The 143645-nt window shown below is 43.7% G+C and overlaps 5 protein-coding genes across 9 annotated transcripts in view; 1 reads left to right on the forward strand and 4 right to left on the reverse strand.

Annotated features, from left to right (window-relative positions):
• Window positions 1–10434: 10434 nt before the first annotated feature.
• On the reverse strand, window positions 10435–74375 carry DCPS (decapping enzyme, scavenger). The gene is made up of 6 exons (XM_054997990.1): window positions 73928–74375; window positions 66714–66882; window positions 30907–31052; window positions 25600–25713; window positions 18418–18528; window positions 10435–10879 (listed from the first exon to the last, which is right to left on the reverse strand). Exons 1-6 carry the CDS (start codon window positions 74315–74317, stop codon window positions 10613–10615), a joined length of 1197 nt encoding a protein of 398 aa, XP_054853965.1. The 5' UTR covers window positions 74318–74375; the 3' UTR covers window positions 10435–10612.
• A 1457-nt stretch (window positions 74376–75832) lies between these two features.
• TIRAP (TIR domain containing adaptor protein) lies at window positions 75833–83900 on the reverse strand. 3 transcript variants are annotated; one of them, XM_054997193.1, is made up of 5 exons: window positions 83827–83900; window positions 83165–83185; window positions 79741–79873; window positions 78241–78840; window positions 75833–77254 (listed from the first exon to the last, which is right to left on the reverse strand). In XM_054997193.1, the coding sequence occupies exons 3-5, from the start codon at window positions 79745–79747 to the stop codon at window positions 77214–77216; spliced, it is 648 nt and encodes a 215-aa protein (XP_054853168.1). In that variant the 5' UTR covers window positions 79748–79873; window positions 83165–83185; window positions 83827–83900; the 3' UTR covers window positions 75833–77213. The 3 variants fall into 3 exon arrangements, with proteins under 3 accessions (XP_054853168.1, XP_054853169.1, XP_054853170.1); XM_054997194.1 differs by having other exon boundaries at window positions 83104–83185; XM_054997195.1 differs by lacking the exon at window positions 83827–83900 and having other exon boundaries at window positions 83140–83170.
• Window positions 83901–86569: 2669 nt separating this feature from the next.
• On the reverse strand, window positions 86570–107589 carry FOXRED1 (FAD dependent oxidoreductase domain containing 1). Its single transcript, XM_054998025.1, has 13 exons — window positions 107534–107589; window positions 106871–106992; window positions 102788–103008; window positions 102108–102218; window positions 99563–99681; window positions 98430–98524; window positions 96310–96411; window positions 93298–93374; window positions 92589–92749; window positions 91523–91652; window positions 90599–90703; window positions 88206–88492; window positions 86570–88096 (listed from the first exon to the last, which is right to left on the reverse strand). Exons 1-12 carry the CDS (start codon window positions 107587–107589, stop codon window positions 88238–88240), a joined length of 1554 nt encoding a protein of 517 aa, XP_054854000.1. The 3' UTR covers window positions 86570–88096; window positions 88206–88237.
• SRPRA (SRP receptor subunit alpha) lies at window positions 107472–126999 on the forward strand. The gene is made up of 14 exons (XM_054997852.1): window positions 107472–107713; window positions 111612–111695; window positions 112029–112192; window positions 113990–114150; window positions 114553–114715; window positions 115778–115931; window positions 117277–117386; window positions 118256–118374; window positions 119540–119626; window positions 121217–121389; window positions 122402–122615; window positions 123557–123720; window positions 124048–124146; window positions 125172–126999. The coding sequence occupies exons 1-14, from the start codon at window positions 107588–107590 to the stop codon at window positions 125298–125300; spliced, it is 1947 nt and encodes a 648-aa protein (XP_054853827.1). The 5' UTR covers window positions 107472–107587; the 3' UTR covers window positions 125301–126999.
• Window positions 127000–127953: 954 nt separating this feature from the next.
• Window positions 127954–143645, reverse strand: part of FAM118B (family with sequence similarity 118 member B) — a 23422-nt gene continuing 7730 nt past the window's right edge. For 2 of the 3 annotated variants that reach the window (XM_054998407.1, XM_054998406.1), the window contains 5 exons: window positions 141804–142056; window positions 139057–139284; window positions 134454–134582; window positions 129812–130097; window positions 128088–129224 (listed from right to left, as the gene is read on the reverse strand). In XM_054998407.1, coding sequence (XP_054854382.1) covers window positions 129151–129224; window positions 129812–130097; window positions 134454–134582; window positions 139057–139284; window positions 141804–142056 — 970 coding nt within the window. In that variant the 3' untranslated portion in view covers window positions 128088–129150. The other variant, XM_054998408.1, reaches the window with a different exon arrangement.

Below are 143645 nucleotides of genomic sequence, written 5' to 3' on the forward strand. Positions count from 1 at the left end.
AAAAACAGGATGGTACATTGGCTAAGCAAATACATACATACATACACACACACATACACACACACACACACATACATACATACAAGCAAAACTAGTGGATTTCTGGGTTTGCTTTATGGCCCAGATGTTTTTCCCCCAGAAAAAAAAAACTGAAATCAGTAGGTGGTTAGCATTGTTGCCTAATATGCAAGTGATGCTATCCTAAAAGAATACAGCTGCAGATTCACCCCTCAAAAATAATAAAAGCAAATGCAATCAAGGTGCAATTGCCCCCAGATTAATAGAACTTAATTACTATCCCACCAGACGTTACGGCCCTATGAAGCTGCCTCATAGTGATAGAGCATTGATCCATTTAACTCAGTATTATCTTCTCTGATTGGAAGTACCTCTCTGGGGTCTCAAGCAGAGAACTTCAGCACACAGACTTCTCATCTGGAGAAATAGGAACTGAACAAGGGATTTCTGCATGCAAAGCAGGTGCTCTACAGCGAACCCCCACCTCTCTCATGTTGAGATCATGGGAAACAGAGACATATGCTTTGAGGTTTTAAAAATTATTACTATTTTGGAGCAGGGCTTTTTGGATAGTCCAGATGAGCTTCATCAGATCTCAGAAGCTAAGTATGGTCAGCCTTGTTTAGTAATTGGATGGGAGACTTCCCATGAAGACCAGGGTTGCAGAGGCAGGCAATGGCAAACCAGCTATCTTAGTCTCTTGCCATGAAAACTCCAGCAAGGGTTGCCATAAGTCAGGATCTCTTTATCACCACCACCACCATGTTACCAGAACTATTTTATAGGGGAAATTAGCAAGCAGTTTGGCTTGAGCTAGCGCGGATCTTTAACCAATGTATACCAGAGTCAGTCTTTCAGATTACTCAGACAAGAAAGAGGAGGCTAATATTCAAATAAATAATGTTTACTAAAGTGTTGCATATGCCTGACATAGCACTTACATACAGCAGACATACAAGAACTCAGAAATAAAGGTTGGAAAGAGTTACAGACACATTTGCATTAGCAGGTTCCCACTTGAGATCGATGGCAGAGAGAAGCAATACGTTACCTGATCACGGGGAGAAGCAGAGATTCCAGCAGCGAGGTTGGAGGGGGGCGATGTACAGTGCCTGCACTGTACATACAAAGGGATGGCGCACAGCACCCAGCCGTGCACAGCGCTGGGCATCGAGCACCTAGTGTCAGGCAGAGCCTGTTTAAATAGCCGAAATGTGCCCCGAGGTGGGGGCTCTTTGGGGGTGCCTCATGATGGCTCTCAGGCTGTTTTCAACAAAAGATATAATAGGCCAATGTTAGGAATTTGATGGGCCACTTTAGAATCTAATTGTGTGATAGCGACACCCTTGGGGACGGGACAAAAGGAAGGAAAGGAGTGCAGGGCAGATTGATTGAATCTGACAGGAAGCCGGGTTGCACTTGATGGGATCGGCTTGGAATGTTGATGTTCGATGGGCATATTGATAAGCGTCCATTATCCGCCCTGTACAGTCGGCATGTCACTCCTGTCCCTGGCCTGTTGCAAGCAATCTGCATATCAGGGCGAGGCATAGCTTCGGACGTGACAGGAGCCTTGCGGTGAAATGGTGGACTCAGGGAGAACCGTCCATAGTAACTGCCTACCTGTTGCCTGAGAACATGGCTGCCCTCTGGTTTGCTTCTGTGCATTCGTGGGCTCGCTAGCAAGCTTTTCTGGGTGTTATGGTGGGCCCAGGACTGTTCTGCGGTTGCTTCCCTGTGGAAGGCGGGCCAGGGGGCGCCTAGTCTGTTTCACGGAGAACCCTTCCTTCTTGCATGTCGTTGCTAGCTGCCAGGTTCTTGTCCCAAGGTACAGTTCATGCCCAGCACAAGAGATGCAGAGAGAGAGAGAGTCCATAATCCAGGGGGGCAGAAAACAGGCACGGATAACATAGTCCATGATTCAGAGGGCAGGAAACAGGCACAGGTAACATAGTCCATGATTCTGAAGGGGGAGGTTGGCAACAATTTACCACTCACCAATACTCAGTCCTGGCATCTCCTTCTACAAAATTGACTCCTCTTTCTGCAGTACTGGCATTTCTTTTGGCTGACAGGCTTGGGCCTCCAAGATGGTGAACATCATGAGTTCTGGCATCTCTTTTGGGAGGGGGGGAGCACTGGATGCAAAAAAGGATTAGGCATTTTTAAACATTTTTCTTTGCTGAGAAATGTTGGTGCAAAACCTTCATTTTCTACTTGCAGTGAAAGATAGCTATTTTCTTATTGATTTGAGTATTCTGCAACATTCGTGTCTGGAGTGCTTTGTGGAATACAAGAGCACAGGCCCTTAACCTCGAGTTTCCAATCTAAAAGGATTCTTGGTTTAAATTGCTGTCAATGTCTTTGTAACATCATCATGGCAGCAAGGATCTTGGCTGTGAGTGATTATGGTGGCCTTAAGCAACTCTTAGCCTCAACTCCCATCTGCAATACAGGAATAACAATACTGGTTTTAATGCACATTAAGTGATTTGAACTTTAAAGGCACTAATGCCAAGCATCGTCATCACCACACTCTACTTCTGATGCACCCCGTCAAAACTAGATGAATAGTTTTGCTAATGAATAATATGGAATTCATCTTGGGCCCTCAACACATGGGCCTTACTACTCACATAATACCATTTGAAATGAAATCCTGCCATCAAGTCATAGTTGACTTATGGCGACCCCTGGTGGGGTTTACATGGCAAAAGACTAACAGAGGTGATTTGCCATTGCCTGCCTCTGCAACCCTGGTCTTCATTGGAGGTCTCCCATCCAATTACTAACCAAGGCCAACCCTGCTTAGCTTCTGAGATTTGATGAGATCAGGCTTTCCTGGGCTATGCAGGTTAGGGCGATATAATACCATTTATGGTTTGTTTAACACATCATGCTCAATCCTTGTCTGTTCCAGCTTTCTGCCCATTTTAGATTTCTGTGGCCCCAGTCCTATCACATTACTCATTATATGTTTCATTTTACTTATTGCATGGACTTACACTCTGTAGTACAGCTTGAGTCTCAGTGAAAAAGGTAGAATATAAATAGCACAAATAAAAAATATTCAGAACCCCTAGAGCTACCTGCTGGACCAGTTAATATTCTTCCCCATCTCAACCGGAACCACAGTGAGATCGAAAGCAAGAAATCTTGTTGGCATTAAGGTTTGCGGGTTTTTTTATATCACGTGCATCTGCAACAATGAAGACTCGAAAATTTTTATCTAAACAGATGGTTTTTTTTTTTTAAAGCATACATCTAATACTAGAGATTCTAAGATGGCTACAATCTGATTTGGCCTCTTAGGAATTTAGGCAGTTAAAACTCATCCACTGAACCTTTCTGGGGAGACTTTTTTTTTTAGTACAAATTCATCCAACAGGATGCAACTGTTTCTAGAGAAGTCCTAATGCAGATTTTCATTGTGATCCTAATCAATGTTATTCCAGTCTAACCTATTGACTGGAATGGATTTAAGACTGGAGTAACTCTTCTTAGGATTGCACTGTGTGTGTGTGTGCACGCACGCGTGCACATGTGTGCTGGAGAGGAGTTTCTATTTTGCTGGGAGAGAGATAAACATTTAATTATGTGGGCAGACACTCCAATGTACCCTTTGCTTTGCCAGGCTTCTTGTCAGAGCTTGCCTTGAGCTCATAAATCGCCTTGTCAGGTAGGCCTGGAGAGCCGGCAAAAAAGGTCATCCCTGAACTCCTTGATCATAAGCAGGTGAGAGAGGATAGAAGGTTTGATAGGTATGAAAGGGCCTTGTAGAGACGTGCAAGTCAAATGGAATTGGACCTAGTTAAAGCCTTTTAAAGCTCACACCAAAGGCATTTGGTTCAAGCCAACAATACACCAAAGTATCACAGAAATATTCATAGTGGAAGACCTTTGCGGCTGCAAAAGATCCTAGTTCCAAATGCCAAAGATACAGACACATACCTGCAAGCCCTGGCAGACGTGGCTAGGAAAAGAGGGCTGGCGAATGCTTCTATCTGGCATCAGTCCCAGGAGATGCAAGCAACCAGCTGCCCTTCTGCTTGGAGGCAGAGCATATGCTTTGCATAATAGATTTGTTTTGAATTATTCTTTTTGTAGGGGGAAATCTGCGTGGAAAGCTTCTTGCTTTGCTTAACAAAGGTCCCAGATTCAATCCCTGGGATTGGCAGTCATGGAAGGATTTGAACTAACGAGGCTAGGAAAAACCCCTGCCCATGATCTTGGAGAGCCACTGGAAGACAAGATCATTCTGTGTTGGTTGCAGTCAGGGGTTTTTTTCTGGGGAAAGAGGTCATGGAACTCAGTGGTGGAACTCAGGACCGCACAATGACATCACTTTGTGTCAGCTGGAACAAAGGAGGAGTTTTTTAAAGTTTAAATTGCCCTCAGTGAAAATGGTCACATGACTGGTGGCCCCGCCCCCTGATCTCCAGACAGAAGGGAATTTAGATTGCCCTCCATGCCACGGCCCGGCCCGGAGGGCAATCTAAACTCCCCTCTGTCTGGAGATCAGGGGGTGGGGCCACCAGCCATGTGACTGTTTTCTAGAGGTGCCAGAGCTCCGTTCCATCGCGTTCCAGCTGAAAAAAAGCCCTGGTTGCAGTGATAGTCTGACTCACTGTAAAGTAGCCAATCTGTCTGCATGCTGGACTGGGTCAGAAGGATACGAGGAAGTAAAGGACAGAATCAAAACGGGGATCAAACGGCTGTGTGAAAACAGCGAGAGAAGCAAATGGAGAGGCTCTAAAAGAAGCAACGGAGACAGGCGAGCCTAGCAGCAAGCAAAATGACTATGATTATCATGCTGCTAGACTGGCAAGCACATTACAAAAATGTAACAAGTCTCACCTTTGATGCCCTCACAGGGTTTATAAGCAGCAGGCAGAAGCAAATCCGGACATTGCTGGAGAGGAGATTAATCAGCCGACAAGTGTAGGAGAAATTGCAAAAGGGGATTTAAAAAAAAAACGCAGTTATTTGCCAAATGATGTATAATAAGCAACCTTGTTCTGACATTTGTGTTGGCTGGCTTGTCTACTGCCATAACCGAAGATTTTACATTTAGTTTCATGTAGGATATGGTTTCTGTTTTAGGATTCTAGTGCCAGGGAAGATTCTAGCCTTCATGGTCCAAAGCAAAATTTCTACTTTTAGGGTACGAAACCCTAAAGCAGAACAAATGAAAGCCCACGCTTCCCTCTTTTGTAGGAATGTCCAAAGTGGCTTTGTATTGTTGAAAGAAGATTTTACATTACTTGGAAGACACAGGAGATCGTTTTTTCTCAGGAGATGTTGCTAAGACAGTTGGATCACGGGCATTAAAAGAGACATCGAGAGAGATAGAAAGAGGATATTTGAAAAGCTGCAAGGAGGTTTCAGCAGGTAGCGATTCTAGAAGCATCCTTAAGCAGGTCTACTCAGAATCCAACTCATATCTGTTCAATGGAGCTTTATTCCATTTATTTATTTACTTCATTTATATCCTGCCTTTCTCCCCAGTAGGGACCCAAAGCGGCTTACTTCATTCTCCTCTCCTCTGTTTTATCCTCACAACAACCCTGTGAGGTAGGTTAGGTAGAGAGTGTATGATTGGCCCAAGGTCATCCAGCAAGCTTCCATGGCCAAGCGGGGAGTCGAGCCTGGGACTCCCAGATCTTAGCCTGACACTGTTCTTCGGATGGCTATTTATCTGTTGCTTGTAGGCTACCAAGTATATAACCCTTACTCATGAATAAAGATGTCTAGAGCAGTAGAAAAGAGCAAGAGTCCAGTAGCACCTATAAGACTAATCTGAAGAAGTGAGCTGTGACTCACGAAAGCTCAGACCCTACCACAAATTTTGTTAGTCTTATAGGTGCTACTAGACTCTTGCTCTTTTCTACTGCTACAGACAGACTAACATGGCTACCCATCTTGATCTATCTCCAGAGATGTCTAGGAGCTGGCTGATTGACCTTCAGCCACCAGTCACATACTCCAGTGACTCAGGGTCTGCTGTTGCCAAAGTGGACTGGTCTTTTTTAAAGCTGCAATTGCTACGCTGTCTTACAGGAAAGTAAGTCTAATTGAAGTCACTAGGAATTACTTCTGAATGAACACACAGAGGATCAGGTTACATGTCTCTGTCCACAATTCTGTTGTAACAGCCCTACGCTGGAGCTGTATGGAGGAAACAGATGTTCAGACTGCAGCCTCCAAGTTAGGTTTCGCATGACTGCCAGCTCGAGCCACAGACTGGGGAATTCTAGGAAAAGTTAGAAGGTCTGCGTCATCCTCCATCCAACAAGCTTTGCCCAAATGTATATATAATTTGACTCATTCACTTTTTTCCTTTTTGGGGGAGTGATTATTTTAGTCAATCCTACTATTTCAAAAGTCCTGCATATTTTACTATGTGGAAATCCTGAGGTTTTCACATCTGTTCAATCCATTGGACAAGAAAACTTCCTTTCTTTCTAAAAAATATCACACCTGCTCCTTAAAGTTTTGTTTTATACACAGTTCTAACAAGCAGTCTTTGCAGCAGTTTACTTTAGTATTTCCTTTCCTTTGGACTATATCTTTTTTCTGAATTAGGATCAGTAGCACATTTCACTCTTGTATCTAAAGAGATTTAAAGTGTGAAAAATTACCTGCCCTCAAAGGAACCCACCTCATATTTCCTTTCGGAGTCACCATTTGAAACACCTGATTTGCACAGGGACTCAGCCAGAGATGCAACTGGCAGCTTTTCTGCAGACAATATATCTCAGCATTGGGATTTCAGAGGCTGATTAGAAGTCGGCAAGGGCAAAGTAGCTGATCACATAGAAATGCAGCTGCCTCTGCAAAACAAGCCTGGAGTTCAGAGAAACCTTTCATGATTTAATACATGAATTTCTCGTGGCACAGAGTCTGGGAATGACTGGTCTAGATTATACAGACTCAGCAGTGTTCTTTCCAAATCCCAAGTACCAGATGCTTAGTGCTTGGTTTTTCATCTCTCTTTTATGCTCTTGCCACAACACATCCTACTTCTTCTCCCCCTGGCAACAGGCAGTATCCCAAAGAAGAGGTTCTTATTAGGAAGGAACGAATGGATACTGATGGACTCGCCTCCCTCACCGTTTACAGTTTATAGACCACACAGTTGAAATCTAATAAATAAGTGTCTTTAGGGCATAATTCATGATACAGGTTTCAACATACCGAGTGAAAACCAGCTTGCTCGGGTGTGGGGTTTGGATGTGGATCCAGATTTAAATTCTTGCTCAGAGAAAAAAGAAGAAAAAAGAGCTTGCTAGAGAACACAAGTTAAGCTTGTTCTGCATATGAAGCAGAAAGAGAATACAGTACAAGCTGTACCACTGCAGACTTCTGATGAGGGGCAACCTCTTTTGAATACTCCTTCCATTTAAAATACCCTCCCTTCATGTTAAAATTTAGCATAGCAAGGGCCAGCCCTAGAATTACTCTCTGACAAGTAGTGTTTACAAGGCTGGGGGGCATTACCAAAAAAAAAAAAATCCCTTCCACCTGCAGTCTGATCAGTCCACCCACTTCTTTCCACAGCCTGCCTAGACCAGACTTCAATCTCTTGCAATGGATATTCCATTCTGCAGGGCAATCCCTGATCCTTGAGACAGAAACTTTTCAGGCCTAGTTTTGCTTGTCCTTCAACAAGTAGTTTATTATTGATTTATAAGTGGGGAACCCAGAAGTACTTGCAGTGGCACCTTATTTTCTCTCCCCCACTATTTCCTCTTTCCTTTCCCTGGAAGATCCATAGTTTGTCCCCTTTTTAGGGGACATAGTTTGCTCTCCTTCACACCCAACAGCCAATCTACTTTTATATGTCCTGTATTCAGATCTCCCTCGTTCCCTCCCCCTGGCAGCTCTGAGAAAACTATGGCTGAGGTCAGCTGGGCCCAGTTGCAGAGCAGAGACCCTGCAGGGGCTTCTCACTTTCCCTTGTATCCTCCCAACACTGCCTCCTCCTTCCCTCCTCCTGGCAACCCCCATATCCTCACCTTTACCTGCTTCTTTCCCTCCTCACCACCCATCAAACAACCTACCTTCTACGCTCCTCATCTTTGGCTGTATTTATCATCTACTCCACACATTTCTCCACAATGGGGATCCATAGCAGCATGTATCATTCTCCTCTCCTCCATTTATCCTATAACAACCCTGTGAGGTAGGTAAGGCTGACACTGGCCCAAGGTGATCCAGTCAGCTTCCACAGCAGAGTGGGGATTTGAACCTGGACCTTCCAGATCCTAGTCTGAAACTCTAACCACTACACCACACTGGCTTTTGTCAACTTATGGATGTGTAGCTCTTGCCTTGGGATACACATTGTGACTTCTCAGTTATTTTATGTTTGTTCTTTGCTATTGACCAGAACTTCTATTATGACTGGATAGTTTTGGTCTTCAGAGAGCCAAGGACATTGCCATGGAATTCCAGATACGGTTGCCTGGAAGGAAAAGAACACTAATACTTTAAGGGGGAAATCTTTTGAACAAGATTTGAAACAAACAGAAACACTTCAAAATATCCAGTAAAAAGATCATCAATCTAAATCAGCCAGTTGAAAAAAAGGAGGGGAGAATCTTCTGTTCTTTTATAAGGTCCTTTTGAACAGAGCCTGACATTGAGAGAGCAGTAAAAGAGAAGTCAAATGGCAGCTTTTAAAAGACTATCCCGAGTTTATTCTAGAATAAGCTTTGGCAAGTCAGAGCTCACTTCTTCGGATGCAAATGGCGTCATACACATTTGATGAAGTCGCTCGGACTTGGAAAAGCTTATGCTGGAATAAACTGGGTTAGTCTTTTTAAAAGGTGCCATCTGACTTCTTTTTTGCTTTGCTAACACAGACTAATACAGCTATCCTTTTGAAATTATTATTTAGAGAGAGACACAAACAGGCCTCTTAAGGATGAGATTCTCCAGAGCAGGGACAATCACTATAACAGCTTTGCACTTTAGTGGTGAAAACTTCCTAAATGGAAGGAACACCTTAAAATAAAGGTCAACCACCAACCCTGTATGGTTCAGTAATTATTTTTAAGTTCTTTTAAAATAGATACATTAGCCAAGAATCATGGTTGTTCAAGCTGAAAGGTCCCAATAAGCTGGAAGTTTTAAAAAATCCCCCAAATGATTTCTAAAACCTGTCATACTTGAGATATAAGCAATAACTAGTACAGAGATTGGTTCAATCATTGAACAAACAATAGGATGGAAGGAGAAATGGCAGTGGCTGTGATTTAATAGTCAAAGCTTTCATCTTGAGTTTCCTCAAAGGGATGAGATTAATTAGTAGGAAAGCCACTGTGGGCTGTTTTCTGCCATCTGCTTTTGAGCACATGTATTACATTTCTAAGCATCTGTACTAGAAACAGTTGCTTTTAAGCATCATCCACTTCACAGCCTTGTAATGTAATTTTAATCTTCTCAACAATTTTTTTTAAAGTTGTTGACTGCCCGTTGGTTACCACTCAGCCATTGGCTGATCTGATATGACATCACAAACCATTCTAATCATTCAAGGTAAAAAGAATGTTGATAAACAGTGCAGTTTCTCTGCAGGAAGTGAAAGGTCACCTTGGATGGGAGAAAACATTCACAAGGGCCTAAATCACTGAAGGGGCTTTGTGGAGTTGATAGGAAGGTTGGTACCCGAGGCTGGAATGCTAGGGTCATATGAAGGCTAGGAAGTGAGGGGAGAAGTGGGATGGGAGGAGGGAAAGAGATAAGGCGGCTGAAGGAAGACCCAAAAATTTGTTGACTAAAAAAGAGCAAGAAGCAGAGAAAAAGAGGGCTTGAGGAATAGAGAGACACCAAGGAGAGTGGTTATCCTGTTTGTGGGGAGGGCTGGCTATAAATCAAATGAATAAATAAATAAATGGAAGGGACTGGCAAAACCTAAGTATGTAAATAATGACAACAGGAAGGGAGAAGACTAGAAATGCAGATTGCCAGGAATTGTGGGCTGTCAAAGGATGAGAGACACGAAAGTAGGGATGGGGACTGGTTTTCACATATTGATTTGAATTAACAAGTATTGGATTGTGAGTCTTTGCTATCTCTTTAATCATTCTTAAGGAATTTAAAACCAAACTTCAGGAAACTCCAACATTGAAACAGATGTGGTTGGTGTCTGCATTTTGCACCTTCTGGTAAGCCACTTTGAAGGAAGAGCGCTGGGTGGTCACAGAGGCAGATCTTGACTTGATATTTTATGAGTTTTAAAATATGTCTGGCATTAATCAATAGGTGTGACTCATATTCTGTCTAGACCGGTACTATGTACCCTGACTGACTTTAGCTCTCCAGGTTCTCAGACTGAGGTTTAGCCTGACTACTGGAGATTCTTCAAATAAATATGTCAGGGATATCAAAACAGGGTTTTCAAAAAAGTCGTAATGAATAATGCAGCTGGACACAGCTATTTATTAATAGAAAAATGATATAAGCACAACAGATGGGAAATGAAATCCCAGCCTTACAAAACCATAAGGAAAACATCTTTTAAAAGACAATATAAAATTATCCCGAGGAAATGTCAATACACTTAATCCAGAAGTCTCCACCAAAGAGTTCAAACTCGACCAGCTTCCTGGAATTTCTTGAGCAGAGGTTCATCAGCTCGGAGAGCAAAGGTCAGGGTGCGCATCTGATAGTAGTGGGAGTCAAGTTCCAGGTTATCTATCACATCAGAGAGGAGGTGGGCTCGCTCCACGGAGATTCCAGGAGCATCATAGCTCAGGGCAGTGAAATGGACATGGAGGTGATAGTAAGACGGCTGGTAATGCAGATAGATCCGCAGCCGGGCCCCAGCAATCCCAAAGCGCTTCACTATGGCCTCCTAGTAAAAAAAAAGAAAAAGAAAAAAGTAGTACATTCAATGTTTCAAAACATTAGAGGTCAGCCTTTCAGACTTTCCATAAGGTTAGGCTTATGCTACGAGTCAGAAGCAGGAAGAAGGTCTACTCTAGCATGCACCCCATATTACAGGTGCAGTTCCCCTGCAGTGCTTAGCGTTCTAATGAGGCAGGAAACGAGGGGCAACATGGTGCAAGAGAAGTGGGAAATGGTATTGGCCTGTTCTGACACAGCCACACACTCAGAGCTTCATCTTCCATCCCAGGGGTGTCACAAGTCTTATCTGTTCAGGACTGGCTACTTTAACCTCTTGGTGTTGCAGGCTGTCCACCTGTTTTCAAACAGATTTATTTTAACCTTATAGCGAATGCCTTGGAGATATATTTTAAAAACTTATCTGTGTCAAATTACTATCTATCCAACTATCTAGTCATTTTTATCCCACCCCTCCCTCCTTCCAAGGGACACAGAGTGATGTTCATGGTTTCCCCCTTCCTATTATATCCTCACAACACCCATCATGTGAGAAAGGCCACACTGAGAGAAAATGGCTGACCAGTGAGCTTTGCAACAGAGTGAGGATTTGAACCCAGGTCTCATGACCCATAGTTTAACACTCCAACCACTGCTATATTCGTTCAAATTATTCAACTGTTGTCTCACACCCTTCCCTACATGTGTACACAATAAAAATTGTAAAACAGGCTTCATCTATGCTGCAAAGCCTCAGGGGACTCTAAGATGGCAGAAAAACTCTCTAACAGCTTCAATATCCTCCCCAAACTACAATTCTCAAGGTTACTGGGGCGGGGTAGGGGGAGATGATCACAGCCTCAGTGGTTTAAAACAGGTTTATGCTTGGAGTGTAGATGTGTATCAACATTCATGGAGACAGGTGCCTTTCCCTTATTTTGCTAGTTGTTAGCATTTACAGCCTGCAGTAACAACACAGAGTACAGCCAGAAGAAAATCAAAGGAAGGAAGGAAGGAATAGCTCCTTACATATTCAAGATTTACAAGAAAAAAAGGAGGCAAAGGTGGGAAGCACCAACCGGGATAAATTGTCAGTTACTCAGCAGAACTTTGCCCTAAACGAATCAGCCAATCTATCTTACTGGTACAGACTTGCAAACTCTTTCACATTCAGATGTACTATGTGATATGCAATTCAACCCAAGCGAGCAAACATTTTTATCGTAAGAACGTAACGACTCCATAAAATATTTTTGAAGGTTTGAGTAGCAACTGGAATCATGAGCCAGGAGACAAATCAATGGTTGGGAGCTCTACATAACCTTCAAGTGGATAAGGCTCAGTCATGAACCATCCCCTTGCAACCTCCTGCAAACAGCTGAGGACTGCCTTGTTTATTTCAGCTCCAGCCCACCTGATCCTGCTTCTCCCTTGTCCTCAGCTACTGGATGCTTTTCCAGACATCGGCCCTGATCTTTACACCACAGTGACGGGGCCAGCTTCTAGCTTTGAGCTCTTATCTTGACTGGCTATCAGTTGTGGTCTGCTGATAACATACACTCAAGCTCCCCGTGCTCAAAAGCAATCCTCCTCTTGCCATGTTCAGTTTGAGGTAGAAGCGAATTATGGCCTCCTGATGTGGCAAAGAACAGCAATATGCCCCTGCCCAGTATCCCCTCAAGAAAGCGTTCCTCAGCTTTGAGTACACATTACCCTCAACTGTCGCCTCATCTTTAATGGTGGCTCTCATTTGGGCAATGCACAACTTGTGATACTCTCCCTCCCCACAATTGAGCTTCAGGGATTCTCTCAGAGTTGCCATCTTGAGGTACTGCTTGTCTTCATCAACAGCCAGGCGAAACACACTCTTCCTGCTGCTTCTGGGGACTTCACAGGCACTGTTTTTGTGTGGAATTGTGAACTCTGCCTGAAGACAGGCAGCCTGTGACTGATTAATATAATCACTTATCTTGAGAGAACTGGTGAGACAGGCAAAGAGCCCTTCATGACCTTCAGCTGCCAAACTGCACACACTTTGGGCTGAAGAGACTTCAAGGGCTATTACTTCATTATAAGATGTTTTGTAAACCAATTCTCATTTGCTGGAATTAAGAACTGGCTTAGAATTAAAAACTTGAGCAGACACCCCATAGGAGTTGCTGAGCATTACTGTTCCACATTTGGAGTGGGGGGGGGGCAACCAACTATCTGCATTCTCTGCACACCATACTTCCTCCCCTCACAAAACTAGCCTGCTGAAGGGGGGGGGAAGCTGATCTAGAACCTTCTCTCTCACAAGTTTTGCGTTTATGGGAAACAACTTAGGCAAGAGGGGCTTCCAAGACCCTCAGCCTCCATCTACAGCGTGAAATGGGAGAGAGCCATCACATGGGGCTTCTCGTCACTTTTGGTTCTTGTTCCCACTGGACTGAGGTGGTAGCAGTGGGAAAGGGCACAATTACTGGCAGGTTTCCATTGATGGGGAACTCTTGGCTTCTATCATTTCCCATCCCAACTTCATCACATGGGCAGCTTATCGGCTCCCATTGCCAATGAATGTAATTAAAGTTGTCAACAGCAGCACTGGATCCTTTGGTCACCCCAAGCTTTTGGAGATGATGCAATCAGATTCTGAATAGTTTAGGGTGGCAGTGGAGCAGAATGGAAACTTCCCTGTTATTTGACACCCAACATTTCAACAGAGCTTTCTGCAGGGGTTGCAAAAGAAAAGCTTGGGAGGCCCAGAAAGAGGTCAACCACCACAGATGGCTGACCAGACAGAAATGGCCTCCCATGAAGCCTCTACTCTGCGTGGGGCCAGTAAAACAGAAAGCAACCCAAACAGGTTCAGTTTGAAGTGTCAGCAGTTGAGTTAGGAGCAATCTAAGTTACAGCCTTGGAAAAGCAAAGACCTCAAGCTGCATTTGCCAAAAATAAACTCTCTGGGAATGATCACTCTGCTTCCGAGAGGAATGGGTAAAGCATGTCTTTGGCTCCAGCTGAAGATCTCAATTCCGGTTCAAGTTGTGTATCCAGAATTAGCCTGAGAGTTCAGAGGAAATGGGCAACTGTTTTCCAAGAACACGAGAAGCTGCTGTATACTGAGTCAGATGTCTGGTCTGTCAAGGTCAGTATTGTCTCCTCTAAACAGCTGCAGCTTTCCAGGTTCTCAGGATGATACTTTTGTATCATTAACTACTGATCTGATTAACTGGAGATACCAGGAATTGAACCTGGGACCTTCTGTATGTCAGGCTCATGTCCTACCACTGAGCCATGCCCCCACCTTGCAATTTTGCTCTGCCCTATCTATTCTTCAAGGAGCTCAAGATGGCATATATCTTTCTCCTGCCTCCATTTTTTATGCTCACAACAACCATGTAAAACAGGGTAGGCTGAGACAGAGTGCCTGGCCCAAAGCCACCCAGTGAGTTTCAGGGCTGAGTGGAGATTTGAACTTCCTAGCCTGACTACACTGTATTTGTCCTTTTTATCCTACAGCAGCCCACTGATTTCCACAAAATGCTGTTTCTGAAGGATAGGAGACCACGAAGAATGACATGAGGGCTCTGCAGCAGGAAGGAGGAGTCAGTGGAAATTGCAGGTTTAATCTGGACACAGCCCAATTTTCCAGCTGTCATTGGGCATCCACTAGGTATCATGAACATAATATGCATATCACATTAATTACATGTGACTTAAACTGTAAAAATCAGCCATGGAAACCTCTAGCTTGTGATATCCAAGGCAGTTCAAGTCACGCCACTGATCTCCCAGCACAGAGAATGGCCTTAGAACAGCAGCTGCCTCAGGCTGAAAGGCCAGTTGGTTGGGCAAACTTGAGCTGCGTAGACTAATCATGTTTACCTGAAAGCAAATCCCACCAACATCAGCGGAGACTTGCATAGGATCATAGTTGGCACAGCTCTTTAAGCAGATTCCTTCAGAAATTCTGTTTGGGTGCCAGTCGCAGGGCTCCATGCCACTTGATTCTGAAAAGCTATGAACAACATTTGCACCAGAGAGACATATTTCATTTTGCCAGTGGCAGCAGGCAATTCATCACCGGGGAAAATATTTGTCCCCGGAAGACAAAGTGCGGTGACGGGAGGTGGGAGAAGAGGAGAGAGGCGCTGGTCTTTTGACAAGCGAAGCTATAAATCCACACTAGTGAGTAAAGCAGCTGAGCAAAAAATATATTTTTAAAAAACTACACTAACTTATGAAGTGAAGCCTTCCTGATCTCTAGCCACAACCACAATGACCTGGTTGGTAAGCGAACTGCTTGGAAACTGGGGCAGGAAAGTTCCTCAAGATTTCACTGGAAATAAGAGAGTCGCTTTTGAGAAATGGAGGCTAGGAAAAAAACCACAAGCCTAGACTTTTTGCCTTCGTACAATTTATTTATTATTGTAAACGTTTTTTTAAAATCCCACTCAATCAAAAATTCTTGGGCCAGGACTCCTCAGACAATATCATCAACTAATCCAAACTATTCGACAAAAAGAGTTGCCTTACCTGTAACTGGTGTTTTTTAGAGATCATGTCTGCAGTTACACAAATGGGCTGTGTGCCTGAACCTGGAACCTTCTAGTGCTGTTGTGACGAGGCCTGCTGTCCGGGTGGACGCCTTGGGGGTCCGTCGTGACCCTAGCAGCTGTGCACAGCGGCAGTCGTCGGGTCTAGGGCGTGGGAGTCCCTCCAGGGTTGTGCCCGCGGCCCCCATGCTGGCAAGGGCTCCTAGCTTCCTTTGATTGGCCTCAGATGGCCAGAGGCTGTCGGGGCAGCTAAAGGACCCAGTTTCACAGCGCTCTGCCGCAGGGAGCCGCCCTTCTGTCAGGGTCAGCCTCCCCGTTCTCCTCCACCTTGGCCAGGAAGTCTCAAGCCCTTTTGTCCCCACCTACTAGGGGCAGCTCTGCCCCACTCCCCAATTGCCAGCTCCCCAGGTGAGGCCAATTACCTGGGCCAATGCTGGCCCTATCACCTGGCCCCACCAACGCCCTGGGAGAATCCCGGGGGCGTCACGACACCTGGCCTCCCCTGCCAAGCTCTTTGGCCCGCCCTGGGGGGGGCCTGCTTGTGGGCCACGGCGTCCTCTTCCGCCACCCCATCGGGTGCCTTCAGCTCCGGCCCTCTGGCTCTTCCCCGCCGCAGTGCGGTAGCGCCGGCGCCAGTATTGTGGCTGCGCTGGCTGCCATGGCGTTGGGCGAAGCGTCTCAGGCGGCGTCCTTTCCCCACCTGTCTCCGTTTTGCCGCAGGCTCCCCCCAGCCTCCAGGTACGTCGGGGGCCTTGCGGGGGGGGGGGGTGCAGGGTGTCTGCTGAGAGGGAGGGGAGGCCTGTCCCCGGACAGCCATTTAGGCATGAATCCCCCCACCAAAGCCCAGACATGACCAAGGGGGAAGAGTCTTGATTCAGTTCTTCTGAAACAGTGTTGCAACAAGGTAAAGGGCACCTCTTATAGGGATGCAAGGTGGGTTGCATAATGACACCAATGAATACTACACCAAAGAATACCAAGATATGGGCAAGCAACCTGTTTTTCTTCACTGAGGTCTGTTTGCATCACACAAACGGGAACAGACTAGCATGCTGACCTATCTGACGGTGGGCACAACTACAGTCATGGGAAGAGAACGTTGCACTTGGCTCTTCCAAAGGAGGCATCTTTATGAGCTCTGATGTCCAAGGGATATTGTCTTACAATGGTGGAAGATTGATACCTGAGGGCAATCCTGCAGCGTTCTGGAATGGAAATTTCTTGGATGTCTCCAAGGTTCTTGTAGAAAGTGCAATTACAGACACTGGGAGTGGTTTGTGAGCCAACTCATAACAGAGTCCTACAGTACTTGACACTCAATGGGTAAGTTGTTGTGAAACTACTTTCTGCCCCTTGTTAGGTCCAGATCCAGAGACAAACAACGGCAGGAGTTTTCCTAAAAATATCTCTCCTATTCAAGTATTATGCTAGTGCTCTCCTAGAACTGAAGGAGTGGAGTCATTTCTGTATCAGAGGATGAGTTAAGAAAGAAAGTTGGTAGAACAAGATCTTGACTGACATGAAAATTTAACACCATTTTAGGCAAGAAGGAAATGCCGGCTTCAAGAGCAGCTTTGTCTTTATGCACAAGAAAGGAAGATCAGGATGAAAAGTGCATAGTTTGCTAGACCTCCTAAGCATATTGCCACTAAGAAAGTCATCTTCCATAATAACAGGCAAAGGTAACAGGTGTCCAACAACATGAATGGCTTCCTTATTCATTGAGAAAGCACCACCCAATGATCTCAGGATGGAGGTGAGGGAGAGACATACAAGGAAAGTAATCAGAATCTTTGTGAAGAATGAACGTCATTCCAAGGGTGTCTTGCAGCTGAGATGACAGCTAAGTGTACCCTCAGGGAAAATTGTCCTTATTTTTGTGAACATAGGTGAAGGAAGTATTCAAGGACCAAGGTGAGAGGGCAGGTGAGGGAATTCTGTCCTTGTGTAGAGGCAAATATATGGAAATGTTCTCACTTTTGGCCATAAGAGTGTCAAGCAGAGGATTTCCTCTTGTTTAGGAGGCCCTGCTGTAGTGTTATTAGAGAGTTCATATCTGTAGAACTTTCCACACCACCATATGAAAGTTTCACAGATCCAGGTGCAGGATCTGACTGTGACCTTAAAAAGAGCTTTGGAGAGGTGTAGACTTTTTTCTTGAACTACAAGGAATATCTTGGTAATCTGGACCATAAAAGAGTGATGAGGATACAACTGGTTCCCTCTCCAGCTATCTGGTTGCTCACCTTGGTACTTAATGGTATAGGTAGGAAGATGTAGAACAGTCTTTGCATTCGCCTGAGTATGAAGGCATATTCCAGGGATTTAGGTTCTGTTCTGTTGCAGTAGTTGCAATACTTGCTACTTGCTATTGACAATGGCACAAGCAGATGTATCTGTGGCCCCTCCCATTTATGGAAAATTGGATACACAAAGATTGGAGAGACCACTCACAGGCCATGATTTCCTTCTGTCAGATGAAGTCTTTGAGCAGCATTTTGAATTGTTGTGAGCATTCATTAAGTCTGGGGAGGGGAATATCTTTACCTAGTGCCAAAAGCCAACAAACATGACAGCCGGAGAATATCTGTGTGGATGTTCTGGATCAGATAACTTATCGTATCCAAAATGTTCTCCTCTACCAAGGAAGAATGGCAAGTTTCTGGCAGTTAAGTATGTGCAGTTGTGTAAGAGAAGGCTCTCAGACCTTTTTCAGCAACAAACTGAACAACACCCCCCATCGTCCACCTGCCATTGGTAAGACCATCAGCGAATGGGCAGGTGGGAAGCAGACAGGATCCCATTCATAGTATCTACATCTTGAGCAGCTGAGAATCCTCTCTCCAAGGAACATTCCCCCAAGGTATACTGGATTTTGATTTCTGTGATTGGGAGACAATTATTGTCAGAAGTGGTGCCATGAGGAAAGGAAAGCAAGGTAGAAGGAAGAACGAAATTGCTCGAGAACAGGCCAGTGAAAAACATGGATTAAGTAGAAGACAATACTCACCTTCCCTTCCTTCAAGATGTTCCTCAGTAAAGGAAGATGCTCAGCAGTAAGGTCCCTTAGTGACTTTATTCCCCGGCAATGGCAGATAGCAATTAAGTACAAATCGTCCAGCTGCAGAGACAGAATAGGCTGTTGAGGTGATACCACTAGAGGCAGGATTCTCTAAATTTGCCATTCTAAGTCACAAAATGTTTGTTTGAGACACACCAAGGACAGAGAAGGCAAGTTAAGACTGACAAGGTCAACAACAACTAAGACAGTAGTTTCCAAAAGTCTAATCTGGCAGGCGAGCTTTCCTGAAGGGTGCCTTCTCCAACTTTGTGGATTTCCCCCTGCTATACATACCTGTGGTCTGCAGTGTACTCTAGTTTCACATAGGACAATAGAGTCTTGAATCAGCAGAGCCACACATAAATGTAGACTGCACCTCAAACACACAATGCCTGCAGGTTCCTGGGCTGACAAATATATGCGGAAAGAAGTTCCTTGAGGGTGGGCAGTTAGAAAAACAGTGCTCTAAGAATAGGGAAGACAAAGCAGTGGCTTGAACTATAAAAAAGGTTAAATATTTCCCAGGCTACCATACAGGCACTCTATACTTCACATAAAATGCTGGTCTGCATTTTTGAAAAAAAATTTGGAGCTCGTGTGTGTGTGTCTGAAGGGCTACAGTCTAGGAATACTTTCCCTACATCATCCACTGTTTGTGCTGACCAGATCAGAGCTGCCTAAGGAGATTTTGTCCCAAGTATTTGCAACAAAGAACAGAATATTTTCAACAAGGGCTCTGCTATCTTACAGCACGAGGCTGCATTATAGGATCATCCCTCACACTGGAGAACAATACCTTCCTGAAGGATAAAGCAAAGCCTGTTTCCCAACAATGGTATTTTCAGTCAGCTTCTCTGACATTTTGGGGAAAGCACAAACAATGCTTTGAATTCTATAACTGAAAACGTCCGATAAGTTTCGAGATAGCATTGCCAATGCCCTGGGCTGAGTTCCAATTGCTGCGGTTCCCTAAATAACTCTTCTCTCAAATGAATGAGTCATTGGACAATATCATCATTGTAACCAACGTTGTTTGGGAAGATATTTTGGCTAGAATTCTAGTATCTCCTAGAATACTTTCTAGATTAAACACTAGCTCAAACATGTGAGTATGAAAGTTCTTTTAAATCCCAAGGGAAGCGGGATAACCTTGTGATGTGGCAAACTACGTACACACATGCACACATTCATAAGGGACAGCAGCATTCATTAACAACACATGGACCACATCCAGTGTTATACAGTCTTTCAATTTTTTGTACTGTCTCATTATGTTCTCTTTTTAAACTTTTTCTTGAGTGTTCTTTTAGTGGAAAGGCAGAATAGAAAATCTGTCCACATAGAAAATTCCTCCAAAGAATTCATGGTGTCAGACAGGATTCTCCTCTCCTCCGTTTGACCCTCACAACAATCCAGTAAGGTAGATTAGGCTGAGAGAGAGAGAGAAAGACCGATCCAAGTTCACCCAGTGAGCTTCATGGAAATATGGGTAGGTGAACCCTATTTTCTACCCTCCAAGTCTGACACTTGAACAGATAGGCCACATCGTTGCTGTAAAGTGCCCTTTGTCTACAGAAAAGCTGTGAAAAACAGCATGTGGTCAGAGTCACAAACCTCTGGGTTGTTGCCATTTTCAGAAACTTGAAATGGTGGGAGGAATTTTTAGCGCCAAGCCCTTCTGAGAATTCAGATATCTGAGCAAGAACAGGAAGTTCCCTGTATATCCTATTTAAGCTGTGGGGATTTCAGGTCCCGAAACCTCATTTCTTACTTTTTATCTCAATTGTCCATTCAGTTGGCAGACAGCCCTGGATCTGAACCTGAACTTTCCCTCCTCTGAATCATGTAGCAACCCTTAGTTAAGCCCTCTGCACCCTTACCGAGCAGTAAGCACCACTGAACCTTGTGGGACTTACTTCTGAGTAGATACACACAAGATTGCACTGCAAAAAAACCGCCCAAATGCTTTAGCTTATCCTTGTAGGGGAAAACCCACGATCATTTTAGTTGCTCTTTTTCTGCACATTTGCCAGCTGTGCTAGAACCGGTAGAGCTGGGCACACTTGTTTTTCAAGCACCTTCTTTGCACCTGAAAACTATTAATTGGATTATGTAGTTTAATCCCTTTATGGAGCCTGTGTTTTGAGGATCCCATCCCAGCACACTGGCTGGACAAGATGACTTAGAATTCTATCCAACATCTGTTGCTTTATTTAGCAAACAATTCCCCCACAAGCAGCTTGCACACGGATTGCTAGACATCTTGAGCTACATCCTAGTTCCACCTTTGTTGTTTCTTATTGAGGTCACCAGCCGGGCAGAAAAATTCAGCGAGTTGACAGACATACAGATATTGGAATTCTTGATGATAGTTTTAGGTGGACAGCTGTATTGGTCTGCAAGAGAGCGGCAGGATTTGAGTCCAGTGGCCAAGATTTTCAGAGTGCTGTTACCAGAACTGCTCTTTATTATAATGGGGAATTAGCTGTAGCAGTCTGTAACTATTAATATTAAGCGAGGATCATAACCTATGTTTACGGAGGTCCCGATCCCAGACACTCTAGTGAAAAAGAGGCAGACAACGAGTCAGGTCCAAACACGTGTATTGAGTGTAGCGTAAGCCTAGCTTGCACAATTATACAGAGAACACACAAGACCTAAGAAATACAGGGTATGAAATACAGAGACGTTCGCATTAGCTGGTTCCCAACGATGATAGGGGGAATACTCACTTATCCTGGAGCGAAGCAGAGACACAGCAGCGAGGGTGGCCCAATGCCAGCACTGGGACCACAGACGGACAGCAAGGAGGTCTGGATAGGGAATGGCCGAGGCACCGAGTGGTCTGAGAGACCAGCTTAAATACCCCAAAACGTACCCTGGGGCTGGTGCTGTACTTGGTGGTTCTCACAGATTAAAACAAAGGGTCTAATGGGCTACTGAATGGCTTGGATGGGCCACTTTGGTAATCAGATTGTGATAAGTGACACCTCAGGAAGAGGGGACAAAAGAGGGAGGGGGAAATCCAAGTGGGCTGAAAGGATGTTCCAGCGGACAGGGCTTGTCCTGATGTCATCAGCTTTGGAATGCGGAGGTTTCTTTGAGATGCATTCTCTAAGTGCTTGGGATGGTCGGCACTTAGTTCCTTCTCCGGGGCGGCTCCTAAGATATGCAGAGCGGGGCGAGGGGCTCTCGCTGCGGACGTGGTGTGCCCGCTTCGCCGAAATGGCTTCTCAAAGCAGTCTTCTTCCCAGGGTCTTCTGGCTGCCTGAGAACATGGATGCCGGCTGGGCATAGCTGGGGCTGGATAGCAGGCTGCCCGGTAGCGAGGGCAAGCTCGGCGACCGGCCCGCGGGAGGCTCCAGGCGGGGACTGACTAGGGAGCGCCTAGCCAGGCTCGCTGGAGGTTTCCCCGGCTGGCGCCCGGCTGCTAGCAGCGGCTTGGGCCCATATGAGGCAGGCTTCCATGGAGGCAGCGGGAACAACACTTTAAAACACAGTCCAAAGCAGGGAACAGGCACGGTCCATGGCAGATGGTAGTGCAGGCACGGGGAACACAGTTCAAAGCACACTGGGAAGTCCAGATACAGGTCAGGGCAAGGCTGCCCAGGAAAAGAGTCTTTTGTGCAGTTAACCAAACATGGAGTCAGTGAACTACACAGTCTATAGCGGCAGCAAGGTAATTGACACGCAGGCAGGAAACTGACACGTGTATCAGAGCACACACGTGCAAAGCAGTCTTTGGTGCAGCAGTGAAACAGTAATGCAGGAAACTTTAACACAGTTCATAGCCGGCTTCAAAGCAGGGGAGGGGGCCTACTTGGCAACAGTGCAAGCTTTCAAGAGTCAGAGCTCCCTTCTTCAGACACCTTGGAATTTTTTATACCCTTCACTGGTCTGTGATTATTAAAAGTCCTTCCTCCTTTCCCACTTTAATTGCTGCGCTTGAAGAGGGAAAATGAACCTTATGGAGTACGGATTTTGAAAGTTTAATTCAATTACTTGCTTTTGAAAGCCTACCTGGAGCTACATGAACCTCTTTGAAGTATGCCCCCCCCCAAGTAAACTGCAGATGCACTGTGAGAGAACTGGAAAACACAGAATTCAAAAAGGTGGTGTCCCATAGGAGAGAAAATTTAAATGGGTACCTTTCTCTCCCTCTTGCCCAGGAATGTTCAACTGCTGCATTTTTAATGGTACTCAGGATCAGCTGCATTGGTGTAGAGCTGGGCCAGAGAGAACCTTGTGGCTGGAAGACAGCCTGCTGAAAAGGTAGTTATAGCAGCAGGAAAGCTTTTAAGTTCTACCTCTAGCCAAAGCAGAGACTGAGACTGTGTTTTACAAACCTCACTTCCAGTTTTCCATAGAAGATTTGCTTCCTGATAGAGCATGGGATTGCAAGAGGCCTTGAGGATGAATAACCAAAACAAATGTGATGAAGATCACAGATCTCCAGCCATCAGTCAAAGGTAAACTGTGCATGTGCGTGCAATCCCAATTTGGATTGAGGCTGCATGGGAAGGAAACAAAGGATTTAACCCATCACCCTCCACTTGGTTAGGCTAAACAGAACTGGTTCCCTGTGCTGTTATTAGCATCTTCAAGGAGAACAAGATGGGTTCTTTGAAAAGCCCCCTTTCCCCATTTAAAATGCTAATCACATCTTGGGACTATGGTACTCTGTCTCTGTGTTATATATTTCTCTCTTCCATCTGTGGACACAGCACATTTTTAAAGTTCATTGTCTGATAGATGGCTGTTTATTTACATCATGACCACATGCCAGGCAACCAGAACAGGACAACCACATTGTTGGTTATGGAATTGCAAAAATCACTACTCTTGCACGACAGCCTTTGTGAATATTTGTCCTTGCACAGTCAACACTTTAAACTCCAGCGCATTCACAGTCTGCTAGACTTAGGCCATAATGCCTGGCGTCTTTCCTTAAAATTAACTGTTTGGATTACTTTCTTGCTGGGTCATTTCAATATTGCCCTTAGACAGCCGATATTTAATGCATTTTCAGGATTTTTTAAAAAAAGATTTCTCTTCTGTCCAGAAAACAAGCATTTTAAAATGCACAGTCAAATCATATACAAAACATAGACATTTACCCCCCTCACATACAAAAAGGCTTTCCAAAACACAGCAACAGCACTTGCTGCTTCTATAAAATGCCTGGAGGGAAAGAGATTCTGAGCCGGGAAGGAGCTCAGCATCTCGAAAGGACTACATCTCCCTCTGCCTACAGAGAGCTCCTCACTACCTTAAGTCAGCCTTCCTATTGGTAGGCATCCATGCGAACTACAGCCTCCTCAACCTATAGAATGGCCTCTTGAAAGAGGCTGGAAGAGCACCTTTTTAATTCAATTTGGCAAACTGGTGCGGAGGAGTTATTGCGACAAGCTTCCGGTGAAATCTTTGAGACTTTGTCCATGGCAAGCAGCTGTGATTTGTTCCATTGATAGCTTTCAGAAAATGAGCAGGGTTAGGAGTTTTATTTATTTCTTGATTTTAATGACGGTGGCTTTGTCCTTGGTTTTAAGCCACACTGAAAGAAGGCAGGAGGACATTTTTATGATAAATAAAGTGATAGTGATGTGGAGGGGACATTGCCAGGAGGTGGTCTCTTAAGTTCACAGGATGTGGCGTGCTGGTTCATAATGGGGGGGAAAAGCAGGCATGATTTGGCACACAGACCATTCTGTTGCCCAACTTTTTTCAGCCAAAAAAGTATAAAAGAAATGGCCCCTTGAGAGAATTAAATCACTAGCCTTGAAGCAGAAAGCTGGTATTTCCTGTCTTGTACCCTTTTCTTATAGGGCAGCTGTCCTTTCCCTTATTGTATAAAGCCTTAATGCAACTGACAAGCTTCCTGGGGAATAAAATGATTCATTTTATCCTTTAAAAGGAACACAAGCAAGGCACAGTGAACCGAAGTTTGGAAACTATTAAAAAATGGCTTTCAAAAGTAAACATTCAGAGAACTTGTTCCCAAGATGAATAAAATAATAATTTAGCTTGATTTCTCAGGAAGGAAAGCATTTTGAATGTTATGTTTCGATGAGGAAAATATCATTTTAACTGTGGGCAGCTTAAACTGGCTTCATTCTTACTGCAGGCAGCTTAAACGGGTTTCGTTTTGACCACAGGCAGCTTAAACTGCGATCTTACCGACGACCACCTCCAAAACCTCTTAACCATTATCAGGTTTCATCTCACACTGAAAGAAGCATATATAGCAGCTTAAAAAGGAAATGGAAAAAAATCTAGCTCTCTACATAAGCTGTACCACATGAACGCCCTTTTGGAAACCAAAAGCCAAGAACGATGATAAAAGACATTGCACTATTAGTGTGGAACTGGGGAAGGGAGTGCTCAGCAGATTTTTGGAAATTAGTAGCCTTAAACCCTCGGCTCTTGTAGATCTTCTGCTGGTGAATCAGATCCGTAAGTGGGACACTATTTGAGCCAAGGCAGGCTGCATTAGAGACATCTTTAATTTTCCAAGAGAAAAGTTTGTGTAGAAGGCCACAGCTGGGGTCAAAGAGGAAGGGGTACATCAGCCACCCAATCATGCCGGGATCCAGATCCAGCTGAGGATCCTGCCATCTTTCCAGTTTCAAAGTTCCATCAGAAGAAGGGGAAGCAGCAGCTGAACTCCGCCCCCCCCCCCAACAGCTAGATCCAGCTCACTTCTGGATCATTTCGATTTTATGTTTTCAATTGTTTCATTGTTTTTGTGTGAACCACGTTGAGAATACTTGTGTTGAAGGGCAGTATACAGACATAATAAATAACCATGCAGTGAAGAAGTCACAAAGATCTGAAGGTTCCAGAAAAGGGTGCTTTCAGGTGAGTAGTCATGTTGGTCTGTAGTAGAAGAGCAAGATTTCGGTCCAGAAGAACCTTAAAGACCAACTAGAGTTCCAGGGTGGGAGTTTTCAAGAGTCTGACAAAGGACGCTCTCACTCTCCAAAGCTCATACCCTGGAAATCTAGTCGGTCTTTAAGGTGCTACTGGACCCGAATGTTGCTGTATCTGGGTGCTGTAAACTTTCCCATATTGTCTTCCTCCCAATCACTTTGCAAATAGCAACTATTCCTTCAGAGGAAATTTCTTACTAACCTGCTTTTGATCCCATTTCAAATCAGGAATGAGAACAAAACCATGGGCGGGATCCGAGTTTTCGTAGATTATTCGGTCGGCCTCAGCCTTCTTCTCCAGGATATTATAAACCCACTATAAGAGATAAATCATTTTAAAAATAGATAAATGTACATCAGCAACAAACAGGGCAGCTCTTTTATTTAGTGTCTTCTTAATTTTGTGGAAATACCTTTGAAGAGTTTGGTATATAAAATGGAGCATTTGGACCCATGAAAGAGCCAAACAATTTCATAGCTGATAAGATGTGCAGTTAATTACCCATAAAACAAGCAAATGGCCTTGGCAAATCCCCCTAGGGGGCAAAGGGGAATAATTCTGTTATGTACTTCATTACCCTCCCAGCCAGATGAATTGGGAGGTGTATCTGTTTTGTCTCCAAAGCAGTACATATCATCCACTTCTAAAAGCAGAACATTCCATTTAATAGATTTTTAGATTCTGAAAAAGTGGCACATTCACAGGTTAATTACTCTAGAAAGCATTATCCTTGAAATCAACTTTGCAGACAGAAAACAATATAATTTTGGGGTGCAGGTGGTGCCAGACAAATGGACAAGACATACTTTGTGATATAAAACAGACCACAAGGCCTGGTTCAGAAATTAACAGAGCATGGCAATGACAATGAATGGGGATTATAGTCCAAGAATCTCCAAGCGGCACACCAGAGCTTGCAGGTGTGCTGCGAGAAGTTGTTTCATTAGACACCTGGACTCCAATGTGCCCTAAGTACCCACCTTCAGATGAGGCTGCCCACTGCTTCTCTGCATGCTCTCATCTTGCCATTATTAGCCATTGCTTGTGGCAGGTTATTCTGCCAAGTCTCTGCATTGGATCTGAGTGGGTCATTCAATTACTCCAAATGCAGATACACAACCAAATCACCAGCTTTTGGGGGGAGACATCAGTGCAATTTGCGGCCTGATCACTACTTTCTCTGAACGCTTGACAATCCAATTCCACACCCCAAATCTGAAGTGATTTATTTACTTTCTTACTTCTTTTTTGTCACCACACACACATACACAGAGAGAGAGAGAGAGAGAGAGAGAGAGAGAGAGAGAGAGAGAGAGAGAGAGAGAGAGAGAGGTGTAGCGGATGGAGTGATGGACTAGGATATGGGTTCCCCACTCTGCTACGGAAACTTGCTGGGTGACCTTGAGCCAGTCACAAAATCTCAGCCTAATCTACCTTCCCTGAAACATATGGTGGGTGCCAGGGGACGTGCAAGCAGGTACCTTGGTGCCCACAGGCACCAGGTTGGGGAAAGCTGGCTTAGATGAACAAGCATCCTGTTCTTTTATTATAGGCTAACAGATGCCTAGTGTGTATCAGGACCCTGGAAGGTACTGTTTATGCTGGCGGGATGGACTTCTTTCCTTTTTTAAAATAAAAAGTGACAAAAACACATCTGAGAGCATATTTGGAGGCCACAAAGCAATCTCTACTTTTTGCAGCTGTAAATAATTAGACAAACACGACAACAACAATTGTCCTATTCTTCAGCCTGGAGTGCAGAAGAAGAGTAAAACTTAAGGTTATGTTGGGCTGGCTACAGTGGGGAGCTCTTTGTCTTTACTTGTACCATTTCAGAATGTTGGTGCCTGAATGAGAATTCTGAGTAGCTCACAAGCCTCATGAGCTGACAAAGGTATGTGCACCATCAACTGAAAGCAAAAGGACAACGCTGGTTAAAAACAGACACTGTTCCTTGTTTTTAATTTCTAAAAAAGAGGTTCTGAGGTTTAAGTCCTTCCGGGAGGTACACACGCCTTTGGTCAAGAGTTTCCCCCGCATAGGTCAGGTATATGAGAGTGGATGCAATTATTGAGTGAAAAGATGCTGTCTCAATATGTTTGAAGCCAGCCTCTTCTTCATCTTCTGTCCACAAAAAGACATTTTGACCTTGTTCCAAGACCAACAGGAAACTTAATTGATTCAAGATACGCCTGGAATGTTACTTTTAAGATACAGCTTTTATGCACTTTAACCAGTTCTCTTGAGATAGAAAAAGGAAAGAGTATAACCATTTTTTAAAATCACAAGGTTCTTAAAGGGCAGCACATCGTCATTAACAGTGATGATACACGTTCTAGTCAATAAGCGCATGTGTATGTATCTATGTACCGTCAAGTTACAGTTGACTTACGGCAACCCCAGCAAGTGACTGCAGCAAGGCAAGTGAGAAGCAGAGGTGGTTTGCCAGTGCCTTCTTCTTTGGTTGTCTCCAATGCTTAGCTTCCAATATCTGACAAAATTGGGCTGTACATCTCTAAGAGGACATTCTACATCTCTAAGAGGACATGGTAATCAAGTAAATATATTCCACCTTACACTGATTATCACCATTGACATGCTAGTGATATGCTTGTGTGCAATCACATTTTCACAGTGACTAAATACTGTGACGCTTATGTTGAGAGAATGCAACATGCCCACAAGAGAAATCTGAACAAAAACTTTTTGAGTTTGTAGCCCAAATAAGAAACCATTGTACTTCCATAATGCTAAAACCTGCTAGTCCTTAGAAAATTATCTGCAGGGACAGAATTATAGGGGGTGGGGAAACCACCAAAGCAGCAACAATCGGCCAAAGACAACAAAAAAGTAAGTATGAGCCTGGGTTGATCTCTTTTACAGAGAGTTTCTGCACAGTTCAAATATCATCCGTAACCTCAAACATGCCTTCTTTCATCAAAGCTCTGCAAACATTAACTAATGAATTAATCACAATGCCAAAGTGGTATGTTATTTCTGAAATAATTATGCTCCACTTCGTGCAATCAGCCAGAATTGCTCCCATGAAAGCAGCAAAGTGGTCTTCCTCATCCCTGTGAAGCTCAAGTTGTACATGGACTTTTCTGGCTAAGAGTTATGGAAAGAGAAGAGGGAGGAGGGTACTAAACTCCACAAAAGTTGCCTCTTTGTTCCAAAAAAAAACAGGACAGTCCCACCTAACTCTTATTACTTATTAACTTCATTTATACCACACCTTTCTCCCCGGTAGGAACCACCAGTGCTTATATCATTGTTCTTTCCTCCATTTTAACCTGACAATAACTACCCAATGAGCTAGGCTAGGTTGATTGTGTGTGACTGGCCCAAGGCTGCCCATCAAGCTTCCATGGCAGAATGGGAATCTGAACCTAGGACTCCCAGATCTCGGCCTAGCACTCTAACCTCAGTGCCACACTGATTGTCTCTAAACCATTGCCTAAGGCTACAGACAACAAGCACCTGATCTGATCCTAGATCCAACTTCAGCTCCTTGCACTAAAAGGGATCATGTTTCCTTGCTTTCTTTTCTCTCCCTCCTTCGACCCTCCCCACCCACCCTCACTCAAAATCCACCTCATCCAACTTACCCTGGCTGAAACGTCGCCTAAGAAGCCAAACTAGTGGCATGGATATAGCCAGAAATACAGGGAAACAGTTGCTGGATTTGACCAAGAAGATCGTAGAGGTTGTCTCTGCATGCAGAAATGTGACTAGCCTGGCCTCACAGCTAGACATGCCAGAAAGGGAGCCTGGACTGGAATAGCCTTGGGTAAAGGCATGAAACAAAGGAGCAAAGCAATTGTACGGCCTTGGGTAGATTAGAAGAGCCATCTAAGGCGTATCAATAGATACTATATCCTGATACAGAGATGCATCTGCAAATGGCAAATCTTCACAAAAGTGAAGATGTGATTCAAGGATGGGTGTATCAGGGCCAAAAAGATATGCATATTATGAAAAACTCATCATCACTATTTTTACAAAGACTTTGTTAAGATAAGAATGAACTAACAATGTTCATATATTTTAAGAAAATATTTAAAGTATAGATAGCCTTGTATAGTGTTTGAAGTTATAAGATAATTAGAATGTGAACCCTTATCAAGTGGAACAGATAGCTATTGTTCAGCGATGAGTCTCATATCCTATAAATATAGGAAGTGGAATTTATCGTGAGTTTCTGTTTAATAAGGGGCTCCTTGCTTGTGACCTGCTTATCTTTGGATTAAGAAACTTTAATGGGACTCATGTAGTTTCTCTCCTTTAATGATTTATGTAGTTATGAGAGACTAGAAACAATGCCCATTGTATAACCAAATACAACGGGCTCTAGAAAATGGATTTGGCAGGCCTCCTCCTGGCAGCAAGTGGCCTCTTCCCATTGTACTTCCTGGCCAAACAAAATAGATGTGCAGCGCCTTGCCGCGCATTTGGGGGGGGGGATGGCGAGGGTTATTGCTAGGCAGCAGAGACGGGGGGAGAAGTGGCAGTGCCAAGATGAGGAGTTTCAAAGATCAACACAAAGAGATGCAAACCCTTGCATGCCTCGCTTCCCCCTCTGGCTGGCTCCCTCCCTCCTCCCCATTTCTCCGCCTTCCGCATTTGGGCGTAGTGGTAAGAGACCTTCTCTTTACATAGCTCCCAAGGATGCAACTCAGTGAAGTGCCACATAGACCAAAGGAGTGTATCATTCAATATGCAGGGCAGAGAGTCAAGGACTGCCTCAGAGGGCCATAGGTGACCAAGAGACTCCTACTTGTGAGTCAAAATCAAAGGGACCAGCCTCATCACTGGCTCAATTCTCCCCTTGACTGTGAAGCTACTCGCAGTAAGCAGTTCATGTCCTGCAGCAGGATGCTCAAGCATAACAGTCTCCATCCTGGGTGGTTGAGTCAGGTGCTCTTCTTTGGCACTCAGCATCCAGCTGCCCGGAGGGACTTATCTGGATAGTCAGTGAGCACTGGGATGCTCACATGTGAACGATACTGTCAGCTAGGGCTGCCAGCCAGTAAGTGGGAGCTGCAGTTCTCCTGGAATTACAACTGATCTCCACATTGCAGAGATCAGTTCCCCTGCAGAAAATGGTGTTTTTGGAGGGTGGATTTTGTGACATCAGATCCCCACTGACTTTCCTCCCCTCTCCAAACTCCACCCTCTCCAGGCACTGCCCCTAAATCTCCAGGAATTTCCCAAGCCAGAGTTAGCAACCTTACTGCCAGCACTGGCACTGTTTACTTTCAGTCCTAGGATGGCCAAAGAGACTATGGCAGCATGGCTCCTGGCATAATCATAAATAAATAAAACTGACTGAATGCTGAATGTTACCAAAAAGCCTGATGAAATTACATCCAACAAAAAAGCCAAGTGAATTGCTAAATCATATAAGTGCTCATAATTATCCTTCTCAGGGCCTGAGTCATAGAAGCCTGTCTTCTGCAATTAGTCCCTGAAAGGGCATAGATTGTATTGGGGAATTACGTCTCATACCTGAATGCTGAAGCTCTGCGATTCTATAAAAGGCAGTGTAATGGTCTTGTAATCGGCCCCGGTCTCCTGGATAAGATACACTTCTTGACGCAAGTATTTCTGAAGATGCTTCTCCGTTGCTGGATACACTACAGTTGTCTTTATCTCTGGAATTTGAAAACATGTTTGCACCACATCATTATCAGTGTAGTCTAAGCTATTACTTCTGTGTCCTTCATGCATTTCAAGAGGCAGCTCTACGGGATCTACTAAGGACTGCTTTGTATGTAAAGTGGACGGTGTGGTTGCCACCAAAACCCACTTCCTACCAAGACTCAACCGTCCCCCTCCAAAGGATCCTGAAATTGAGAACCTGAGGGATTTGGTCTGTGCACTATCACCCAGCCCTGGTCAAAGAGAGAACTGCAAGAAGATCAACCACAGGAATGAGTCTTTAGCTGATTCCGCACACGTTGGATAATGCACTTCCAATCCTCTTTAGAGATAATTTGGAACTGAATTTTTCAAGTGTGAAACAAAAAATCCACTTCCAAACTATAGCTAAAGTGCATTGAAAGTGCATTATCCGACGTGTGCGGAATCAGTTACAACAAGTTTATTTACAAAATTATGGGCATTACAAGGACATAGAAGCCAGCTAATCTCATAAATACCAGCATGAGCTCTCTGGAACCTGGAAAGAGCTTTTGCTTCCTGTATACAAATGGCCTCTCTCAAGATTTCTTTGAATATCCTCAGTCGCTCAAATCTGGTTCTACCTTCCCTCCCGACAGATGTGTGTGACTTTTTCTGCATGTACTAGGAACAATTAGTTGTTTGTTGAGGTGTTCACTGTCAACATGTCATGTTTAAGAATGTGACGCAGCATAATGCACAACACTGTGCGTACTTCAAGACCTTGGTAACGTACAGCCAAAAATGTGTGGAAGTTTGCACTAGGGTTTTAAAGTGTATCTTTAAGGCAGGGTAACTACATAGAGATGGGTGTGGCAAGCATACAAGTTGATAGAATTCATACATGCTTGCCACAAAGGCAAACTCAAGAACACGAAGTCCAAAATACTCAAAGAGAGACTCTCTTTGTCTTAAGATTCTTAGGAACACTAATTGCTAAAAAAAGTCATTCAGATGTTCCCAGTACAGGATGGGAGAGAAGGGACAACCTGGTGAAAACATTTTTATGTTGTTGATTCTGTGAGTGACAGTAAGTAGCACAACACCATGAGAAATCTGGATGGAAAGGACCATTTCCAAGGCTGACGTTCTCAAACATAAACAATGCTCTCCACAGGGAAAACAACTGGGCCAAGAAAAAACAACCCAAATCCCTCACGGTTTAAGAGTACATGGGGATGGGCGTATTAAGCAGGTGGCTGGCTTGGATTTCCAAAAGCTTCTCTCTTTTTTTGTGCTGGACTCTATTTATGTGGTCAGCTTTTTCCAGTGGAATCCATGCCTACTGCTCTAGAAGCCAGGTGTCTACAAAAAGCTACAGGAGGAGATTGGCCATGCACTCCTTTTAATCCACAGTGGAAAAACACATTGCTGCCACAGTGCAAAGTTAGCATACAATAAGACCTGAGAGTGGCCTCTACAGCTGGGCTGTTGTGAGGCCCCAGATGTGCAAAATCAGTCTGGCTCTCAAGAAAGGAGATGCAGTTTTGACAATGCTACACTGCCTCCATTTCCATTCATACCACTGTTGACCTATATTTTCCTGTCTACAGCAACCTATGAAGATGCTTTGATGATTTTCCAGAATTCTTTGCTTCCTCTCACACTCGGTACCATGTATTTTGTCTGTCACTACATCCCTTTACTGATGGATGACAGATGATTTGTTGGTTGCGTTTCCCCCCTTTAACCTTAGGTTCAGGGTCAAGTTTAAAAACAAGATTCAGAGCCCCTAATTAATTAATAGCATTAGTCAATAAACAAAAACGTTAACTGGTTAGCACAAAAAAGGATGCAAAACAGGTAGGGTTCCCAGCCTCCAGGTGGTGGCTGAACATTCCTGGAATTATGACTGATCTACAGGTGACAGAAATAAATTCCCTTGGAGAAAATGGCTGCCTTGGAGGGTGAACTCTATGGCATTAGACACCACTGAGGTTCCTCTCCCCTCCATGCTCCCCCCTCCAAATCTCCAGGAATTTCCCAACTTGGAGCTGGAAAGGAAAAAAATTAAGGAAGCTTTTTCATAGAAAGTCATGGGGGAAAGCATGAGTGTTTCTTGGAAAGAATAGTCACATGGCAGATCTGGCTTCTTTACAAGGCACTTCCTCCAACGGAAGAGCCACTTGAATGGAAGGAGAGTCCCTGAGGCTGCAGGAACTTCCTTCAGGCTATGGCAGGTTGCACATTGCCGTTTCTTGTGTCTTTGCAGAATTGTGTTGCTGGCTTTGCTCATAACTGAGAAATTGTGTGGTGAAGCGGTTAGGGCACTGGACTGGAACTAGGGGACACTTAAGTTCAAATCCCCACACAGCAATGAAGTTCACTGAGTATCCCTTGGGCAGAGTTGTCTCATGCAACCTTGTCTAACCCTCGCATGGTGGTTGGGGAAAGAAGAGAGGAGAGGATAAAATAGAAAAGGAGAGGAACTGTCGGAGCTCCTTGGAGGAAAAGCAGGATTTTAAAATGTGAAAAATTTCATATGTATGTGGTGGAAACGTTCTCATGCTGCAGAATACTGGTCAAGAATCATTGGTCTCTTGAAGCAAAGCTTAGGCACTGATATACCAGCCTCCCCAGATGTACGGTTACCCAATATTTCGAGTCTGTACCTAAGAGGTTTCAACATATTTTATGATACGCTGCTTCAGTTGCCAGAATTAATTTTGCCTGCTACCAGAAATCTGACTTATGTCAGGGCAAAGATTACTAATTTACAATGAGGTAAATATAATATGCATATAATTACATATAAATATAATACAATATAAATATAAATCAAGCTGTAACGGTATAGTAATCTTTTATGAGCCTTTTATAATTCAAACCTCGGCAGAATGTTTGTAACGTATTCTTTTTTCTTTTTTTAATCTTCCTCTGTTTATACTGATCTGTTTGACTTGTTGTACCAAATACCTGGTAAGTTAAATAAATACATAATTTAAAATACAAAAACTTTAAAAATCCATACTGACACAGGATACAAGTAGTGGTTGTTAATATTAAAACAATCCGACTCCTTCCTCCCTCTCCCCTCAGCTGAAAAAAAGCTGTTTTCAAACCCCTCAGCTTAAAAAAGCAGCAGGCATCTGAAAGCAGTAACACTTTTCTTGCCATGCAAGAACTAATCAAACCGGCCTAAAGTTTGTCACAGTTCATCAGAAATGGGCTCTGACAAAACACCAGTTTGCGAACCATGAACCAGCTTGGTTCGTGACAAACTCTGGTTCGTATTTCAGTTCATGTCCATCTCTAATTGTTACATTAATAAGACATATTCATGGCTGCATTGGTTAGAATGCTCCTTCACTTGCTGTTCTTGGGCTACAACTGGGAACAGAGTATCATGGATATAGCTAGAACTATAGGGGAACAATTGCTGGATATGACCGAGAAAGTTATTCAAGATACCTATGCACAAGAGAAACAGGGCTAGCCTGGCTCCAAAACTAGATAGACCGACCGCTAAGGGAGTCTAGAGGCCTAGAATAAAACAACCTTGGAGAGAGGCATAAAACAATAGAGTTACATACTTGTATTGCCACATGTAGATTAGAAGAGCTATCTAACTCATACTAATGCATACATTGTACCAAGGCCCAGGTGCAGGGAGTATCTGAGAACGGCAGGAATGTCTAACTTCATAGAGGCTGGCAACATTATTCAAGGATAGTTACATTGGTGGTGGGCCAAAAGATATTCAGATGTATGAGAAATTTATAATCACTAATCCTACATAGACTTTGTTAATACAAAAAGTATCAGGAATAAACATATTATTGTTTTATGTTTCAAAATGTTTCAAATATGAATAATCTTATTTGGTGTATGAAATCATAAAGATAATAAGTTAGCTGATATACAAAAATGGAATAAACAACAATTATCCTGGCATGAGAGACTACATACAATTAAATCATTTATTCTTCCAAGGCTTCTTTTCTTATTTAGAACTATACCTATTAATATTCCAAATAAGCTACTAAAACACTGGCAATCATTAATAAATCAATTTTTATGGCACTATAAACACCCTAGAATTGCTTTCAACATAATAAAAAGGAAAAGATCACAAGGAGGCTTAAACTACCCTGACTTCACAACATACAATGCAGCTTCTAGACTTTTAAATGTAATTCACATATTACAAGATAAAGGACACACTGACTGGATCAATATTTTGGACCCTTTACAGCAGCACAACACAATAAAAGATACTATTTGGACTTCTCAAAAATATAGATCAAAAACAAGTAAACAAAACATGATTTTTGCAGCTATCCTTAATATTTGGGATAAATATAAAAGAAAAATTGTTCCGGATATCTCACGGTACTCCACTTTAACATCACACCAATCCCTACCACTACAACACACTCTATCCACACAAGGAAATATACGGCTAACAGACATTGCCACCAAACAAGGACTACTAGGAAAGAGAGAAATAGAAACAAAAATAGATCAAACTATTCCTTGGTTTTCATATTTTCAATTATCCTATTTTGCAAAGGATCTCAAACTAAAAGAAATAACGAATACACCAAAAACAAATTTTGAACAATTTCCAGAAGTAGCAGAGTTTACTTGTAAAAATGTAATCTCTAAAATTTATAATATACTAATACATAATGAAGACATCCAACTTACAACTGCACAATCAAAATGGCAACAAGATTGTGGAACACCTCTAACAAAAAAAGATTGGGAACAAATTTGGACATCAAATTTATCCAACTCTAAGGTTATTAACACTAGGCTGCAAATTTATAAAATTATTAATCATTGGTACCTGACTCCCCAAAAACTATCAAAAATTTATTCAAGAAGTTCACCTCTTTGTTGGAAAAAGTGTGACGAAGTAGGTTCCTTTGCCCACTGTTGGTGGGAATGCAAGCATGTTACAGAGTTCTGGGAAAAAATATTACACCAAATAGCCCTTATTACAGCATACACTATTCCCCTAAAACCAGAATTAATTTTTTTAGATATCTGGAAAGACCAGTCAATACCACAAATCAGGAAAAATTTAATAACTACTTTTTTAGTAGCAGCAAAATCTACAATAGCCTCGTATTGGAAATCCCAAAGTTTACCAAATCTTGACACCTGGGCCGATTCCAGACGGCCCTCCGCATCCCAAAACATCGTGCGGAAAATGTGAAATATCGTGTTTTTCGCGTGACAACGCGCGACATTTCGGGATGCGGAGGGCCGTCTGGAATCGGCCCTTGTATAACAAAATTTGGGACCAATTTATGATGGAAAAAACAGAAAAAATATGCTCTCAAACAAATCCAATGAGAACAACAGAATTTTACACTAAATGGGAACCCTTTTTGGAATTTCTCTCTAGAAATGAATTTTTAGTCACAAAACTTTCTCAGCAAGCAGTTTGCAATTTGGAAATGTTAGGCTTATGGTAACTCATTAAGAAGCCAAACAACATAATGTAAGTTGTAGTTTATCAAAATGCCAATGTATGGAGTTTTATCAAAGCTTTAAATGTTACAAATTGTAATTGTAGATTCTTTATTGTTACCTGCTATTTGTTATGTTTTTATTGTTATACTTAAAAAATGGAAAATTAATAAAAATATTTTTTTTAAAAAAAGATAATAAGTTAGCCAAGAATTTGAGTCTCTGAAGCAGCTATTGTTAAGAAAAGGTTCTGAAACTATAAATACGACAAGCAAAACTAACCACAAGCTTCTTCTTTGGAGGGGCTTCTTGCCTGTGACCTTCATATCTTTGGGTAAGATACTTTTGGGGGTTCATGTAAGTGCTCTCCTTTAATGATCTATGTAGTTATCATGGATGGTATAATTTTCTGTTGATTGATATCAGGAATACTAAATAATTGTTTTACAATAATAAAGACTTAAAATGGAAGCAGAGATTCCATAATTGTATTACTTGTGTACAATACCCGGTAATGAACCTAAGACATTATCTCTGGTGTACCTCTTACCAGGAGTTAAATGATTTGATACGGAAAAGCTAACTAGATGCTCAGAGCTTCTTAATTGCATGCCTGTATCTAAACGAGGCCTGACCAGAGTCACCCAGAACAAGAGTGACCCCTGAAAACGTTCCGGAATTCATTCATTTCATCTCTCCTCATCAATACATTTGTGAGTTGAGTGGGATGCTAATACAATATCCCAGGTGATCATTTGGGCAGAAAACTGTGGGAGGCTGGCAAGGACAGCAGGATTGGTTTCCACTCCTTCCCTTTGGGCAGAGGCAGCCTTGTATCCTGATCCTATGCAGCGAAATGAGTGATCTTGAGCACCGAAACACTGCAAAACACTGCAGCCTTGGCTTTTTGCTCAACAGTAGTGTGAGGGGTCTGCAGGATCTCCAATTACAGTGCACAGAACACAACCTTTTTGTTTTGCTAAGATAAAATCTGGTGATTGCTTTTAAAAGAAAAAAAACACCAATTTCTTTCTGTGTCCTTAAAAAAAAGGAAAAAAAGGAAAAGAACAAATCCCAAGATTTTGTTGGCTGTGGAAAAAAAAGACCAAAAAGCACAAAAGTGTTTTCTGGGCCTTCTTGAGATCAATGTGGGGTGGAAGGGGTGGGGAGGGGCAAAGAGACATTTATCTTTATTCTTCTTCAACCTCCCCAGTAATAAACCTTATTCTCCCTAGAGGCATATATCTCAGGCACCTCCCCCCTATTGTAGTTAGGGATACCAACCGCCAGGTGGGGGCTGGAGATCTCCTGAAATTACAACTAATCTCCAGACATAAAATCAGTTCCCTTGGAGAAAATGGCTAATTTGAAGGGCAGACTCTAGAGCACACCCTTCGGAGATCCCTCCCCAACTCTACCTCAGATCTCCACTCTACCTGGAGGGGGCAACCCTAGTTCAACATAATTCTCCAGAAAGCTTTAGGAGCAAAGATAGTACTACCTAATGTGAATCTGGAATAAAGAAACAGGTGAGATCTTTGGTAGACGGCAGAAAAGACTCCTTACTCGTCAATGAAGAATGCAATAGACAAAGCCTACTATGTACAAATATAGACAGAAAATACATAGCACAACTTGGATCTTCTTTTGATAAGCCTCCCTTTCCATATGAGTGCCATGTAGGTATGCAACCGCTGCTACTGGCAGTCAATGAGAGAGTTCTATGAAAGAAATGGGGGTTTCCTAGGTGCACTCAGTATGATTTGGTAACCTATTCTGGAACATCTTGTTACAGTACTTCCTCAAGAGAACATGGTTGTGGAGGATCTGGATTTTCCCACTTTTGTTGTGGTTTTATATAATTGGAGTATAAGAATACAGGACAGGGGGGACAGGATGAAGAGGAGGGGAACAAATGTATAAAAGATTACTTTGGTAGGATAGATGCAGAGAAGTTAGCCGTGTTAGTCTGTGGTAAGACTAACCAATTTTATTTTAGCATAAGCTTTTGAGAATCAAGTTCTCTTCGTATCAGGCATCTGACGAAGAGAACTTGATTCTCGAAAGCTTATGCTAAAATAAAATTGGTTAGTCTTAAAGGTGCTACTGGACTCTTTTTGATTTTGGTAGGATATGTTCCCTTGTGTAACATACGGAAGCTGCTATTCAGTCTTTGCTTGAAAATACAATAAAAATGGTAAATAGAGTAAAGCAGGCTTGCAAACAGGCACAGTTGCCTCTAGCAACCAAGAATTGCCCCTGGGTGATCAGGTAGGGAAACTTTTGTAAATTGGAAGAGTATCTGTTCTCCCCCCCCCTCCCCCCTTTCTGGCATGCTACACTGGTAACAGAAAAAAGAAGTGGAACAGAGAACATTGAGATCCTTCTTCACCCTGTTAAGATTTTTATCCTACTTTTCCTCCATGGAGCATATGGTAGCATTCTCTCTTCCTCCATTTATCCTCACAACCACCCTGTGAGGTAGGCTAGGTCAAGAGACTGGAACGGGCCCAAGGAAGTCTGCTTCCTGTCTGAGCAGAGATTCAAGGCCATGTCTTCTCAGACACAGCCCGACACTCTAATCTGCTGCTGGCTAATTATAATTGTAATTCTGTTATTGCTGGCACACTTCTTGCTTTGATTGGACACACTGGCTTTTCCTCTATTCTGAACTGGATGTTTGCTGGCTGTCTCTTGTTACATACTGTTGTTTTTATTGCATGAGACATATATTTATATTTATACTGTTTTAAATTTATTGTGACCTGCCTGAGATATCTGTGTCAGGATGGAAGGGCAGGACAGGAATGCTTTTAATAAGCTAAATAATGATTTAAAAAATAATCAAGGTACTCTGGGTCAGAATAACAGAGGAAATGTAGATGAGCATTTTAAGCTCGTTCAAGTAGAATGACGGTGGAATTTCTTTGACTGCAGTGGAAGGAAAAGGATGCTGAGAACACTCAAATGGCAACAGTGTGGAAGACGCAGTTAGGGAAAGGAATGTAAGAAGGAGAGAGCCATCCTACTCACTTTACTACCCCTCACTGACTCTTCTCAATTAAACACTTAAATTCTGCTTATATAGTTTCAAGCCTTAGCAGTGAGGGCTAGTCTCTTGGGACTATTTTTTAAAAAGGTGATGAACACAGGACCCTGCATACCCCAGCACTCGTACATCTCCTGGCACTTTGTGATATGTAATTATTTGCAACGGCATGGCATCCAGCCACTTCCACTTCAGTTTGTTTGAACTTCGGTACTATAAGGAACATGCTGGGTGATATAATGGACTTCATAAGGTTGCCTTGTGCTTAATGAAACGCAGCTAATGTTCTGAGCTTAGAAACCACCAGGCTTACCCAAATCATCCCTTTGGAAATCACAAAGCATCTTGACAGCCACAGCTGCACAATGTCAGGTTCATTTTAAAACTGAAGCGATCAAAAGGCACGCCCCAGACGAAAGGCAGCTGAGAACAACAAAAACTGTGAGAAGAAGGCAGGCAGGCCACTTCTTGGCATGCAGCCTGCTGCCGAAATAGTGCAAAGCTATTGGTAACACTGCCAATAATCCAGATGAGTTAGCCATGTTAGTCTGCAGTAGCAAAATAGCAAAGAGTCCAGTAGTACCTTTAAGACTAATCAACTTTATTGTAGCATAAGCTTTTGAGAGCCACAGCTCTCTTCGTCAGATGCATCTGACAAGGAGAGCATTGGCTCTTGAAAGTTTATGCTACAATAAAGTTGGTTAGTCTTAAAGGTGCTACTGGACTCTTTGCTATTTTGCTACTGCCAATAATGGAACTGGAAAAATGATTGCAACTGCACAATGTTGACAAATTTTGAAGAAACATGGATGTAGTGGCTTGGGCTAGCCCTAGCTTAGAATCCACACCATGGGCTTGAGATTTATACCAAAGATTTGGAGTCACTTGCTCACGGCACATCTCTTAAGTAGTCTCTGGGAGTGAAGCACTGACCAGAAGTATAGTGGGTCAACTCAAACACCATATCCAACCATGGAAAGCACAAACCATGGTTTACAAAACCTCATCAAACCATAGTTTCAGATTCAAACCCAAGGCCCACTATAGTTCCCTCCCCTCCCAATTCAGGCTGAATACTAAATCACAGCCACACTTTCTTAACTATAATTTAACACGTCTGAACTGAGCCGCTCTCTGTCTGTCTTTCTCGTTGCTTTTACCCAATGAGTGATCAGAAAAGGATAACAAATGGATTAACAAATGTCCTCACTTAAAAGGAGAGTTGTGGTTGGGGATCACAAGGGTTGTTTATTCTTCACTGCTTTCATCGGAAGGAAAGAAGACACACAGTAAGATTATTAAAAGCACTTTGTGGAGAGGAAGTGGCTCAGCGGTAGAGCCCTTGCTTTGCAAGCAGAAGGTCACACATTCAGTCTCCTTTCCTTTCCAAGACCCTGGAGAATCATTGCCAGGTACAGTAGATACCTAATTTGGTATACGGCATGCCCAGATGTTCATGGGAACAGATAGCAAGGGAATAGCTCCGGAAATGAGAAGCCAGAAAGCTGGTTGATCTTGGGGAAAGGTTCTTCAGAAGGAGTCCAGTAGCACCTTTAAGACTAACCAATTTTATTTTATTGTAGCATAAGCTTTCGAGAATCAAGTTCTCTTCATCAGATGCCTGATCAGTTCGGATCAGGCATCTGATGAAGAGAACTTGATTCTCGAAAGCTTATGCTACAATAAAATAAAATTGGTTAGTCTTAAAGGTGCTACTGGACTCTTTTTGATTTTGCTACTACAGACTAACACGGCTAACTCCTCTGGTTCTTCAGAAGAAATCTGTGGGCCAAATCTAACCCTACTGAATGGTTTGGCTATGGCTCACTAGTAATTGTACAGTAGAGGTGGGATTTGAACTGGTGACTTCTTGATTTGTAGCTCAGGCCCTCAGGTACTATGCTGCAGCAGATGAGGTGGAGATTTGTGACTGACCAAATGCCACACAGTGAGCTTTGTGGCCAAGTGGAAATGTGAACCTGAGTCTTTTGTGTTGCAAGTCTACCCCTACAGTCCATCTGAGCATCCTTAGAAGGCCTCAGTTCTTCGCAATATACACAGTTCTCTGCATTATATTTTGAAGCAAAATTAACTGTTCAAGTGCTCAGACTTAGAAGGCTTTGTCTGCATCTGTATGTAGAAAAGTTCCTGAGAACAAACTCATAGCTCCACACACAGAAGATTCCAGCAGAATGCTAAACCTCCCTCTCTTTGCCATTTACTCCAGTACCAAACTTTGGCATACAAAATAAATTTAAAACCTGTAAGCAGATTACCTCAGGTCTAGGATTCCGTGTTTACATTTTGCTTATCAGCACTTGTATCTAAGCACATTGTGTAGTTTAAGCAAAATTTATCATCCAAAAAGATAATAATCGGCAGAGTATTAGGGCACTGTTCACCTGTACCAGCATGCAACCCATTAATCTCTGGGGATTAAGTTCCATGCTTAGGCAGTGTGTTTTGTACTGGGTCCAAGAAGAACTTCAGATCAAGTGCCAGCTGCACTTCAGGAGGGGGGGAAGAGATATCAATGGAGACAGCACACTCATTTTATTTCCTTCCTAATTTGCCTGTTTCCAACTAGGGATTGAAAATCCCTTCAGGACCTGAGGTTGTTGTACGAATTGTCTAACATTTCATTCCAAAACTGTGTTGGGGAAGACCAACCAGACCATGAGAAATTAAATAATGGAATAGCAGTTTTCCAAAGGATTTTTAAAAATCCATTTAACTATCATATACTTTGAAAATGTTTGTCCGTTTGGGTGATGAATGAGGTGAGCATGATATATAAACATGTTAACTTAGATTGCAATGTTTAAAGTGAACAGGGGAGTGGATTTTCCTCCTCATATGTATATAATAGTGAGTCCACAAAAAAAATGAATAAAGAAGCACACAGGCATGGAGAATGCGTGGTGGATGATTTAAATGATACATAAGGGACTATCTACATCTATAAATAAATCATGAAGTAGTGACAAAACACTCCAACAACACACATAGGGATGGAGTAAGTAGAACATCTTCAACTACAGGGTAGCAGAATGAGGCTCAATTTTAAATGAGATGTTGTTAAGGTAAAAAGAACTTGCCTGTGAGACTTTGCACAAGCACAGTGTCTTCCCTTAATCTGAGCTGCTACCCGTTCAAAATAGCTGTGCATGATTAGTTAGCACTAGGGTTCCCAACCTTGTTGATCCTGTGGGTACTTCTGGAATTATGAGAAGAAGTAGTGGGTGCCACCACAAAATGGCCTGCCATGGGACACATGATCAAGCAAACAATGGCTGCCATGGAAGGCAACTGCAAAATGCTGGTATGTTCCAAGCCAAGAACTATCCTATGATGAAAGCAGATATTTCTGAATAGGTATGGCCTACAGACCCAAGGCGATGCCTTCTGAAGCAGTTCCTCACGCAGCACTGAAGCTGAGAAAAACCCAGACTGGTTCTTTGTTTTGGGGAATTTTGAGGGGGGGGGGAGAAGCCAGTGGGTGCTAATTAATCCTCTGATGCGCACAATTCCCACTCTGGGGACCTCTGAGTTAGCATAGCAGAGATCTATAGCCTGGGCAGGGGTTACAGAGAACATTTGTGAACATATATACTTTGCACAGGTGGCAGCCCACTTTAAACAGGATTCTAGGCATGCGCAAAGTCACACAGGTAAATCCTTTCATTTTAACAGTGTCATGTTTAAATCAGGCCTGAGATAATAGGTAAGGGAGGAACAACAGTACCATTACAAATCTGGAATACTGCAAAACCAGCCACGAACAACACTTCAATATATATAAACAAGCAAACTTCCCGCATAGTAAGCTGGTTGTCTTATATTCAGCAACTGCTGACACACTTTCAAATACACTTTCACAGATCCTTTATCTTTTTAAATGCTCAGATTCTCCAGGTTCTGAGTGACACACTTGTAGACTGTGATCATGGAACACACATAAGCCCTGATCATAACCACTGTTGGTAAATGCAATGTCAACGAGATGATTTGTTGAACAAAGAGGAAGGCTATCTACAAAAGCTCTCCAAGATTAATGGTGCTAAAGGGAACTCTGGGGAAAGCAGTGTTACAGCAAGCGGATGAATGTTTCCAGAACACATGGAGAGTGTTTGTAGTGAGTTTACAGTAGGCAGTATAAAACCAGAGTCTGTTTAACTTTGGATTAAAATAGTTGGCATATACTTTTCGCAGAAAGGCAATGTGGATGTTTAAATCCTAAAGTTGGATTGCTTTGACCCAGGAAGAGGTAAGCCAACTAAAACATTAAAACAACAAAGAAACAACTACCAAGGATCAATTTTTAAGTTCTTCTAAGCTGGAGATGCATTATCTATATATATAAAGACAAGTGTGCTGACTGACTCATCAATGCCCAGACCAAACCCCTGGACCTAGAAGCGTGAAATTTGGGGAGGATGTTCCTTTTGTGGTGTAGGGGCTCATTAAGAAGGGATTTTAAGAAATCCGCCCCCTAAGGGGGTAAAAAGGGGTCAAATGTGTTTTCCCATAGGGATACAGCTTCCCTGTGTGGCTGGGAGGCTGCTAATCCCCCCCCCCAACTCAGCCACTCTGCCCTGAGGTCATTTGCATATGCGGCCTTGATTGGCCATCAGCCCAACATTCTAAACAGCAGGCAGGACACATGCAGTACTCAGGACACATTCAATGACTCCGTCATTGAACGTGTCCTGAGGTAAAAAATACACCTCCCCTCTAGGGTTGCCAATCTCCCTGTGGGGCCTGGCTTTCCTGCGTGGCTGGCAAGCTGATGGGTCAGCTGTGGAACTGTGTTCTGAGGTGAAAATTAGGGATTTTATATAAAAGTCAGTATGGCAGCTGAGTTTTTAAATGTTCATAGGGAGATGGTGCACAACCTTTCTAGGGGTCATTTCAATGAGAAACAAGAACCTGCTGAAGGGCCCACCACACCACCCCTCCCTCAGTCCAACTCCACCTCACACCTCTTGCAGCCATCACCTCTTACTGCCCCCCCAAAGCCTCCTGGCAGACGTTGTGCAAGATATACCAATGCTAAAAGGAGGAAGCAACTTACAGATGTGGCAAAGAAATATGCACATTGTACTCCTGCAGTGCACTGAGCAGCAGCGGGCAAGTACCAGCAAGTCCTGGGTCCAAGGGAAAGGTGACCATCCCTGCAGGCCTGGGCACAGGAGTGACATGACCCTAGCAGACCTAACAGCCATGATATACCCTGATATCGTCACTATCACAAAGAAGTCCATGGACGGGCTGTGCAAGCGTGCCACTCTGATCCCCAAGAAAGACAAGGCTGCCATCATTAATGAAACAGAACTCCCTCGAAGGGGCAAAAATGGAGTACAGATCTGTGGACTCAGTGGTGCCAATGGATGATGCGGTCCACTACACTGTGGAGTTCCTCAACATGCTCAACCCTCCTGGCTTCAAAGCCCACAAGCTTCTGCTCAAAGTGGGGGCTCCAAAGTGGGGGGAAACCACCAATGAGATCTACAAAGAGGTCCTTCAGTAGAAAAAAACCCGGTTGTATGGATTTTTTCACTTTATTTATTGCACTACAATCTTTTCCTTTTAAAAATCTCTTCAATAAATGTTACATTTAGAAATTCACGTCATCAGTTTTAGGCATCAACACGCTTCGCTTTATTCAAACACTTTTGTGAAGCTCAGGTACTATGCTATTATACCACAAAACCAACTCAAACCACCACCACCCAACCAAAAAACGTTACATATCCATAAATATCATAACTGGATTTAAAGTAGTTAAATACCGTAGTGAAGCTAGTTATCTATATAAGACAGTGACTCTGGCAGCCTGACATATGACATTTGTATTACTGGGGAGCTGAAAGCTACAAAATTTAAATGCGCTACAACTAAGGTAGGGAACGATAAACCACAAAAGCAAGGGATGATTTAAATTATTCTGGAGAAGTAATCAGGGAATTTCAAACGGAACTCATTTGCATGCATACTAAAAATTCGTATGAATCTTGCTGCAGCATTAGATACAGACAGAAAGTTTAGTATGTTAACTCAAGGCCTTGTTAAAATCAGGGTTGCCAACACGCAACCTGAGCTTTGGATGGAGACCTTGACATCTCCTTGAATGTCCTTGACACTGAAACGGGACAAAACTGTTGGCAGGGGTGGGCTGCACTGACTGCTGTTTTGGAACTGTGTTTTTACGATAACTATTGATGTTGTTTTTATTGTCATTTTAAAATGTATTGGAATTGTTGTAACCCACTTGCAGGGAGGAAAGGCTAGAAGCCCAATAAATGAATGAATGAATGAAAGCAACCAGGGCTACCCAGCTCCTTCCTTCCCTACTGTCATTTACTCCCCTCCGCCCCCACACCTGCTGTGCCAAAACAGATGTCCTGCAGAGCAGATGGGGTCAGATGACAGGACTGGAAAAGGTATCTCTAAAATATGGGTATATTGTAAACTACAAAACAATAACACCACCTGAAACCAACGTACAAAAAAATGTGACAGGCATACAGCTGTGAAATACTGAACTGGTTTCTGTATTAAAATTGAATAAACAGGATCACACAGAAATGGTCTGATGATGATCTACTCGAAACAGACTATGGCTGGCAATCCAGAGTTTGTCATGTGTGTTACCACCTTTTGATGTTTCTTATATTTCTACAATTATACTGATCCAAAGGAATTAGCTGTGTTAGTCTGTAGTAGCAAAAACAGAAAAGAGTCCAGAAGCACCTTTAAGACTAACCAACTTTACTGTAGCATAAGCTTTCAAGAATCACAGTTCTCTTCTTCAGATGCATCTGAAAGCTTATGATTCTTGAAAGCTTATGCTACAGTAAAGTTGGTTAGTCTTAAAGGTGCTACTGGACTCTTTTCTATTTTTACAACTATACTGTTTATTTTTCTGTCCATTTACACACCTGTTAATGGTAAACTGAATACAATTAACAATTGTATATGTCACATTTTTTCACATTGTGGGTTCAGGAGGTGCTTTAATTCTGTAGTTTACGATACACCCGTTTTTTTATATACCTTCTTCTACTTGTGTGTTTTCTTTTTGTATTCCTTGAGGGTGGTCTTTTTTGTTTTCTCAGGACTGGAGAAGAGAGAGCTGAGAGAAGGCACTTGTCTCCCACTACAAAGCGTATTCCTGGTGCTCACTGCAAGGTGACAATGCTATTTAAAACCAGGCAGCTACTGTGCATTCAAATCCATAACTGAATCTGTAGATCTAGATCTGCTGGACTGCTGCACAAAGTGCAATCTTTCTTTTTGCTAACAGCTCCAAGTACCATTTGACAAGCCACTATGAAGCCCAGAAGAGCTGCGGTTAAGAAAATGCACGCAAAATACCCCAAATGCAATTAAAACAAAGCAAAAGCACTAGCTATACAGAGACCTTATAACCTTGGCACAGCATGCATATCACACACATTTTGCAGCCACTCCACTGGTTATTCATCAGGCACTTGTTCAATCCAAGGTTCTGGTGATCACCGACAAAGTCTTTAATGGTCTTAGAGCTACATACCTGCAGGACTCTCTCTCCTCCTATGGCCAGCTGCAACAGCTTTGCTCATTTGAGCAAAGCCTTCTGAATGTAAAAATGGGTACTGGCAACTGCGTATACACATGCATTCTCTGTGGTGGCCCCCACCTTGTGGAACAGCTTGCCTGAGGACCAGGAAGGCTCCCACATTCTATCATTCCACAGAAGATGCAAAAACAGAAATGTTTAGGAGGGCATTTTTATAAAGGGATCCGAGTTGTACAATAATAGAAGACCACAGGCAGTTGCTTATGTATGGGAATAGGATTGTCATCTGCTGCAAAGTTCAATGTAGGCATTATATTTTTACTACAGCCCTAATCCATGTGCATGTATCAGTCATGCAATGAAGATTCTTGTGCAGTGGAGGAAACTGCTGTTCAGAAAATCAGATCTCCATTGGCCAAGCAGAAGCCCTGCTGGACAAAAAAACCCCATCCACTTTCTAAAAACTCTTGGCTGGTGCCAATAAAGGTGCTATAGTACGCGCCACATTGGTTTTCCTCAACCCCCCTCCCTACTTACCCCTGGCTTACTGGCCCCTATTCATCTTGTCTCCTAATTCCATTGCCTGACTGGCCCAGTCATTCCTGCCCTAAGACCCTGTGCAAGGGGTTTTCCTCTCCTCTTCTCCTAAATCATAACATAACCAAGGCTGAAAAGCTACAGGCAAATATAAAATGGAGTTTTGGAATAACAATTTGGAGAGTGTTGTATATAGCAATCAGATGTAAATACATGCATCTAAAATCTTGCGAATCTAAATACCCACTTGTTTCAAAACCAGATTCTTTTAGTCATCCCCTCGCCCCCACTGCCCCAGTTCAGCACTACACAGGCTAGTAAGACTGTGCTTTTTCATTCTGTGCCAAAACCCAGCTCAATGGAAAATGCAGGAAAATCTTCGTAGAATAAAATACCAAATACCAAAAGAAAAAAGTAAAGTGCGTACACATTCTTGTCCAGTTCCCACCAAGTGTGTGGTTCAGACCAGAGTTTCCTAACCATTGGCTAAGGGTTCTTTTGGATGAAGTCAAAGTGAAAGAATCAAGTCCGCTTTCTGCAAAGGCAGTTTTAAAATAGCTCAGAGAGGCCAGGGCTGGGCGAGCAGAAGATGGTTGCAATGCCCACATGCACACATCAAATCTCTTCCAAGATACAACAACCTCTTAAGGGCTAGAATGGATCAACCTCCTCATCTCGCTCCAGATATTTCCCCCTTTAACTATCAATATGGACAGCAGTGAGCATTCTCAGTCCTCATCACGTCCTGAGGGAAAGGTTAAATTTAAAAATGAATATGTTTTTGAAAGCTTCAAGAATCCCCCCTCACCCAGAGCTGCAAACCCCTCTACCTCATCTGTGGGTGGATCTGTTTCACTGCCCTGCTGATAAGATCTCGGCCATTACATTTTCTATTAAAGGGGATGACAACTAAGCGGTTCAGAAGTGTTATATCTCTATTACTAGAGCCTGGTAATACTTTCATGCCCTAGTTGCAAGCTGTTATTAACAAAAGGGCAAAGGGGAGGGACATTCACACCAACACAAAACCAGAATGTACTGATAAAACAATGAAGCTAAATTATTAAAATTGTTTTCAATATAATCTGGTGCTGAAACTAGCTGAAACTTGCCTTGTAAGACAAGGCAGAGAGGGCATTCTGGTAACTATCTTGATTCTCAAAGACTCATTAAAGAAACAAAACTGAGTACAAAGTTCTACTGGGCGAACTCTCTATGTCACTTCTGCCCTCAGCAAGCAAAATGAATCATATGGGGGAGGGAAAGTCTCACAACTCATTTATTTGGGGAGGTTTGCAATTTGGACGCTTAGGGAACCAGGACACTGTGTTATCATGGACTTGACTTCTATCAGTAATTGGAGCCATCCTGGTATGGGAACGTTGTCCATTATTTTGCTGTTCCCAGAAGGCATGTTGCAGCACTGGCTACATGCCGTATCATCTCTGGGGAAAACAGAACTTTTTAATGAGGTGGCTCTTTCTGTGAAAGGTCCTTTGAAGGGGGTGGAGGCTGATAATGGGATAGGAAAGCTTCCAAAGACATGTGACCAGCTGTAGCTAGGAACTGAATGCTGAATATAGACCCTGGTCTGACCCAGAGGAGAAACTCATCTGGGACATTTCAAATCCCTGAGCGTTTGGGGGGAAAGTTCTAATGATAATTGCCTTACAAACTCATGGACAGCAGAATGTATTGCCAAGTAGCATAGGATTAATTTGTCAAAAACAAAAAAGCTAAGTACTGGGATTCAAGTTGAGTGCTGTGTATTCTGATTTGCAGGACCTGCGTTCTACATTTTGTTAAATTACACCATAGGATCCAAGGGCTGACCCCTAGTACTTAAAATAAGTTGCATGAGCTGCGATCTGGCAAACATCACAAGCAGCTCTTGTTGCAAACACTGGTTTGGCTTGGGTGCTGCAGAATTTGTCCCATCTCCATTTCCAGTTACACTGTTGAGGAAAAGGAAAAGATACATAAGCTTATTCCTTGTGATGAAACAAACCACAACCAAAGCAAATAAAGGGTCTCAATAGTTGGTTTCTTTCTTTAAAAAAAAAGAGAGAGAGAGAACACACAGGTACTATTGGTTGTAGTGTGCATACCCACTCCACTATTGTCTCTAGGCAGAACTAGATGCTGCGAAAGATAAAAGCTCCTAACTGAAAACTGAATCCTATGTCTAGTTATTCCTTTCTCCCCTTCCATCTAAAGAAATTTATCACGATGCGACATCATGTTGCAAACTTCTTTCCTCCAGCAAAGAACCGGTGATATAGAGCGAGGATAAGGAAACTCTTTGTTTTGCATCTGTTCAGCTGGACTCCTCAGGAGTCAGTCAGTCAGTCAGTCACGTGGCCAGCTGGCCTCAGACACACAGAGTGGCTTGAGCTGGAGTGCAGGACTTGCACCTTGTCCACCAGTCGATCCAACAATCCACACTGAACAAACCTCAGTCTCTGTACTCGATCATACCTGCTGGCAAGGGTTGGAGCTCAGGAGGCTGTATTGTGCTCTAGCAGGGAATCACTGCTCTCAGCACTCTGTTCTGGGTTTATAGTGAGGTTGTGTGCAGCCAGCCTGGCACTTCTCCTGTGTGCCACCTCAGCCTGGGCCGTCTGCTGCCACTGTTCCTGTGGTGGGTCACAGCAGGTCCTGAGGTTCTATGGTCTGGGTTATGTCTCCTTCCTGACAAAGGTTCAGCAGCTGTCTCAGGCACCAGCAGTGAGGACTCACTTGCTGGCTCTGGCAGAGTGGCTTCTGGTAGAGCTGGGGTGTGGCTGGCAGATGTCTCTGCCGTGTCAAGCCCTTCTTCATCCTGTTCCCCTGGTCCGAGCTTCTGGACCAGGGGGACAGACTTTCTTCTGAACATTCTGGGTCAGGCCACTTGTGGCTAGAACCCTCTGAGTTGGATCCATCTGTCTAATCAGAGAACAGGTCAGTGGGGATCCTGACACACTTGGCATGATGCACCTCTGTTACACCATGTTACGAAGGATAAAGGGTTGCAATCAGACACTGGGATATGATTTTCAGTGGCAGCCTCATCATCCATAAAGCATAATGATCCTCAGCGTGGTGCCCATGGGCCCCATGATACCCACTGCTGTGTTCCTGGCATCCATTTGCTTCTTGTCCAAAGCATTGATTTGTTCTTGGTGTTGCTCCACTTCACTTGATTAGGAGATACATCAGAAGAGCCCAGGGGCATCACCTGTTGTACCTGTAGACAGCACACATTTGGAAACAGCTGCCTCTTTCATAGGAAGTTGCTTGGCTTGGAACCTCCTAACACTCTATGGAACTTCCCAGCATTTGTGATTGGACCCGGCCACCCTCCATGGCAGCCATTTTGTTGTGGCTCCCTCTATCAGTTCCCAAATTTCCAAAGTACTCACTAATGTCACCCTCTGTTTGCAATGTTCGGTAGTGCTTCAAAAACATGCAAAACCTATTTGCCTAGAGCTGACCGAAGGAATGGGTGCGCACATTGTGGAAAACGATTCATTTATTGCATTACTTTTAATTTTCTGATAAAAACCATATTGTCTGTCTCTAGCCTTGGAGGCAGAACAGAAGATTCAAAAGTGCTGAGGGAAGAAAATAAGCCCTCTCACAGGCCAGCCAAAGTAGCAACTATGGCAAACTACCATCTATGACTCACTCTTCCAACTGTCAAACCATAAGGAATAGTGGCACCACAAAGTCTGCCATTACTCTGCAGCTCACGTCAGCAGAGGTTGCAACTTCACATACTTCGGAAGGTATTTTGGATCATGGCATATTGGGGGCGCAACCTCAAACAAGAGAGGACAGAATTGTGCTGGGGTACCATGCACAGAGAAAGATGAACTGGTTTGTTTGATTATGGTTCTTCTCAGAGTTCTCATCAGCAGCCACAAAAACACCCCAAGAGTGTTAACATACGTGACTCGGGTAGGAGAAAAGGGGGCAGGAGGAAGTTTCCACAGAGCTCGTGTGTTCAGGCAGGGATTTCACTCTCAGTCAAAGCCAACCACAGACACAGACTAATTACAGAAATCTCCTAGACTTTGCTAACCAGCAGTAAGACTTTCTTCAAGTGCCTCAGTAGGTTGATACCTTGCATACATATAAAATGTAGGGGGGGGCGGAGGGGGGAGAGAAAGCTGCAACCCCCACCAGCCATTGGTTTATTATTTCTTTAAAATATCTGTTGGCTGTTGTCTCTATACAATGCCTGAGGTCGCTCAACAGCAACATCAAAGTTTAATACCAATAGTCAAAACATCATATATGTATCTTTCTTACGTAAAACCTAGATTATAAAAAAGCTGCAATAAAATAATATTTAAATAAAATTACACAGATTAAAAATGAAGGCATTTGGGGGTATACAAAGTTTTACCTGCTGCCCCAAAGCTGAACAAGCTAGGTACTAGGTGAACTGTCATGCAGAGAGGGCTCTGCAATTCCTGGGATCAGAGCTATGGATATCCTGAAGTCCACTAAAGCAACCAGACATCCACTAACCATTAAGGCTCTACTCCATGTGCTTGGCATTTCTGATCAGTAATCAAAATCTAAGAATAAGTCCTTATCCTTGAAAATTCCGCTCTTGAAGATGTTTGTTTTGATGTGCCATCTAGCAAAGTAATGTGGTATCTATTTGGATATGGGAAGGGCTTTTTTTCTGGGGAAAGAGGTGGTGGAACTCAGTGCTGGAGCTCAGGACCGCACAATGACGTCACTTTGGGTCAGCTGGAACAAGGGGGAGTTTTAAATTTAAATCGCCCTCGGCAAAAATGGTCACATGGCTGGTGGCCCTGCCCCCTGATCTCCAGCCAGAGGGGAGTTGAGATTGCTCTCCGCGCCGCTCCAGTGGTGTGGAGGGCAATCTAAACTCCCCTCTGTCTGGAGATCAGGGGGCAGGGCCACCAGCCATGTGACCATTTTCAAGAGGTGCTGGAACTCCATTCCACTGTGTTCCAGCTGAAAAAAAAGCCCTGGATATGGGAGTGGTTCAAAACGGTGGGAGGCGGGGGGAGCTAGTTTCAATCCTCCAGGATTGGGGAGGTATGTTTGAAGTAGTCATGTCATCTCCCTAGTTGGGCTGGGGGATCACCCACCTCCAGAGGGTACTTCCCACTGCCACTCAGCTGACTGGGGAGCGTGTGGAACGGGTGCAAAAATTAGGGCTGAAGAGGAAGCATCCAGAGCACTGATGTCACTCCCCATGTGCCCAGAAGTGCCAGAGTGTCCCTGGCACCTTCTGGCAACCAGCTAATATCACTTCCAGGCTCACAGAGTTGTACTTTGAAGGTATGCAGGCAGTTGCTGAGACCTAGCCAAGAAAAAAAAATTGCATATGGAAACAGTATGCTTCAATTCACCTCCATCCTCTGTCCTCACTTTCAGTCTTCAGCATGGAGAGCTAAGGAATTTTTCTTGGTTTTGCTGGTTATAGGTCAGCATGGCGATGGCAACATCTGGTAGGAGATTGTGTACAGTTTTGGTACCCTCACCTTAAAATGGTCTCCAGAGTCTCAGGTCAAAGCCTTTCACATTACCTGATCCTTTTAACTGGAGATGCTGAGGACTGAACCTGGGACCTTCTACACAATAAGCAGATGTACTACCACTGAGCAATGGCCCCTTCCCACATGATACCTTCATGCATTCTAATGCATTCTTAGCAGGAAAAGATACACCAGTGGTTCAACAAGAAGAGTGATGTAGGTATCACCACAAGTCCTTCTGGCACAATTTAGATGATGTTTTTATTCATGTTTGGCAAATTCTAGCTGCAGGCAATAAAGTAGGCTATGTAATTTAGTATACTGCACAGGGACTAGAGTGGTAGCTGTAGGCAGGAAGAGGTGGGAGGCCAGTATTATGCTGGGCAAAAGGCCCCAAGATCAGAGAACACTGCAGAAAATTAGAAATCTGACGAAGGAGAATGAATCATGAGCTGACGTCGCTGTTTCTCCATTAGCCCAGGAGGCTGTGTGAATTGCAAAAGAGCTGGCCTTACTGCATGGCTGCCTCGTCCAGCTGGCAATGGCTGCTGGATTGCTGTGCTTCATCATCTTCAGCTCCAAATGTTGCCTTGGCATTCAGTGTAAAAATTCTCAAATTCTGCTGAAATTTTTGAAAACAACCATTTTCTCCAAGATCCCTAAGGCTGAATTTCCTACATTTCTGGTCACTGAAGAGTGCTCATGTTCCAAATTAAAATTGGAGGCATATTTCTCCAAGCATCACTTTTTGTGTGTAAAAGAGCAAGAAATCATTGCATTGAGAGAAGTCTGTCTGCTGTGATTCTCTATGAGTTAAAGTTCAGGATATGCCTCTTGACTGGAACACGGCAATCCCAGAGCGCTGACTTGTACAGAGGCTTAAGTTGAAGTGTCCTCCATAGTTGACAATTCTATTGCATCATTACACTGGATGTATCCAAAAAACTACAAACAGAGTACCTTACACATTTTTCCAATCAGGGTAAGTAGTTTGGAAGATCAGCAGGAAAACAAGGAAAAAGGAGAGCGTTAAACAGCCTGTGCTGGTTTCCCCCCTTACAACCACTGGTTTGGTATCTGCACTGTACAAGATAAAGAGCAGTGGTAAAAAGGATCCTGAAACTACCTGTAACTCCCGTCTTTCTTCAATCCTTTTAAAAAACTGTTTGTTGGGTGCAGCTAGGGTGGAAGGAGATTCAATCCATCTCAGGTTGGGTCTACCTTTTTTCTTACTGCCTTTGCCTTTTTCCTAGCATTATTGTCTTTTGCCTGGCACAGGAATACTTAAGACTCTTCCCCAAGCCAAAATCCTTTAAGTGCACAATGGCACATTAAAATTGCATGCGGCTCTTTACAGCTGGTTACATAAACTCACTCTAATGGGATTCTAACATATGCCTGTGCCTTACTTTTTTTTGCAGAGCATTAACTACCCAGAGTCCTCCTGGATATTCAGTCCCGTTCTACAGCTAAACTGGATTAGATGGCTTGTTGCTGGAAATCGCATCTACTGTTTGCAAAAAAAAAAAAAAAACCACCCACTGTCATAACAAGCAAGCATGATGGGCCCTGGAAACTGGCCTAAAAGAAACCAGATGTTAAAACAAATGGACTCACGTAAGTTAAATATTATTAAGAACAACGTTCCTTAATGGATCCGACATTTACTGATGGATTGTGTGGCATCAGAGGTTTTTTTCATCATTTTGCTGGCGGCAGACTTCACCCTTCTCTTAGTCAGCAAAGCCAACAACAGGCTTGCAGCTTGCGTCCAGTCAGCATTTCAAGCTGCCCTGAATTACCCATCAAATAAGACCTTTTCCTACACTCATTGCAGGGTGGCAAGAAGCCTGTTTAGGACAGCAACTGCTGCTGGGTGGTGGTTTCAGGGAAATCAATTCAAGCCAATTTTGTAAACGGGTTAAAAGAATATTTGACATTTGCTTCCACGAATCTATACATATGGATCGCAGTGGTTCAGCCCCGTAAAGATTGCAGCAGCTGATGCTGGCGAAAAATCAATGCCCGATTTCACGTCATAATTAAAATGGCATAAGCTTTTAAATGTTAAAGTGGTGGTGCTTTTTGATGAATTACATAGCCAGATTTTATAGCTGTGATAACCAGCTCCTGTTAAGTTAGGGAAAGAGTGAGGTAGAATTAAGCCAGGCAATTGCTATCTACAGCCAGCCAGAGAAGTGAAGCCCTCTGTGGGCTCTGACCACTAAGAAGTTTTCATAGGAGCCAAGGAGCATCAGTAGCTGCTCTGCCATATTGAGTTTGAGAGGCTTCCTTGCTAGCCTGGAGGATCTCTACAGATCTGAGGTGTTGAATAGCTTGCAAGTTGAACATGATTCAAGAGCCAGCATTCCACATCAAAGAACCATTAGTCTGGATTGAGAGGATTAGGTGGTAGCAACTCCTCAGATTGATTCAGATGTGCATGTGCAATACTCGATGAGGAATACTACAGAGGAAGAAGCAGCACTGAGTGGACTCTCTGGCATCAGTCAATCCCCCAGTCCACAAAGATTCTAAGCCAAGCTGTCAAAGTCTTGGCTCGAAAGGAAATTTCCCTCATCCAACAGATCTCCAGATTTCTTAAATTATCCCAGGCAATTCAAACTCTAGAACAGGTGAACAGAAAGAACAGAAATTAACATTCTTTTTCCTCGAGTGCCTCTAGTTTATTTATACAACAAGTGACATATACCTACTTGTTACTACTGGCTCATTAGCAGACTTCCATTTAGAGGTCTTTACTTAACCAACTATTTTAGTTACCGGCCTATCTGTTCTCAATTTCATCAATATATCTAATTCTCAGAGGGGTCAAATCTGTGGATACTTAAATCCAGAGACTGGAGTCATGAACAAACAAGACAAATTTTTCTACAAACTTGACAAACACCCCAGGTTTGCAGAAAAATCTGAAACCTAAAACACACACACAGAGGTTAAGAAACGCCAAAAGAATAGAAACAGCACCTGTAGCTTTAAGAAACAAATGCCTCAGTGGCTGTTGCTACACAATTGCACAATACTGCCAGCTTTCAAGCCTTGGTTTCTCACAGTAAAAGGCAGTGGGAGGGGCAGGACCTTTCAGTCTTTGAGGAGGGACTCATTATGGCCAGCAATAATTGCTGAGTGACTTAGTACCACATGACTTACCCAGGCCAAACTGCTTGATACTGTTCAACAGGAGCCATCCCCTCAAAAACCAGTGTGGTGTAGTGGTTAGAGTTTCAAATTAGGAAATGGGAGACCCAAGTTCAGATGCCCACTCTGCCATGAAACTTCACTGGGTCAGATTTATCCCAGGTAGAAGATGCCAGGAAGAAGTAAAGAAGGAAAGCTGAAGGGGGGGGGGTAGGATAAAGGTTAGTTCAGCTGGTGTGTGGGAGGGAAGATATGAGGGCTGCTACAAGGATGGAAAGAGGAAATAATAGGGGCTGGGATGCAGGAAAAATGAGATGCCCCCACAAGTCCTTGTGGGTCCCCTGCTTGTTAATATTAGTTCACAAATGTACGTTGTGCATTTACATGAACTGATTTTGTTGCTTTTTAATGTTCTGAAACATCTTTAAAGTGCAAGCTGGGGGTCTGCAATGGGGTTAGGGGGGTTGAGGGGGACAGCACAATTTAGAAGCCCAAATCACACACGTTTCCCTCCAGGACAGTATAAGACCGAGCAGGTTAATTTCCCCATCTCTCTGTTTTTTACTGCTGTATTTAGCCTTTAACTTACTGTCAACTGCTCCCAATATTCTGTGCCTCCTGGAGCATATTCAGTCTCCATTAGTCAGATGTTTGTTTAATTTACATTTTTCTGCATCCCACGCACAGAGAGTCCCCTACCTTGCCTGTGGGTGGACTGATTCTGCTGCTTTCATGCTTGGCATGAGCCCTACATGCTCTGAATATGCTAACTTGAACTGCCAGAGGTTGCCTCCTTGAGCCAACTGCCCTCGTAGTACACCGAGCAGGAAACTGAGGCCTGACTTGGAGGGCTCCTGGCCCATTTTCTTTTGGGTTCAACACTGCAGGTGTTACACCTGTTGTGCAGGTCAAACCCCATAATAGCAGTTAACCCTTCAGTTATCTGGATTCAAGACATTTCTGTCCACTATCTAGACATAGCATTAGGGTCGGAAAGCACAAGACAGCAACCTCTGCAGCAAAGCAGGCGTGGATCCAGTTGATGACTGTGCGAGAGTTCTCCTGGAAAACTTGTGTGATCTGCTTTGAAGAAGAGAGGCAGGATGCAAATGCAGTCACCAAAAATAAATATGCAGATGCTCAACACAAAGCGTGCTATTCCCTTATGGAAATGCCTGTATGCAATGAAGCCTACCTGCCTCCCAGACGTAATCTGGCAATGCTCATGCTGCGCAGTCTACAAGAGAGAGAGAAGATGTAGCCATAGTCCTAACGGATAACAATGGGCTGCTTTTTTTTACAAGGCATGCTTGCTATTCAGCTAATGTCTGAAGCCAGCTACCAGAGGCAAGAAACCAAGCGAGTGAACTCTTCCCTGTTGTCATATATTTATCTCTTTGGGGTAATTGATTTAACAGCAAGATGCCTAGATTTAACAAAGTCCTTACTGTTTTACAGAGCTGGCAGAAATATTTGCAAAGGCTTGCTTTTCCTTGGATTTCAAGAGAAAAGAACACCCACCAAGGTGGTAAGCCAGCTGCACAAAGCAAAGGCAATAAGCACCTAAAGAGGAAGCTGCCTCTTCTACATAACTCCCACAGACAGGCTTCTCATCTGCACTCCAGTCTTGCTGAGGGTTTTCATATTGAGCTGCATAAATCATGAAACACCAACACGTTTTGCTCTCTATTCCCCCTTGGTTGTTTGTGAGGGTGTGTGTGTGTGGAAAATTAGTAGGCAAATGGGTTTTGTGGCAGCTAAACCTCACTATGCCAAAAAGAGGGTTCCACTTGGAACCTGGAGTTGCCCTAGAATTACAACAGTTCTCCAGATGACAGAAATCAGTTCCCCTGGAGGAAATAGGAGCTTCAGAGGATGACATGTATGGCATCACATCCTCACTGAGCTCCTTCCATACCCCAAACTCTGCACTTCACTGGCACCACCCCCAAACCTCCAGGAATTTCCCAAGCTGGAGCTGCCAACCCTAACTGAAATGTCGGAATGGTTCCTTTGAAATTTGGCCACGTGCCTGAGCTGTGGTCCAGCTGAGAACAAGGAGAGAGGAGAACATCTGGTCAAGGATTGGCTCGGGGAAAGGCAAGGTGTAGGTGAAAGGATAAGGGGAGACGTTTTGGATTGTGCACAGGTGGCTACACAAAAAGTATCACTACCCTTAAGGCTACTTTCAATCATTTTCTATGAGGCTGGGTGAGCTGTCTGAATCTGGTAACAATTTAGTCTAGTCTGATAAGAAACTAATCATCGAAACTCTGATAAGGAACAAGACAAGACTCCAGGTGACCAGACAGGAAAAAACTACCATTCTTATCTTTTAGACCCCCATTAACATAAGCAGGTGTGTGTAGATACATTAATTTGCTTTAATGAGCTGGTAACTTTGGTGGTCTTCAGTCTTAACTAGATTTGTAATCTCTAAGCACATGTTAAATGCCTGTACTTATTCGTCACTCAGCTGATTAAAGTATGGCAAAAGCATTTTTTGTTTTCAGTTCTTCAATGCACTTAATTCTCACTCCAGCTAGTAAGAACATAAGAAGAACCCTGCTGAATCAGAAAAACAAGCCAGCTTTTGACATGTCCCATTGGGTGGTCTGTAGGCAATCAGATCTCTGTAAACTAAAAAATAGCATGTATTCTTGCATATTCCTGAGCATCAAAAGGCCCCTTCCCCTATTATCCTCATCCAGTGCCGACAGGAAAGAGTCAAGTGATTTAACTCCACTGATTGCCGAAGCCAGCAGCAACCAGCAATAAATCTTGGTGGGGGTCATGGCAGATTGCTGCAGGAGACCAGTCAAGGAGAAATCGATGCTGCAACTTTTGAGGGTCTAAAGAGAGCTGAGCTGCTGGAACCTCAAGGACTTCAGCTTTTCATAGAAATGCATTTTCACTTTTTTAAAAAGGATAATATAATCTCTGAAATGAGCCCCGAGTGGTTAAAAATGGCAGAAGGCTTGAAAGAGTCTCATCCTGGCTGAGTTCATTATTTACTATGCCTGCACACTTTCCTCCTTGAAATTTTAATGAGAAGTTTTGAGCATCACAAGCTAAAGAGATTACAGGCCGTCCCGTAGGTCATCCATATTCCATTCTATTTTTTTAAAGGGAGGCTTCCTAGAGCCTGAAGCTCTGTCAAAGCAACATCTCTGGAATGAGGCACCAAGGATGGCTGCAGACGAACAGCAGGGAGCTCACCCACGGCTAATTCACAAACCATAGTTTGCCGATCAGACGCTGGCAGCGCAGCAGGAGGCTGTCTGTTCTCTGTTCCACCACTGCGTGTATAATAATATATGCACACCAGACTCTATATGCAAAACAACCTCATCTGTTCAAACGGCCTGGGAGAAATCTAAAACATTCCAATCATCAAATATTTGGATAAATGGTAATGCCGTCAGAACAGCCTCGCAGATACATACCAAGTACCAGCCTTCCTTCCCAGCTCCCCACTGCAGTGAAGGTGTCACCAGCTTGCTGGATCATACCTTATCTGAGAGACAGAGGGTGGATTTAGCACCACAATAAGCCACTCACTAGCGTAGTGTTTACTTATTTATTCTGGATAGAAGAGACATGAGGCTCTTGGTTTCAGGAGAACCCCTCGGATTACTTTCCCATAACACAATCCCATGGTGCGAAGGACTGGGAATACCATATAGTCATGTGGAGAAATCACTTTTCCCAACCAACATATGTCCTGCCAAAATGAAGGGTACATAAATTCCTAAGACTACAATATTCACAAGCTGCCCAGAGCTGTGCACCACAGGAAAAACTCTCCCATGTGACTAGATGAGCATGTGAAAGTGGCACAGGCTGAACCTTTTAACATTTTTAAAAATATACGTACGTGTGTGCCATCAAGTTGCAACTGATTTATGGTGACTACAGCAAGGGGCTTTCCAAGGCAAGTGAGAAGCAGAGGAGGTTTGCCATTGCCTTCCTCTGCAGAACCTTCCTTGGTGTTCCCCCATCTAAGTACTGAGTCGAGATATGACAAGATCAGGCTATACCATGCCACCTACTCTCACATTAATGTTTCTAAGCTATTTCAATTTTCTGAGCAGCAACAAGGCCCAATCTGGTTGAAACTTCGTACAGGCGGAAAGTTGATACGGTTGCTCCTCTCTGTAGATTCACTTGTCTATTGTTGCGTATGCTTTCCTGTTCTGTTTTTGTCCAAAGCATCCACATTCATATGGAAAAGTGCAAGTGACAATTTTTATTTTAAAATATACATTCTTATTCGCAAAACAAGGAGATCAGCTGGAAGATGGAAAAAAGGGCGAAGTTTGGAACACCGTTACTTGACCTCTGGAAGACACCTGCTACTCATTTGATTGATGTTGGAGCAGAGGAGGGACTCGAACTCAGCCCTCTTCAGCTTCTATGCCCTGGATCATGTGTGTTATGTGCTGTCAAGTTGCCTCTGATCTATGATGACCTTATAAATGAAAGACCTCCAAAAATCCCATCATTAACAGACTTGCTCAGATCTTGCAAGCTGGAGGACGTGGCTTCTTTTATTGAGTCAAGCCATCTCGTTTTAGGTCTTCCTCTTTTTCGACTGCTCTCCATTTTTCCTAGGATTGATTTTCCCATGTGTCTTGTCTTCTCATGATGTGACCAAAGTACGATAGCCTCATTTTTGTCATTTTAGCTTCTAGGGAGAATTCCAGCTTAATTTGATCTAGAGTTTACTTACTGGTCTTTTCAGCCATCCATGGTATTCTCAGAACTGTCCTCCAGCACCACATTTTAAATGAATCAATTTTCTTCCTGTCAGCTTTCTTCACCATCCAACTTTCACAACCAAACATAGTAATGGGGAATACCATAGTTTGGATTATCTTGATCTTGGTTCCCAGAGAGACATCTTTATCTTAAAGGATCTTTTCTAGTTCCCTCACAGCTGCTCTTCCAAGTCTCGATCTTCTGATTTCTTCGTTGCAGTCCCCCTTTTAGTTGATGATTGACCCAAGAAATAGAAAAACTTCAACAATTTCAATTTCCTCAGTGTCAATTTTAAATTGTACCAACTCACAAAACAAAAAGGGTATCTCAGTGTGAACAGAGGAGAGATAAGCTGTTATTCCCTCTAATGTAAAGAGAGAATGACCAATCTCTTTCTCAAGTTTACAGAACAAGTTTAGTCTAGCAATAGTTCACAGGTCTCCAAAAAACAACACAAAGACACACCCTGATGCTATTAACAATTAAAGTAATATTTTTACTAATATCTTTTGGAAATATTTTAAATGCATTGCTTATTTTTTTCTGAACCAACAATTATAAAGTATAGCTATGTCTTTGTTGTAAAAATATTTATATATATAATGTTAAATATTTTACAATCTATAATAGCTAATGTTAAATATTTTTTTCATTTTAAATCAGCTTGATTATATAGTTTATTAAACATTGGTTGATCTAATGAGGAGGTTCATTAAGATGGAGAGAGGAAATATTTTTGAATATGTTTCAGTGCAGTCCTATGATGAGTTACTCCAGTCTAAGTCCATTAACTTCAATGGGCTTAGACTGAAGTAACTCTCCATAGCATTGCACTGTTTGTGTTGTATACCTGAAAATTGTATTTTAAATGTTATATGGCTATTGCATTTTGATAGTCCTTGTAATGCGTATCTTTAATTTTCTTTCAAATGTAAACTTCTGTTCTCTTTCCCCTTTTCTTTCTGTACCCTATTTTTTGAAAGAATAAAAAATATTTATTAAAAAGACAATTAAAGTAATATTTTTTATAAACCTACAATGGCTTAGTTAAATGTATTAGCTTATGTAAACTTACAAGAGACAAGCCTTAGAAAGAAAGTAAAGGAAACAATAAAGTATTCCTGACATGTCTCTGAGGAACACTGGCAGAGAAATGGTAAGGTAGAAGGGGAGAGAGGTTGTTGGAACTTGTCATTCTGAAACATCACCCAAGAATATAGGGACTTTCATATTTCAGTTGTGGGCGGGGCAGGAGACAGGTGAGAGAAAGGGTCAACAGCCTGGTCATGGCCACCTTCTGAACCAACTTAAAAGTGGGGAGCCAAGTCAGTTGTGAGTTTTTAGTGATGCTGGTTTGGCTAGGGCTGAAATTGTTCTGACTTAGGCCTAGGAGAGCTTATAAAAATCAGTTTGGCACAGCTGAACTGGCTTGGTTTCACTTCATGCAATCAGTTGAATATAACACTTGGAGGGAAGCACCTGGCAGTGCTCAGAAACGCTATCTTCTTCCCCATTCCTCCAGTGATTGTTTATCTTCCTAGCCTGCAGCAATGCACAGAGAATTCCTATGAACACACATCAAGTTGCTTTGGTCACCACGGTCCACTCTGACTGGCAAGGGCTCTCCAGGGTCTCAAGCAGAAGTCTTTCACATCACCTTCTACTACCTAATCCTTTAAACCAGAAATGTCAAGGATTGAACCAGGGACCTTTGAGATGCTTTAATACTGAGCCGCGGCCCCATCCCCACATGAATCTTCTGCAACTTGGGGATAAGCCACAAGGTACGAGATGTAGGTTCTCCCCAGCCCAGCAATGCAAAACTCTTCAACTGGAGATGCTGGAAACTGAACCTGTAACTTTAATGACACAGAGCACATTCTCACTGACTTTTGGCTCCTCCCATAAGTAATGCCAAAACTTAAGCTTGCTTGAAAAATAGAGATAAATTCATCTAGCAGTTTCTTTGTTTATGCCACAAGTCATAACAAAACATGGTTACGCAATGAAATGTCAGTTCTCACAGCTGTTTGCTGCTTGTGTCAGATAAGAAGTTTGGATACATCCATGTCCCTTCAAAGGACCTTTGTGGTAATGTCCCCATCCATCTTGGCAAGCAGGGGTTCAGTTCCTTGCTGATTCGACCACATTTTCAGAAGAAAACTTCAGATATTTAGTACCTTATCAGTACAGCAACTCAATATGTAATAGATGGTTCCATCCACAGCCTCTGCTCACAGGCCACATCTTTCTTTAGATGGAATCTTTCTAAAACTGGCAATGCAAAACAGCTGACTGCAAATGATGACATTGTCAGAGGGGCAAACGTCTCCTAATAGGAAATGCAGAATGATTTGTTAAATAAAATTTAAATCTTAACAAGTAATATCTGGGTACTACCTTTAATTCCTGGAGCGTGGCCAAATCATCTTGCATCAAAATCTCTCTTGAAACTTCACTTCGGGTTTCATACCACCTATGTAAGCCTGCAAAAAATTCCTAGACTGCACAAGCCTTTAGTTTACTTGCAGCCAACTACCATCTTTTACATGGCAAGCAGAAGTCCTCTTCTGGAGACAGCGTTTAAATAATTCTCCACTCCCATCAAGAAAATGTTGATTGCTTAATTAAATGACACAAAAATACACTAGGGGCAACATCCCTATTTCTAAGCGAAGAAACACAACAGAAGAACTGTTGGGTCATGCTGGAAGTTTTCAAAATTTTACTTGGTGCTTTTCAATTCAATCACGCTGTGATGGCCCCACATTTCAGGTCCAAACTGATCCATTTAATCAGACCAGGGTTTCATTTAGCCAAGCAGTGTTCTGTTTCCAATGGTGGCTAGCCATTTTAAAGTTATATCCCTTGCTGTGGAATCCTTTCCTGCCAACTGCAGATGCACCAGAGCTGGTTAACACACTGTGATGAGGGAACATCCCTTTGCATGTGCTCAGAGATGCCCACTTCCCATATTCAGCATGAACCCTAGTACTGGAAAACAGCCATGAACAAAATGCTCCATATTATCTTGGGCAGTTCCTCCATCAACATATTAGTCCAGCTGAGAACTTTAGATAGTTCAATCTATTTGCTTAGCAAGCCAGAGAGATACACCTTAGCTGACTTGGAACATCTGCTTAATTTGCCTCCCTGTCATCATCTATGCTACCTCCACACAACTGCATTGCACTCAGCAGGGTATACTTCTGAGCAAAAAAAACCCATGACTGGACTGCAACTTCCCAGTCCTGCAAGTTGGTGTGCAGCAGGCAGCTAACTATGGAGGCTGCCAGTTTACACTTCTGATTAAGCCTTGTAAAGAAGAGGTCTCAGATACAATGCAAGCTAAAAGAAGCAAGGTACTGTAAGTCAGGCTTAGGCAGAAATTTTGTGATACGTTAACAGAACCGAGTCCTCTCTTGCTAAGGACACTATGGGAAACATTTCCTGGATTCCTAGCTGAAGGATGCCCCCTTGTGGAACTCACAGCACACTGGAATTAGCTCATCATTGCTAGTGTACAAGTGCAGGACCAATCCAAGGGTTGCCATCTACACAGAGCAATTCCATTCCAGTGCAAAAAGGGGGTACCTACATTTTGGAGCTGCCTGCAACAATGCCTGCCTGGTCCAGCTAAAAAAGCATCAGCAGCTGCACTCTGGATAAGACCTATGTCGGGGAATTAGAAGAAGCATGCAGCAGAGTCCCCCAAAACGGCATCAGTAGAACACACAGGCAAAGGGAAAACTTTTCTCCTTCTGTGAAAACTTTCTCTGCATATAGCAAACTTAGCATGTTAGAGAGAGTTTTTTAGATTTGCCAGAAAATTCCATTCTGCCACTTGAAAAGACTGGATCCAACCAATGGTTTGGAAGACTGGGAATCAGCTATAGGAGTCCATGCATTCGTCTCCCTTTGCACCATAGTTTGCCATCACTGGTAAATGGGGCAAAATTCAGGGAGTGCATGAACACAAGGCTCAGGCACAAACAGCCAAAGCACCATTCACTGGTATATGTGAACCATGCCTCTTTCTTCAACAGTGGCTTTTGTGAACAGCACAAGAACCTGCTTGACCAGCCCAGAACTAAATGGAGTCTGCATTACCTGTGGCTCTGATGCAGCCAGAAATGGGAATCATGTGATATGTAGTACATCTGTCACATGACACAACTATACCCATGAGGGAAAACCCTGGCACCGAATGAGAACCGAGATAGCAATGGCCGCTCATTAACAGTATATGAATTCTTGGTTGTATGCCATTAAAGGTACTTGATTGATTGGTTGATTGGTTGATTGGTTGATTGGTTGATTGATTGATTGATTGATTGATTGAATTCTCGGAGTGAGCGAGTCTGGGATGAGACCACAGGGAGCGAGGTCTGCTTCCCATCCAGAGCCAAACCCAATTTGGGTCCTTTCTGAGGACGAGCAGTGCAACTCATCCAGCTCACACACTGGGACTCTTGCTTATTAATTTATTCATTTACTGCTTTTATACCCTGCTTTGCTCCCCAGTGGGAACCAAAATGGCATACATTCACCTCTCCTCCATTTTATCCTCACAACAACCCTGTGAGTAAGTTAGGCTGAGAGAGTGCGACTAGCCCACGGTCACCCAGCAAACTTCTATGGCACAGCAAAAATTCAAACCTGGGTCTTCCAAATCCTAGTCCGACACTTTAACTATTACACCACAGTGGTTCCTGTCAGTAAAATGTTTCCCGCTAGCATTGTACACACTGCCAGGCAGCTGATGGAGGTTTCCTTGATTTGCAACTGTGCTGAAAAACACCAGCGCTGAATGTCGCAAAGTCTTGCCAATAACAAAGGCACATGGAAAACTTTCCCTTGAAGGATCCTACAGCACCCATTCCTATTTTATCTTGTAGGAAGATTAAGCAATTTTGCCAAGTATTTCAAGTAGGAATGCACTACTGAACAATCACAATATGACTGGAGAAAAGAAGTACAATGCTTGTAAAAACAAATTACCCATTGTTTTAATGTATATATGTATATACTGAAGGCAATGCTTAGTATTTTAATATCACTTTTGCCCCAAGTGTTCAAACTACAGCATTCGTATGCTCTTAATAATCCTTACAGCAACCCTGGAAGGCAGATTCATGTTACTATCTTCGTATGACCTATTTCCATTTTAAAACCTGACCTTTCTGCCAGAGTCCAGAAGGCAGATTAAAACAATAAATGACAGTAAAAGCAAAAGAGCCTTTTCAAGTTGCCAACAGGGAAAGGCTGGAGAGAGAGTGGCTTGCCTAAGGCTACCTAACAAGCTTATAATAATAATTTTAAAAATCTGAACCAAGAACTACCCAGCACACAGCTGTAACGACTGCTCTAAACCAGTAAAGTATAAGGATATCCAGGCTGCTACCAAACTGCCAGAAAGAGAGTAAAAGATTAAGCGCAAAGAGCATAAAAAGCCCCAGGTAGACGCAGGACATTCCAAGAAACCCCAACCCTATCCCTGGTACTCTTCCCTGGCAAACCATTACAGCTGAAACACACATACTAGTTTGATGAAGAATTGGGGAGATTTCACGGCAATCCACAAAGTGTAACCCAAAATGGTATAGTGTTTGGAAGGTTTTGACTTCCTACGCTGATCACTTACCATTGAGTTCTGGAGGAAGGTAGAGGTGGTAGGTGCTGTAGATGTCATTGGACATCTGAAGCTTCAGCTTTGTGTGTTTTTTAAGGAGCTCAGAAATGTTCTCCTCCTGGAAGGGGGTCTTCTCCAAAATCACCACGGCGTCAGTCCCATCCCCAGACGCACTCTTCACCTAGAGAAACAAGAATGTGAGAATTGTCTTGCCAGAGCAAACTAATACCCGTCTATGCCATCGTTCTGTACCCCACAACAATTAGCCAAATGCCTCTGCAAGCTCACTAGGAGGGTGTTCCTTCTCTATCCCCAGCATACTCAGAAGTACAGAGAAGGAAGAGGTTCCATTTAGGTATCACAACGAATCACTGTTGATAGATGCACCCTGCATGAATCTATCTCGTCCCCCTTTTTTAAAAGTCTCTTTCTGAACTAGTGGCTATTAACACATCCTTCTTGTCCAGAATGTGCTGTGTCTGCTATCATTAGGTGGAATCCAGATAGCACCAAGATCTACCCCAGAGCACAATCTAGATGACATCAAGGCACACAGTAGGGGCAGCTCCCAGGAACTGAAAAACATTTTGTGCTCACATTATGCTGGGAGAGCTGAAGCCCAAAGCAGGTGGAATTGCAGTAGCATTATGTGTCCCTACCAACCCTTCTGAGTACAGCATATGCTGTAGGACACTATATTGGATCACACAGGACAGAGAAATCACTGTGGCTGCTACACCAGCCTGTACTTTTGCAAGTCAGCAATTTAGGGAACCGTAGCACCTGTGTGCTGAACAGCAGTAAAACAGACCCTGATCTATCCTTGGTACTCTTCTCTGGCAAATTTTTAATAGGCGGGGCTACTCCCGAAACACGTAATATTTTAATGAAGATATGGTGAGACCTCGCTGTAATCCATGAGACGTGACCTGATATTGGAAAATTCAACTTCCTGTACCAATCACCATTCAGCAATACAATACTTCTATCACTGTAGGGTTAATGCATTAGAACAGTGGTCTTCAACTTGTCTGGAGTCAGGACCAACTGAATTTAAGCAAGTGACAGGATGTCACATGATATCTAAGCCACATGACAGGAAAAGGAGGAGCCAGAATTATGACCTCATGAGCATCAAGACCAGGATCACAGCCAGCGGACCAAAGAACCATGGACAAGCTGAGTATCAGACATGCACCATAGTGAGGAAGAAGCCAAGGGTCAGACTGTGGAGGAATCCTAGTCACTACTGGGTGACCTCATCTCTTCACTGTGCTGCTCCTCTGACCATGCATGCAAAAAGAGGCAGGAAGCATGGCACGCTAGCTTTCTACATATCTATCTCAGCAGCAGGTTCTTCCAAAAAAGATGGCAGCTCTATGGGGATTCTCAATCCAGCAAGTAGGGCTCTGTAGTCTAAGGGACCTGAGCCCATGGACTGAAGACCATTGCATTAGAGAACCTCCAAAGAAGGAGGAAGGATCACAGGTGGAACTGATGGTCGGGTGAGTGTGTGTCCACAGCTCTTTTGCATGCGCCAATCTCAAGAAGACGTGCTGTATGAACACATATATGTGGGCAGACTCATAATCATTGTCAGATATCCAGCAGGTGTGCTGCAGCATTGTGAAGTTTGCAACTGGGTGCACAATTAAGCATGCTGTAAATCTCAGTGCTGTTTTTATCCAGCCCTCATGGCCTCAGAAATGACAGAAAGGTAAGAGAACAAGTTCCAGAAGTGAGAACCTAGAACAGATGTCACGAAAAGCTCCTACTATTTGCCATAACTAGCAGGAGCAAAATTAGGCTCCTGGACTGGGGAAACCCAGTTTCAAATCCTGATTTAACCATCAAGTGACCTGGGTGACCTTGGGTTAGTTACTCCCACCCAGCATTTACATAACTTGCAGGGCTGTTGCAAAGATTCACTAGAGGAGTGTAGAAACGCTTATGCCATTTTCAGCTTTTGAATATCTAATTTACAGAAGCTTCCTTGACTGGTCACCTGGGGGGAATTTTTACACACCAGAAGTGAACAGGTAAGTAGCTATTTTAAAATACAATGCCAAGACCACAGCTATACAGCCTGGAAAATTGACAACAACCATAGCTATTTTAAAAGTCTGCATGATTTACAGAGATCACAGATACAGCTCAGTGCAGAAAAACTCACAGACCCAAATGTAATCCAGTTCAGTACAGAACTAGCTTTCGATATGGTTTAATAAATACGCAGTGGTATCTGACCTTGGCCATTCAAATGCCCTGTTATTGCAGTTTATTGTTCATCTGCCTTGTAATAGTTTTATCTGCATGCACACGCCCCACATTTGACCTACAGAGTTTAATCCACATGCAAGTCTCCTTAAAAATCTATCCATCGAGAATTTACATGCTACTTCAAAATTATAGGGATGCCTTTCCATTTCCTGACATTTCATCATGGGGCTTGGTTATCTCAGAGGAGGATTTACAGAGGGCAGTAAAAGAACTAACCCAACTACATTCCTGCATTCGGGGAGAACCTTCTTTCTGATCACTGTACAGCTGTAAATGCTGAATTAAAAGAGTACTTGCAAATTCTCCATCTTTATGGCCCCTGAGTGACAACTCCATCCATCTTATTTATAACATTTGAGTTAACTGCTAGTTTGCAATTCAATTCCACTTTAAACACTAAACATGAAAAACTGATCTCCAGGCTAAAAGCAATAGATATGCTAATAAAAAAATAATCTAAGCCTTGAGATGGGTAGCCGGTGCTTTGTCAGAGGGAACTGCGACCTGTGCCCTCTGCCACATTTCTTCTGCTGTTTGGAACAAAAAGCTCACTCTTAACTCTTTTCAGTTATTCCTGACTGCCAAGTCAGGCACATCATCTACCCACATCTACAGTGCTGAATCTCAAAACCTGCCACAACTAGACGAAAAGAAGCTTAAAAATGTCAGAAAAGCTTCTACTTGAATTGCCCTTGGAATGGTTGCCCGATGGGTCGGCTTTCCTCCCCTAAGGAACCAAATGACCACCACATTCGGAGGCCCAGAGGGAACATTTCACTTATGTTGGAACGGCCAAGACTCTTGCTGGTCATCTTCACCAGCATATAGACTGGCTCGTGATGTTTGAGACTGTTGCTCTCTGCTCATGGCTGGGACTGCATAGTTGTCCCCTGATGTGAGGCTGGACTAGTCAGCTTTTGATCTCCTCTCATTCTACCACTCTCTCAACTCCTATCCCACCTCCTCCTGCTGTCCAGTAGGACATTTTCCCCCCTGTTGCATAGCCATCTCTCCCTGAGACATCAGGATTTCCATCACTGTATTTATTTGGAAAAATGCATACACAGCCATGCCAGAGACCTTCCTCATCTGTTGCTTATCCTAAGTAGCAGGGATACATGCAGTACTCTGCATTTTAAAAATAAGTTAAACATTCTTTAATTGAGCAATCAAATATTCCACACAAAGGAAAGCTTAATTCTGTGACCTAAATAAACTTGCCTGTCTCCTCTTGTTTTTGCATAATTTAAGCTGGTTTTCCTCACTGAGGGAAGGGGGAGGAGGGCACTGAAGCCCCTCTCCCCCCCCCCCCCCCGCAAACTACTGAGTCTTATTCAGCTACATGTCTGGCTTCAGGATTTTCAATAGGTATGCTTTTCCATGAATATCTTCACAGCCATGGGGACTAGAAACTTTTTTATTAAAAAAAAAATGAAAGCTAAAGATTTCAGGAGGCTGAATCTCCATTCTACGCTCTGTTTTTTTCCCCAGCAGTCCCACAAAACTACTACATATACTCATAGCCGTGCAGGCATCAATGCAGTGAAGTAAAGACTTTATTGCAGTTGAAGTGTTGCCCTGAGCATTAACTTGAGGCTGCTTACCCGCCTCAGGCACCATACACACAAATGTAACAACTGACACTCATGGAAGACCGCTGGTACCAACACCCACTTAAAATGCTCTGTCATTTTTCCATGGATGCCCTTAGGTGATCAGATTTTCCCAAAAGCCACTCTGAGAGGCAGGCTTGAGGGGAAAATGAAGGCAGGGGCTTCAAAGGAGCACATTGCTTCCTTCCCACCACTCACAAAACGGAAGAAGAAAGTCTGAAACCTGCTCCTAGCCCTTGCACTGGTGAGCAGCCCTGTCCTGGCCCCCATATTAAGACAAACAGAAAGGGGAACAAGCCTCCCCTCTTGTCCTCTATGAAGAAAGAGAGAAGCAGCTTCTCTCCAATCCTGCTTTTGTAAAAACCAGCACGGTTATGCAGAAAAAAACCGACTCTGTCCCATCCCATAATGTTCTCTGCACATGACCACAGGAGAAGTAAAATTGGTGGTGACCAGCAAATGCAATTGGCTGGTAAGCAAAGCAGAATTTGTAGACCCCTACAGACGGGACATGTAGTGCAGCCTGAGAGAGAGGGGCAGAGACAAAGCATTACCTGTTCATTAACTGATAACTGATCACCACAAAGCCATGAAGATTCCCTTTCATTGCTAGCTATCCTCTTGTTATCACCAGAGGTAAGTGCTAGGGTTGCCAGATCCCCATGCCCTCCTGGCAGGAGGAGGTGAACTTAGCACTCACCTGACATTTCTTCTTCATGTGCACACTTTACATGTGTGCTCCTGTGGCGGTGCAATGATGTTACTTCTGAGAAATGACATCATAGTGCAGGCCCAGGATCACGTGCACACTTCATACCTGGCCAATTTGAGCCCCAAATAGGCCAATTCAGACGAGTGACATCATCACACCACCCTGGGAGCACACCCCAGAGCCGTGTTAACCCCTCCTTTCCCCCCTGCCAGCCAGGTGAGTGGTGTGAGGGGTGGAGGATGGGAGCAGGGGATGCTCCGCCCACACTGGGGGAGTGGCAAACCTAGTAAGTGCCTACAAGCAAAATGGAGCAGTGGGCACAACAGGAATCACTGCAACCAGTTCTAGCCATAAGACTGCAGTTATTATTACCATTCAGAGCAACCAATATTGTAGTGCGATCTTATAAAACCAGAGGCATTTTATACCATTGCGTTTGGGGCGTGAGAGCTCAAAAGCTTCTACAACTAAAATCTGAGATACCTCAAGGCTCGTATACATAACAAATGTAAACATCCTTTCCTTTCCAGTGCTCCTATGATCAAATGAAGTTGAGCAACGACTGACAGAATAATAAATTAATTTCTAAAGGAAAATGTGTTAGACAGAAATTTAGCAACCAACAAGGCTGGTTATATTTGGATCACTATCTAGCATCAGAGAGGGAAGAATCTCTCCCTGTGAGCACAAGTCAAAAGAGGTAAAATCCAACGACCTCTAAAAACAGTAAAAAGATGATATTCCAATATTTTATAAGAGAGCAAAGCCGGGCCAGTACACTGCAGGAAGTGGATGTGTACCTCTGCATTCACCCCAAGCACTTAAGCAACACACACAAGGTCTTTTGGAACTTGATGTGGGAAGAGGTCCCCAAAGTCAGAGCATTTTAAAGCCACTGTTGTGGAGTCAACTCCAAATTCTGTATTCCTAATATACAAACTGTTTTATCTTGCAGCCAGTCACCAGCATCCAAGGATGAACTGAAGACCTACTGGACATAGCAAGCACTCAGTAGCTCTCTCTCCCTTGTTAGATCTCATGAGTCCTCCAAACTGTCTTTTTTCAGTTTTGAGCCTCTCTTCACTCCATTACTAATTGCCACTACAGAGACCATTAGAAGGAGGGGAGCAGTAGCCAAAGACACTCTGCACTGTGTCAAGATCTAACTCAGCTATCAGCCAGCCCACTAGCCCAAAGCACCATATGGAAATCACTCATCTATGATAACAGTGCAACTTAACCAACCCTGCTGAGCAACTAAATTGCACCCTTATCTATATTTGATTTAATTTATATTCACAAATTAGCCCTAGTTGCGGTTTATGTAAAAGCAAGTCCTGAGGATTTCAATGAAAATTTCTCCTTAAGACCACGCACAGGATTCTGATCTCAGTGAACAAGTAGTAACACAAGCAGCACAAGGCATCTGCGTTAACAATACCTGGTGACTCACAAAAAGTGGGAATTTTTTTTTTTTACATTTACAACACAATCCTAAACATGTTTATAACCAAAAAGTACGTGCCACTGATTGTGGCGGAATTCGTTCCTGTTATAGGGTTGGTAACCTCCAGGTGGTGGCTGGAGATCTTCCAGAATTACAACTAATCTCCATGGTAGAGGTCGATTCTCCTGGAAAAAAGGACTATTTTGAAAGGTGGACTCTATGTCATTATACCCTGCTGAGGTCCCTCCCCTCCCCAAACCCTGCCCTCCCCCAGCTCCACTCCCAAAATGTTCAAGAATTTCCTAATCTGGAATTGGCAACCCACCTGTGTAGAAACTACACAGGGCTGCAACTTCATTGCTGTAACACTAATCTGTACCTTTACTGGAACGCTACACAACACGTTTAGCTTCCAAGTGCCATTAATTTATTTAATTCCTGTGAAATCTGCCTTGAGTCTCAGTGAGAAAGGTAAACTATAAATAGAAAAAGATAAATAAATAAAGATTAATAAATGACTAAATTTGATCAAACTTGGGGATTTTTTTAAAAAAAATCAAGAAATGTGTTGAGCTATTTGATCAATACAATCCAGAATTTCACATACTTTCCAGCTTCAGACAACGTGCACTTGACAGTCTAAGCAAGCACACTTCACAAAGCTTGTTCAGCTTGCGACACTTTGGTTGGCTCTGTTTAAAATATAAATTGTTGTTTTTTGGACTCCCCCCGCCCTAACGGGCCAGCAGTTACTTACAATATATCTCGCTAGAAAGCTCCCTGCCTTATTCAAAGTTAGCCTCAGATCAACCATCTGATAAAATACCAATTCCAACGCCCAGCCAATTTACAAACCACGCTGCTTCGGTGTGGTTCTGAAGAACAACGCTATGTGGCCAGAAAGAAGGCAAAACAAAAGCCTCTGCAAAATTAAAATGTTGTCGTGAATTCGGTTTCTTGTAATGTGTGCTTTATGGCAGCGTTTTGAATTTCCAAAATATAAAATGTTACACTCTGACAGACTAGAAAACACGAGGCTTCCCCCCTTTTGGTGACGTAAATGGTCTCCTCCACAGGAGGCGGGGCTAAATTTTGACGGACCTGCTACCCCCACCCCTCGATGCTAATTGGTGCGTTCCGGCTCCCAGTAACGGTCGCTCTCGGCCGTTGGTACCTGCCCATGGAGGAAGATGGTCTTGTCCCGCGCAGACTCCCTGAGCACCCTCCGCACTGAGAGGTCCGTCAAAGTGAACCCAGTGGCGGTGGCGCCTTCCTTTGGGGACTCGGCCGTCCCGTTCTTACTCTCTTTTTCTTCACGTTTCCTCTTCAGAGTCGGGGACTCCGCCATGGCTTTGTGGAGAGGGATGGATGGGGGAGGGAGAAGGGGGAGAATTGTGCGCGTGCGCAATCCCCAGCCGTTCGCGCCCACTGAGTCCCGGTTGCTGAGCTTCGCCCTCTGCCGGCGGGAGGTCGCTTCAAAGGCGAGGCTGGCGATGAGATTTGCGCATGTGCTGTCAAATTTCCTGAGAGGGCGATCCGGGTGCCCCTCATTTCCGGCTCTCATGCGACTTCTCTGTGTGATGCGGCTCCTTAAAGATCAATGCGTTGAAAACCGGCAGCTCGGTGGTATTTTAGATACACACACAAAATGCACATTTATGGCTGTTTGGACACACTGTGATATGCATGAGGAGAGCCTATGTGGGTGTGCTAGGATGTGAGACTAGGTAGACCTAGGTCACATCCCCAACTGTGGCATGAAGCTGACTGGATTACCAAGAATCTTGGGCCTGCCTGTAAACTCACTCAACCTACCTCGCTGGGTTGTTGTGAGAAGCATAAACACAATGAAGGACTGTTACCAACCTCCAGGTGGGGCCTGGTGGTCTCCCATAAGGCTCCTGGCCTTCTGCAAACGATGCAAAACTGAATTATTCAAAACGGCTTTTTACACAGGAGGGCTGTACTGTAGGGAGGTGGTTTCAAAGAGATGCTTCACTAACGAGCTAGGGACCATAGACTTCACCACTATGTTGCCTTATGTACTTACTGATGCTTTTAAGTATGTGCTCCTATGTACTACATGTTGCTTTAAGTAGTTCTGTGTTGTCTAATTTCACTTCTAGAATTACTTCTGCTCTTATTTCAGCATTTCTTCTTTGTATTGGTATTTTTGCTAGTCTTTGTAAACTTGCATTTATTTATCCTATGGCATTGTTTATTGAAATATCCGTGATATTGACTGTGCTAATCTCACTCTGTTCTGGCCTGGATAAACCAGGTGGGCCTGATCTCATCAGATCTCAAAAGCTAAGCAGGGTCGGCCTTGGTTAGTAATTAGATGGGAGGCAACCAACGAAGACCAGGCTTGCAGAGGCAGGCAATGGCAAACCACCTGTTAGTCTCTTGCCATGAAAACCCCACCAGAGCTCACCATAAGTCAACTCTGACTTGGGGGCTCTCTCCACCACCAATCTCACTCTATGCAATCCGTTTTGAGTCTCTGAGAAAGGCAGACCATAAATGACAAACTTACAATGGATCTTCAGACAACAAAGGTCACTTCCCCTGGAGAAAATGGCTACTTTGGAGAATGGACTGTATGGCATTATACCCCAGAGGTCCCTACAGTTGGGCAGTTCTCAAGCTGTGCTTGAGAAGGGCAGAGTTTGAGGTGGTGAGGGAGCTCACCTGGGATGTGATGCATAGAGCCAACCCATTGAAGCTGCCGTTTCCTCCTGGGGAACTGATCCCTGTAGATCAATTGTAACTTCAGCTCTCCACTCCCCACTTGGAGGTTGACAACCCTGCCTCTACATCAGACTGACCCTCTTGCACTTCACAGCCTGTCTCTCTATACATGTGTGTGCATATGTATGAAGTGTCCCATTTTTACTAGAACACAGGTCCAGAAAAAAAAAAAAACATTTAAATGAAACTGGCAGTACCAGTTGATCTCTTTTTCAATGCAAGAGCTGTTAGGCTGCTGTAACTGACCCTGGCAAATGTCCTACACCACTGCTCAGTACTGAAGGAAATTTTAAGACCACGTTTTTTTTAAGGAACACTTTATTCTCTGTAGAAAAGATGTTAAAACACACAGCATGTTATATAGGGACTGATCAAATGTCTGCCATTCATTAATTTCATGATGTCCCATTCTGCAGCAAGTAGGACCATCAACTCAGCTTGGAAAATTCTGAAGCTTTGGCAGAATCTGGGAAGGGGAGGGAACTCAGCAGGGATGTGACACCATACTGTCCACTCTCTGAAGCTGTCATTCCTCCAGGGAAGCCGATCTGTAGTTTGAAGTTCAGTTGCATCTCCAGGTGAACTCTACCATGAGGCCACTAACCCTAGCAGCAGGAGGAAATTTAAGGTCCAAGTAATATACTTGTCTGCCAGTAACTATGCTACAGTCCAAAGTTTGTAGCAGACTTCAAAGTTCTGCCAAGTACTTAATTATGTACTAATTACATTTGCTGTATACAGCTCCCCCCCGCCCCCCGAAGCATAATAGAATAAAAAATCAATCAATCCAAGTGATGGAAGGAGGAAGAGAAATGAAGGAACAGGGACAAGAAAGGGATTTACAGCCGGATCTTCATATGGTAGACTGGACAGAAAGTCTAGAGAAGATTCCCATAGAGAGGAATCCTAGACTGAGTGACACACTTGTAAGCTTGTTTAAGACGGCATTGAACAGAAGCATACTATGAGGTAGTCTGGTCTAAACATAAAACAGGCAATTCGGAAAAGAATCATACATAGAACCAAAGCCGATATGGGTAGATGAGTTAGGATGAAGCCTGGTTTTTCTTTTCGGCTACGAAGACCACTCGAATGGAATCGGAAGCAAAAATGCTGCTTCTGTCCAGCAATTCCTTTTGAGATTCAGGAATATTAACAAGTGGCAGTTCTGGTTTCATGCTTCTCTGCTGTGTATGCTGATGGAAGAACTTGAATTCTGACACTATTCTATTTTACTGTAATGTAACAGAAATTTTCAAAAATTAATGCTCTGAATATATAAGAAGGTTCCCCAAAGTAACAGATTGCTTTGACCTCTTGGTAACCAGGGAACTATCTTCTCAGAACTCACACACATACACACGCTTCCAGCATAGGCACAGTACTTTTATGAATAAGCATGGAACTCTTGTTGGGCCCGCTGGAACCTCCAATATATACCCCAGGCAGACATGTTCCCATTGCCTTGAGTGTTTCAGTGGCACAGCAGGAGGCCCAGATGCCATTCAGGAGCTCCTATGGCCGGGCTGTGCTTCTTCCACATAGTTGAATGCCAATGAATGTGAAATCAGCCCTTCAGTGGTGAGATGGGTCAGTGGGAGGGGAACACCATGCTTCTCCTTCCTCATGCGAGCAACACATCCTTTAGCTTTTATCCAAAGTACTTTCTCCCAATACTTCAAAGACTCAACGTTTAGTCCATGTTCCAGTTAAGTGCTCCTGTGCGCATTCTGACACAGGTCCCGTAGATCTAAAAAATATAACCAATGACAGTTTAGGAGCTTTAAAGTAGATGGTGTTGAAAAGCTCAAACAAAACCTCGCGTCTTCTCTTGAAAGTTCGAAGCCTCAGTGTTTAGTATCAGGGTCCACCACCACTTTATAGCATTTGAGGGGAAGCAATTGCTTGCTACAAGATTTTATATTGCAATTTAAAAAAAACAGCCAGAAAAGAATCATTAAACCATAACAATGTCTCCATAATGAACCTTACACACAATCTAAACCCCAGATTTACCCTTCTTTCCTCATCTGATGTAGACTAACATCTGATGTAGACTAACATTACAAGGATGAGAATAGGTCTCTCAAATCCGGCATGTTTGCCACTGATGAACCAGTTTGGTGTAGTGGTTAAGAGCAGCAGGACTCTAATCTGGAGAGCCAGGTTTGATTCCCCACTCCTCTGCTTGAAGCCAGCTGGGTGGCCTTGGGTCAGTCACAGCTCTCTCAGCCCCACCCACCTCACAGGGTGATTGTTGTGAGGTTAATAACATCACACTTTGTAAATCGCTGAGTGGGTATTAAGTTCTCCCGAAGGGCCGTATATAAATTGAATGCTGTTGTATCAACACTGGGGCAGATCCAACCATTCTCGCAAGAGCCTTCTTCCAACCTAAGAAGCTTGCTTTCTATTTAAGTAGCTCTTCCTCTTTAGGCTGGAGGAAAGTTTCGAACTTTGCTCAGTGGAGTGGTAGGCTAGGTGTAAAATCCATCCCACTCACTCCTATCCTATGGGTGGAGAGAGAAGTCTATTGGACTGAGCTACCGGTGTTTCAAAAGGTGGGTGTAAGAGTGGATACTGGGCACAGGAGAATATAATGTACAAGCAATTTTTATTCATGATTATGAGTCACAAATGGTTTCCTGCTTCCTATGAAACATTAATCCTCCCATGGTAACAACTCGGTATCAGGCTGCCCTAGAGTGCTAAGCGTCCTCTCCACTGCTTACTTACAGCGCATCACGGTCTCTTTGACCAGCCTGAAGCCTTTCTCCAAGACTGTAACGTTGATGTAATAGATGCATTTGAGCTCCCTCGGATAGTCTCTGTGCTCAATGTCCTTCAGCACGGGAATGATGCGGCCATTGGCCATCGGTGCCTCCATCAAGGCCTGATGCATTTGGTAAACACACCAAGGATCCTGGAGGAATCTGGAGGTGATCAGCAGCACCCAACAATGGCTGTTCTGGACAGCCTCGCACAGCTCTGAAACTATGGCACCTCCTGGGGTCGCATCCCGCAACTGAAGAAAGCAACGAAAGTGCTCCGGTTGGCTCTCCAAGTAGGAGACCATCTGCTCCACAAATTCAAGGTCTCCCTCACTGTGGCAGATGCACACATCATACAACTTGTTCCAGCGTGCACTGTCTGAGCTGCTTACATTTATGGGGAAAGTGGAGGACATCTGTTTGGGACTGTTCACTGAACTGGTGGCAACAGAATTCAAGCTTTGCACCAAATGAGGGGAGGGTGACCGTGTAGAAGCATTGTCCAATGGGCTCTTTAAAGAGGTTGAACTTTGCTTGGACATCCGCGGGAGCCACTTGAAGAAATCTGCAAAGTGACCAATAAAGAATCAGATAAAATAAACCAGTGAGATTTTAACAGATTACTGTAAGAACTACTTTGCTAAATTTTATTGATATCTCTGTTTTGTTTACAACAAAGGCCAGTCCAATCTTTCTGGAAGTTCAGAAGTACAACACAATGACGACTGCTTCCTTTGTTCTCAGCACCTGTAATCACTGTATCCCTTTTATACATGGAGCTGTTGCAATCAATCTTAGGCTTCCATAGCTAAGGATGGGCATGCACGCCTCTGGATTTTGGCATTAAACCTTCGAATTCTACTAAAGTTTCAATCTATAAGAAAAATTAATACCACTTCAGCAAGGCAATCACTTTCCAGGGAGACAGGCTGGAGGAACAGCTCTAATCAATGATATCATACAAGTTTGGGACAGAGGACACATGCTGACTAAAATCTCTACAATAAAGAATCACCAATTCCCCCCATTAAGATTTCTGTATTGTTTTCCTGCATAGGATAGTAAATATAACAACAAACAAATCCTATGTAACTCTACTATCCCCCCTTCCCTAACACAGCCCATCAAAAAGAGAAGTAAGTAATTCCAAGGGATTTAGAACAGTGTAATTCTGTTTAGGATTGCACAGTTAGCCTGCTAAATTATTGCTCTTTCACTATCCTGTTTTAAATTCCATGCCCCTTAACCCCCGGGCACTGGCACAAATTCCACTGTATTACTGGAATGTTCAAGGGTACTGTTTTTGTACAAATTTGGTTCATGTATCCTAAATTCTAAGAGAAGGAAGCGCTTCTGCTTGTGAACTGCGCAGAGATTATTACCTGGACAGCAAGGGGCAAAAAAAGGAGCATGTCCCAATTAACTAACAGACTGAAGTCATTTGAAGCAGAGCTTGTTTACTCACTTGCCATATCAGGACTATGTTTCAGGTGAGAAGCATCCGCGTCTACCTTCCTTTGCAGGTAATGGGCCAAAGAAGAGGACTGAGAAGGGCTATTTCTCCACTTACACTGGAACTTCACTCAGGGCAACTCTTGCTGTATCAAGAAAATGGAAGCAAAATGAGATTCACATTTACTCACATAAAATAAGACCACAAAGCTTAGTCCAAAATGAACACGCACTGGGGAGAATGGTAGCATAGTACAATCTGTGGTATTCAAACCACAGCCTTGCAATTCTTCCCAAAATGACCAAATTACGCCAGTATTCAGTGTTTCTTGGTTTAAAAAGCACCAATATTCATATGTAAGGTTGCACTGATTTCCACCAATTCCTCCCTCAGGACTTGGGAGAGCCCCTTCCCCCTTCAAAGAGTACTGGTGAGTCGTGGTGGAGGGAACAGCCATCAAGTCATAGCTGACTTTCAGAGATCACTGCTGGGGTTTTCAAAGCAAGAGATTAACAAAGGGGGTTGCAGTTGTCTGCCTCTGCATAGCACACCCTGGCCTTCCTTGGAGGTCTCCCATCCAATTACTAACCAAGCCTGATCCTGCTTAGCTTCCAAGTTCTGATGAGATCGGGTTTGCCTGGACAATCTAGAGTACGACCACAAAAAAGCCCTGCCTGTATCTATGAAACTCATCCCTACAAAGAGGAAAAGGCCAGGGAAAAATATAGGCTATATGCTGCCTGAAGGTAAATTGTGGCTTTTAGGAATTGTAAGCAAAAGCCCAGGCTGCATACAGATTCATTATTATTTACATTTCCAGTTGCAGAAATGATGTTGAGGATCCCACTGTAATGCAGACTAGCTGTGCAGACAACCAAAAGCAACTTAAAAGCTCCAAATCAGCTATCTGTAAGAGGGTTCGACTGACACACATAGCGCTGTATCTAATAGTGAATTGGATGGTCACTGTGTAGATCTCTATCTACTTGGGGGGCTCAACCAACCTCAAGCAACAGTCTGGTTTAGCCACAAGGGTAAAGAGGAGGGGGCAGCAGCCTGCTCAGGCCTCCAATAGCTTACAGAATTCTGGAGGGGGAGAATTGGTGGTGGGTTCCTAATTGTTCCCCTCCCCCACTGATGATTCCTTGCAAGTCCCCAACTTACTACACCTACTTGCAACACTAAGAACACACAACTGAAATGAACACACACACTTCCACCATGTATCCACACTTCCATCTCCCACTCTCTCTGTTCCTTGCCTCAGATTTTAAGACTGTCAGGTTTGAGGGGCAGAGACCTGCCTTCTTTGCACTCTGTATAATAGCTGATAAACTGCTATCCACAATGACAATACTATCTAACAAATTATAGTTCTGTGCACTTGGCAAATACTAGTCTCTTTATCCCAGAAGGGAAAAGACGTGTGGCCTATTACTGGGACATCATAGAATCAGGGTTGGAATGGATTTCCAGGGTCATCTAGTCCAACCCCCTGCACAATGCAGCAAATTCACAACTACCTCCCCCCACACCACCCAGTGACCCCTGCTCCATGCCCAGAAGATGGCAAAAAACCTCCCAGATCTCTGGCCAAACTGGCCTAGAGAAAATTGCTTCCTGACCCCAAAGTGGAGATCGGTATTACCCTGGGTGTGTAAGAAAGGGCCACGAGAATTCATCACTGATGTAACCCTTCCTCCCCTCCCTCTCATCACTTGTTAAGATCAGATAATACCCACTGCCTCCCATCTGAATTAAGACTGAGAATCAACAAGAACTAAAAACTTTTGCCAGCTGCTCTGGATTTCCTGCAGTCCTTGCTGACAGAATCATCAACAGCCGTCCAGTGCAATGTACACCATCGCGGAGACAAGAGTTCAAGACACACCTCTGCCGCTATGTGCACCTGCCGTTCAGACACGGCACATGAGGCACCATCTAGATAATCTCCTCATTCATGGGACATAAGGGAGAAGGGTTGATTTTGAGGCATGTAGGGACCCAAGCTATTTAGAGCATTCCAAACCAGCTCCCCATATAACATTTGAAAGATAGCAGGGGGCAAGGGAAGATCCTGGAGAACTGGTTTAGCATGTTCTTTAGCAACAGCTACAAGTGTGTGACGACACAAAGGGAAGCAAAACTCTACACTCACAAACAATGAAAAGCAAGTGAAAAAATCTATTAGTAGTTAACATATAAACTTGCAACAGATATATATCAAAATACAACTGAAACCAAGGACTATATGCAAGAAACTGTGAATGGCAAAACTACATGAAATCCAGTGAGCTTCCTAAAAAATATTCCACATTACAAAGTGTATGAGAAAATATATGAGACCTGGTAAACATCATAGAAAAACAATTATATATCCGAACATTTGCGGCTGCCAGCAAAGCACTTTTCAAAATAACTTGTTCAGATAGTAAAGTGTGAAATAAACTTTTTTTTCTCCTACATGAAGACACCCATGAAATAAAAAAGCTCAAAATAACCAGTTTTTTTTCCCTCTCAGATTCAAACACTGCAAGGTCACAGCTTCCAAACAGTATCCACGGGCAACCCCACTGGAAGCACACGGCAGTAGTCTATTCTTAAGGCTGCAAGCACAAGTGATTCCTGCTAAGCCTTTGTCAGACTGAGGATCACAGCCTCTCAGTCAGAAATGAAAGGCATATCAGACCAATTGTCAAAACCTTGGGGGTACACCCAAGCTCACCAACGTTGTCAAGCCTGTAGACGTTTTTGAAAATTTAAGAAAGGGTAGCAGGTGCTACCACAAAATGGCTGCCACGGGGGCAGGACCCAATCACAAAACGTTGGGAGGATCCACGTCACACGTTCTCTGACAATGGAAGAAGCTGTTTCAGAATGGGGGCTCCCTACCAGCGCAAAGGTGATGTTTCCTGGGCTCTTCTGAAGCCCAATGAAGCGGAGGAAAGCCAAGATTGTGAAAGAGGAAGAGTTGGAGGGGGAAGTAATGGGTGCCAAGAACTACATCAGCAAGCCACAACACTTCTGGGCACTCTAATGGAGACTACTGTTCCGTATACACATTGGTATCCCACGTCTTTAGGTATGTGACCAACAGAAATCCAACAGGCTGAAGCTTCATGTTGTTCACACACATGCACGCGCATGCGCGCCAACGCTTGCAAGTACAGTGATAGAGAATGCTTCTCCTGCAGACTTTGCTAAAGGTAAAAAATCTCGCCAGAAGTTGGCAACAGCAACAAAGATACAATGGGATTTAAAAACTCTCCCTATAACTCTCTCCGCAGTCCTCTTAGACCGCTGTACCAAATCCCAATAACCCCCACCACTTAAAAAAAAAATTAAGAACTGAAGAGATCAGAAGAACAGAAATACATATTCCATCCATTGTCCACCACCATCAGGTCTCACATGTTCCTGTGTTCCTCCTCCTCACCTGCTTGAAAGACAGCAGAACCTGAAAAGGAAATGCAGTTTTTTAAAATAAAAAAACAACTTTTAAAAAATATACATTAAAAACAGCAGGAAGTCAAAGTACTCCTAACATAGGGAAAGATCCACTGATAATACCATCCTATGCAAAGTTAGGGCAGATTATGCCCGCTGCAATCAGAGGCTCAGACTAGAGCCTAACAATTCCTAACTCACAGTGCAATTCTATGCAGAGTTACTCCGTCTAATCCCATTAAAATCAATGGGTTTACACTGCTGTAACTCAGCAGGATTGCACTGTCAGTAAGATTTCTTTATGAGAAATATGTTTAGGATCTTTCTGCGCCATGAAGATGAATTGCAATTTGGCCAAAAGTCCCCCTCCCCCAATCAGTCAATTGGATATTTGCAGACTCGCGGCTACGTCTCAAAGGGGGAGACCAACTCAATTTTGCCCCCCCCCCCAGCAAACCCCGCACTCGCCTGTTCTTCCGGTCTGCTGCTCAAGCGCCTTCGCAACGCTTGCAATTTCCTTTTTGCTCGTTTGCATTCCTAATCGTGGTAATCAACCGGCACCAACATAAAGCCATTTAAACCGCATATGCGAAATATATAGTTGTTTTTTTTAATGCATCCCTTTAGCAGCAAAGATTTGAAGCATGTTACCGGCTGTAGGGTGGGGATAGAGTGAGAAACCGGATCAGATTTCCAGGCGACAGTGAGGAGTTGCAAAACTTCACTCTTCCTGGACGGGGCTGCTCAAATGGTGGCTCGCCTGGGCACTTTCGGTGCCGCCTCCGCTTTTGGCAATGCACGGTGGGGGAAGTGCCGCGGGTCGGAGGGAAGAGGTAGAAAGAGGCAACCATTGCAAGGCGGCTCTTCTAACAGCGTGAGCATAAACAGAGTTACTCCGGTCTAAACCGAATGGGATTGAACTGTAAAAAAACGACTGCGATCGTTTTCACCGGGTTCTCCGCGCAACCTACGTAGCTGGAATGTACAAACCCGCGTGAGCGCTGCGTGCTCCTGCACCGCCTTGTAAGATCTTTGTAACGTGTGCACGGTTTTGCGCAGCGCAGATGCGTGATTGGGAATGCGGATTTCCCGGACTGAAGGTCATTGCAGAGGAGAGCGCTGTAGTCCACGAAAGTTTAACGTTGGGGTAACACATTCTTAGGCTTTTGCAAGACGCTTTCCAGAGTTTCGTTTGGCAAAGCCGGAGATGCTCTCGAAGCCAAGAGCCCTCCCACCAACGATCATCGCTTTGCGCCAAAATTACCGAAATTGGGGGCTGCAATCCGTATCGCAAGCGTGGTAGACGCAGTTTACTTAGCAGTAAACATACTTAAGACTGGGCAGTTCACGCGCCTTTGAAAATTCCTTGTCGATCTAGTGGACGAAAGTTGGGGGGTTTGCCTGTTAAATGGAGCACTTGGAAACGCCCCCAAATGCAAAATCACACAGCCAGAAAGGGAGCATTTGGCTTGTCCTTTTCCCCGGCTGTTATGGAATTCTCCATCAGGATATCTCATCTCTCTAAAGCACAAACTTTCCCCTCTTTTGTTTACTCGGTTGATTTAAGTCCAATAATTAACAGTTGGTTCTGTATGATTATACAGACTAAGAATACCATCCATTAAGGCATGCATTAGGAGATAAATCCCTTCATTACTGAAAAGAAACCCTATAAAATGAGAGGGTTTCAGGTAGGCAGCTGTGCTGGTCTGCAGTAGAACAGCAGGATTTAAGTCCAGTGGCACCTTAAAGACCAACAAGATTTTCAGGATATAAGCTTTCAAGAATCAAAGTGCCATTCTTCAGATACCAAGGGAGCTTTGACTCTCAAAAGCGTATACCCTGAAAATCTTGTTGGTCTCTTTAGGTGCCATGCTAAAATCCATAAATTAAGAGATATCGGATATGCAGGTAGGCCTAGTGTTTGATGCACAGGGGTAGCCAAGTTCATCTATTCAAGCAAAAGTCCAATGGCAACTTAAAAGACAAACAACAAGCTGACATTGTTTCCACTGGAGATACTGCGGTGCAATCCTAAATACACTTACTAGGGAATAAGTCCCATTTGAACTCACTGGAATTTACTTCCGGGTATAGGATGGCAATGTATTACTAAATGTTATGCATGTCTCCTTGCGAGAAAGCCACTGATTTCTGTGGCATGACTGCACCCCCCAAGCACATTTTCCTGAGAGTAAGCCTCACTGTATTTGGCAGGGCTTACTTCCAAGGAAACATCTATTCAATAGCTGTGCAATGTACACCTGAAATAACAAAACAAAGAATAACAACTAAATGAAATAACAAAACAAGAATAAAGAGAAAACTATAAACTAGAAGAGACTTCTGATTTTCTTGGTGATAAATATTACAAAATTTTCTCTTACTGTATGTTTACAAAGAAAATCTCTTTTCTATTATCCAAATTTCTCATTCAGCAAACTCACAAATCATCAAATCATTATTATCTGTTTCATGCAAAAAGTCAATAAGGGATTTCCAATCAGCAATAAACTAATGGTCTTTTCTCTAATCAGTGAAGTAAGTTTAGCCATCGTTGTAAGCGCCAACACCTTCACCAGGCATTCCTCTATTGTAGGCAATATCGGACTCTTCCACTTTTGCATATATAATAATCTCACTGTCATTGACATATATAAAAACAAAGTTCTAAGACTTCTTTCCGGCTGAGTGTCCGTTAATTTCAAAAGAAAGGACTCTGGTTTCAATTGTATATTAATCATTAAAATCTTATGAATTACTCATTATACTTGTGTCCAAAATCTTTTTGCTTTCTTACATGTCCACCACATACGGTAAACAGATCCTTCATGCTGTTCACATTTTGCAACATAGACTTGAAATACTTTTGTACATTTTGGCCAATTTCTCCAGAGTCATATACCAATGATACATCATCTTACAAAAGTTCTCTTTAAGACCAGAGCTTAATGTAAATTCCAACCCACATATTTTCCCATTGTTCCACTCATATATCAATCCCCAAAATTTTGGCCCATTTAATCATAGATTCTTTCACTTGCTCTTCCCTCTGTCTCAAATTTCAACAAGAGTTTATACATTTTAGCAAGCAGGATGATTTCCACAGTAGTCTGGTTGCTGGTGCAATCCTGAGTGAAATCAACCAGGCAACAGGGATCCCAGACAGCCTGCGGGAAATCTGTCTTCATTTTCAGCATTGATTTGCTTTTCACTGACATGCAGAGAGACAGCAGTCCACCTCCATGGTCAGGTAGTTCTACTGTATCTTTGCTTAGACAGTGGATGAATGACACACAAAATTACCCCCCGCCCCTTAAAGAAGAGGCCAACTGGAAGAAGTCACAGCTGGACTGCGTATTATACAGAGACAGAATAGACACACTGCTCGGCGTGTTCTTTGGACTTAAACTTTATTGATTACTTACAGGGATGAATCGCAACACCTTAAGGGGCCTCAGTCATTCATAGTGGGAATTACTTAACTGCTTTCAGTTGGCACACGGTGCGTAAGAACATCAGAAAGGCCAGGTTTTTATGCCTGCATCACTGGGAATCAGGAGTGTTAAACTCCAGATCTTGACCTTGTGAGGTTTCAAACTTTACTTCAAGTCCTGAACTCGCTGGAGATTTTAAGATCCACCCAATTAAAGAGCATTCTAATAGGCAAATGAAGTTATACGCTACATGCTTTGAATACAATTATCAATCCAAAACTGGGTTAGGGACTGACTTCGGAGTAGACACACTGCAAAAGGCCAGAAAGCCAAAAGAAAATCACCCAATGTTTTGATTTCCTTCTATGAACCAAACAACAAAAGCGCTGCTTGTGATTATTAAAAAGGATGTAGTGCAGATACATTTTGGTATCACAGCACGTTTATAGAAGACATGAATACTCCCTCTTTTTCCTACCCTAAACAGTGCTTTTTGGTAACAATCGATTTATTCCACATCTCAATGCATGCAACCCTTTTTGATAAATCCTCTCCATCCCAAAAAATCAGCAAATGCCACATATTAGGAGACGGGTCTGAGAGGAGCTTTGTTTCCTGTTAGGTATACTCACAGCATCCTCTCTGCTCAGACAGGTTTTTGGAAACCACTGCAGCCCTATGCAACCACCTCTCCTCCACAGAATGTTCAAACTCACTGAAAGAACATAAGGTGCTGGCAGAAGTACTAAGATCAGACTCCCGCCTCCCTTTAACTAGCATCCAATCTGATGAAGAGTTCTGGAGAACTCAAAAGCTTGCATACTGTGCTGTATTATTTTGGCTGGTCCCCGAAAGAACTGCCCCCTTGCTTTAGGGGGAATAAGTGATGATCTGTTATGAGCTTTAAAGACTTGATTTTATCTCTGTCCCGAAGACCAAAAAAGCCCACATCTACAGTACTATAGCCACTTATTTCCATGTCCCAATGGTACTTGTTTCCAAGTAAACATGCTTCAGATTATACTGTAATATCAATTGGTGGGGGGATCCTCATCAGGAACTAAGATCAGCAGTTTCCAGTTCTATGAAGTCTCTTGATTCAAAGCCAAGGAATGATTTTTACATCTCAAAGGACAGTGCGTAGCACAATAGAAAAACTGTCTATTATAGCCAACCAATCATCATCAGGAACAGTAGGGTAACAAGTTGTGTTTCTTCCCTTTTAAAGGAAAAAAAATCTTTTTGGTCTTGCAAGATAAGCACCAAATTCTTCTAATCTTTTTCCGTTCAAGCAAATCCAGGGCTCCATGAAAATGAGCTGTTACCAACCATTGGGCATTCCCTTCCTTTATCCAAGATCCAGTCTGTGTATTAACAGAATCCAAAGCAGGTCCCTGGCAGCATCCAATAAATCCAGGGCTTCAGCTGACTGCTGTTAATCAGAGATGTAGTCAGCTTCCAGCTGGAAAGGAGGGCACTTCCCCCTGCAAAGGAGTAAAACCATAAATTATCGTGTAAAAATGAAAACTACCTGGCCCTTGCCCTTTTAGAGAGTCCTCTCAAAAATGAACTACCCTTTGATAGGGGACTCACCATAAGAGCCTGCTCCCAGCTTTCCGTCACTGTTAGACGATATTCCTCTCTAGAATCTTGTTGCCTTTGACGAGTCTGTAGAATGAAAATCTCCTAAGGTCGATGGTCTTGTACTCGCCCTCCAGGATGAGTTCAGCGATAGCTTGGCCCACAGCCAGTGAATGCTGCAGCCCGTGACCACTGAAGCCAGAGGCAAAGTAGATGTTCTCCACTAGCGGGTGTGCGCCAATAACTGGGTTCTGATCAAAGGTGTTGTAATCATAGTAACCAGCCCAAGAACTCTTCACCTGCAAGATGTTAAAAATAAAAAAGTAAAAATGAAGCCTCTGCCACAGAGAGGCTGCAGGCCAAGACTGGCAGAGGCTCTTAAAGAAAAACATAAAAAGGTTCCAGAAAGGAGAGGGAGGAAGGGCTGCTCTCCTGAATACACAAGTGGGCTTTGCTCACAGATTGCTGCTGCCTCCCGGACTGAGAACTATTTTTAATGAATTAAATCCTGGACAGTGGTGTCTAGGCTGAGAACATACGTAAGTGGCAACAGGAGGGATAAAGGCTATTCAAGGCTATTCAAGAGGGCAAACCTGGAGCTACAAAGGCCTAAAAAGCTTGAGCATTGAAACTCGTTTTGCGATTTATTTCTCTCCTGAGAAGTGTTTTATGGGTTTTAAGGTGGTTTTAAGGTGCTACGTGTTTTAGGCTGGTTTTATTTTAGGTTTTTGCCGGGCTTTTAATAGTTTATTCTTGCAACTTTTATGGTGCTTTTGTTCTTGTGTTTTACTTTATAAGCTCCCTTGAGCAGGCTGTAGAGCAGAGGTTCCCAATCTTTTTGACCTTTGGCATTTCTGGAATGTGGGCACAGAGTGGTGGGTGCAATTAAAAAACGCCTGCCACAGGAGGCAGAGCCAACTGCAAAATGTCAGGGAATTAAGTTAACTTTTAATGGTAACACTTGAACATTTCAGGCAGAAGCTCTGCTTAGCGGAATACCTTTTAAAAGGAACATACTGTTTTAAAACATATTCTTACATACACACAACTTACCTTCAGCCATGCCATGAAGATCCCTGAGCTACTGTGGCAGCTGCTGCCAAAGCAACATTTTAAAAAATCTTCACAGCCAATCAGATCTCCATTTGGTCCTGGTCTCTTTTTAAAAATACTTGGTGGGCACAGGGAAAGGTGTCGGTGGAAACCATGGAGACCCCTGCTCTTTAGAGTGGCAGCATAGAAATTATCTCAAATAATACAAACAACCAAAGGCCCAAGATGTCATGCGGTCATACAGAATTCAATATTCTAAAGACCTATTTTTATTGTGATACAAAATCCAACTTCCCAGCCCCTTTGACTTTCCCAGCACTCCTGAATCAGCACATTCACTCTATGGGGGCCAGTTCACTACTTGATTAATCAGCACTCAGTGACTCGCAGCTGAATGTGTGAATGAAGATGCTTGGAAAGATGCTTGGACATATGCAGACACTAGAAACAAAGCCTGTTGTGCAAATAAATACAATGGGCTCTAGAAAACTGGGGCTGGGAAGGGCTGGCAGGCAGGCAAGGGAGTCTGGGAAGGGCTAGAGGGCAGGCAGGGGAATCTGGGGAGGGCTAACAGGCAGGAGGGGTCTGGGGAGGGCTGAGAGGCAGGAGGGGTCTGGGAAGGGCTGGCAGATATGGGGGGCAAGGGGTCTGGGGAGGGCTGAGAGGCAGGAGGGGTCTGGGGAGAGTTGGCAGGTATGGGGGCAAGGGGGTCTGGAGAAGGCTGAGAGGCAGGAGGGGTCTGGGGAGGGTTGGCAGGTATGGGGGCAAGGGGGTCTGGGGAGGGCTGAGAAGCAGGAGGGGTCTGGGGAGAGTTGGCAGGTGGAGGGGCAAGGGGGGTTTGGGGAGAGCTGAGAGGCAGGAGGCATCTGGGAAGGGCTGGCAGGTGGAGGGGCAAGGGGGGTTTGGGGAGAGCTGAGAGGCAGGGGGTCTGGGAAGGGCTGGCAGGTGGAGGGGTAAGGGGGGTTTGGGGAGAGCTGAGAGGCAGGGGGGGTCTAGGGAGGATTGGCAGGTAAGGGGCAAGGGGGGGTCTGGGGAGGGCTGAGACGCAGGGGGCGACACGCCCACTGCCTGTGAGCCCCACTGGAGCTAGGGGCGCCACTAAGACAATCATGTTATAGGATAACCAGTTGAGCTCTCCAAGTTAGGAAAACATTTATAATACTGACCTACTCAGCCCTGAAATAGAAAAGGAGGGATGGAATGTCCATATGAAAGAGGAATGGCCCATGAACCTGCAAGCCACCCCAGATTACCAAAACCAAGACCTGATAACCCAGCAGTATTACCTGCTCTGGGTCTTAAGAAGAAAGCTAAAGCGGAGAAGCTGGAGAAGCAGCCACTCATTATTTTACCTTTAGGGATTCAAAGGCAGGCACCCTGTGGGCCAGCTTAGGCCAGACTTTCTCTTGGAAGAAATCATGGTCTACTTCAAGGTCCTGGGTATCTGGCTCTTCCTCCTGAGAAGGAAAGACGGACACTGCTTGTTACTTGATTGGGCACCCTTAGTGCCAGAGAATAGCCCTTCTGAAGCCTGCAACAGTTTAAACCTGGCTTGCATCCTGAGCTCAAAAAGGCACAGCACACCCGTAACAACAACAACAGCAACTGTGCTTATACACTGCTCTTCTAGACAGATTAGTGCCCTACTCAGAGCAGTGAACAAAGTCAATGTTATTATTACCCCCTCCCCCAGTACAGCTGGGGAGCTGGGGCTGAGAGGAGTGACTTACCCAAGGCCACCTGCTGAACTTGTGGCAGTAGTGGGATTCAAACCAGCTGAGTGCTGATTTGCAACCCAACCACTTAACCACTATGCTACAGCAGCTCTCCTTCCAAGGAGGTGGAGAAGAACTCTCAACAACCAGTCCCAAATTGCAGCATGAAGCTCAGGTAGCCTTTGGAGACATAAAGACCAACAAACCCAGACTGCTCAAGAATGGGACAGGCAGTGTAGTGTAGTGGTTTGAGCAATGAGGTTTTGACTGTGGAGACCTAGGCTTTAATTTCAGCTCAGCTACACATAATTGGTGGGGGACCCTGGGTCAGTTGCCATTTTGTGAAAAGAAGGGATGGTCCAGTAAGCCTGCCTGTGATCCTTGCATGACATGATAAAAATATAATAAAGATGTCCAACAGTTCTGACCCCACCCTATTTGTACCAGACTGTTTTCTTACATGCAAGGACAGAGATAAGGCATCATCAGGAAGGGCCGTGGGAAGTATGTCTGCCACTGCTTCCCAGCAGTCAGCTCCCAATAAAACCACAGCAAACTCACCTCCGTGGGACTTAAGCTTCCAAGATAGTTGCCACCTATCCCTTCCCTGCGGAAGTAAGCGCCTGTGGTGTCAATTAACATGGGGGTCTCCAAGCCAGGCCCATCAGGGCAGTGCCAGACATAGACATACCTGGAGGCAAAAGGAGAAAAAGAAAGAAAAGCATCACTCATTTTAGCACCTAATAAAATCCACATCCTGGTTTTACCTACAGTCCAAAATTAGCAAAATTAGAGAGAAGCAGTACAGTGCTAGACCACAGTGTTGATAAGAACCATGATACTTGTATTTCAATGTCCACTTCAGCATTTATGAATATATGAAACTGCTTTAAAAACCTCAATCTGTTGGCCTAACTTGGTATTATCTATTCCAACTAGCAACTTCTCCCCAAATCTACCCAGCACTGCAGCCAAGATCCTTTTAACCAAAGATGTCCAGGACGGAATTCGGGACTTCCTCCATTTAAACTGTGTGCTCTGCCAGGGAGTTACCTTCTCTTCTTTCTACAGAGTTTCAACAGAAAAGGTGGCTTTTGAGGGAGGATCTGAAGGACGATAGAGACCAGGCAAGTGGAGGAAGTTTCAGACAAGTTACCAATGCCAAAAACACATGCTTCAAAGTTTAAGGGACGGTTAGCAGAAGATGCCTAACCACATAGATGAGCACAGTTCTTACGCTCTTCCTAAACAATAACAGTAAGAACAGTGGAAACATCAGCTCCTAATTCCAACAGGAAACTTGTGTGTACAAAAACTAAGAAAAGTAATCGTTTTATTCATTTATATCCCACCTCTCTCTCCAATGGGGACACAAAGCAGTGTACACAGTTCGCCCCTTCTCCATTTTATCCTCACAACAATCTTGTGAGCTAGATTAGGCTGAGAGTGTGACCGGCCCAGGGTCACCCACCAAGCTTCCATGGCAGAATGACGATTCGAACCTGGGTCTCCCATATCCTAGTCTGACAATCTGGCCTCTTATCTTCTTAGAGCAGACTCTACTGGGGCCAGGCAGGCAGGGCACAGCCGCCCCACAGTGCAGCACAAGGACTGTATTAATCCGTACCTTTTCTTAGGTTCCACGGGTAGCTTGACCCCTGCTAATGATTGTGGTGACCCAGTCCCGACACCGGCCAGCTCCGCCACTCTCCCTGACCAGGCGCCTGCTGCATTCACCACTATGGAACACTTCACCGAGGAGTACTCTGTACTGTCAGGCATTTGGACCTAGAAGGTATCACAGAAGGGAGGAGTTGGTGAGTCTTGCATCAGGGCAACCAAATTACCCACATGTCAGCTAACCCAAAAGCAATGGTTTGGGGGCTCGTGCTTTCTCAAGCTGAGGCCCCCGCTTTATGGAATCGCTTGCCTGAATAGTGCAGACACTATCTCTTCAGTAGGTTTTCAAAGAACATTTTTGCAAGACTTTTAGCAATTCACCAATACTATTTATGCTGAGAGAATGACTGAAAACAACGTCTTTCAACGTTACCATGAATGCAGAAAATGGAGAAGGGTGATACATTTTCACGTTATTTACACAAATAAAATGCCAGCGTTCTTCTTAGAACTTCTCATGCTGGCTTTGCCACCCCCCAGCACCATCTTGCAGACTTTCGTAAGCAAACTGCATTGCTTTCATCACCAAATGTGCTTTGAGAGGCCTTCCCCTTTCCCCGTGGCCACTGCCATAGGGAATTCTGCACAATCCAATTTGGCCTGTCCACTCTACAACCTACTCTCCTGCCACCAGAGTTGTATGAAGGACTACTTACATTAACATGCTTGATACGGGAGAGCTTAACGACCTCCCCATCAGCAGTCATCATTTCTCTGGAAAAAGAATTGAAAGCTGAGATGGGAGAGACACAAAGAAGTGGCTGCAGTTAGCATAGCAATAAGAAAGGATACCACAAGCATACATCCACAGCATTATGTAAATAACAACACATACTCTCCTTGACTCATGATATCAGAGAACTTATTCCTCCCTTTCTTACACTTTTCATAATATCACTGTCATTAGGAGCAACAGATCCAGAGAAGTTAGCCGCATTAGTCTGTAATAGCAAAATAGTAAAGACTCCAGAAGCACCTTTAAAACTAACCAACTTTGTCGTAGCATAAGCTTTCAGGAGCCACAGCTCTCTTCGTCAGATGCAATCTGACGAAGAGAGCTGTGGCTCTTGAAAGCTTATGCTACAATAAAGTTGGTTAGTCTTGAAGGTGCTTCTGGACTCTACTATTAGGAGCAATGACATGGAACATCTGGGAGCTCCATCCAAGCAAGTTTGTTTCCCAGCACAATAGTCCATTTTCTCCCCTCTGAATGAGGCATCTTGCTTTTTTAGCATAGGAGAGAATGCAGAAAATCAAAAAAGTCAATGGAGCCACATCTTCCCCCTAATCTTGGTGGCTTATGTAAAGAAATGAGATTCTGCTCTTCCCACCCAAAAAACTTAGTAGGAGCCACTGAGAATCAAACTCGCTCCTATTTGCATAGGCTTGGCTTCTATCTTGCCATCTCCAGGTAAGGCCCAAGTTACACAGGTGATAAAATGCTGAAGTGGTAGAATGGACTGCATTCCTTGCTAATGCTATGTCTTTGTAAACTTGTATTTATTTATCCTATGGCATTGTTCATGGAAATATCCTTGACACTGTATGGAAATGTCCTTGCTACTGATTGTACTAATCTCACACTATGTAATCCGCCTTGGGTCTCAGTACGAAAGGCGGACTATAAATGACATAAAATAAATAAATAATGTAATTAACCTACAGGTGTAGGTTAATTTTGGAATGATCACTTATCTTTTAAAGCTCCCTGCAACTAGAAAACCAGCACAGCAAGCAAAGAGATGGAGGAAAAGGGCTCAACCACTGTCATGTTAGTTTTCTATTTTCCTGGAGTTCTTTAGATAAGGGGATGTTTAAAAACTGGAATCCTCCACTGGCAACCTTTTGTGATACAGCCTATTCTACCTCACCTAGTTCTCCCATGTGTATGTAAACCTGGCCTGAATCTCAACAGAGCTCTGTAAAGCTCTGCAGGCAGACAATTTCAACACTGAAAATGCAGACTTTCATTAGGAAAATAGGGATGACAGAAGCGGCCAATTGCTGTGGAAGCTACAGAGGAGAGTTTGCCATTGGGAGCCAAACTGCTGCAGGCATGCAGAGGCCACTGACAGCCTTCCCCCCCCCAAAAAAACATTCATGTAACCAGGGCTTTTTTCCAGCAGGAACGCAGTGGAACGGAGTCCAGGCACCTCTTGAAAATGGTCACATGGCCGGTGGCCCCGCCCCCTGATCTCCAGACAGAGGGGAGCTTAGATTGCCCTCTGCGCCCCTCTGTCTGGAGATCAGGGAGCAGGGCCACCGGCCATGTGACCATTTTTGCCAAGAGCGATTTAAACTTTTAAAAACTCCCCCTCACCCAAAGTGACATCATTGTGCGGTCCTGAGTTCCATCACTGAGTTCCACCACCTTTTTTCCCAGAAAAAAAGCCCTGCGTGTAACATTTGTCAGCCAGCCATAGTTAAGCGTTCTTTGAGAAGATCTCTCCACCAAATACTAAAGGGCATGGCAGCATGATAGAGGATGTCACTCTGGTGAGAGGTTTTTCAACTGCAGCCCCACCCACCCCAATGCCATTTCCCCACTTGCAACAGCCCTCAGGTTGCTTTTAGCCACAATTGTGGGGGAAAGGGGTAACCTTCTTTTTTTTAAAAAAAAAACAGGCGCCAACAGCAGTCCCAGAAATTGGTTTCAATCAAGCTTTCGTGCAACAGGGCCCCAGTCTACACACAAACCCCCCAGGGCTGCTTTTTTAAAAATAGATTTTATTTAAGAAATAGAGAAAAACAATTGATAGTGCATAGAACCTTATACAGAAAGCTATTAAATAAACCTAACAGATTATAATAATAATAATAACAATAATAATAACATTTGATTTATATACCGCCCTTCAGGACAACTTAATGCCCACAGAGCAGTTTACAAAGGATGTCATAATTATCCCCACAACAAAACACCCCATGAGGTGGGTGGGGCTGAGAGAGGTCCAGAGAGCCATGACTAGCCCAAGGTCACCCAGCTGGCTTCGAGTGGAGGAGTGGGGAATCAAACCCGGCTCTCCAGATTAGAGTCCTGCCGCTCTTAACCACTACACCAAACTATATGCTGTAAATTCATTGACTAATAATAACAATACAGTGTAGTACCTACAAAATATGAGTAAAATATATGAACTATTTTTCTTTCTTTCATACCCCTTCCTCAATTCCAAGCTGACAGACCACAGCAATACAGATTATACTTCCACCTATTGTTAAGGATCCTGCATGAATGAAACTATAAGCATCTATACAGTATTTATCAACATTAGATTCATATTAGTTCAAAACAAAGCAAAACTTAACAATTACTCTAGGCAAGTATACAAGTAATCAAATTTATAGACAACTAAGAAAAATAAAAAAACAATAAAAAAACTTTCCTTCTGTCAACAATGAGTTAATTCATTTTTATGGTTATTTATCTACAATAAATAACCAGGGCTGCTTTTTGAAGCTAAATTTCACACCAGTTACTCAGGTTGGAACTACGATTTCCACTTTACTGAAACCAAGGTGCTTGGCGGCTTTATATATTTAATGGCAGTAGTAGTAAGTTTAATTGTACATGGCCAAAGGCCGTCACAATACAAAGTTAAGAACAGTAGGTGTATGCTGCTGACCACATCTCAGGAAGAGGGGAGAGAAAGAGATGGAAGACTCACATGTCACTTCTCCACGACTCTGGTAAACGCCCATTGATACTGCTTTGCGCCGCAAGGCATTGAGTAGAGTCCAAGGGTCAAACCATCCTTCATTTTCAAGACCTAAAGCACATAAGAGTGTAGGATGCAAGAATGAAATGCCCGTTTAGCCTTAAAATGGCCCAACACTTTAACAGCCCACAAGTTACCACGGTTCTTTAATGTCGTAAGCTAAGGAGCAAATGGGATTCTGGAGCAGCACCTGGAGATAAACGTAAAGTTCCTTGTAAAGTTGCCCTCTTAATGATTCTCTCCCCCATCTTGAAGAAACCCTCTTCCAAATTGTTTTTCCTCCCTGATCTTTTTGATTTTCTTCTGCTCTCGCTATACACAAGATGAGAAAAGTAGCTTCCAAACGATTGTGCTAGCCGCCTTACAATTGCCCTTTCCTCAAGGAAAGCAGGTTATCAAGGCAATCCTAAACAGGACTACACCCTTTGAAAATTAAGTGCTTAGGTCTGCACCGTATATCACATTTTTAGGTAGGTAGCCACATTGGTCTGCAGTAGAATGGCAGGATTTGAGTCCAGTGGCACCTTAGAGATCAACAAGATTTGGGGGGTATAGGTGTTCCAGATTATAACCTTTCTTCAGATACAGGTAGGAATGGTCATAGATCCAGAGGAGGTAGCCATGTTAGTCTGCAGCAAAACAGCAAAGAATCCAGTAGCACCTTTAAGCCTAACCAACTTTATTGTAGTGTAAGCTTTCGAGAGCCACAGCTCTCTTCGTCAGATGCAGAATGGGAACTCCCTGAGCCTTTATATCCCAGTCAAGAGGTAGGTGGGGTGTAGCAGAGAAAGCAGTCTGGAAGTAAAGGTACAATGTTACAATGCAGCTTGCAGCTGCTTTAATCAAACTACGTTGTAACATTATACCTTCAGCTCCTAATTCCTGAGATATAAAGGCCCAGAGATTTCCACTCCTTAACACCTACTTGTATCTGAAGAAAGAAACTTTGATTCTTGAAAGCACACTGTATATCACATTGAGCCTGGAAATAATTTCACCATGCACTTATGACTACAGACGATTGAAACCAGTAAGTGAACTGGGGAGGCACATCAGGAACAGTCCAAGCTTTTTCCTTGAATAACCTTTCATTTTTAAAAAGAGTCCAGTAGCACCTTTAAGACTAACCAACTTTATTGTAGCATAAGCTTTCAAGAATCACAGTTCTTTTCGTCAGATGCATCTGACGAAGAGAACTGTGATTCTTGAAAGCTTATGCTACAATAAAGTTGGTTAGTCTTAAAGGTGCTACTGGACTCTTTTTGATTTTGCTACTACAGACTAACACGGCTAACTCCTCTGAATCTATGACCACGGAACCTTTCATTTTTAAAAAGTGATAACTTTCTACCCATTTTTCATACTGAGATATAAGAAAAATATATACTGGCCACAGTCTTTCCAATGAACCCCCTCTAAGAACAATGTGTAGATCTGGGAGACTCAGGTTTGAATCGCCACTCTGCCACTGAAACTCCCTGAGCGACCTTGGGCCAGTCATACACTCTTGATCTAGCTTACCTCACCGGGTTGTTGTAGGATAAATGGAGGAGAAGAGAACAGTGTAAAACACTTGGGGTCTCCACTGGGCAGAAAAATGGGGTAAAAATGAAGAATTAACAATAATACATCTCCACTCAACATCCTTGTGGTCATTGGCAAGATGGCTGCCAAAGTCCTTTTAAAATATTCAGTATAACGGTTCAAGTTATTTAAAACGCAGAACAAAGTTATCCCCATTAGAGTGCTTGTTTTTAGGTTTTTGTTCTTTGGCACCAACCAACTCCTCCCATATTCAGCGCTGCCACAGCATTTCCTCCACCCGATACTCATCACAATATTTCAGGATATGGGCCACAGTTAAATCTTTTTCACAGAGGCCAAGACTGAAGGCTGGACAAGAGACCCACAAGAAGAGTGCAAACTGGAAACAAAAAGAGTAGGATTCCCCCTGCCACAGTCATCTCTCTTTTGTGTGCTAAAATCACAGGGCACCACAAATGTTTCTATCAAGGCAGCAGCATCAACATCCTACTTTACAACAGCTGGGAGACTTAATAGTCCGATACCATAGGAAGCCAAAGCTACGCCATCCGTATTCAACCACGGAAATTTCTTTTTCAGTTGGGCTGGTGATAGCAGGGACACCTCAGCTCCTTCAGTCCTGAAAAGCCGTTAGAGAACTCTCATCAGAATGTGCTCGGCTTGGAAGGGAGGCTCAGAAACCCACCACTGGGCAATGCAACACAGCTTGAAAGTGTGCCTCTGGGTGGGGAGGAGAACAGAAGGGGGCCTTCAAAAATAAGGGACAGTCAAGATCCTTTTCGAATTGGAATTTTCATATAACCTCTACAGGTAAACAGGACAGGCAGAACCATAAGGGGTTGGGAGAAGAGTGGAAATTTACCCCCACCCTATTATAAAGATGGGAGAGATGAATAGCTTCAGCAGTGGGGAAGAAGCAGTGATGAACAATCATATACATGGTTTTGTTTAATACAACCAAACCTACTGGGAGAAAAAAGTCTTTGTTTCAATCACTAAATTCAGCATCAAGGGTGGATTTTGTGAATTGGCCTGACTTGGCGGGGGGGGGGCTTTTCACCATTTTTTCCCACCATTTCATGAGTGAGCATTTTCTTTATCCTTTTGATGTCTGGTCTAACCCACGTTATACCAAATCAACATATTGTCCAAGGTGCCACCACTAGAGAACAGGCCAAGAGCTCAGATGAAAAAGCATGTCTTTAGCTTTCCAAAACAGTCTCTGGCACATATAAAAAAGGTGATGATATACCGCAAAGTGGAAGAAGGGCTGCGGCCCAGTGGCAGACCATCTGCTTTGCATGCCAAAGATCCCAGGTTCAACCCCAGGCATCTCCTGTTAAAAGAGTCAGGTAGGTGGTGGAAATGAAAGACCTGAGTCTGAAACCTTGGAGAGCTCCTAGCAGTCAATACTATGAGAGACCAATGCTCTAAGCAAGGTAAAGAAGCTTTATGCATGTTCGTGCAAAGAGAATTGGAAGCCAGGAAATAACCTGGACACTAGGGAAAAGAAGCAGCTTTGCTAGAAGCTGCTTCTTACCTCTAGAAAACTAGAAGCACCTGCCATTGTTAATGACCTCTTTCATCCACGCGTGTCTGTGGCTGCTACTCCCTCCCTCTCCCCCCACCCCACTACAGTATAGCTCAAGGTCCCTACCTTTGAATTTTCACATTCTCTTCCAACATAGCAGCTCCTTCTTCTGAGGCCAGAAAGAGATAGCCTGATGGATTGAACTGGATATCTATGGGTGGCTGGTTGAAAACACCAAGATAATCCTGCAAATAAAAAGTTGTTCTGTCAATACCCCAAGTGCTGTCTTTAGGGAGGGGCATGGGCATGGGCCCTGAATACTATTAGCTTTGCATTTACGCAGGGCTAAACAGAGCCATGCTACAAGTGACGCCTGACACAAGTTGGACACGTGTCAGTTTCCTTCAAGTTTTGGTGGGAAGTGTAGGTGATACTTGTAGCTCCACAAAAAAGAAAGGGGCAGGTCTCATGTAATCTAGAAAACCCAAGGGGACACAAGGTCCTAAGAGACTTAGAAAATTTTTATAAATTTTTAATTTTTAAAGTGTTAAGCGCAAAAAGTGTAAACAAATTCATTAAATATATAATATACATCAAAGAATCTCATATATCTATTCCTTGTAATTCAAAAATACCCCAATTAGTAAATTTATCTAAATTGGTTACTTTTAGCTGCCTGGCTGGCAGCACGAGGTTGCCCGGCATCTGCCTTGCCCTGCTGGGCTGAGAAGAGCCAGGAGCACTGCCAGGGCCGCAGCTGCCTGAGCTCCCTCGGCAGCTGCCTCCGAGGTGCAGCGGCGGGATGGAGCAACTAACCCAAGGCAGTTCCAGGAAGACGCCGGCTCCTCAGCTCAGGCGCATGGGTGCTAGGTGGGCAGAGCCCTTCAGCACCCCCCTCACAGCTCCAGCCCCGTCCCACCGCCGCACCTCAGAGGCGGCCACCGAGGGAGTGCGGGTAGCTGCGGCCCTGGCAGTGCTCTTGGCTCCTCTCAGCCCGGTAGGGTGAAACAGTCGCAAGGTGAGCTTGCGCTGCCAGCCGGGCCGCAGCCCGACACCACACAACTCCAGGAGAGGGTGGGGGTGAGGCAGACACTGTCATGTATGCAAGCATCCATGCCATTGTTGTGTTCTGCATCTCATACTGAGAGTGATATAATCATCTATGCCATTATTGTATTCTGCATCTTACAATGATACTACTATAATGCCAAAGTTACTGTATCTTCTGCATTTTATATGTCATCTGAGGGTGTCTAGACTGCTAATACTAATTTCCAGAGGAGCCAGTGGCCTTTTTGTTATCTCTAAGAAATATGCGTTTTCACTTCTGAGTGTCCTTGGACCGGAGCTGCAGCTGTGTACTGAAATGTATCTTTTTCACAGGAGGGAATGATTTCACTCTGTACTTTGTCTAGACTAAACTAATTGGTTCCCATGTAACTTTTTGAGTTTTGCGCCTGAATGCAAACAGCCCAAAGAGCGGGAGAATGTCCCTTATAATTAGTAGTCCTATTGTTTGAATAATCACTTCTGCCAACTTCTACCTATGAGTGCGCACCTGAACTGAATAGATCTCTGAATAAAGTTTCTTCAACCAATGCACCTGCATGCTTGCTATGAGGGGCTTGGGGATCTAACTGCCAGGGACTGCCACCCTAGGACTGACAGACACCGGGCAAGCTCGCGCTGCCAGCCAGGAAGCTACAAGTGATGCCTACACTTCCCATCAAAACTTGAGGGAAACTGACACATGTCCAACTCGTGTCAGGCGTCACTTGTAGCTTGGCTCTAAGCAAACATTTTCACAGCCCCCTGAGAGCATCTCTAAGGTAGGTCAGCTTTATTACCCCTGTACTACAGAGCAAGGGTCCATGGTACTGAGAACAACTTAATTTTTCTGTGGCAGACACAAGAAGTGAATGGGCCCCCATTTCACACTTAACCGGTTTATACACCAGAAACACCCATTTAAGTATGCAAGCACTACTAAAGTTTAAGCATGGAGGAAGGCACAGTCCTCATGCGTCTGAGTGCAAGGGAAGCGACATGCAGCTAGAGAGAAGGGAGAAAAGCTTCAGAGTAACTTTCAAGGAGTAAAGCCAGTCTTCTCCTCACCTTTTTTTGAAGATAATAGTCACCTGAAAAAATACAGCCCTGACTTTGACATGTGTTGCTGTGATCAGTACAGCTTTTTTTAAAGTCCTGCAATGTTCTTAACATTAGGAGGAAGACAGGATGTAACCCCATTGTTTACAAGGTAAGCAAATGTTAACTAGCAACTAGGAGGTCCATAAGTAGAGCTGGTACCTAAATGTGGGTGTTATAATGATGGGTTGCTTAGAACAGGAGCAAACAGCAAAAGTGCTCCTAATACACAACTACAGGGTAGGACATTCCTGGGAAAAGGTAAATTTCTGCTAAGGAGACAACTATAGCAGCCTATTGTTACGCATTTGTTTAGAAGCACAGCCCTCTGCACTCTAAACATCAAAAGAGCCACTCTGCACTGGCCATCCAGGAAGTGGTCTTTTTCCCCATCCTCCAAATGGGCTAATCTAGGGGACATGTCAGGCAGAGGTAACCACCAGAGAAAAGCTAGCGACAAACAGGCAAGAGGCTCCTCAGCTACAGCATCCCTGAAAGAACTCAGCCAGCAATGACAGCCACATACGTTGATTGAGCGCAAGAAGACTGCCGAGAACAGGGACATCTGGATATTTTCGGGCATCGTAAACTGCTGCCGTATCCCTCCCACGGAGAGCACGGTAGAAGCTTTGGTGTACTAAAGGGAAGCAAGGAGAGAAAAGGGTGGTGTAAATTATCTCTGTTGCTCAAGAACACTCTCCCCTCCCCCGAAGTATTCCAATACTGCAAGCAGTAAGCCCTCCCCACTGAAAATGAACAAAATCCAATTTTGCCCACTGGCGGTATAAAGTGAAGAATCCCCTGCACTGCAACTGAAGCTGGCACTGCAACAGAAGCCATTTACTCTCAGCCTTAACATACCTCACAGGGTTATTGTGAGGATAAAGTGAAGGAGAATGATGTACGCCTTTTTGGTCCTCTCTGGGGAGAATGGTGGGGTATAAATGAATAAAATTCTAAAATTACATTTCTAAGCTTCTTGTTATACGCATAAGATTCTTGTTGGAGTTAGGAGCTTGAGAAGCCACAGTTCTCTTGCTTGTTTTTCTATGCGACAGAGTGAACGGCTTTCTTGACTGTCTTCAGTAACAGTCAGGTCTTTACAGAAGTGAACCAATGCTGTGGGAACCATTCAGACACACACTTCCCATTAAACTTTATGCTTAAAATTTCCCCCCTTTTTGCTTTCAGACGATGATGACACACCTGGAGGTCCCGCTCCACTACAACCACTTGAAGCGCATTTCTCCATGGCTCTTTCATCTTCAGCCAGAAAGCAACGGACCAGCCAACTACCCCACCTCCAATGATGACCACATCTGCCTGCTCTGGAGGAAGATCTTTTGAAATATTCAGAGGGTTCCACTCACTACCAGGAAGGGCTTCTTTCAGCCTCTTGCGGAACTTGACCATCTCCTTCTCAAATTCTGAAAATACATGAATGCAAAACAAAAGCCAGTTAAAAATCGAGCCAATTTTACTGGTTTCTGGAATCTAAAAATAAGCGATAGTACAATTCCATACGTATAACTGCCAACTTTAGTCAAATGTTATGGTTTTTAACCCTTTCTTTTTTCCCTTTATTGTAGTTCAGTACTGTTATTTAGTGGCTATACTGTTGCTTTTTACATATTAAAATAAAATTTTAAGATAGAAAAAATTAAGCAAATCATATTATCTGGATTCCATGGAGACGGTGGCTTTAAAAATAGATGCTTTTGTCAAACTTTTTAAATTCAGGGACTCTTTTCTACATTGATTTGCCTGCCTAGGAGGCCCCCAAAGTTTTTGTTGAGACCCCTGTACACTGCAGAGGATTCTGGGAAGCATTCCCATCTGCATTTACACAGGGTTCCAGCCAGGCCTACTGGCTTCATTATCACCCCATGTGAAGTGAGAATGCACTTGAGAAGCCACTGCAGTGTAGTGGTTAGAGTGTTGGACTACGACTGAGAAGATCTAACTTCAAGCCCCCGCCCGCCCCCCCCCCCACTCAGTCATGAAGCTGGCTTTGGGTCAGCCACTCCCTCTTAGCTGAATGTACCTCATAGGGATCATTTGTGGGCAAAATGGAAGACGGGGAAAACCACTTAGGCTACTTTGAGCTCCTTGAAGAACAGACAGAATGGATTTAGGAGAGACCCAGTGCTGCTCTGCAGCTGCACATTCTGGCCGTGGAGGGGACAAGTCCCTGAAACTGTGTAGCCAAGTGGGAGTTTGAAAAGCAAAACCCACCACTGTCAGAAGATGACAGCATCTCCTCAGTGAAGACAAAGAAAGTTATCAGACAACTGAACTCCACTTCTTGACTAAAGAAGATGTAAAATTTCTAGAAAATGCCGCAAGCGTGAAAACATATCATTGTTTTTTTCTGGGAAACAATAGAAACTGCAGGTAAAAACTGAAATATAGGCAATGCTTTCTTATTTTACTGTTTTTACAGCATAAAAAGCATATAACATAGTTGGCATATAAAATGGTACTAACCAGGGCTTTTTTTCTGGGAAAAGAGGTGGTGGAACTCAGTGGGTTGCCCTAGGTGAAAATGGTCATATGGCTGGTGGCCCCGCCCCCTGATCTCCAGACAGAGGGGAGTTTAGATTGCCCTCCACGCCGCGGTGTGGAGGGCAATCTAAACTCCCCTCTGTCTGGAGATCAGGGGGCGGGGCCACCAGACGTGTCCATTTTCAAGAGGTTCTGGAACTCCGTTCCACCGCGTTCCAGCTGAAAAAAAGCCCTGGTACTAACAAAACGTGGGTTACTCATTCCAGCTTAAGTACTTGGACTTGGACCCTTGGCCCTGTTCGTAAACTAGGATTGGCTCATTCTTGGAAGATCCTGGATTCAGATAAATGCATGATATCCATGAAGAACCTCCTCCGTTTTTAGAGATGGTATACCCTCTCTGGGTAACAGAATTTGCAACCAAGCTAAAAGAGGGCAGTTATCACCTTGTTGCCTTGCACGGGCATTTCCAGAGACATCTGGCTATTGGCCTCTGGAAACACTGGATTAAATGGACTTTTGGTAGATCCAGCAGAATTCAGCTTCTCCCACTCTAGAACACATGTTGTGTTCATGGAGAATTGTAATGCTGCAGCTCCGGTTAATAATGTACCAAATAAAATAGCAAAGTCATCCTTGGCCTTAATAACTTTTATAAGATAAAGGGACTCTCGCACTTTGTGCCCCAGTAAATGCACAACTTCTCAATCAGGTTCAGCATCCTTAAGTTAAGCATTTCTAATTCTGGTGATGCAAGAAGAACTTTGAAACACTGTCTGAAAAGTTCTGTCAACTCATCCGTTTAAATGGATTAACCAAGCAGTTCTTTAAATCAAAAATATACTCCTCCCCCCCCGTACCGCCCCCAAGGGGAGCCAGATGGTGCCAGAAGAGGCATTTTTCCTAAACTCTCAAGGAATGCCACTTCTTAAAGCCTTCTTGGCTGCAAAATAAAGTGGTAGAGTCCAGAGATTGTAAATTGGTCTGTACCACTTCAATGTGTTTGGGGAGGTGGGATCAATTTTTTAATGCAGTCCTACATGCATGGGGGTAAAGAAGGTGGAAGCAGCCTGAAAGAATAAAATCAAAAAGAGTCCAGTAGCACCTTTAAGACTAACCAATTTTATTGTAGCATAAGCTTTCGAGAATCCAAGTTCTCTTCGTCAGATGCATGGTACATTTCTGTTTCTGTACCATGCATCTGACGAAGAGAACTTGATTCTCGAAAGCTTATGCTACAATAAAATTGGTTAGTCTTAAAGGTGCTACTGGACTCTTTTTGATTTTGCTACCACAGACTAACACGGCTAACTCCTCTGCATGAAAGAACAAAGACACTAAAGAGTGGGCTATCCTAGAGCGTTTCTAACTAATGTGCTATGGGCTTTAAAAAACTATTTATTTATTTGCAGCTAAGGGTTTTTTTAAAATATAGGGAGCGTTCAAAAATGGAACCTGGGCTCTGAAGTGACAAAGTCCACTACAATCCCAGGATTCTGTCAATACTTTCTGATGCACGTGTAAACTAGTTCTGCGTCCCATTTTAAATATAACACAGGAGAGACAAAAAAAGGGCCTTTGCATTACCTTCAGACTAGGCTGCTACTTGTGCAAAACAGCTACATGTGTTTCATTAGCAAAACAGAGCTCTAAAACCTCCATAGGTATTGCACTAGCTTGTTAGCTAAGCGCAGACAGATGCTTTACACAACAAGCTGTTGGACGCATGACAGTGCAATCCTAAGCAAAGTTACTCCAGTCTAAGCCCATTGATTGCACTGTTAGTAACAGGGCAACATTTCTTGCCTAAGGTCCAAGTTCACGCAGATTGGGGCATGAGAGGAAATGATACTAGACAGGAAATTCAGATAACAGGTGGGTGGTGGATTTTTTTCTGGCAACATTAGGTGCATATCATGACTTTCCTCTGTTACAAAACTCAAGGCAGTGTCCAAAGGAAGACTCCCACGAAAACGCCCATCCAGGCACCAACCAGATGCAAACCTGTGGAATATTAGCAAGGTGGTTGCCTCACTAGGATATTCTGGAACTGACCTTTGCCTAGAGGTTCTAAAATGGAAAGACAATTCAACAGAACACGGGCCAACATAAAAAAAATAAAGACTCAGCCCCCTCTCTGTATTTACAGAGAGGCCACTTCAGTTCCCCTGCATGTGTGAACTACACAGTGCTGGTTCTGACATGTTTGGGGCAAAAAGATGCTTCCCCCCCCTTCTTCTGACTTGACAGCTGCGGGTGCTTTCTGCAGGGTAGCTTTTCGAGTCTCGAACTAGGGCGGGTGCTAGGATTGCCAACCTCCAGGTGAGGGCTGGAGGTCTCCTGAAATGCCAACTGTTCTCCAGGCCACAGATCTCTGAAGATTTGCTTCGGAAGGTGGACTCTGTGTCATTATAGCCTTGCCTCCCAAATACTGCTCTCTCCAGGCTCCTCCACCCCACCCCCCAAATCTCCAGGAATTTTCCACCCTGGAGCTGGCAACCTTATCAGGTCCCCACTGACTACGCAATTTGCTGGGTGACCCTGGGTTTGCCATTCCCTCTCCGCTGAGGATAATACGCCTTGGGAGGATAATATGCCTCAGAGGAGAACGGTATGTGGCGCCCAGAATCCCTTTGGGGAAAGGGCAAGTTCAAAAGGACACTAAATAAACGATATATTAAAACCTATATTCCATATATTGCCATCTAATGGTATACTCAAAAGTCCGCCTTGGATGAATCTGGCGCGTTTTACGAGGCCAGAACCACGCGACTGGCGATATACCTTGGAAACGGCCGCGCTGTCGGAACGTGCCGGTGCGGAATTGCCGGCGGGGCTCGGCGGAGGGCCGCGCGGCAGCCACCAGAGGCCGCCATCGGCTAAGCAGCACCCGACCGCGGAGCATCCTGGAGATCGAATCAGGCCGCGCTCAGTGCGGGAGCCGTGACAGGCTGACGCCCCACCTCCAAGACCCTGATTGGTCGAGTCCCATATTCAGATTCTTTAAACTCCGCCCCCTCAACTTGTTGGCCAATCCATCGCGTTTTATAGAGATTGACGTCTTTCTAGACCATTCCTCGATGCTGTTCGTTTTGCCATAATAAAGCCTCGCCCTGTTATCTATCTCACGCTTTACCATTGGGGAAAAAAGGTAACCAATCAGCTTGAAATTCCTCCTCACCTGCCCTCCTTTATCCCACCTCTTTCTGACATAGCCCAATCAGCGAACGGACAATAGGGGAGGGGGGAAAGAACTCTGAAGTGACTCTATGATTTAGTTTCTCGCCGCTTTCCGGCGCTGAGACCCAATCGCAGATCGTCTCGTCTCCCTTGGCCCCTCCCCGTTTTCGGTCAGCCGCTTCCGGCGGATGTGACGCGAGAAGTTAAAGACTAATCTGACGTGGGTAAGGAAGTCGGGCTGGTTCCCCGGCGCCTTCTCCCCGTTACCTCAGCTTCTCCCCTTCCTTCCCCCGGGCGAGGCCCGGCGCCCCCGATCCCGCCATGCTCGACTTCTTCACCATCTTCAGCAAGGGAGGCCTTGTGCTGTGGTGCTTCCAGGGCGTGCGCGGCCCCGCGGCGGCCTGCACTGCGCCCGTGAACGCGCTTATCCGGTCTGTCCTGCTGCAGGTGAGAGAGAGGGCCTCTGCTGCCTCTTCCAGCCGCATACGTAAGCAGAGCCTCGTTCTCTGGCAGCCTCCCAGGCTCCCAGCTGTCCTCCGCATTATTGTTGTTGTTGTTGTTGTTATTCCGCCTTTCTCACTGAGAGCCAATGTGGATGACGCAGTGAAAGTGAAGAAGCGATATAGTCGACAGCTCGAAGGTTCACTGAGCAAGATGAGATTATCATAGAATCGTAGGGTTGGAAGGGAACTCGAGGGTCATCTAGTCCAACCCCCTGCACAATGCAGGAAATTCCTAACTACCTCCTCCCCACACCCCCAAATGAACAACACTTAAGACATTCAGTGAGCAGATGAATTGTATTATTTGTTTTCATAGCAACACTATAAAAGGCTGATTCTGTCCTAGTTTCAGATCTGCTTGTTTTCAAGTTTTCACAACCTGTGCCCTATTGTATTGTTTATTGAATATCCCAGCTGTTAGTCGTATTGACTTTCCCTCTGTGTCTTTTGCCATGAGTCTCAGTGACTTCTTTGAGCAGGCCATTCTACAAAGACTGAAACCTCCTCTCACCCAGGTTTTTCCATCAACTTGCCTAATATAGTTTATCAGCTCCCACCCCATGGGGTGTATTGGTTTGGGTTGAGTAATATGGGCTGCTGCATAGAGTTATATGTTTTACTGGATCTTACGTTTTTAATGTGGTTTAATTGTGATTTTATATGATGTTATCTGCTCTGAGCCCACTTGCAGGGAGACCGGACTATAATAAATAAAATAAGGTGGGGGTCACCACAGAGAATGCATGTGTATGAGCAGCTGTTGATTTTGCCCATGTGCAAGGTGGCACCTGTAGAAGGCCCTGTTCAGATGAGCAAAGCTGCTGGGGCTGAACATAGGGAGAGAGGCAGTCCCATAGATGACGGACCAAGGCTGTGAAGAACTTTGTGTGACAGCCAATACTTTTGAGCTTGGCATACATTCTCTCTCTGTAGCCCTTACTAACTAAGGTAGGTTAATATTGTTAGCCCTGTATGGGAGAGCTGGTGCTGGTCCAGAGTTGCTTGCCTAAGGTTTCCCAGTGAGCTTATGGTTGAGGTAGGGTTTGAACCAGCAGTCTCCTCGATCGTACCTCCCATTCTCTTAACTGCTGTGCCTTGTCACCTTCAATTTTCTCACAAGCTTTTTATTTGCATTATGGTTAGTTTTTGATCTGGACTGTCTAGGGAACAAACTAGACTTCTGAAATAAGAACATCAGAACAATGACTGAAATAATCAGTGAACTAAAAGATAGATTGGGGTGGGCATGCTCACACATACACTTTTATATAAAGCCCTAAAATGAATATGTTGCTGTCATTAAATGTTATATGCTACTTTGAGCACCTTGCAGTCAAAGAGTGGAAATGATGCAAGAAGCAGTGTCAGCAAGGTGCGGGCTTTGTTGAAATAAAAATGTGTAGGGAATTTTATTCAGCAGTTGGATAGAAATAGTTGCATCATCATCTGGTAGGACATATGTGGGTTGTCTGTACCTCCAAATAAGCCTGGCCATTGAATTGCAGGTCAGAGCATTACAGTCTAATGTTTCCTCTAGAGAGGTTTCTTACTCTAGTTGATTTCCTGATTTCCAGCAGCCCTTTCTTAATTTAGAAAATCATGGGTGCATAGCAGTTATATACTTGTTTTGTATCAATCTATGCACTTCCTATGTTTGGAAGAATTATGCTTAAAAGGGCAGTTCCCTGTGAGGAAAGAAAAATTGAAGGCAGTAAGGCATCCCCTCTCCCTGGTATTTCCTCCCTGGATTTCATTCTGTTGCCCTTCTTCCCTCTGCCATTTTAATGTAATCCTTCCCTTGAGCTTTTGGCAACCCCCTTTCTTTGTCCAAGAACAGTAATGAAAAGATTCCTTCTTTCCAAATATGCCTATGTATTTCTTAAGTTGAGTTTCAAAGCTAGCCCATTTACATATTCCATACCTAATTATATGTATTTTCCACTGTAAAACATGAGGAGAGTAGGGGGAAGAAAAAGGATGGCAGTACACCCATTATTGGGCATCATTGTATATTTGGGGTACTTTAACTGCACATCATAGCTTATACTGTCAGGCTGAAAGAACTCATAAGAGTAGCCTTGTTAGGTCAGACTGATAGATGTGTATCCTGTTTGAGATAGTGGTCTGAGTTTAACCCTAACCCGGAAGTGTAAAAGGGTGCTTGTCATTTTCTTGCCATAGTTTTTTTTTCTTAAAGCAAACTAAAGTTTTGTGATGTTCTGCACATTTAATATACTGTGCAGTGCTTTGCAGCTGGTGCGACAACAGTCCTTTTTCTTTCTTCCCTTCAAACAAAAAGAGTTTGAGGCTGAGGTGGTGATTTGACCATCATCACTCTGTCTCAGGCAGTTATGAAACCTTATCTAGTCCTTCTAGTCCTGAAGGGTCTTGGCCACTAGACCACACTACCTCTATATAATTCTGTATTTTGAAGGCTATTTTCTAACCAAAAAGAGTATGCTGCTTTTGATTTTTCTCTGCTTTCGGTTGCCATATGGTTCTTCCCTACAAACATGTTCCTTGTTTCAAAATGTATCTTCATGGGACAACAACAGATATTTAGCAATATCCTAATATATTTGAACATTTTCCTTGGTAGTTTTCTGTCTGCTTCTATGCAGAGAATGTCCACATTTCTCCTAAAGAAGTGCAGCTCATATTGTTTCTGTGCCATATGGGTAAAGCTGTGTTATGTAAGTTAGTTTGGTGGCATATCAACTTCTCATCAGTTTTTGTTCATGGACTTTCTATTATATTTCCTCTGACTCTTCACTTTGTGGTGGCTATTAAAGGGTAGTATTTAACTATCAGTCTTATATTAAAGCAGAACATTAGTCTACCTAGCTTGTTGCAACCACTCCCAGTTAATAGTATTTCTTCAGAGTCTGAGGCAAGGATCTTTCCCAGAAGTTATGTGAAACCCTTTGGAAGTGTCTGTGATTAACTCATACACACACACACACAGACACACACACGATTCTGTTTCTGATTTTTTAAAGAAGCAGGCTAATTTCTGTATTCATCTCACAAAGTCAAGATAGTTCAAGAGATGAACAGAGAATCAGAGTCTCTCTACACAAGACATCTGACACGTGAAGAACACGTGTCAGGAGATGCAATGTTAGCTGGGAAGGGTAGTTTAAAAAACAGCCAGTGGCAGGGCAAAGGCTTCCTATTCATTGGAGCTGTGCAAAGGGGCTGTGAAATGTCTGGCTCTGGAAGGTGGCTCCAGCCCATTTCTATTTCTTGTTGCCCTCTGCTTGCAATCCCACACAGTTTTAGACTAATTAAATTGATAGAACCTTCGAGAAGGCGAAGATGAAATTAACAAAGCTTCTGAGGAGTGATCTCTGCAGGCTCTGTCTTTTTAAACTACCCTTGTTGGCTAACATTGTGTCTCCCTACATTTGACAAACACATGCCGAAGCATCTCATGTAGAGAGACTCTCACTGATTGGATATCTTGTTTTTATGGCAGCAGAAGTATGGATACAGCTGGATGTAGCTGACAAGACATGGGCCATTGTGTTGTGAGCAAAGGTAGTTAATCCTGGATAGAAAACAATCTTGTTTTGGCAGAAAGGATCTTGCTGGTATTGCAGAAGGGAGTGCAACATAAATTAAGTAACCTTGAAACAACAGATGTCTGTTACGTGGCCTGGAGAAAGCTAAGATACCTGGCTGCTTAAAATATTTGAAATATTTTTTCAGCCCTCCTGTACAGCTGGCAGAAAAAAAAATGTCCCTGGCCATTTTGTATGCCAAAAAGTTGGAGCTTAATCCCTGTGGTTTTACATGACTCAACAGATCTTGCTAATGTACCCCCCCCCTTGTCTTTTCAGGAGCGAGGTGGCAGTAACTCTTTCACCCACGATGCCCTTACGCTAAAATACAAGTTGGACAATCAGTTTGAATTGGTCTTTGTGGTAAGTTATCTTTTGTGTTTGAAGCAAGAAACAGAAGGAGAGGGAAGGGAGAGCTTCTAAAAAGACTCTGCAGTAAAATAAGTAGTGTTTTGAAAGCCTTTTTCCCCTTGTCAGTGTTGTTAAGGCTGTACAGCTGTCCTTTGGAGTACTCTGAATGGCGCTGAACATGCCCTGAGTCTCGCACTGCCCTTTCTCAGGATGGCAGCATTTCAGAAATGTTCTTCTCTTTTTGGATTATTCACTACTTAGAAAGGACTGTGAATAGGCTGCTTTTTTCTCGATAATTAAAAGGTGGTTATCCTTTTTCTGATAATATCACGGTTCTCTTGGCAGGTTGGGTTTCAGAAAATTCTGACCCTAACCTACGTGGACAAATTGATAGACGATGTTCATAAGGAGTTCCGAGACAAATATCGCAATGAATTCCATCAGAAGGGAACCCTTGGGCTTCTCAATGGCACCTTTGATTTTAAAGAAGATTTTTTACGCCTCTTACGGTAAGTTTTCGCCCCTTCTGCAGTCGAGTTTCACCTACGGTCCAGTTTGTTTTCTTGTCTGAAATGTCTTGTGTTCTGAAACTGTAGGTTGATAACTTGGGTCAATAGGAATGACAAGTGCAGGCAGAAACAAGCTTGGCACTGCTCAATAACTACTTCTGTGATCGTGACTGTGTTTGGCTTTTCCCATGTTCATAATGTCTTTGGGATAAAGCTGCATTGCAATTAGAAAAAAACTGATAATAGTTGAACCTGCCCCACCAACAGAGCTGTATGTATTTCCTCTTTCAGAGGCATCAGTTAAACTGAGCCAAGTCAGCCTCATGATCTTCCCAGCTTCATTTATTACAGCCTACAGTGTGAGCAATTATGTACTAAGGACCAAGACTGGAGTAATGCTTGCCCTTATCTCCACCAGCTTTCAGCTTCAAGGTTGGCAGGAGGCATGATTGTGGGTTTAAGAGGTGACCAGTCAGTCTCCATAGGGGGAATTTTGAGCTGTAGCACAGTGGTTAAGTGGTTCAGCTGCAAATCAGCACTCTGCTGGTTCGAATCCCACTACTGCCATGAGCTCAGTAGGTGGCCTTGGGGAAGCCACTCCTCTCAGCCCCAGCTCCCCAGCTCCCCAGCTGTATTGTGGGGATAATAATAACACTAACTTGTTCACAGTTCTGGGTGAGGTACTAATCTGTCTAGAAGAGCGGTATATAAGTGCAGCCATCATCATCATTATTTTCCCTCTGTGATGAATTCTCTGTTTAGGGGTGAGGGGGGGCAGTACAAGTAAGTTGGGAAATGAGGAGGTGGATCGCATCAGGCTCTAGGAATGGTTTATTGGAAGCAAGGTAGAAAACAGTTGGGAAAGCTGCCACTCTCCTGATTTTCCTCAAACTAGGCAGAACTGAATTATCCTGGAGGGTTTTTTCACTTGGGTAATAGGGCTGTTCTGTAAGAAATGTTTGAGAGAAATCTTTTGATAACAGGACAGGGGCTGTAGGCTATACTACTGGGTACTGTCTGTTGATGTAGATATATTCCTACTGGATAGTTTCTGCATTGTTAAATAAGTCATGTTGAATTACTTATGCTTCGTTTCAGCAATATTTCATCTCCATATTTATGCTTGTTTTCAAATTTATGCTCATTTTGAAATTTTTGCAGCCTATACCCTTTTGTATTGTTCGTAGTATGTCCTAACTGTTACTTATATTGACTTACACTTCATAATCTGCCTTAAGTCTCAGTAGGAAAGGTGGACTGTAATAATAATAAAAACTAATACAATCAATCCTTTTTGAGCCAGGTTTTTACAGGCAACTAGCTCCTGTAGAAGGTAGCATAAGAGAAGTGACTGATAGATTATTCGACCTTAAAAAACAGTTTGTTTAATTTTGTTGAATTTTTACAGTGTTTATTTTAAGCTTGTTATCAATAACTTGCTTCTAAGCATCTGTTGAGATCGAGACTAAACTTTGAATTGAAGAAAGGCTATTTTTGAACATTTTTTGGTATGGAGCTAAATCTGGCTGTGTGAAAGACTGATTAACTAGGAAGCTTCAGGAGGGGAAGTTACAAGGACAAATCACAGTTGCATTGTAGGATGATGGTGTGTTAATTTTTGAAGAGAAAGTGATTGATGGCTCATTGCTTTGGGGCAAGAGAGGGAACATGGTCACCATATTCCTGATGATGTTTCAAGTCCCCAGAAGGAGGATAGGGACAGAAATTCCAAATGTGTTTTGTTCTGCATGGTAATTAATGGGCACAGTTGTGTAACCTTTTCCCCTTTTCGACCAGGGAGGCAGAGGAGAGCAGTAAAATCCGAGCTCCCACTGCCATGAAGACTTTTGAACAGTCAGCAAAGTCCCAAAAAACAGTGAAGTCTATGATAGAAACTCGAGGGGAGAAACCAAAAGAGAAAGCCAAGAACAAGAAAAACAAAGGTTCCAAAAAAGAAGGTGAGTAGGCAACTGTATTGCCAGTGTTGGTGTGCACCCATCAGCTCAGTGTGCTTAAGATCTATGGGGTTTTTATTGTTCTCCCCATTTTGCTGCATATAGGACCGTGCAGAATGATTGCGTGCAAAGTTAAAGAAACAGGGACATCCAGACATGCAAATGAGGAATAGCAGTAGGATTAGCTAAAGAGCAAATGTATCAGTTACAAATAATCTAACTTGTTTTACTCTGGGATGCCCCCCCCCCCCAGTTCAGGTTTTTGTGAAGAGTTGGATCCATATAGCTGGACCAGCTTAGCAATGTTTGTTTGTTTTAATTAACTGTTTTCTCTTATGGCCAGCACTTGCATTCCTCCATTCTTCTGTGTTACTGTGCTTTCTTGTACAGTGCTGTTTTAATCAGTTTCAGGAGCTGAAGTAGCTGCAGTCCCCAAAGCAGCACCAGCAGTGAAGGAGGACCTTCCTGTCGCAGCAGGAGACAGGGAGGAATTGACAAAGGATGAAATCTTGCAGAAGAAGCGGGAGGAGTTCTTCAGGAAACACCAGAAGGGGGGAGAGAAATCCAAGTAAGTAAGGCCACCACGTTGCCTCTCCTATGCATGGACAGTCACATTGGTGTAAACATGGCCCTGAGCTGCAAGAATTTATGCTAGTCCCCTGAAACCAGTGAGACAAATGCAGAGTGCAGATGAAGTGTGAGACGGGCTTGAAAGGTACATCTTCGTGCTGGACTTACGTAATCTTCCTATGGAAATGAAGGGTGCTTCATTTTCAGAGTTCTTCTGACCCCCATCAGTGGCCTTATTGGGGGGGGACTTCTTTTGTCTCTAAACTTTGGAATGGTAAGGGCTGCTCTGCGTGTCATGAAGTTCCTTTCAAGCTCCTTTGTTCCAGTGATCTTGAGCTGTGGATAAGGAGTCTTTATTTCTTTAAGGAAAAATAGTGGAGAGATGCTTGGCCAGAGCCAGTGTAGTCGTTGAGGCTCTATCTAGTTGTCATGAAGTTGGTGCGTGTGTACCATGTATATACCAAGTGCACACTGTAATGTGTGTGAGAGAAACAAGCCGTGCTTTGACCATAGGCATCCACCAGAGGGATCCACAATTGGCCTCATTAAGCAGTGCTTCCCATGGGTTCACATACATTAGAATGTTAACATCTTAAGCTGGCTTCTTGCTGGGGTGGTAAACCAGCACATGGACTCTGTTCTGCTTCTGACTGCAAGCATGGAGCTCCTCTACATTAAATTTCATGCACAAAGAAAGCTAGCATGTCAGGAAGAATGCTTGGCTGGAGCCCTTCTCTGATATGCAGTTTTCTAGGTAGAAGGAATCATTTGTGTAGAGGAGCGTTCAGTCCTTGACACACACCCCACCCGAGTCTCATGTAGTACAACCCAAACATAGGTTTATCACCTCACTAAGAACAAGGCTTTAGTTTTTTGGACTATCTTCAGAAATAAGGCACAGTAGTGAATTGAGTGGGCAGGGGACACCATAATCTGAATTAAATATTGGAAGGTATAACATACCATATCCCAAAAAGTTTAGCATTTGCTAGTGTAAATGATTTGGAGCTATTATTTTCCTCACTGTTGAGACTTAATGGACTTGATTCTGCTTTCCTAGCAAGTCCCCAAAGCCGGACACTTCGAAGGACAAGGGGAAGAAGCCCAGAGTGTGGGATCTGGGGAACTCTAATGCCAAAGTACTTGATTATAGTAACTCCACAACCAATGGAAACACAGACACTTGTTCCATGGAGGAGTTCGACCAAGATATGGTAAGATCCAAGACGCTTTTACTTGTCAGAATGCAAAGTCAGTTTGAGGCCCTGAGATTAATACTATAGAGTAGCAGTAAAATCCCTCACTCTCTAATTTTCAATTGGGTTTTCCAGAGCAGCATGCACTCAAGAGGAAGTTTGGAAAGCAAACTCTTCATCCAAACTGGGAAGATTTTTCCAATAAGTGGCTGAGCTGCTTTGGGCAAAAGTGGAATGTTAATTCAGGCTGCCAGTTGGGCAGGTGATGCCACACAATACTATGTGGTCTTACTTGGAAACTACTCTGAAGAATGTGTGCATAGGACTGCAGCCTTAGCAAAGGAATATATCTTACTGCCCATTTCTGTTTTTTCCTAGCTTAGTGTGAACCAACCACGTCTGATATGTTTAAATAAGAATGGCAGTGCAGCAGGGACCTGGAGGCTTCTAGATGAAGGGTGGCGTTCTAAAAAACGCCTCTCTTCTAAGAATGTTCTCACAACTGCTGTTGGAAAAGTAGGCTCATCTGCTATGTATGCATGTGGCTCTAACATCAGTTTAACAATTATGTTGGTTTCTTAATACTTTTTCCTGTACTATTTCTAGAGAAATTAAAGCAAAGAAGGCTCAGAAATATGGCCATTTTTTAAAAAAGTGGTGACTCCTACATGGTTTGTTAGTGTGAAGTGAGACCCCGTCTTGCTCTTCCCCCTCCTAAGGGAGCCTGTGGGACAAACTAGACAGGATGTTGGGGGTTCCATGTTTGGAGCTCCCACTTGTTTTTTTTTCTTTGTAAGCAACACCCATTTGGGGAAATCTGATTCAGATAGGGACCATTAGGGAGGCAAGCTGTATTTTTACTCTATAGTGTTTCTCCAACCTGAAACAGCTCTGCAGAGATGCTCTTTTTTATTGGGGAATACATATAACCCCCCTCGCCCAAGTGTTGCCTGTACCTCTGTCCAGTAGGGCAAAAAGCACTTTTTGGGGACTGTTTCTGATTTGGAAAATGATACTTCTGTGTGGCAGGGGAGTACAATTACTCTCCTCCCCCTGTTGCCCTGGTCTGAATCAGACTCTATAACTGCTTTTATTCACAAAGGAAAAAAGATTTGGATCTTTGAACGCGGAACTCCCATCCTCTTACCTGGGCTGCTTCTGAGATGCCTTCAACTCATCATGAATCCTTTTGGAGAGAAACAATACTGTGTACTCCTGACTCTTGGAACAGGGTGCAGATATGTGGTCCACTCTCTAGAATATCCCCTCCAGAAGTAATTAATACTGTTTACTTGGGTTCATGTGAACACAGCGAAGTGAGATGTATGTTAACTTCCAGACTTCTCTGCCTCCCCCAATACAGGTCCTTGGGGACCGGGATCGTGAGCCTGGCCGTCTCCGTGATCTGGAATATGAGAGTGAAGAAGAAACTGAAGAAGAAGAGAAGGTGGTCCAGAACTCTTCAAGTGCAAAGTGAGACCTCTCTGGCCCTTTGGATGCATCTCATATTCCCATTTCTAAAGAACCATCCAGACTTACATGTATAGCTTTCGTGCCAAAGGAACTGTCTGTTGTTTCCTTGTTACAGCAATCAAGAGAGCTGCAGAGCTCACTAAATCTCTACTCTTTGCTGTACTTTTGTTTGTTATCCATCTTAACAATGGAGAAAGGAGGGGTAGGAACAGAATAAATAATAATAATAAGGATGGAGATTCCCTTGCCCTTGATCTTATATAGTTCTGATTCTAATACCACCCACAAGTATCCAGTATTCTTAACCTCCATAGTAATAATTCCTTCTTTCTAAAAGAAAGCAACTGTTGAGGACAACATTCTGCCCGATACACACTCTGCACTGCTTGGATGCAAGTTTTGCATGACCATGAAACTTGACTAATTGTCCCTGGGAAGTTTATTTCCCAGTTCTTTATTTTGTTTTCATGAAATGATTTGGGACTGCTTTGTGCTTCATTGCAGAGCTTGGCAAAGGGGGAATTAACAGTACCCTTAAGTCTGACTTCTAGGACCATCTATTTTAAAGAGTTTGCCTCTTACAAATGAATAATGAACAAGCAAAGCAAACCAAAGACCTCGGTGGTTCTTGTGTTGGTGTACCCCACCAACATCCCCCTGTGCTGTACAGCAGCTAGGATCCAGCTGAATGCAGCTACGGGCCATTTCTTTTTACCATGTCCAGTATCAGATGTTCATGAAGGTGCTTGATGCAAAGAGCTGCCATGGTGCTTTTAAAAGGTCAAGTAGAACTGCATATTGACCCTTCATCTCATGCCTGGTTTCCTCTTAAAGCCATGCAATGTGTAATGGCACCTTCTTCTTTCCAGCGTTAAGAAAGGTGGCCTTGGAGGCATGTTTGGGATGCTGAAGGGCCTTGTGGGTTCCAAAAGTTTAACCAGAGAGGACATGGACCCTGTGCTGGAGAAGATGAAGGATCACCTGATCGGTACGTTTTGGGGTACTCATCAACTGACCTGGGCATTCTGTTGTCACAGTGGCTCAAACTCTGTCCATCCCTCCTGCATTGCAACTGAGAGGAGCTGACCCTTGCGCATTTCACAAGACAAAAAGAGAACAGACATCATTGCTTAGCTGAGTTTTACAAGGAAGTATGGTACTTCCTGTAGGCTCAACCATTAGATGGAAGAAAGGAGAAAAGGGGAGGAGGAAGAGGAGGCAATCGGGAGAGAAGTGCTGGTTGACAGCAAAGTTTATGGGGTGGCTAGTCCCTGAGATGATTATGAACTGGACTCCAAATAGCATTCTAAGACTATCTTGTCTTCTGAATACACTAAGTAAGAAGAAGTGACTCATTTAGTAAGTCAGATGTTTCATCCTAGAACATATCCTGGTTCTTGTTTGGTCTTTGTGTGCTGTCAGAATTAGCCCTTTGGCAATCACCACTACTGCTCTCATCCAGGCGCATTGGGATTTAGACTACTGTATGGGCAGACATACCTAGCACAAAACATTTAAATGTATTGACCGTGCCTAATACAAGACAGATTTTATTTTCAAAGTTTCTGTTGTATGTTCCATGCGGGCCTTAATGACCCTGGCAACAGTCTTGAGTGGATTTTTCTTGGCAATTCTGATGGACATGTAATGGATCCTATGAGAGGACTCGGTTGACACTTAATGAAGCTTATGTGCTGCTGAACATTTACAAGAGCAGAGCAGGGAGTTGCCAAATGCACAGAGATCCTTTCCCCTCATGTGCGATCAGTAACGTCTTCTGCAGCTGTCAGTTTTCTGCCTCTCTCAAACCCCATGGGAGTTCCCTACAACGACTAACTTTAATTTCAGCACCCTGCAGTGAGCGACTGTCTTCTCAGATGGGGGAGATGAAAAGACTTAGAAAAGGGGATGCCAGGCTCAAATCTCCAAGGAGCAACAAATTTCACAGGATGGAAGGGGGTCATTGGCTCTTGGCATGACCCCTGTGTTCGGGTTGCTGTGAAGTTAAATGCCATTATCTATTCCTTGGAGGAAGTGTGGGCTGCAAACTTCTGTATATAGATTATTATGGAGCGTATAAGCAAACCTGTATACAAATGGTCTGAACCAGCAGTGCTTAAACCTTAATTCACTGGGGGGTTTTCTTCCCAAAGCTAAGAATGTTGCTGCTGACATCGCCGTCCAGCTCTGTGAATCAGTTGCTAAGAAACTGGAAGGAAAAGTGATGGGCACCTTCACCAGTAAGACCTTCCTTCTTATTTGCAAACAATGTATTTCTACTGCAATCGAATTACTTTGCTTTGCTCAGATAAACACCAAACAATATTCACAAATTCCAAGCCTCGTATCTAATGAGCCGTCTTTAAGTAGTCCAGTTTACACTCACCATTGTTGCATTCGGAAGGCCTATTTATTATAGAGTCCAGTTCAGCCATGCAGTGCACCCATTGCATGCACCAGGTCTGTATATATGGTATAAAGTACGGTGAAGGTTTATCCAAGCACCCTCATCAATTTGTATGCCCAGTCCTGGCCATTTGTCTGGCTCCCCCCAAAAAAGAGAGTTGTCAGTGGTGGATGGATTGTGGAGGTCCATCTCACACAATCACACACACACACACACACACACACACACACACAATCAATATCTCTCTCACACACACACAAACACACACAATGTGCAGTATTTCTAGGACATTGCTCAGCTGTGAAATATTTTGCCTTCAGTTTAGTCCAATAACATTTTACTGTTCATCTCTGTGTAAACCAGGTGTTGAAATCAAGGTTTAGGGTGTCCTGTCTTAAAGCATCCCACTCTAAACTCACAATTCTTGGTATAAGCAAAACAACTGCATTTATTGTAACAGAGATAAATAGAACTTGCGCTGCTGGATACAGTAACCCCCACCCACAAAACTCCTTTTCCTTCCCAAACTGAAAGTCCAGAGTTGCAAGATGAATGATGGACTGTCAAGTCAGATCCTTACAGTCCATTAAGAGAGGAGCGTTTTGGTAATGTAGCTGATGTTCTGGAAGTGCTGTCCCCTTGCAGAATTTGGCAGTGCAGCACAGCTCCTGTGTACCAGGCCACCAACCTGAAGAGAAGATCTTAGGGCCAGCTTCCTCTTTGGGAAGTGATTTCAGGCTAGGAGGGCTCATAGCAGAAGCAATCAGCTTTAATCCAAAGAGACAGCCTGGGGGACAAGTTCCTCTCCAGGAAGTGACTTTGGCAAAGACAGACACTGCAGAAATCAGCGCAGCAATGGGGAAGGAATAGCTCAGCAACAATGCTCTGAGTGAGCTTGTGTTTGTTGTAGCTCCCGCCTGCTGCTTTTTCAGTTTGAGGCCCTTCAGCAGTAAACAGTGGCTTGGAGTAAACAAAAGGGATTCTAAAAGGCTTCTCCCCCTTCTCCCTTTCCCAGTTCTAATAACCAGCCCTCATGCTCCACAACCCACTAAGGTTACAGTGAGCAAAGCAGCTACCTTCTCAGCATGCAAATTAAGTAGTTCCTTTGCTCTGCCCAACAGCCTACATTCCCAAAGCTCTACATATATCAGGCTGCATTTCCTCACTTTCACCATTTCTCCAGTTTTGTAGCAGAAAGATCTTTAGGGATTTACTTACAAGTTCAAGTGTTTAAAATAAGGGTGCAGATCAGACTGCCAGCACAGTCTCTTGTGTTTTATATATTTCTTTTTTCAATCTTTCCGGGGTTTTTTGCTTGCTTGGGTTACATTGTATTTGACATATGAGATGGGATTAGTATGATAAGTAGATGGGGGAGTCTCATCTGGCTGGCATAAATAAAGTTTTGTTTCCATTTTCCCAGCGGTAACTTCAACGGTGAAGCAGGCCCTACAGGAGTCTCTGGTACAGATCCTGCAGCCCCAGCGTCGTGTAGATGTCCTGCGCGATGTAATGGATGCCCAGCGCCACCGTCGGCCTTATGTCATCACTTTCTGTGGGGTCAATGGAGTTGGGAAGTCAACCAATTTGGCCAAGGTACTTAGAAGCCCTGCATCTGTTAGGGAGAGGGTGCTCTTCTCTTTTCCTCACTGCTCTAATGTGGAAAGCTGTAAGTAGGATTCTACTGTGTAATTTTTGTATCGTTTAACATGCCATGTTAATATTTATGCTTTGCTTCAGTTCTGTTTTTAGATCTCTAGTTGGTTCCAGATTTTTACAATTCAGATCCTATTGCATTGTTTATTGGATTTCGATCCTGTGGATCGTATTGACTTACTCTGTGTAATCTGCCTGTGAGAAAGGTGGCCTATAAATAATGTAAATGAATAGCTTGTGGCTTGGTCAAGTTACATACCATATCCTTTGGGTGGGCAGCTAGTAACCTACATTCATTTATGAAGCTTTGTTATTTAGCCCTGGTAGAATCCCCAGAATCTCAGCTTTTAAAACTATTGCAGCACTTGACTCAATATGGTGTAGCTGGTGTGCTACAAAATTTGTAGCCTACTTGTCCCTCAGCTTTGATACTTATTTTCACAGACAAAGAGACTGGTTCACATCCTTATATTCATCACTTGTTGACTGTAGCACAGACTGATGACTTGCATATATGAGTGAACTGTTGCAAATTAAACACCACCAATGCAACTTTCTCACCAGGGGCTGGCTGAAAAAGCTTGTGCTTCCATGGAGACGATTCATACATTTGGCTGAGAGGCATCTAGTAATCAAGCACTGTGTCTGTATGTGTGAACCCTTAAAATCATCTACAGAACATCTTATTGCTGCTTGTCAGATTTCTCCAGGCTTTCACGTTTATCTTTTTAGCAATGAAAACTAGAAATTTGTGAATGCTGAGGTTCTCAAGATGCTACATTTCTGCGTCCAATACCAAAACCCATGCATAAACAGTAGAAGAGCTGGATATATAGCCTTCCACGTAGCTAGATGAGAAAGAAAGCAAAGTGGCAAGGCGCCCCTGTACGTCCTGTTTAGATGTTGGAGAGTGGCCTACAAAAGCGGTACTGTCCTTCTGCTTGTCCATTAGATTTCTTTCTGGCTGATCGAAAACGGGTTCAGTGTCCTTATTGCTGCCTGTGATACGTTCCGTGCTGGAGCTGTGGAGCAGCTGCGCACTCACACTCGCCGCCTCAATGCGCTGCATCCACCAGAGAATTACAGTGGCCGCACCATGGTACAGCTGTACGAGAAGGGGTATGGAAAGGATGCTGCTGGGATTGCCATGGAGGCCATTTCATATGGTATGTCCAGTGCTTTCATCTCTTCCCACCCATCTTAAGATGTTGCCTGCAGCTGAAAATTCCTCTTCCCCTCCATGGGTGGGTGGGTTAGCCCTAACGCTGAGTGTTCCCTCAGCCACTGGGAAGTAGGAGTTAGGAGAAAAGAGATGAGGCTAAGAAAGGCTCCTCTTCTTTAGTCTATGCCCAGGTTTTCTTTCTCTGCAGGAGGAGGCAGCTGGTGTTTCACTATGCCTAACTTGTCACTCGGCTGTGGTCTTAAAAGGTCTTCAGATGTGGATTGGCCCAGTGTAGAGCTCTCTTCTTGGTTTTATTCCTGACCACAAGGGCTGGAAACATCTGTGCTTGAAAATTTTGTTTATGGGATATTCAGCATTCTGAAAATCTCAGGGATGTTTTTTTTAAAGAAGGGTGTAACCGGGACCTTCTGACATGTAAGATAAACCTGAGAACCTGCAATGACTAAGCAGGCAGAGACAGAGTAGGACTTCCTGTGGGCTTTAGTGTATTCAGAGATTTGCAGATCTGTTCATTTCCAGTTGCAAAATTGTGCTTTTCCAGGAAAAGAATTGGGGGTGCAAGTAGTCATATACAGTCAGTGTGAAATTAAAAAGCTCTGAATGCTTCCGTTTCCTAAATTTGGTATTACAGAAATTGTGTTTTGGGTGTTTAGGTGGGAGGTGAACACTCTGTCTTGCTTATATTGAGATAGATGAGCAGGAATCCTTCTTTGCAGTAAGAAATGGTTACTGCATTTGGATGCAAACTCCCTCTGAAAAACAACTTGGGCTAACCCACAACGGCAAAATGTGTATCAGATATCTACTGTCTCAGTTGCATAGCACATGTCAAAAGAAATCTCAAGGCACACTCCATAAAAGTAGCAATCTTAGATTTCCCCCTTCATGTTTCTTTCTCCTCACCAGTCTGCTGCTTCTTTACAGCACGTAACCAAGGCTTTGATGTCGTCTTGGTGGATACTGCAGGCCGCATGCAAGACAACGCTCCCTTGATGACAGCTCTGGCCAAACTTATTGCAGTCAACGCCCCTGACCTCGTCTTGTTTGTGGGAGAGGCCTTGGTGGGAAACGAGGCTGTGGATCAGCTGGTCAGTTAATTCACTTGAAAGGCAAACCTTTTTTAAAAAAATTCATTTTAATTGATTCATGCGAAGCAAAACAAAAAAAAAGTGGAGGTAAATCTGCACTTGAAATGCAAAGTTGAGAGGTACCAGGTTCATCTCTCTCTCTCTCTCTCTCTCTCTCTCTCTCTCTCTCTCTCTCTCTCTCTCTCTGTGTGTGTGTGTGTGTGTGTGTGTGTGTGTGTGTGTGTGTGTGTGAGTGTGTGTGTGTGTGAGTGTGTGTGAAATGTTTACTCAGCCAGCTGTTATGTGAGAACTCTACCAACCTCATGTCCTGTGTGCTTGTTTCAACAGGTCAAATTTAACAAGGCCCTGGCTGATCACTCGATGGCTCAGACCCCGCGCCTCATTGATGGGATCGTGCTCACAAAATTTGACACTATAGATGACAAGGTAAACGAAGCCCAGTCATTTGCATCAGGGTGGAGGGGGGGGTAACCCTTGTTTCTTTTAATCTGGTTTTTTCAAACTGTGTTTTTGTATGGCTTTTGTATAGTTTTGTATGGGAATGAACGTAGGCCTCAGGGGGGTTTTGAGCAGTCACAGGCCAGACCCCTTACTATCCTGTAGGCTCTCCTAGCTGCTTGATCTGGTCAAAGAGAATAAAGGAGGGGGGGCACATGAACAGCATAGAAGAATAAAACATTTTGCAGGTAAAATTAAAATGTCTTTAATAAGGTTGTTTGGTGTATTTCAGACCTTCAGGCTCTTCATCAGGGAGCTAAAAATTCCATCTTAAAATGCCCGGTTTTAATCGTCAAAAAGTCCTGTTCTTACTAGTTCACAGTTTTCTCCAAAGACCTGTTAAAGGCTTTAAGAGGCGATAGGTTATCTGTGGAGGCTTTATGAATCATTTTTATTGCAATCCTTGGGGCTGGTCTGTTTCCTTTCGACTGTTTGTTGCCCAGTCCTTTGGGTCATCAAACTGCAGTCTCTGGCTGTGGCACAATCAGTATCTGACAGTCACAAAAGGTTTTGCCTGGACCCGGTGACACTTCAGTGTTTTTTCCTTCTCCCAAGTGTAACCCTGCCACTCCAGCTGATAAAACAGCCTTGGATACTTCCTCCTGAGATTCAGCAGCAGCTGGTGAGGTGGCTGTGGGTGACATTAAAACCAGAAGGCAGACAATCACTTTGTAGATCACAACCTGTGCCTCATCATTCATGGTTACTTGTCATAAATGGTGAGCTAGATGTAGCCTCCGCATAATGAAGTGCCGTTAATTTTTAATAGGAGGAATCTCATTTTTCTCTTACCACATGTAATATTTATATAAGAATGAATTAGTATCATGGAAGAATTACGAAGCTGTCTTTCTGTTGGGCACAACTTTACTGTGCTAAATGATCACATAAGCACGCTCTGATTCTGTTCTGTCTGTGAATGCCAGCTGATGGGTTCCCTCTTCATTCCTCAGGTCGGTGCTGCAATCTCTATGACATACATCACTAGCAAGCCAATCGTGTTTGTTGGTACTGGACAAACCTACTGTGACCTGCGTAGCCTTAATGCCAAGGCTGTGGTTGCTGCTCTCATGAAGGCCTAGCCACGTTATTGCACCAAATTCCTGTTTGCAGATGTCTGTCTGGAGTCATTTTCCCCCCTCCTGGCATAGTGCAAATCAGAGTGGAGGGATGCTGGAGGAAGGGGCTGCTGCTTTGCTCCTTCCTTACTTGTTCTTCCTCATTTCAGTCATGCGCACTTTCCTTTATGTGATGAGTGGGTTTAATTTGACCAGGAGATGCCTGTCTTCTATCATGTTTTACTTATTTAAAATGATCCATGCTGGTCACGCTCATAAGTTCTGGGTTGGGTGGGGGAGGAATTGTCTTGCTCCAGCTAAAAGCAGTCTTTGGTAAGAGAAGCCCACTAGGTCTGTTTAATGCATCCAGACGGCCTTCTTCCCCTGTGTCCCTTCATTCTACTAACAGAGGTGAAACCAAGAGCTTTGTATTGTTCATCCCAGTTTGTGGGTGTTATAAAGACTTGGCCGGGGCGGGGGTGGGGGTGGTTTCTGCTCTTCCACCACCTAAGCATCTCAGATATTGCTGATATTCTTTTGGGCCTCTGCAGCGACTCAAGATTATGCTTCAGTGATGCAGAAACCATTGGGAGGAGTTGCCTTGGCCTGTGTTCTAGCAGTAAATTAACTGCCCTCAGTGGTTCTGTAGGGCGGACCTAGAAGCTGCCTACTGCCAGTTCTAGTGGATCAAGTGTAACACTTGCTGCTTTGATGACAGCAGTTCACCAAAGCTTTCAAACCAAAAAGAAAAAAAACCCGGCAATGGGGAGTCCTGCTGCTTACAGAGAGGCTTTGGGGGGGCAGGGTGGGGGGAGGGGCGTTGATGCCTTAATAGATCCTGTCTCATGCGCAGTGGGACTCTTCATAGCAGGGCCATCTAGATAGTGCCCCGGATGATAGCGTGTGCAAAATTCAGGGCCTTGCAGGTTGTTTCTGATTGCTAGCACATGAGGAATCCTCTAGTTTCTAATGTTGCCTCTCCACCTGATCAGAGAGCTGCTTCTCATTGCACTTTTTATTGGCTAAACCCAGGCTGATTCACATAACTGTTGTGCACACCACTGGCTGTGTCCAGCAGTGCTTGGGCTGAACAGGTCAGTAATTTACTGTTCAGTATAAGCCGTAACCATGCACGCCACCCCCAGTGGCACGTGCTAGTTTGCAAAACTGAAGTTTGTGCTCACAATGGAAGAAATTGGACAGCCTCCTTAGTTTCCACCCCAGCAGAGTCCAATCCAAGGAAGGGGGGAGAAATACATATCAGGTTCCTACAGGGTCTATTTGTGTGGACTGGTTCCAGTTCTGATACCATCAGAGCAGGCTGGAGGTAGTCTGTGCTGACTCCTTTCTTTGCCCAGATAGGGCTCCATAACTTTACTCAGATACCAAACCTTGTTTCCACAGCAGAGGTCAAGAATATAAATGGTCAGCACAAGCATTTGCATGCTTCCCTGCCTGCACTGGCTTCTGCTTTTCCAAACCAGTCTATGAAAGGAATTTTCTGGCAGGAAAACGCTGGTGGCTGTTTGCTGCTTTTCTGTCCCCTCCCCCCTCCCTTCAGAGTGCCTCTTGATCCTGGTAATAAAGTGCTATGTTGAATAATACAAAACTCTCTATGAAGATGTCTCGTAGCTTGGTATTGCAGATGTGCTATCTAGTGCAATAAGTTGAATGCTGTCTGCTAAAAAGTAATTTATATAATAAAATTGCATTTTAAAAAACACTTTTGCTGTGCCATTGTCAACAAAGCCAGCAGCGACACAGAAAGTCAGCGAAGAGCCACTGGAGGATTTTAATCGTCCTATTATGATGTGGCCTTTTACTGAATGAGTCTGTAGGTCCATCTATCTAGTTCACTGTTGCTGGTAGTGGAGCTGAAGCAGAAGAAGAAAAAAACTCAACACTTTGAGATCTGCTTAACTGGTGATGCAAGAGATTAAACCTCTCCCCTGCTGCTTATAAAATTCAGCCCTTTTCCAGGAAATCCTAAAGTCACTTCATGAGACAGGCAGCTCCAGAAGAGGGCTCTCGTTCTCATGCAGTGGCCAAGGGAATCAGTCGGTGCTCTACCCTGACCAGTATGTTATGTTGAACTCTTTCTACGGGTTTAATGGGGAAAGATTTCCATGAGGATAAACACTTTAAAAGTGGCAGAGTTGCCTCTCTTGACTCTCTACAACTTGGAAAAAAATAAGCTGTGTCATTTTTTCCTTTGGCTGTGTTGGGTTCCCTCAAGGAGCTCTCCCACTCGAGACAAATGAGAACAACTTTTTATTACAGCTTCAAAATATAAAACACCATATAAAGAAAGGACTAAAAAATTAAGAGCTTCAAGTCGTTTTTAAAAATGCTCATGTTTCAGTTGGAAATGTTACAGAATACAAAAAGCACTAGTAGCAAACTCTTGTTCAAAGGGGGACAACCAGATCTCCCTGCGGAGACAGCCTTAAATAGAAAAAAAGACATTGCATTGATGCTGACGAGTCTTCATGCCCAAGTCAAGGAGGGTCCAAGAAGTTTTAAGTTTCACGTGTCATGACAGCAGCTAGAACTCCAGCACTGCAAGAACCAGCTGCAGAGGAAGTAATGCTTCGTTTTTCCTTCTGGAGTGACCTCGAAAGCAGCATGCCTTACTAAGAGACGCCAGTATCTTCCTTTCAGTTGTCAGCATAAGGATTAACGTGTCGAATGCAGAGGGGGCTGCTGTGATGGAGACCTGTGCATACTTGGGAGCCGCACCCGGAATGAAGGTCAGTGTCTTCCGGCATCTAGTGGGTACTGTGGACTCTGCTCTTAAACTAAAGCAACAGGAAACATTCAAAACCCTTTAACAACTAGAGAGATTTGGTAACAAGCAGCTTATTTAAATTGAAAGAGATGTCTTCCAATTCATGCCCCATTGCTGAATCACTCCTTGCCCTTTTTAAAAAATGCCCTCCAGCTGTGCGGGATTCCAACCATGCTTTATGAACAACTTCTAAACATTCTATAAGAGGTGCTTTTACTGGATCGGAGCAGCAGTCAATCTAGTCCATTTCTCACGGTAGCCAGCTACTTGCCCCAACAAGCCAACCATCGAAAGAGACCAAGGCTACCTAGTATTTAGAGGTTTACTGCCTCTGAATATGGAGGCTCCTTTTTGTCACCTTGATTAGTAGCAATTGATAGACCCATGAGGATACGTAGTCTTGGAAGGGGGGTAAAGAAGATACCCACGAGGTTTACTTGTTCTCTGTCCTTGCTTATATGCCCCAAAGAAAACCTACACATCTTGCCCAAGGGTTCCTTATGCTGGAATAGTTTTAACTATCCAGTGAAATGGGGGGGGGGGATGTTACAAAGAAGTCAACAGGAAATTCAAGCCACTTGTGCAAGAGTGGTAGTGATAAAGATTACCCAGTGGAAAGAGAAAACCATATAAGCCTATCTGCAACAACTAGAACACACCCTATTTCGATTTTAGCTGCTCACTTTCATTTCTACATACCAATTTCCCTGGTCTATTTTAACTGTCCACGCTTGGTTTTTGTTCCATGTTGTATAGTTCGTTTGCACAAGGAGCATAGTTCCCCTTTTTTCAAAAAATAGAAACACTACTACCAGTTTTAGAATTAGCCCCAACCCAGCAGCTATTAGGTTCTTCAAATCCCTCATACTTGTTCCTCCAATCCTGTATCGTCACAGCTGGGGAGGAGCTCCTTCAAACATCTCCCCCCCCCCATTCTTATCAAGGATGCATTTGCTTTCTGCCAGCTGCCTTCCACAGTGGTTGAGCCCTTATTACAAATCACATGAATGTGTAATTTCATGTGCCAAAGGTAGCCGCTGGCTGGCAAAACTTGTCCGCACAAGCCAGCCTTAAAGAGCGAGAGTATTAAGTAAACTTCATACCTCTGAAGTCAGCGTGTGCTCCACCTGTGCCGTTTAGCTGTCCTTCTCGAGGCAGACCTGGCAGATTGGGGGGAAAGTCCAGTGATTGGAGGGAGGCAGATCAGCTACTATTTCATCCAAACTCAGACTGGGCTACAAGAGAGGTGAGGGATCAGCCTGCACCTTTGCCAGCCTCCTGTTTCAAAAGTGGTTTTTAAGTACTTGATGGTGATTTGCTACCACACTGAGGGTCATGATGCAAAGTACTGAAGCCTCATCATCATCCAGCTGAAATCTTAACACAGCCACTTCTGTGATCTCCAGTGTCCTAAAAGGCATTGCCCATGTACCTTCCAGACATGAGGTCTAGAACTTTGCCTTTTGTTTTTAAACGAAAGCCCAAATTCTCCAGAAGCTAAACCTGATTCTATTACCACATTCTGCACTTGCGTACAGCTTGTGTATTCCATTCCCAAGATGACATGCAACACTGAAGTTGTAGTATGTCCTGATCCCTCTTTTGAAAATTACTTTTCTCCCTTACAAATAAAACTTGTATTAAAATGTGATCAGACTAAAACAGAGAGACAATTGATTTGTGGATTCCCAGTTAGGTAGTCCTGTTCAAGATGAAACTCATCCCTCGAGAGATGGCCTGCTCTTACCTGCTCGACCCCGACTGGAGATTTCATTTGCAAGCCTCTCAAAATATTCGGGCAAGTCGGCATATTCGTTCCCATAGGAAATCACTTTAATCCCTTTGTCTAGCATGTTTTCTCGGAGTTTCTTGAACTCGTCCACATCACCACGACGCACAAGCATAAAGTGCTCCAAGTCAGATTTGTGCTTCACAGCTTCTAGGAAGAGGGCCTGAAACGTGGTATCATCCACAGTCCAACCACAGCCCAGAAACAAAAAGGATTTGGTTTCGTACAACTTCTGGATCTCCCGCTTTAAGAGAAAAGGGGACAGAATCTCTACCTTAGCAAAAAAAATGGCATTCTAGAATTGCAAGGAAGCAAGTGGTCACCTTGACTTGCTCCATTGTAAAGGCACAACCATCTACTCAACATGGATCGATCAATCAACCCACATGTGTCAGAGCACAGGTGCTTGCAAAAACAACCTATAGATGACTCAAGTGGTTCAGGATGGTTCAACCTGTTAACCTCCTAAAGGATGAAATGCTCACCAGCATATCTCTCTGCTCATTTTGAAATGCTGAAGAAACCAAATTCCCCTTCTATGGCTACCCACAGGGAAATCAGGGCTGAAGGATGGCGTTGCTTTCCTTTGCATTCCCACAGGAAAAGGTGGAGAAGCGACATTCTCATTCTAAGTAGCATCTTCCCCAGCATTCTTTACTCTACTTTATTTGGCAACAGCTCTTCTCTTTTAATGCATACATCAAGTGATGTACTGCAACTTTAAGGGTTCCTCCTGCTGGTTCAGATAAGGCAAGGTAATGCAGGCCTGAGAACCTGTTCTTGTCCACCCTAAGCCAAGCCAAGAATACCTACCACCCCCAAAGTCACTATCCAATAGGAACTCATGAAGCATTCCTTAGCAGCCCCCAATACAACAATCCATCATATTCCATGCACGGCCAAAACTGATCCACAAACGCACACATTTTAATGGCTCCCAGAGGCCTTCTTGATCTGTTAAAAATTGTTGCTTGTTTTTAGCCTTTTTTATGTGGGTGGACATTTCAGTCTTCCACAACATTCGGTGCTGATCTGGAAGAATATTACACAACACAGATACTCTAAAAGGAGACTCCAACAGGAAATAGCTGAATTAAAATTAATTTATAGGCTTTAAAGTATCAACCAGGGACTCAACAGACCTCAACATTGTCTGATTCTATAGGTGTTTAATGTAATTAAATAGTCTGCAAAAGTAAACGGGTCTTGTAGCACCTTAAAGACTAGCAAGTTTTTATCCTAGCGTATGTTTTTGCAACCTAGAGCTGCTGTAGCACACTGGTTAAGTAGTTCAGCAGTGAATCAGCAGTCTACTGGTTCAAATCTTGCTACTGCCATGAGCTCGGTAGATGGCCTTGGGAAAGCCACTCCTCTCAGCCTCAGCTCCCCAGCCGTATTGTAAGGATAACAACAACACTGACTTGTTTGTCACTCTGAGTAAGACACTACTCTGCCTAGAAGAGGGGTATATGAATGTTGTTGTTACTTGGACAGATGCGTGCAGTTCAACAACAGTTTCCAGTGAACAGTCTCTGTATTTTTCTTCGTTACATTTGAATTTTACATAATTACACCTCATCTTGTACTTCCTACATTGCTTTTTTTTTAATAAAATTTTTATTGGATGAGGTAATATACAATCATTACTTAATACAATATATTTATCCAATTTAACTCTTCTACATGTCTATATACCTCACCCCCCTTCCCCTCCCCCTTTTCTTTGTTGACTTCTAACAACACTCGAGCCCCCAGTTTATTCATAGATATTATTATTGTTACACTATATTGCTAATATTTATACCATGGTATAGATCTTAATATATTTTCTTTCGTTAAAGTCCTTTGTATAAAATTTAAAGTCCCTCAAAAGACCACAATTGCCCTTTAACATCGCATTTCTTTTCCAAATATTTCTTGAACTTGCATGATCTTTTTAAAAAAATCCTTTTTTCTACCTAGTAGGAACACACAAAGCTGCCTTATACCAAGTCAGACCCATGATCTGTTAAAGTTTGGTATGATTTGCTCTGGCTGGCAGTACCTCTGCGGGGTCTCCAGATCACCTAATACCCGATACTTTTAAACGGAGGTGCCAGGGATCGAACCCAGGACTTTCTGCACACACATTAGGTACTCTGAGAGCCACAGCCTCTTCCTCACGCCTCTGATGAAGCGGATTCTAGTATCCAAAAGTTGGTGATCAAATAAAAACATGCTAATCTTCAAGATGCCGCACAATCCCCGTGTATTTTTGCAGCCACAAACAGTGCAATCCTATGTGAAGTTACTCCAATCTAAGTCAAATGATTTCAGTGGGCTGAGACGACAGTAACTCTGCACAGAATTACACTGTAACACAGCTACTCTTTGGCAATGAAATAGTCTTTTTTATCACCGATTTCCATTGCTGTGAATGATTACTGGGCTCATATGTATACCTTTCAGTCCTGCAAAGAAGCCTCACAAGCCCAGCCTTTTTAAAACCACAGTTCAGAAATTTTCCTTTGCTCTCCATGTATAAAAACTTTGCAGGCTGAGGATTCACTTCACTGCATCTACAGAAGTAGGCTCATGCTTAAAAATGTGTATCCTATGAAACAAAACAGTAAAGAATCCAGTAGCACTGTTATGACCTGTACTTTCTTTAGGGTAGATTTTTCTTTTAATCTATCCCTTAACCGTCTGGGTAATCTGCTGCCACCAGGAATATATTATTCCAAAATATTTTATTCAAATTTCCCCTTTGGTAACGTGTTTAAGCGTCAGGCTCCTTCGTGGTTCTATGTGGCCCTGAGGATATGAATGAGATATAGCGATGACAGCTACTCTGGGATATAACAAAACAAAATGTTTATTTTTCAAGAAGCGTATTGGTTTCATAAAAGTAGTTCTTAGTTCTTAAAGTTACTTCCTATAAACTCATTCACACAGATCTCTTCTAATGCTTCACCCACAGTTAGCCTCCTTCACTAGACTCAATAGTTCTCTCACAAATACTTCAAATATAGGCAGCACACAGCTAGCCTCTCTTTCCCTGACTCTCGTTCACAGAAATATTAAACCTGCTCAGGCAGCACACAGCTGGCCTCTCTTTCCCTGACTTGAGTGTCCTTTCACAAACATGCTCAGTTCAGGTTCCACACAGGTTATATTTCTGTCATAAATACTTCAGTATACTCAGGCAGCACACAGCTAGCCTGCTTTCTTCTGACTCCCACCTTTTCTCTCTGTCAGTCTAAACTCCATTCACTCCGCCCACACTCTCAGTCATCAACCAATCATATCACTCACTCATCCCTCTCTCACCCCCCACTCTTCACCTAGCTCACACCAAGCATTTAAAGACACATGCACCCATTTACTTGAAATCATTACAAGCACCTTTAAGACTAACCAACTTTATTGTAGTATAAGCTTTCAAGAGCCACAGCTCTCTTCGTCAGATGCATGATGAAGAGACTGATGATGCATATATGAAACAAATGTTACCTTTTTGAAGGTGCCATGGAAGATTTCTAATATTTTAAGTGCTTCAGAAATTCCTTTCTTATTTGCCATAAAAACCATGGCTGTCTGGTGACATACGTGTTTCAGAATGAAAGAACACAATTTTTAACTGGTGCCAACTCTGCAATTCAACTCTAGCAGCATATCAAAAATGTTTTGCTCAGCCAACTGCATGAGAACATGGATGCTTCCATGCACATCCTATTCAAAGCAAAATGAAAGTGACAGACTGTATTCTTACTCAGACATGTATCAGAACATGCATTAGCAAGCAATTTATAGGCATTTATGTATGCTTATGTGCAATGCTTTATATAGATGGCTTGAGGCACCCACCTCTGACCTTTGGAAGACTGAATATAGCCCTGGAGTCCATGTATTTGAAATATGTAGGCTGGCATCTTCTTATGTTCTGGAAGTAGTCACTCACTGTTAAAGTAGAAAAGACCAAGAGTCCAATAGCACCTATAAGACTAACAAAATTTGTAGTAGGGTATGAGCTTTTGTGAGTCACACCTCACTTCTTCAGATGGCTACATGATTCCTGTGTATCTGGAACTAAGCTGTAACTCACAAAAGCTCATACTCTACCACAAATTTCATTAGTCTCAGGGCTTTTTTACAGCTGGAACAGAGTTCCAGCACCTCTTGAAAATGGTCAGATGGCCGGTGGCCCCGCCCCCTGATCTCCAGGCAGAGGTTACCCTCTGTGGTCCCTTCTGTCTGGTGATCAGGAGGTGAGGCCACCGGCCATGTGACCATTTTCGCCAAAAGGCGATTTAAACTTTAAAAAACTCCCCCCTTGTTCCAGATGACCCAAAGTTACATCATTGTGTGGTCCTGGGAGCATGTGCGCACTTTGCGTGCGCACATGTGGTACCAGGGGCACTACCTCCCACCAGGAGTTGCCCCCTGTACTGGCAACCCACTGAGTTCCACCACCTCTTTTCCCATAAAAAAAAGCCCTGGTTAGTCTTAAACGTGCTGCTGGACTCTTGCTCTTTTCTGCTGCTACAGAAAGACTAACACAGCTACCCAACTTGATCTATCTCCACTGTTAAAGGCAATGAACCCCAGAAACAGAGCTCACCATAACCTCTGTGTTGCGTAGGACGTTCTGGTAGCCAGCAGGATGGAGCACTATTCCACTGGGGTTTGTGTACACTCCATGGATATGTAAAACACTAAGGTTCCTTTTCTCCTGTGCCCACTCCAGCACCTGAATATGAGTTTTAAAAAAGAAGCAGCAGCAGAAGCATTTAACATTCAAAAAGAAACTTGATATAAAAAGATCAGTCCATTTGATTTCTCTAAAAGGCTGACCTTGGCCGAGAGGTTAGCAGCCCAAGACAGGCCACTAACAGAAGTTTCTTAGTTTCTCTCCAGTCTCACATTCCAGAAATTCAACACTGTGTGGATATGTTTACAGTTCCCTGACCCCAAGGGGCTCTCAGCACCTGCAAATAAGATAAATCCCATATATCTGCAAGCAATCTAAGCCTAAGGAAGTAATTCCCAGTCTCTGCAGGTCAAACTGATTTAGTTCACCATGGCACACAGTTGGATATGTTTACTCAGGAGGTTCTAAGACTTGTGCTGGAATGCCGGCTGTGGCTCACTGGCGTCAGGAATTGCTTACAATTCTCTGTAGCACAAGAGAAAGAGATTGCCATCACAAAGACAGGATGTTGTGTAATGGAGACATCTGCCCTGACTAAGGATACATTCTGTACATGGTTGCTGCCAGGGATTTTTTTCAGCGGGAACGGGGTGGAACGGAGTTCTGGAACCTCTTGAAAATGGTCACATGGCTGGTGGCCCCATCCCCTGATCTCCAGACAGAGAGGAGTTGAGATTGCGAGGGCAATCTAAACTCCCCTCTGTCTGGAGATCAAGGGGTGGGGCCACCAGTCATGTGACCATTTTCTCCGAGGGCAACCTACTGAGTTCCACCACCTCTTTTCCCAGAAAAAAAGCCCTGGTTGCTGCTTCACATTCCATCTTTTATATTATGCCTTTAGTTTGGGGCTCCTAAAATATAAAGGATCCATCCTGTTCATCTGGGTAAGTCATCATGGCCCTTCCAAATCCTTTCCTAACTATGGTTCCTTAACTCAACCATCTGTCTATTCTTCTGAACTCGACACCCTGCTGTTGTACCTCTGTTTTGTGTCCAAAATTTTGTTTGGAAAAAACAAATGACAAAATGGGCAAACCTGTCTAAAGCATATGCTGCAGTTGAAATACTGAATTCACCACAGTAGAATACACATATTTGCCTAAACACACCTCATTCTACCTTTTAAAGATTGGTACATTTACATTTGTTGTACAAAGAAACTAAATTCTTATTACCTTACAAGAAAAAGTAAGCAAATTAAGTTTTGATTTTGCTTTTTTAAAAAAAATATTTGTTTTTATTTCCAGGATAAAATTCTGCATGTTTCTTTTGTCCTGCAACTACAATGAAAATTTTCAAAAAGTTCTTCAACAGATATTATCAAAGTAACATTTCTAAGATTCAAGGTGCTGCAAAAATGTCTTGTCATGCTGTTCTAATCTTACATTCTTCCAAAATGCTGAACTGCAAATATTCCCACAATGTTCGACTGAAAAGTCACGTAGAAGACAGAGTGCAAGAATGTATGTGACATGCAGAATGAAAACACACATATGAAAAAAGATTAAAAGATACAATTCTCCCATTGCTCTTTACATGCCTTTTGGAGTAAGCTAGGCATCAGGCCAATTCCAAAGAAGGGCTTGCAAATGGGAGTTTTCATCTTAAAGAAGCTAAAAACAAATAGGCATTAGCTTTTGCACATTTTCTTAAGCTTTGGTTTTATGATATTATCTCTGCCAAAGCTGTGTAAATTAGCGTAAATTATTATAGACCATCCCTGGAATTTGTTCTGGGGGAGAAAAACAAAACAAAAGGAACTTACATGAAAAACAGAAGAGAGACAAGATGCACTGCAAAGACTTTAAATAAGGTTTAATGCCATTTAGGACTCAATTAGTCATTTCAGAAAAGATGCGGGGAGGTGCCATGGCCCAATAGCATAGCATCTGCTTAGCATGCAGAAGGTTCCAGGTTCAGTCCTTGAAGAGCCAGTTTGGTGTAGTGGTTAAGAGCAGCAGGACTCTAATCTGGAGAACCGCGTTTGATTCCTCACTCCTCACCTTGTAGCCAGCTGGGTGACCTTGGGTCAGTCACAGCTCTCTCAAAGCTCTCTCAGCCCCACCCACCTCACAAGGTGATTGTCGTGAGGATAATAAGAACACTTTGTAAACTGCTCTGAATGGATGTCAAGTTGTCCTGAAGGGCAGTATATAAATCGAATGTTAAAAAAAACATCTCCCACTGAAAGTCAGGTAGGAGGTGATGTGAAATACCTCCACCTGAGACCCTGGAAAGCTGCTGCTAGTCAAGAGTACACAGTACTGACCATGATAGGCACATGATAGGCACAGTACTGGCCATGATAGGCTCTAAGGCACTTTTATGAGTTCCAGCCATGTTCTTTGATTGGAAACTGCTGTCCTTGCAAGATTTTTGTGGAAGCTGGCTGGGATTATTTAATGGCCAAAAAAATGAACTCTCTACATACTAAAAGTTGTTATTACTTTAGCACTACCTGATCAAATCTCTGGCATTAACACATTTTATGAAAGATGTCACTTTTTCGACCTATTCCAGATAAACTCTAAGGTCATGCCGAATTATAGTTCCATTGACTTGCCTGTTTGGCATCTAAAACTGAATGAACATGATCTAGATTGTAGAATAATGGTCCTCAAACAGGGGATCAGGTCTGAAAAGGACAGGAGGGAAGAGAAGGGAAACAAGGTGAACAGGGAGAAGAGGCTCAGTGGGAAATTTCAGTTTGCCTCCGCATAAAATAGGAAGAGGCCAAAAAATACTGCTTATTGTCTAGCATCATTATATATATTTTAACTATTAAAAATGTATACGTGTATTCAGCATTAACTGACATAGGACTTATGCATTTTATGTTGGGGAAGCAAAGCAGCATGGAATTTCATTGCAAACAGGTGCCAAAATGCATATTAGGTTTAGTAGGTTCAGAAGTGGGTTTAGAACAGAACAGTAAGCTTATAAATTGGTCCCATTTCAAAAAGTCTGAGAATCAAAGCAGTAGAAGAAAGTTTCTAGGAAGCACCGGGGGAGGAGGGGAAGAGGAGAGTTGTGCAAGGACTATCCGCTCATCTAAGCCGAGGGGTTCCTTCAAACATGTCTGTCAGTAATTGTGTGTCTTTGCTTCTTGGAATAAGGGCACCTTTGAAAGATAAGAGGATGCATGAGTAACTACATGAAACCCCCTTCCAGGAAAACACCCATAGTAAATGCAAAATAGTAAAGAGACCAGTAGCACCCAGGGCCGGCGCGCCCATGGAGGCCAGGTAGGCGGTGACCTCGGGCACGCGGGCATTGGAGGGGCGCCAGAGGGGGTGTCGGGGGCGGAGGCGCAGGCGCATGCAGAGAAGCTGGCATGACTGGGCTGCAGCTACTGCTGCAGCCAGCCAGCCAGCTCTGCGCTGCTGCTGCTGCCGCCACACACCCCAGCTGGGCACAGCCTCCAGGCGCCGCCCCAGCAGTGGCTCGCGGCTTGTGCGCCCAGCTGGGGTGCATGGCGGTGGCGGCACGGAGCTGGCTGGCTGGCTGGCTACAGCAGCAGCTGCAGCCGGCCACAGCAGCTCCGCTGCGTGCTCCTCCACCCCTGCCGGTCGCAGAAGCCGTGAGCTGTTGCTGGGGTGGCGCATGGAGCAGCCTCCGCGCGCCGCCCCAGCAGTGGCTTGCAGCTTCTGCGCTCGGCTGGGGCATGTGGCGGCGGCGGCATGGGGCTGGATGGCTGGCTGCAGCTGCTGCTGCAGCCAGCCACGCCAGCTCCGCTGCGCGCTCCTCTGCCCCAGCCAGGCGCAGAAGCCATGAGCTGTTGCTAGGGCGGCGCACGGAGCAGCCTCCACGCGCCGCCCCAGCAGCAGCTTGAAGCTTCTGTGCTTGGGGCTCCGCGAGCTGCCCAGCCCCCCCATGGCACGTGATGACATCTGCGATGATGTCATCATGCAGTCCGCGCGCGTGCCACCTCGGGCGCCAGAACCTCTGGCACCGGCCCTGGTAGCACCTTTAAGACTAACCAACTTTATTGTAGCATAAGTTTTCAAGAGCCACAGCTCTCTTCATCAGATGCGTGCATCTGACAAAGAGAGCTGTGGCTCTCGAAAGCTTATGCTAAAATAAAGTTGGTTAGTCTTAAAGGTACTACTGGTCTCTTTACTATTTTGCTACTACAGACTAACACGGCTAACTCCTCTGGATAGTAAATGCATAATCCTACAGAGAGATACACAAGTTGCTACTCTTAACATTACCCAGAAGCATGGAAAGTGGTTTACAAATAATTCTAGCATCCATTTCTGGGCATAATCTGAAATCTCAAGAAATGCCGAGGCCTGGAATGAACATCTGGGGACCTATTCTTGCCTCTTAACAACCTGGCAAAGTACCAGCTGCCATCAGTGTTTGTTTTAAGGATGGCTTTCTAACTGTAAGTAGCACAAAGGTTGTATGTTTTATTAGCATCACCAAAAGACTGGGGGTGGCACTGAGAAATCAGTGGATTCCCAAGCTAGATCTACCGCCCTTTATAAGCACAAGTGTACCCAGTCACCTTTTTCTCATCTGTGAGGTCAAGAGATTCAAGCTGCTTTCCTTGGTCCGCAGCATAAATTTCCAGCAGGTTGTCAAAGTTGGTGGTAAGCACTAGAGCACCGTTCTCCATCAAATGGAGCACAGACTGGAGCAGATGTTTCCCGGTGTCTTCCATTTTGGACTCCAGGTCATCGAAGACTTCATACAAGCAGTCTTTGAAGAATGTGGAACGGACATTGCTTGTGCGCTGTCAAGAAAATAACATCATGCCCAGATCAGTCAATTAAAAAAATTAAATAAAGTACTTTAATTTCAGTAGCAGAGGAGTGGATATTGTTTGCCAATGTCTGGCAAAAAAGGGAGGGACAAGACTAAAAGTCTGGGTATGTTTACCTGGGAGTGTATTTCACTGACCACATACAGTCTTTAATGAAATACATAGATGTCTGAGGCTCAGCTCAGACACAAAGTGAAATTATGGTTTATTTTAACCAAAGTTAGTTTATGAAATCAGAATTTGGCTCACAAATGATCGTTTCAATCCTGGCTGGCCTCAACAATGATGATTTCATTGTTTTCATGCCCTCCCCTGTAGCAACCAAGCTGTTTTCCCAGCTTGCACCACGGCAAGAATGGCACAGAGAACAAAACAAGATCTCTGTATGTGAATTTACTATGTTTGCGTGTGACACACAATTTGACTTGTGGTTGAGAACATATGCAGAGGAAAAGGGTTAATCCCTTGTAGCATACTGTGGCCTAATGTGAATTTCTGAGTTTCCCCCTCCTTCCATGGTTACTATTTATCACTTTAAAAAAAAAACCCCTCACAGGTGACCCATTCACGGTCTTCCAAAATAACTCAGTTTGGAGAGATCATTTAGGAAATCTTTACAATTCCCTTGGGATTTCACCATTTTGAAGATTTGGTGTTGGCAATCTTGGCTGCTACATCTAACTCCATAAATTAAATGACACTGAACTCCAAAATAACCTGGGTGACAGATTAAGAGGGCTGCAGTGTATCTTTCCCTCCGTCATTCAAACTGTTCATTTATTCCTATCCTTTGCTTTCTGTCTTTACTACTTGAAAGGGTGGCACAGAGAACAAAACAGGATCTGTGAGTTTGGCCTTACTATGTTTGTACATGACACACAGAGTTCAGGCCTTAAGTAGACCATGGTTAATTTTAACTACAGTTAGGTTGCGAAACTGGAATTCTCACAGATGATGACTCAAATCCTGGTTTGCCTCACCTAGGAGGGCATTACCAGGGAACAAGCCAAGATTAAATAGGATGCCTATGTTGTACATCGAGCAAGACCACAATTGAGGCTAACTATGGCTAAAAATAAAAACTTCAGATTCTGACTTGACATTTTTTGTCAGTCCAGTTGGATCAACCACTTCAATATCTGGAGTGGTCAATCCAATTGGCTTGACAGAAAATGTCAATTCTGCATATAGACAGTGACACAGTTTAAATAAACTATTGTTTTGCACCAAGAGCCTAGTCATGACCAGGGCTTTTTTTCTGGGAAAAGAGGTGGTGGAACTCAGTGGGTTGCCCTCGGAAAAAATGGTCACATGGCTGGTGGCCCCGCCCCCTGATCTCCAGACAGAGGGGAGTTTAGATTGCCCTCCGCACCGCCAAGCAGCACGAGGTCAATCTAAACTCCCCTCTGTCTGGAGATCAGGGGGCAGGGCCACCAGCCATGTGACCATTTTCAAGAGGTTCCGGAACTCTGTTCCCCCGCGTTCCTGCTGAAAAAAAGCCCTGGTCATGACTCTGGTTCCAGTTTGATGTACACCCTAACTGACTATAATTAGTGAAGTAGACCTTATTCTGATGATCAACAAACCACAGATAATTAAATTAAATGGTGGTTCTGCATAATGCCTGAAACAAACCTGACATACAAACAGAATCAGATTACAAAATATGCTATAAAGAAGAAAATGAGTTCAAAAAGGGGTGTAAATACATTCAGGGAAGAGAGAAGTCTCGACTGGTTGACTCATAGTACAGGTTTCATTCATGCATTCGTGGGCTCAAATACCACTCTTCCCATCATACTGGGGGCCAGCAAGAGGGCTGTATCTACCAAGAGGGACCAGAGTAGAATATATGCTCTGTAAAATGAGTTCCTTTAGAAAAAAGCAAGGCTAAGAAAAACCTCTGCCTACAATCTTGGGAAATCCCATAGACAGTGGGTCAGATGGATCAATGTAGTGTAACACAGTTTCTGGTATGGGGGGTGTGTGTGTGTGTGTGAAAACTTGAGTGTGATGCAGTGGTCATAATGTTGGGCTAGGACAGGGGTAAGCCCATATTCAAATCCCCCCATTCCATTATAAAGTTCATTGGATGGTCATAAACCATTCTCTCTCTCTCTCTCTCTCTCAGCCCAACCTACCTTGCAAAATAGTTGTGAGGACAAACCGGAAGAGGGAAAAAAAACTATATACACCACCGTTAACATACTTGGAGGAAAGGATATAGTAGATAATAAAAGTGAAAGACAACTCCCTTCCAACCGAGGAAAACACCAAAAAGGAGGAAAGAAGTATATTTAGCCTCCAATGTATGTTTTCTGGGGGAAGTGAAAGCAAACTTAAAGACAAACAAGTGTCTGAGCTGCAGTGTCTAAGTTGCAGTGAGTCTCCCTGCCTAAAGCAATTCACATGTTTTCTAAGGGGTCTGTTTGACTTTCTTTTTCCTCTCAGGTTTGCAAGCCATGCAGTTCTGTGCACAGTTGACTCACTGGCGACAATTTCTGAATAAGGTCGTGGGCAACATGGATGAGGTTCTTATCGTCCCGGAGACACTTCTGAAACTTTTTCCGCTCCTCGTCTTCAAGAAGGTCAAAGTCAATAGCAGCATCCAGCAAGGCTTGGATTAGGCCCTTCCATGATTTCAGGGCCGGCACCTGAGGTGCAACAGCTGCACTTATGCCGGTCCCAATCACCAGCACGAGCTCTTGGGGCCGTTTGGTTTTTAGACTTGGCAATAATTTCCTGCAGCCAAAGAGAGGAAATGGAGTGCATGCTTGAATCACATCAACATTGCTGCACTTTGAGGAAATGATGGCTAAAACAAATATAGGTATGGCTAAGGGGCTTTTACGCATATAAGTAGACATATTCTTAACTTTTAAAAATCAATATTTACAAAGGAACAGGCCTGCAAGATCAGACCAATATTCTGTCTAGTATAGCATCTGATCTTTGGATATTTAAATCCCGAGATTGGAGCCATGAGTGGACAAGGTAGATCTTCCTGCATACCTGAAAAATGCTCCAGGTTTGCAGAAAAATATGAAATTAAAAAAAAAACATTGACAGTTTAAAAAAACCAAAATAATAAAAGGAGTGCCTATAACTTTAACCAAATACCCTCAGTGGCTGTTGCAAAGCAGCCATAACAGTTTACTCAGTATTCCAGGCTCGGTTTCTGTCAGCAAAAGGGAGGGGGTGGGGTCAGGGCCCGTTTCAGGGCTGTTTTGGCTTTTGAGGGAGAGTTCATTGGGGCTAGACCCAGAAACAACCACTTGCGACTTAACACCACATGACTTGTATGACTCACCCTGGCCTGGCTACTTGCTATCGCTCAACAGCAGCCACCTACCCCCTCAAGCCAATGTAGTATAGTTGTTAGACTTCCAGAGTAGGATATAGGAGACTCGGGTCTGAATCACCACTCTGCAAGGAGAATGATGTAAACTGCTTTGGGTCCCTGTTGTGGATAGGGTTGCCGTCTCCAAGTTGGGAAATTCCTGGAGATTTGGAGGGTGAAACCTGGAGATGGCAGGGTTTGGGGCGGGAAAGGACCCCAGTATGGTATAATTCCATAACGTTCACCCTCCAAAGCAGCCATTTTCTCTAGGTGAACTGATCTCTGTGGTCTGGAAATCATTTGTAATTCTGGGAGCTTTCCAGCCATCACCTGGAGGCTGGCAACCCTAGTAGTGGAGAAAAGCCTTTTCCACCTCATGGCATTTTCCCAACCTGAAACAACCAGAGGGCACTATTTTCCCTACTGCAGGGTTTGGACATGCACAAAACATGGCAAGAGAGCAGCCTCCATGCTAGGGACAGCTTAGGGGCCTTGCTTTGATTGGGGCCCCACTCTACAGATTGTGTGGCCTAATGATTAATCCAGCCCATCTGGAGAAAGAAACGTAGACTGGAATTATTGGCACAGCAGCATCCAAGGAAGTTTTCAGCCAAACACATGACCCATAAAATGATGTCTGTATAGATTCTGCACCAAAATATATTTAAAACAAAGCATCAGTTCTACATAAGGGTAATCTACATTCTGAGACTTGAAAAACTGAATTTCCAATAGAAATTATGTAAACATACTTCACTTGCACACATCACATTCTTGGTGCTTTTTTCCTGCTTCTACTTGTCATGGGGAGTTTCAGGGAGCTGCTTGGGGCACTGACACCTTGCCCCAAGAACTGGAAAGACTACTGAATTGCAATGACCTTATCAAGAAAGTACTGTAGTGGGACAACAAAAATGTTCAAAATGTATCGAACCATCTATTTTACAAGACAGCAGTTCCATATCCTACCACTGAATGTATCTGATAGTTT

Source organism: Eublepharis macularius, chromosome 14, assembly GCF_028583425.1.
Source record: "Eublepharis macularius isolate TG4126 chromosome 14, MPM_Emac_v1.0, whole genome shotgun sequence".
Classification (NCBI taxonomy): Eukaryota; Metazoa; Chordata; class Lepidosauria; order Squamata; family Eublepharidae; genus Eublepharis; species Eublepharis macularius.

Excerpts from the sequence above, each read along its gene's own strand:
- DCPS (XM_054997990.1), bottom strand. The coding sequence starts at position 74,317 with ATGAGAGCCGGAAATGAGGGGCACCCGGATCGCCCTCTCAGGAAATTT. Across the intron at positions 31,053-66,713 it reads CCTTCCTCCAGAACTCAATG|AGATAAAGACAACTGTAGTG; the intron begins GTAAGTGATCAG and ends TTCAAATTCCAG. Across the intron at positions 18,529-25,599 it reads TGAAATGGGATCAAAAGCAG|CTGGACGATTTGTACTTAAT; the intron begins GTTAGTAAGAAA and ends CTGTCTCTGCAG.
- TIRAP (XM_054997193.1), bottom strand. Across the intron at positions 77,255-78,240 it reads CAAAGAGACCGTGATGCGCT|ATCTACGGGACCTGTGTCAG; the intron begins GTAAGTAAGCAG and ends TATATTTTTTAG.
- SRPRA (XM_054997852.1), top strand. The coding sequence starts at position 107,588 with ATGCTCGACTTCTTCACCATCTTCAGCAAGGGAGGCCTTGTGCTGTGG. Across the intron at positions 114,716-115,777 it reads AAGGGGGGAGAGAAATCCAA|CAAGTCCCCAAAGCCGGACA; the intron begins GTAAGTAAGGCC and ends CTGCTTTCCTAG. Across the intron at positions 117,387-118,255 it reads CAGAACTCTTCAAGTGCAAA|CGTTAAGAAAGGTGGCCTTG; the intron begins GTGAGACCTCTC and ends TCTTCTTTCCAG.
- FOXRED1 (XM_054998025.1), bottom strand. The coding sequence starts at position 107,589 with ATGGCGGGATCGGGGGCGCCGGGCCTCGCCCGGGGGAAGGAAGGGGAG. Across the intron at positions 103,009-106,870 it reads ACAGCGCGGCCGTTTCCAAG|AATTTGAGAAGGAGATGGTC; the intron begins GTATATCGCCAG and ends ATGTATTTTCAG. Across the intron at positions 96,412-98,429 it reads CGTAGCTTTGGCTTCCTATG|GTCTTGAAAATGAAGGATGG; the intron begins GTATCGGACTAT and ends TATGTGCTTTAG.